The 144,179-nt window shown below is 38.7% G+C and overlaps 1 protein-coding gene across 1 annotated transcript; it reads left to right on the top strand.

Annotated features, from left to right (window-relative positions):
- Positions 1–25,177: 25,177 nt before the first annotated feature.
- Positions 25,178–142,566, top strand: RERG (RAS like estrogen regulated growth inhibitor). Its single transcript, XM_007082753.3, has 5 exons — positions 25,178–25,420; positions 28,857–29,020; positions 128,501–128,557; positions 139,187–139,260; positions 140,831–142,566. Exons 2-5 carry the CDS (start codon positions 28,960–28,962, stop codon positions 141,236–141,238), a joined length of 600 nt encoding a protein of 199 aa, XP_007082815.1. The 5' UTR covers positions 25,178–25,420; positions 28,857–28,959; the 3' UTR covers positions 141,239–142,566.
- The last annotated feature ends 1,613 nt before the right edge of the window (positions 142,567–144,179 follow it).

Here is a 144,179-nt window from a genome sequence, read left to right as displayed (position 1 = left end):
TCATATATTTCTGAACACAAAACTATTAATTAAAAAAATTAACTTAAAGAACTCCAAACACATTTTCCAATTTCTATGCTTTTGTTTTAACCAAATCTTTAACCAAGTGGATGCAATCCCAAATATAAGGGCACAATTATTTCCAGATTTTGTTTTATTATATTATAATCAGATAAACTGCATATTTTCTCCACATGAAAGAGAAAACTGGCCCCAAACTAACATTGACGAAAAGCCAAATGTGTTGATCCTTGATGAAGCATTTTCTTTTGGGATGTATTGAGCCATTACAATCAAACTTAGATAAACCTGGCCGGTTTTAATATGCTTATCTTTATTTTTTGATTGGGAGGGTTTCTAACAGATTGCATTCAGAAAAATGTGTAACAATACCTTTATATAAACATCTTATTCCTTGTTTCTTTAAGTACTTGTGTTTTGAATGCAAACTGATTCACTGATCTTCCTGGACAATTTTTTTAAAGAAAGACGACTTATATAACCTGTGAAATGTTGAACAGGAAAAGGTGGGAATGCCATTTCATAGACTAGAAAAGAAATTCAAGCACATGTCAATAAGGTATAAAAAATTGATTGAGGATCATGATCGATTGTGGGACATAAGAGCATTTTTATTTAGGAAACATAATATATTTTCATTTTAGTTTAAATAGCGTTTCAAGCAAAACAATTGAACAGAGTTGTGGTGGTTGGCAGCATGGTGATGAGGAAATTGGCCGGGTAGGTGGGGAAAAGAGTAGGTGCATAGAGTTGGATGGGGTAGGAAAGAGAACACCAGTGGGAGGGAGGGTAAATTATCAGTTGAGAGAATCAAAGCTGTGAAGTGAAGTAGTTATGTATGTATTTATTTTATTCTTTACCACTTTACATAAGGAGCTTCAGGCAGTTTACAGAGAATATATAATATACACTGGGGCAGTAATTCTTTTTTTTTTAGTTTATTTATTTAATTTGAGAGAGACTGAGAGCAAGTGGGAGAGGGGCAGAGAGAGGAGGACACAGAGAGAGAGAATCCCAAGCAGATTCTGCGCTCTCATCTGTCACAGCAGAGCCCCATGCGGGGCTCAAATTCAGGAATCCTGAGTTCTAACCTGAACCAAAGTCAGACGCTTAACCCACTGAGCCACCCAGGTGCCCAGGGGCAGTAATTCTTAAACTATTTGTGGTGAAGAGCCAGGTTTCTTTCTCTTCCTTTCTTCCTTCTTTTGTCTTTCCTCTCCTCCTTTCTTGCTTGCTTACTTTCTTCTTTCTTTCTTTTCTGCTCCATCACAGACTGATACTTTAGAAAACATGTAAGAATCAATCATTACGAAAATGAAATAGAAAGAAAACACCCAAACGGACTTCTTCCTTTTTCAGCAAGGTGAATTCACTGATCACATGCCTAGAGGTCAAATGGCTCTCAATTCTCAATGCTTACTTTTAACTTCTGTACATATTCTGTCATGGACATGTTTTCAGTAGCACCGTAATATTCTAACATAAATGACAACAAAACAAAACAAAGCAAGTAGACAATAACCCGCAGCAGCCACAAAGCCACATGTTAGAAGATATATTAGAAAGCCACATATTAGAACACCTGCTGAACTTGCTCGAGCACTTAGTCCTTCCCTTCCTTTGCATTTGTATAAATCACTGTGCTCTGTTATGAGTAGTCTTCACTATTTTTTTTTTTGATTTGTAAGTGATAGAAATCAAACTAAACTTCAGTTGGAAATGCGTTAGGTTGCATAAACCAATACAGGAAGAACAGATTTAGTACTGATTTCAGAATCTCTTAGAACCTGGCAATGGGGTTATGGCACAGGCTCCATTTTCTTTTCCTCATCCTTCCTAAACACGGTTCCCAGTTTCTGAGATGCAAGGAACTTAGATCCCACATCTCCCTTGGAGATGCCAGAGACTTTGGAGAAAGGATGGAGTTGTAGGCTTGTTAGGGGTTTCATGTGGAACAAGAGGAATGCGTGCCATAAAAAATTACAGTGTGGGGCTACTGTGGCAAGGGTGGCAGCCAGAGGACACAGCTGAATGTTCCAGCAGATGGCTAATGTCCAGGAGAGGGCTACCACCTGTCAGCTGCAGGTCATAGACAGTGAACTAGAACAGTAATTATCAGGCAAACAACAAGATGGCTGTGGCCTTGCAAAGGTAGTCACAAACGTGAGCACCTGCTACCTTTGTTGCTTCTCCTTACCCCAGATCCAGAGAGGTGAAGAATCGAGAAAAGTGGAATCTCTCTGCTCGGAGCCACCGAACTGCAAGGGGAGTGTGGGCTACCAGGGTGGGGGGAACAGCTGAATTGGGTACAGGGTTACAGTGTTCAAATTAACAGGTCTGAGTCTTAGGAACTGAATGAGACCAACTGATCACAAGTGAGTGGAAACAGAAGATCGGGGTGAGACATTGCCCACGATGACGCCACCTAGAGGGAATCAGTAGTTCAGCAAGTATTGGAAAAAGAAAGCCTGTTTCACGTTTATACCATAGGAGTTGACACACCGTAATAAAATGGCTACATAAGTAATCCCTGTGGCTGTTATGCTGAAACATTGAGAGTGGACAACCATAGGTATGGAGAGACCAGGTAGGGGGCTGTCTTTGTGTGGTCCAGTGGAGGGTGATCACGCCATGGACAAGAGTTATAATAATAGTTACGGATCAGTGAGGATGGATTTGTTATGCATTTGCCGAGAGGATCAGGACTTGCTAAAATGTAAAGGACCTGGTGACCTGGCGGAAGGAGAGAGGGATCCCTCTGGTTTTCTGGCTTGGACAAGGAGATGGGTGATAAAGCCTTGTAAGGTAATGGAAAAGGCTAGAGGAAGAATCAGATCAGCTTGAGAGGGCCCTCAATCAAATTTTGGACCTGCTAAGTTACAGATGGCCACAAAGCATGTCCATGTAGATGTCAAATGTTCAGCCAGGCATTTAATTCGAGAGCTCAGAGGCTTTCACCACTGGATGTACTATAAAACTGTAACCATTATTTGGAAGACTGTGTACCCAGTAAGTTGAAAGCAGAAGCAGCCTTGTTTACTTTCCCTAACCTGTCTTTTTAACTCCTTTCTGTTGACTTGTTCTTTCTCTCCCCTTGAATGAGGAAATCTCATGTTTTTTTTTTCTTCAGATCAGTATCAGGAAACATGAAAATCTGGTGTAATTTCCAAACTATTAAAGTTCCAGAAACTTATCCAATTTAAAAATCTCTGCTGTCCCCCAGCTGTCCTATATTTACACGCTCAGCCCCACAGTGGGGTGTGCCCTTAACTCTTCCAGGGGATTATGAATGTTCTAGCTCTCAGCAGGACTCTGGAGACAGGAGACAATAACTGCTATGATTAAAATGTGGCATCAGTGCCCTCTAGGTTAGGGTGAAAGTGAATAGCTGGTATACTCCTGGCCAATTCCTGCAGAGAATCAGGCCACCCCCACAGAAAGTCTTCCGGAGAAGGACCTGTTTCAAGACGAATCCACATTTGATGCCTGGAAAATATCCATCTTTACCCTGAGTCTGTGAACCTACAACTCAGCCTACCACAATCTTCTTTTCTCTGTCTTTCAAGCTCTGTATGTGTCCTTTGAGGGAGTCTGATACTAGTCCTCTTGTGTTTTAAAACTTTTTTGCTAAACTCTAAATGGTTCCCACAGATCCTGACTCACATGATTTAAGACAGGAACAGATGAAGGTGGCCAAAAAGGTACAAACTTCCAGTTGTAAGATAAATAGGTACCAGGGATTTAATATACCACATGATGACTGTAGTTAACACCGCGGTACGGTATATTTGAAAGTTAAGAGAGTAGATCCTAAGAGTTCTTATCACAAGGAAAAAAAATCTTTTCTTTCTTTCTTTCCTCCCTCCCTTCCTTCCTTCCCTCCCTCCTTCCTTCCTTCCTTCCTTCCTTCCTTCCTTCCTTCCTTCCTTCCTTCCTTCTTTCTTCACTCCCTCCCTTCCTTCACTCCCTCCCTCTCCCTCTTTTTCCTTCTTTCTTTCTCTTTCTTTCTTTCTTTCTTTCTTTCTTTCTTCTTCCTTTCTTCTTTCCCTTTCTTTCTTTCCCTCCTTCCTCCTTCCTTCCCTCTCTCTTTCTTTCTTTCTCTTTCTTTCTTTGTTTCTTTCTTTCTTCTTTTCCTTCCTCCCTTCTTCGCCTCCTCTTTCTCTTTTTATTTCTCCTCTTTTCTTTTTCTTTCTTTCTCTTTCTTTCTTTCTTTCTTTCTTTCTTTCTTTTTTTTCTTTCCTTCTTCCCTTCCTTCCTTCCCTCTTCCTCTTTCTTTTTCTTTCTTTCTTTCTTTCTTTCTTTCTTTCTTTCTTTCTTTTTCTTTCTTTCTTTCTTATTCTTTTCTTCCTTTCTTTTTTCCCTTTCCTTCCTTCCTCCCTCTTTCCCTTTTTCTTTCTTTCTTTCTTTCTTTCTTTCTTTCTTTCTTTCTTTTCCTTCCTCCCTTCTTCCCTTCCTCTTTTTCTTTTTCTGCCTTTATCTTTTCCTTTCTTTCTCCTTTTTTTCTTCCTTCTTTCCTTTCTTTCTTTCCTTCTTTCTTTTTCTTTCCTTCTTTCTTTCTATATGAGATGATGGTTACTAACTAAACTTACTGGAAAACAAAGGTGAAGAGGTGTTTTCTCCTCCTTCACCACTGGGTGGAGTACCTGGGGGCGCACGCACAGCACCCTGACAATTTCCTCCAAGGAAACCCATGCTATTGGCAGCTGCAACCTCCCAGTGGATCTGCTGTCTTCCTTTTAGATTCTGAGGGCAGGCAACAGGCTAATGCTACTTGTGCTCATTTCCTACCCCTCAGCATGACCCCATTCCCCCCATGTGGCATCAGCCTCTTCTCTAGGGTGTGGAGGTCCTTGAGTAGTATTGTGTTGCTCTCAGGCTTTAGACCCCTACCCAGAGGGGAGAAACGTTACAGTTATTATAATATTACGTAAATGTAGGTATCATTTGCATGGAGATAGTGTTTAAACTATAGGACTGCCTGAGAAAATTTAGGAAGAGAGAGAGAAAGGGGCGGGGGAGAAAAGAATGCGGGGCCCACATAACAGCTCCAAGAAGTGCCAGTATTCAGATGTAAGATAAAGAAGGAACTTGCAAAGGAGTTCAAGAAGGGATAAAGACAGAGATGAGGGGAAAAATAGATGGTGGTATATGACGGCATTTTGAAGAGGAAAAAGCAAAGTGTTACCATGGTGGGTCTTTCTCTACCAGAGATGAAATTTGTTTTTGCTGTTTCTTGACAGACATAAATCCATTAGCTAATGTTGGGATGTACTGTAATTTATAATAAGATTAAAAGCCTTGGTGAACCAAAATATCATGAAATGACCTTTGAAATAGAAGTAAATTGCTTTCAGGTTGTTTGATCAGTAACAAAGTCTAATAAATGGAAAGCACCAGGGAGCACAATTCAGTTTTAAAGTTTTGTGGGGCAAGGAAGAAAATTCCAATAAAAAAGCCAAAAATGAAAACAAAAACAAAAAAACCAATTAACCAACCAACCAAAAAAGTTAGGAAAGCAGCTTGTATTCCTTTTCATTCCCATATCTAAATGCTAGAACATAATTGCTTTCTCTTTCATTTGGTCTAAAAAGTTGACATTTGAGCTGAGATATCCATTTTTAGACCTAACAAGAATAAACATATTGTATACTGACTTTTTTTTTACTGTCCACATACATTTAAAAATCAATAATCTTAGAAATGTTTGTCTGGCATGCGTGGATATACAAACGCATTAAAGAATGTATATAATGTGTACCATGCTCCAAATAGCATGAAAAATTTGAAAATGTCTGGAAAGTCCAATGAATATGTTCTCCATCTGTATTCCAAGCAGGGCATCATGTTCTCTCTGAAGAATGTGGTATCACTTATCCTAATACAGCCTATGCTCTAAAACACTTTCAATTATAAATTTTGTTTTGACTTTGTAGTTTAAATTATTTGAACTTCTAGTAGAGACAACATTTGTTGCCTTAAAGGGAAATTTAGCTGTTAGGATTAAGGATTAATGTCTACATTTGCTTAGCTGTGTTCTCTTCTCTGAAAAAAAAAAAAAAAAAAAAAAAGGAAAAGAGACTCAAAAGTAAGCCTAAAGTATTTAACCAGAATTAAAAAAAAAAAGTTTATTTACTTATTTTTTGAAAGAGGCAGAGAGGGGCAGAGACAGAAAGAGGGAGAGAATCTCAAGCAGTCTCCTCTCTGTCAGCACAAAGCCTGACACAGGCTCAAACTCACGACCCGTGAGACCATGACCTAAGCTGAAATGAAAAGTTGGACTCTTAACCAACTGAGCCACCCAAGCGCCCTTGAACAACATTTAATGTATCACCAGAACAACAATTATTGTCTGTGAAGCCATCTTGAACTGAAAGATAATTTTTAGCATTTCTAAACAATTTTAAACATTGGAATCCTAGAAATTCCAACTAATGCATCAACTCTTTTCGTGAGCAGTGGTATTTAGGACCTTGCCAAGTAGGAAAGGGGCTTTCTGGCACAAAGATATGCTTTCTTGATCACATAGAACAGTTATCATTGCCATTCAAGGCTATTTTTAAGTTGTTTGCACCTGCTTTCATGTTTGTGAAAATCAGTTCTGGTCACAGTAGAGCTTGATCTAACTAGATAGCTGGCATAAAAATTACTAATAATTTGTTCCAATAAACATGAATTAGAAAAAAAATTCTTTGTTTCTTTAAAATCCTTCATTGTAGACATACACATTTGAAATTTCACTACTCTTTGTTCTCATCTCACTCCTTTACCAACCATACATCTTGGCTGACTTCTGCAGATTTTCTCCATGCGTGCTGCACCAGGACCAGTCATCCAGAAAGTTTGGCTAGACTTTCAGGCTCGGGAGAGTAGATCCAGGCACAAGTGGTAAATTTGAGGGGGGTTTGGTTGGTGCTTAGTCAACCTGGATGGCTCCATTTCCAGGAAATGGGGAAGCAGAACCATGTCAAAGAGTTGTTTATTAGCAACGGGACCAGGGGCAATGTTCCCTAAGGTTGCCAGGAGTCACTACAGTTTCAAGTCCAAAGGAGTCAGGAATGATAGATTTGCAGGCTACTGATGGTTGCCAAGAGTGTGGGAGGAAGGTCAGCACTAAGGAGTTTTCTCCAATCTGTCAAAAGAACAGCAATTCTCAAAAGGTTATGTTATCTCCTGATGCTTTTTGTGGTTTTACTTAAATTTAGAATTTTTACAAGAATTACTTGAACATAATAAAATATTAAAAAGGCATAAATGAGTACATAATGAAAGGTAAATATCTCTCCAAGCCTCAGTTCCTTTCCCCAGAGGAAACCACTGTACCAAGTATCCTCCTTCCAGAGACAGACGATGGATGTATGAGAACTCATGCGTGGTTGGAAGAGAATTTTTTTTTAAGTACAAATTGTATCATATTCACCTACTGTTTCTTCCTCATGTAACAACGTACCTTGGAGTTCATTCCTGGCCCTTACCTAAAAAGTTTCTTCCTTTTAACGGTTTTCTGTTGTCTTCATTCTAGTAGTTGGGCAGCCATCTTAATTTTGCTTCATCGAACTCATTTCACTTAAAGAATCTTTGCCTTAAATTTAAATGAAACACAAACGCATTAAACGTCTACAAAAATATCTGGCATGGAGCAAGATCTTCCACTTCTGTTTGTGTGGCATTGAGGAAATGACTCACCTTTCTCCGCTACATGAGGGGATACTACCTATGTAGTTGATTTGGCTGGTATGGTGGTCTGGCTATCAAGTGTGTGCTCTCATTTTCAAAGAGCACGGTTATTACTGGAAAGAGGCTGTCCGGGAGAGATTGCATTTCCCAGCTCCTTTACATCTGGTGTTACCATGTAACTAAGTTTTGCTAATGGAAGATGAGAAGAAGTAGTGATATGTGTTAATTAAAGGCCAAGGCAATTAAAATCATAGCTGTACACTAAATCGAAGAGTCGGGGTAAAGATTAAATTGAACAAGGTAACATAAAGAAAGGATTAGGCATAGTAGCATCTAAGTGGCATCTGTTATTATTAATATTGTCACCCATATACGACTTTCCATAGGTATAACCCATAGTTTTTTTCTGTACCAGCTCTAATGAACACTCGGTACTTGGTCATGCACTCCAAAGTCAAATGCACATCAGAGTAGCATTAAAGAGCAATGAAATTTTTAATTGGGGGAATAAAAGAGCGAATTTACTTACATACCTCATAGCAAACAATGATCACCATTACATTTTTTTCCTACAAGAGTGATATGTTAGCTATCAGCCAATAAGTGTCTTTACTTTTTGATGTTTCCCCCATACATTTCTAAATTATTTTCTACTGTCCCAACATATTCAGATTTTAGCCAAAACTTAAATGATCTCACTTAAAGAACCATTCAGGGTAAATGGACCCACCCTCCTTTTTTTTTTTTTTTTTTTTTTAGATTGAAATATAATTGACATATAACGTTATATTAGTTTCAGGAATACAACATAATGATTCGATATTTGTATATAGTGCAAAATGATCACCATGATAAGTTGAGTTAACACTCATCACCATCACATTTCTTGTGATAAGAACTTTTAGGATCTATTCTGCTAGCAATTGCAAGTATACAATGCATGTATTATTAACCATAGTCACCATGCTATCCATTACATCCCCAGGACTTATTTTATAACTGGAAGTTTGTATCTTTTGTCCACTTTCACCCATTTTACCCATATCCCCTACTCTCCTTAAAAAGCAGCTTATCAACACGCCATTGTTACCCAACTTGTCTTTTGAGAGTCTTGGATCTTCTCCAATCATATTAATAAAATATTTACTCAACAAAAGTGAATATTTACTGAGGAGAGGATTTTTCTTCTAGGAAGAACAAACAAGATTGCTTCTCCCCCTTCTAAATTCGTTGGAATTACAAGAGTATCTCATTTGACTCCTAGTTGCATCAAGAGATGGCCACTATCAGGAAATACTCTTCTCTCTTGGACTAGAAAAATAGCCCCAGAGAAGGTTCTCTAGGGAAGTCTGGAGCCCCATTAATGGCAGCATCTGCAAGCCAGCTCACTTTCTGGGCCACAGCTGTCCTTTTGAGATTCACTATGGCCTTTGCTTCTGACGCTGCCTTGGCCGCCTCTCACCCTCCTCTACTGAATATAACATAGAGACCTGCCCCTGCATTTGCTGAATTTGGTCCCAGTGTACTCCTCCTCCCTTTTCAGCCTTGGGTAGTTCCCAAGAATCTTTGATATTCTTGCTCAAGTTCACTCCTCTAGGCCTTGCATAGGAATTCAGCCTCAGAACCTACCCGTTTCACTGAACCTCTGGAATATTGATTTCAAACCCTGCCCCTTGACCACCACCGGCCCTCTTTACGTGCAACTGATGAGTCTTCTTTTTGTCAGAGAAGTTAACACCCAATTAATGCCCAGTGTATCTGAGTCTACCAGTATGTTGTAGAACACAACAAGCAAGTGGAAAGATACATACTGTATCTGTGAATAATGTGGGTGCAAGTGTGAATAAAACTCCTTGAAAGTGTTTCATAAGAATCAAAACTTATTTAACAGCTGCCTTTCCCCAACATATTATAAATTCTATAGGAAATGAACTGTGTCTGTATTATTCCCTAACATATCCTCAGAATCCAGCACAGTACCTTGGGGATATTAGAGCCTCAATGTTTGTGAAATAAATAAATGATATAGATAACCCAGAAGCAAAAGGTTAAGTGACCAAACATATTTTATTAAAAAAAATCATATTCCATTTTAAATATATATATATAACTAAGTATTATCTAATAATTACTAACTTCGTAAATTTGGACAAGGTACTCTTTGTGCGTCCCTTTGCTTATCTCTAAAAGGAAGCTAGTGGTAGAGTGGGAGAAATGAAAACATCATAAAAGTGCTATCTGAATGTTAGAGATTATTGTTTTTGTGCATGTGGGCAATATGAAGGTGATGACCTAGTTGTTACAGTCTGAGGATGTTAATCACCTGGAAGCCTATTGCATTCTAATAAGAGCAATGTGTCTCAGTGACAACTTTATAGGAACTCCTCTCCTGGCTGGTTGCTCTGACTTGCTGGCCACAAGAGGCAAATCACTTATTTTTTTCCCCTTTATCTTTAAAATGAGAGTAATGCATATATGCCTCCTGGTTAGGTTGCCTATATTAATTTACAGATTCTAATTTACTGTGTATCAGTTCATCTATCCTAAGCTTTTTCTTGCTTGTGGAGCAAGAGAGTATCCATGGTTAAAAGAAGCAGGCAATTATTTTAAGCTGATTGTTATCTTGTATTTCAGATTTTAAGCCTGCTGTTTTATATCAACATGTGGAAACAAACCACTCTTAAAAACTTTACGGTGTTTATCTAATGCAGGGATGAAAATTCAAATTTAAATAGTTCCATATTCCACTCTTGTTGTTAACAAATCCTTGCAATTAACTCACAAATAAACTATTCCCTGAGCCAAAAATAATGTTAGTATGTTGTCATAGTATATTAAAAGCAAAAGCTTGGAAGGCATCAAGTGATGGTTTTAATCCCTATAGGATGGACTTGAGGATATGTCCATTACTTAATAAGTAGCTCTAAAGTGAAGGTCACTTCACTATAAAGTGAGGGTTTAGATCAGTAATGGACAATATCTCTCAGGAGGCACCCAAATCTCAGATTTTTATCTCCCCAAGGTGGCTGGATAATTTCACATGGGTGAAAGCCTCCCTTCACTGTAACAGTGGAAGGGACAGTGGAAAACCTCCCTCATCATAGCAGTGAAAACTTTGTGGAAAAGGCATACTCTAGTCTCCTAAGATGGAAAGTCATTCCTTATGGACTGCTTCTAGGTAAAGGAGAATGATGAAAGCCAAATTCTCAAAAGTGTTTCTTGATAACTGAAGATTCAGAATCATAGTTATGTGACAGCAGGAGGCAGCAAGGTAGGCTCTGGACTGAGGTCAGGGGCACCAGCATCCCTGATCTTTAGCACAGGGGAGAAGGATGGGCACTCTAAATTCTGAGCTTATTTGTAGGATATAGAACTCTATACTGTCTATAGATTAATTAGACATTTAATGAATCTATAGACATTAAATGATTCTCTAGACATTTAATGATTATACCCCATAATATAGGTATGCTTAGTGAAACATGCCACAGAAAAGGAACAATTCTAAAGTAAGTATCCAGCCTTTATGTCACGGAGAGACCACAACAAGCCTCCTCTGCCTGCAAGTGCCACCAAGATGTCCAATGGAAAATTTGGGAATAAGGAAAATAATTTTTCCCTCTAGGAGTCAAACAAGTGAAATCCATACTAGTAAATTAATGGCTATGAGAAGAAATCAACAGATTTTCTAAAATTGAATGATTTTCTATAATTGAATGAATTATCAAATTTTGGGATTTGATAATTTAGTACCAAACTGCCTAATTAAATTATTGTATCCTCTCTAGAAAAAGAGAACAAAAGAGTAAAGGAGAGTAAGAGAAGCTGGGTCCCTTTTTCTGTGTGTATGGTGGATTTCTTTTTAATTTTTTAAAATTTATTTTAGAGGGAGAGAGAAAGCAAGTGGGGAGACGGGCAGAGAGAGAGAGAGAGAGAGAGAGAGAGAGAGCATCCCAAGCAGGCTCCATGCTCTGATGCAGGGCTCCATCCCATGAACCTGGGATTATGATCTGAGCTGAAATCAAGAGTCAGAGACCCAACCTACTAAGCCACCCAAGTGCCCCGTGTATGGTGGATTTCAAATATATTGAGAAATTCTTCCCATTGCACTTGCACAACTGGTACCTTTTCTACAATTTAATAATAAAATAATATAAAATGTAACTAAAAATTATAAAAGAAGGAATACAATTTGCCATGGTCTACTCCAGATGAAATTTTCTTTTGTGCCAATTTTATATAATTTACAGTCCTATGAATATCATTGTACTTTCCAGACATACAGGAAAGAGGGCGTGGGGAACACAGAGTTTCCATTCACAAAAAATTGATGCACACTGTTAAAATTTAATTAGTCACCTGATTATATATTTTAATCTCTTTCTGAGTTTGAATAACTCAAGTCAGACGGAGTCAATCAATTCTGAGAGCCCGTGTCAGTAAACCAGACCACAGTTTATTATAAGTCAGAAGGTAATGCTAGCCTTAAGACCTCTTCCTAAGCAGATAACTAGAGTTCCTTTGATAACACCTCAACCTTATTGTCTGCCTTTCGGGTATTATCCAGCTTCTATTGCTTGCACCAAATACCTGACACAAATGTTCAAAGTCATATACAAATCACCAAACTAAACTGAGACTACTGCTCTCTTCTTTCCTAGAGGAACCTTTTTTGGGAAATGTTCTCAATTGCCCTAGGGTCCTTTAATAGCTAAGTGACCAGAAATGGCTTCCAGTTTATATTCAAAATCTGTTCATGGAATAGTAGATACTATGAAGCCAACTCCATCAATCCCTGCCTAATTCCACTGTCTCACCAGCCTGCTGACAGCTTCCCAAGATTGGGAACCGTGATCTCATCATTTGAGAATTTACTTCTTGCCCAGTTCCACACTGTGCCTCAAAGCAGCTGCCTCATCTCACAGGTGAGGCACTGGTTTTGAGTTCAGGCAGTCAGTCCAGACTTTCTTGTTCTTTACGGTGTTTTAACTCAAGAGCCTGGTGATCCTTCTTTACCTTTGAAGCTGGTAGCCTCTGTGAGACCTCAGAGACCCATCAGTCAGGCTCAATAACTTTCAACTTCAAAAAGAATGAGGTCTAGGGGCACGTGGGTGGCTCAGTCGGTTAACCGTCAGACTCGATTTTGGCTCATGTCATCATCTCATGGTTCATGGGTTTGAGCCTCACATCAGGCTCTATGCTTACAGTGTAGAGCCTGCTTGAGATTTTCTCTCTCTCCCTCTCTCTGTGTCCCTCCTGCATTCTCTCTTTCTCTCTCAAAATAAATAAATAAACTTTAAAAATACAAAGAATGAGGTCTATTCATCAGGACATTCTCTAAAGACCCCATTTGCCTCTATTTTAAATTCGTGCATGCAAAGAGATCTGTGAGGGGGTGGCGGGGAGGGGGGGATGATTCTTTATGTTCCCTAAGGAGTAGCTAAAGCTCAGGCTCATGACTGGCAGAAACAAATAAACTCACAACACATAAACAAATAAACAAACTCCTCTCTTGATATTTTTTCCTTAAAACAATGCCCTGGTTACTATCAACATAATTCAAAAGGACTCTTATATGCAGTTCATCCTAGAACAGAAGGCATCTGCCCCACTGGTGTCTCCATCTCTAAAAACAGAAAACTTTATTAACCACTTGAAATTCTAGCTCTGGTTTCTGCCCCTCTAAAAAGAAATTGAATACTGTCACCATCTCATAGCTCATGTCGTAACTTATCCAATGCAGTCCTCACAAGAACCTTCTAAAACAAGCATTATTGTCCTCATTTTACAGGTATGACTACCTACTGCCCAGGCACATAGCTATTGTCAAATGGCAAAGCCTCTATTCAACCTAGGCCGCTCTTGACCTTTTTCATGATGCTATTGCCCCAATTAACACCTGGCAAGAATTCATTGATCAAACTGCTTCTGTCTCCCAGCCAGAATCTAAGAGCACCAGCCGTCAATCAGACAGGTACACTTGATAGAGGTAAACAGTGAGGGAAGGAGGACAGATGGAGCTGAGTGATGCACATTTTCCACTGGAGAACAGGGTTCACGGTATCACTGCAGTAGAGAGTGAGCTGGGCTTGGGCATCTGGGAGACGGCGGGAAACGAGATGGAAATCCCTAAATAAACAATGGTCAAAACAGATGTATTTATTTATTTAGTTCCTACCAGCTTTTGTTTCTGCTTGTCTCCTGGTCCCCAATTCCTGCTTCTATAGTTTGACTTTAATTAAACCTGCCTATCTATGCCTCTTTCATTTGACAACTCCCTAGGCTTTAACATTTGTATATTTCCACCTTGGCTTGTCCTGCCAGGTCTTTCTAACCTCCATCCTTGCCAAGGTCCTCTGGCTGGGGTGGCAAATCAGTTAATGTTAGGCAAATGTTTCTGTAACTCCTTATAGAATGCTGTAAGAATAGATTCATGCTATAAGAATTTTTTTCAGATATTCATTCCCCTCCTCTTGTACCAGCAAAGATTGGCACACTTGAAAGCCTCTGAATATCTTGTTTGTCCTCAGGCATCAGACTATATGATGCAAGATACAACTATTTTTTGAAGTGCTAAAATTAAAAACATATATAGTAAGAGGTCTGCTTACTTAATTTGCAGAATCTTCACAAAATGGCAAGGTGGGGTCTACCTAGTCTAGAACTTCTGAGGAAGCTAACTTTAACTTAAGACTTTACGACATGGGGCACTTGCATGGCTCAGTCATTTAAGGGTCCGACTTCGGCTCAGGTCACGATGTCGTGGTTCGTGGGTTCAAACCCCACATCAGGCCCTCTCTGCTGTCAACACAGAGCCTGCTTCAGATCCTCTGTCCCCCTCTCTCTGTGCCCCTCCCCTGCTTGCACTTTCTCTCTCAAAAATAAATAAACATTAAAAAAAAGACTTTATAACAAAGACAAGAATATGTAATGTGAGAATGATTGCTTTATGTTGTGAACTCAGGAATAATTATATACGCTTGCTCGTGCTGCACAATCCTCTCTTGGCATTGCAATTCATCCCCATTAGAGAACTCATAAAAGCCTTTGTGGCAGCTGGGGGAACCACTCCCTGCTCCTTGGTTCCAGATTTATTTCATTACATAACCCAGACTCTACTGATGCTCTTCTGCCAATCTTAGATTATTCTTGTTCCATTCAAAGATGTGACAATCCCTTCTTTGTATCAGAATGAAAGAATGCTCAGTTTTTGTATTAGTTAAAAGCCCACTTTAATTACAGATCTTCAAGTTACTAAAATGTAAAGGAAATTTCTTTCTTCTAGCATTTTTGGTAAACACCTAGAAATAGAGTTTTACTTGTGTGTTTGAAATTCTGAGCTCTGTGTCTATTAAAAAGTTGTCAGTTTTGGTGTTTGCTTTTCAACAAGCTCCAGCGATATTATCTCCCAAGATTACCATCTGGCTAAAGAAAAAAAAGAAAAAGAAAAAAGGAATAAAGACTAACTATGTGTGAAATTTAAAAGGAGGTACCTTCCACAAGGCAACCTAAAGGTGACTTTGCTAGAAACAGGCCTTTAATGTGAGCCTTTTGTGCATGACTTCAGCCCCGTGGTAGCACTGATACGGCCGGGACCGGCTGGACCTATGGCAGCATGGCTGTGGCCTTCCCAGTCTCAGTGTTTGACAGGAATGACCGCATCTTTCAGCTTACGTTAATGCTTTCCCATCATCACCCTTCATGAGCAAGCTGGCTAAAATACTACTCAGAACCACTGTAGAAAAGTGCATGAAGATTCTTGGCAGCATTCATAGAAGAGATATAAGAGATTCTCCAGAATCCGCCTATTTACTCATTTTTGCGTTGATGAACCAATTTTCCTTGTCAAGCTTTTCCAACCATGTCCAGAATACATGTACTAATTTTCGGTTAATATTTTCTTGATTTTTAAAGGAAAGTATAATTTTTATTTTCTAACTAATACAACACCTATATCTTCACTATAAGATAAACTAAATGAGGGCACCTGGGAGGCTCAGTCAGTTAAGCGTCTGACTCTTGATCTCAGCTCAGGTTTCGAACTCAGGGTCATGAGTTCAAACCCTGTGTTGGGCTCTGTGTTGGGTGTGAAGACTACTTAAAATAAATAAACAAATCAATAAAAATAAGATAAACCAAATAAAACAAACTAAAACCCTACAGACAAGCCTAACACCACCTTTGTCTACCTACACCAGCCCTAGGTACCTCCCCAGAGGTGACTGCTTTCATCTGTTAGCTTCATATCCTTCATACGTTTCCTATAAAGTCGTGTGTATATGTGTGTGTATACACATAGAACTTATACTCTCTGGCTTTCTGACATAAATGATATCATATTTTATATATTGTGCCTTGTTTATTTGTTGGAAATATCTTTATGTCAGCATATATCCGTTTATTGCATTTTTAAAAGATGATATGTAGTATTCCTTGCTTTAAGATGTATTCTTTATGTGGTTAAATGTACACATTATATTTGGTACAATAGTACCTGAATACTGAGACATAGTTGAAATCAGCGAGGCACAGACATAGGTGGTGATGTGAAAAGATCTCTAAACTATAGTGAGAAAATGAATAATTTGTAGATTATAATCCAATATGTAAACATTTTTTTTAACGTTTATTTATTTTTGAGACAGAGAGAGACAGAGCATGAACGGGGGAGGGGCAGAGAGAGAGGGAGACACAGAATCAGAAGCAGGCTCCAGGCTCTGAGCCATCAGCCCAGAGCCTGACGCGGGGCTCGAACTCACGGACCGTGAGATCGCGAGATCGTGACCTGAGCTGAAGTCGGACGCTTAACCGACTGAGCGCCCAGGCGCCCCCATTTTTTAAAAGTGTATGTTTTGGGGTGTCTGTGTTTATGTTTGGGTACATCATACACAGTGGAAGAATATATCCTAAACTGTTAAAGTGGTTGGTTTTAAGTGCTGCTTTAGGTTTTGGTGTTAGTGTGAGTTTTCATCTTTATGAATTCTTATGTTACATATTTTACTTGAAATTTCAGAGATGCTTAGCCAGGGACAAGTAACCAGTTGACATATTAAATCAGAAATTACTATGTATTTATTTTATATTAATTATTTAGAGATTATATACATGCTTTCTTTTATTTCACTTATTTGGTTCAACAATAACAAAAATGAATTCCCTCAGTGCCAGGAACTGTGCTAAAAGTCATGGAGAGATGGTGAAAAAATTATACTATTTTTCTTTTTTTATCTACTTTTTATTTATTTTTATTTTTTATATTAAATATAATTTATTGTCAAATTGTCTTCCATACAACACCCAAAAATTGTACTATTTTTCAACTTCTACAGTTTTCTCTGAGTTAGCTGCTTATCTAAATCAGTGGGTGACTGTGGTTAAGCTTTAGAATTTTTAGTAGCTGGTGAGATGTTCTTAAGCCTTCAACCCCTACTCACTCACTTTCCTACTTCACTTTTTCTCATTCCAGTCCACAGCCATCTTATCAATTGGATGCATAAAATTACCATTTCATTGAAGAATAGTGTCTTCTTTCAACCCTATATAGGAGACAGAGCAGCTAGGAAAAGGACCCTGGTGCATATGGTTTTTTAGCGTTATTTTTAATCACAGATCATATGTTTGATTTTTCCATCCTAGTTTGTGAGGCTTAAAGAATGTTTCAGTTCAGAATTGTTTTCATGTATCATTAAGGCAACGTTAGAAAGTGAAAAACCATGTGGACTTTCCTACATAAACAAATTTTTTTTTAAATGTTTATTTATTTTGAGAGAGAGAGACAGAGAGTGAGTATGGGGGAGGCGTGGAGAGAGAGGAAGAAAAAGAATCCTAAGCAGGCTCTGTGCTATCAGCATGGAGCCCAACAAGGAGTTCGATCTCACCACTGTGAGACCATGACTTGAGCCGAGATTCAGTGGGACGCTTAACTGACTGAGCCACCCAGGCTCCCTTCCCATGTAAACAAATTTAACTTTTCATATTAACTCTGTGGTAGGCCAATTTTTATGATTAATATGTCAGTTCAGGTCCCACAGGTCGTCAGAACTCCACGAATGTTTCTAATTTCCTGCCAGTTTATGAAGTAAAGATCATCTGATATCAACTGAACAGTATTAACTTCCAATAAAATTTTTTACTATTCCATTTGAATGTATTAATTTCTTTGAGTCCAGCTTATATAACTGTAGTAGCAATTAAATTGCACTCAGAGTGAATGCCCTGCCCACTCATTTATACCCCTTACCTTTTTCTCTCTCTCCCTCTCTCACACTACTGTTCAGTCAGATATCTGTAAAGGTGAAAACAATAAGAATTCAATAAGAATTCCAATTCTGCTAGGAAAATTTAATCTGCAGTGATCTGGAAAAATAGTTAACAGAGATGAACTCCTGAAAGCTAAATTTAGTTCAGGGGTTATGGTTCAAAACTCTGATGAATTAGAAACTTGCTTTTGCAGCCTCATATGGGCATTCACTGTCTTCTCTCTTTCCTAATAAAGGGAGATGTAGTTACAACATCCCTGTCCATCACGGCAGGGAGGAGGATTCAGGGTGAGAATCCTATGCAAAAGAGGTACAGGGCATTAGCCCTAGCTTGTTTTTCTCTAAACATGCTCATTCTTAATATTCCTGTGGTCATGCTCAGTATAGCACCAGCTGGAGAACTGACAGTAGGAAAGAAGAATGGAGGGAATCCACATTGACAATGGTGGGGAAATCTTTCTCAGAGAGATGAACCCACCACTGTTATAAAAGTGGTGAAGCGTGATGATTGAGAACATGGGCTTTGGGCTGACTTTCATGTAAGTAATGGTATGGAACAAAGCTCAGTTGGAAAATTGCCCTTGCCCTCTGAGTAGTGTTTAAGTACGGCACACATTTTCCTTTCTTTTGTTTTTAAGTCTCAGTCTACCTATGTCATTAAGGTGGGTTTTTTAATTTTTGTAATATATATATATATATATATATATATATATATATATATTTGCCTCATTTTAATTCAGCCTGACAAATTTTGTCATTTAATTAGAGTATATAATACATTTACAATTAATATAATTACTGAGATAGCTGGATTTAAGTCTACTACTAATTATTTGCTATCCATTTGTGCCATCTATTCGTTCCTTTATTCCTTTTCTCCTGCCTTCTTTTCTATTAATAAAGTATTTTAATTTTATTTTATCCTCTCTATTAGTATATTTTTGGATTCTTTTAGTGTTTTCCTAGGAACTCCAAAATCCATTCTAAAATTAGTAGTATATCATAAATTACTAATTTTTCCATATCTCAAATTATGGAAGAACTTTATAACAGTGTAACTTTGCTTATACTCTCCCATCTGTTTGCTATTGTCACATATTTTTCTTCTAGATATTATTTTAACCCCACGAGACATCATAATGCTTGTAGATTTTATTGGTCAATATTCATTTATTTATTTTTGCTTATATATTTGCCTTATCTAATGTTGCTGATAACTACTTGAATTTTTATACTTCCATCTGGAATCTTTTTTTTCCCATTGTTTTGCTGGCAAATTTTGTTTGCCTGAGAGTGATTTATTTCAGTAAATATAGGATTCTAGTTTGGCACTTTAAAGATGTCATTACATCATCTTATGTCTTTGTTAGTTTATGTTAAGAAGTTACTGCTCATTCTTTTTTTTTCCTTTGCAATAATTTTTTTTTGTTTTGTTTTGTTTGTTTGTTTGTTTGTTTGTCTTCCTGGCTGACCTTAATATTTTCTCTGTAACGTGGTTTTCAGTAAGTTGCTGTGATGTGGTTAGGTATAGTTTTCTTTTTATCTTGAGTGAGGTTCATGGAACTCTTGAATTGGAAGATTGCTATTTTTCACCAGATTTCAAAAGTTTTAGGCATTATTTCTTCAGCTATTGCTTGTATTTCATTCTTTCTTTCTTCTCTTTCTAGAGCTCTAACTACTTATGTGTTAGACCTTTTTACCATGTTTTACATTTCTCATGTTCTGTTGTGGTCTTTCCCTTTGTTTTTTTTCTCTGTGGTTCATTTTGGATATTTTCTAATGGCATATCTTTGACTTTAGAACTACACGATATAATACCTGAAATTAAGAATTCATTCAATGGGTTTAGCAGTAGGTGGAAAGATCAGAAGACAGGATTAATAAAGCCAAAAAGTTTTTTTGTAGGGGGGATCTTTTTTTATAGCATCTATTTTTTTATTGTTGAAATATACAAATGGACGAAACAGATAAATATTTTATGTTTTTGTCTACTTTTGTCCATCATTCTTAGCACAATAATCTTAGAAATTTTGAAGTTCTTGCCTACTCACTTTAGGTCATCTGGTATTGTATAGCTATTGGCTTTTATCTCTTGATTATTGGTAATTTTTCCTGCTGACCTAGTAGTTGTTATTGTATGTGTTATGAGCTGGAAGTATCTGACCCTCCCGAATTGTTATGTTGAAGCCTTAACCCTCAATGTGACTGTATTTGGAGTTAAATGAGGTCATAAAGGTGGGACCCTAATCTGATAAGATTAGTTTCTTCATAAGAAAAGATACCAGAGACTTTTCATTGTCTTTCTACAGGCACAAAGAAGAGGTCATGTGAGCTTACAGTAAAATGGCAGCTGCCTCCAAGCCAAGAAGAACGGCCTCACTGGGGTGCCTGGGTGGCGCAGTCGGTTAAGCGTCCAACTTCAGCCAGGTCACGATCTCGCGGTCCGTGAGTTCGAGCCCCACGTCAGGCTCTGGGCTGATGGCTCAGAGCCTGGAGCCTGTTTCCGATTCTGTGTCTCCCTCTCTCTCTGCCCCTCCCCCATTCATGCTCTGTCTCTCTCTGTCCCAAAAAAAAAAAAAAAAAACAAAAACAAAAAACAAAAAAAACCGCCTCAGAATGAAATCTATTTTGCCAGAACCTTGATCTTGGATTTTCCAGCTTCCAGAACTGTGAGAAATAAATTTCTGTTGTTTAAGTTACCCAGTCTGTGGTATTTTGTTATGGCAGCCCAAGCAAACTAATACAGGATGCTTGACATAGATGATAGTTACAGAGGCTCTGGATTACATTATCTTTCTTCATAGTGTTGAGTTTTGTTTTGGCAGGCAGTTAATTTACTGGTGGATTAGGTTGTCCCTGTCAGCTCTTCATTTTAATCTTTGTTCTAAGGAGGGTCAGATTTGCCATTACTCCTAGACTATTGCCCTTATTCCCACAGCATGTTCTTCACTCCTAGAATATAATCTTTCTGAGTCCTCAGCTGAAAGTCCAAGATGTTCAGAAATTACTCTGAACTCTGACTAAGCTCAACTTCAGTGTCCTTCTGAGGACTCTGAGGTCTTTGAAACCCCACCTAGCTTTCAGACCCCAGGCAGCTGCCCTTTTACTAGGGCTCCAAGAGATGCATCAGACAACACACAGTCCAGGAAATGACCAAGGTCCTAGAGACATTTCTGTGCAAATATCTGGAGTTGTCTCTCTGTGGCTATCGTCTGCAACACTTTAACCTGCTGAATGAACCTGGCTGCATTAGTAGCCCTGAACTCTGATCTCACTGCTGTCTGGGCCCCACTTTCATGGACCAGGGCCCTTAAAATGCCCCCAAGGAGAAAACTTGGGTGACTGTGGGGCTAAACCCAAGTGCATTCCCCTCTGTCAGGTTGTTTTCCAATGCTTCTAAACAGTATGTTTCGGGTAGGTTTTATAGTTGTTCTCAGTCAGTGGGAAAGTCCAATCATGGCCAAAATCAGACTTACTCTTGCCTAATATCTACCTCAGTAAACAATAACAATAATAAAATACCTCCTTAAGTTAAAAAAAATCATTAGTAGCAACAAAACAAGGAAAGGGTTATGATATCTTACCATAAAACTTCAAAATGGATCTTCTAAAGAAATAAAAGATCATGGTACAGACTGCCTTCTCTCCAGAAGCAGTATTGGTGAATCATCAAATCCTGGGTGTTCTTTTTCACCAATAATGAACACCTCCAAATCTGGAGTGAAATGACCTAAGCCAACTACCCTCATCTTTTCTGACAGGAGGAGGGGACACACTGAGTAGTTATCCTTGAAATGACTTAGGAGAGAGAGTAGGGGGCGCTAAGAATTAATAGGCAAGCTATTTCAGGCTCCAGGGAATCTTTTCTTTGGAATGGGATCTCATCCTGACTGCCTGAACTAAATCTTGGTACAGGGTCTTTGATAAAACCTTAGAAGGAAAGCAGGGTGTGTAACCTTTAACAGAGGCTGCACAGAAACTCAGATGACCTCTTCTTTGCTTTATGTCCTTGTCCCAGGACGGTAGACAAAGTGGAATGCTTAGCCTTCAAACCACTGTTCCATAGAGAAAACAAAAAAAAGGTCTCAGATAAGGTAGTGTAGGAGCCAAATAGAATTCACTTATTATGTATCACAGACAATATGATATTTGATTTAAAAAATAAACAATCTAATAAATACAAAAATATTTTGTGCAGGACGAAAAGGGGGAAAAGATCATGGTACACGAAAGTAGGGAAATAACAAAATAAATTGAAAACAAGGAAAGGAAGACATGGGTATCCTCATTTATATGGAACAGCATCTATAAGACCTTCTTGGAAACATCACTTAATGAAGATTTGAAGGGATTAATCAAAATAAAAAGTATGTAATAGAAAAACTATGGTAAAATAATTAAATAAACCTATCTCATTTAAATATAGAACTAAGTTTAGACCGCTTTGGAATTAGAATTACAGAACAATGTACATATTATAAATCTTGACAATAAAAAAATAATACAGAAGTAAAATTATAGGAGGAAAAAAGGAGAAGAGAGAGACATAATAGGACAGCTAATTTCCTCCTTTGAAATGGTAAGAAGCCAAATGATATTGAAGAAAACAAATAAGTGGCTAAATATAAACCATATAAATATATAACCATATAACAAAAAATATAAATGAAGTTATGGTTGAACACAATGCATTCAGATATCATTTTACGTCGTAATTTTAACTTCAGAGGAATCTTTAAGATAAAAAAATATCTTGTGAGGTGAGTAAGCATGTGAAGTTCAGCCATCTTTTATCATTCATTTTAAGTTCTTTATCTCCTGCTTAATTAAGTGTATTTTAACATTAAAAATAGCATTTACTTATTTGTCAAAATAGTATAAAAGAACTTAGCGTAACTATAAGGCCATTTAACATATCTCTTGCTTCATCTATGTTCTATTATGGTAACAATGATGGTCCTCTCATGAAAACAGCAGTTATTTCTGGATGGTGTGATTTTGGGGGTGATTTTCTATTCCTTTGTATTTTTTCTACTGCTTAATTAATTTACAATGAGCACGATTAGCATCTACACACACATACATACAATTCCAGTATTCGGTGTGTTTTGAGGTTATACTGACAATTCATTTACTAGTTTTAGCTCAAGCCCAAGCCAGGCTAAGGGACTTAAATATGAGAAGACCTCTCCGCAGGGGAATTTCTGCCCAGCAAACAAATATGGTGAAGCTGTACATGTGACATGTCCCTTCTGTCTTTACCCATCCATAAAGCAGGCAGCATGGTGGGGAGTCGTTCCTTTCTGCTGTTTTTGAGACAAAGGAAACACTCCCAGTCAATACAGGATACTTACAGAAGATACAGCACAATGGGGTCACGCTCCAGTCTACCTACTTCATCTCTCTTGGTATATATATTACATTAAGAACTGGAAATATGGATACAGATGCTTCCCTAGTTGATAGAGGTGTGCTGGCCTAAGTGGGAAAATGGAGGGAAACAGGTTCCATAAACAAGATCCCAAGGAACTGCTTCAAAAAAGGTCTGGCTTGGGGTCTTTTCCATAACTCCAATCAGGTAAGATTGGCAAAGTGGAAATGTCCACTTAAGTCTGTATAAATAAGGAGATATCATATATATATAGAATATTCAGGAATATAGGATTTGAGAGGGGAAGAAGGTAACATGTTGGACCTGAACACAAATGCCATGGAATCCCACGTAATTGGTTTTCTGTAAAATTCCATATAATCTACCTGGACAATTCTTTGCCCATCCCAGACTTCCTGTATGCTGAGATAATGAAATCTCTTTCCCAGGCCTCTTTCCTAAACTTCACACCCATATATATTCAACTTCTTACTGCCTATACTGTTCCAAATTCAGTATGTAAGAAAAAAATCAAACATATCTGGTCACAACTTGTTCTTTCTTCTCATTCATTCAACAACTTGTCTTTTGAATATTCACGATGTGCCAGGCACAGTGGTAGAGGCTGGAAATGAAGACATACGTACAATATACCCCACCATCCAGGAAGTTCAGGTTTGATGGAGAAGACTGAGAAATGCAAATGAGTACAATGCAAACATGATGACAGATAAGGCTACAAGGCTCATCTTATCCAGGTGTGTGTTGTGAGGAGGAAATAGATTGGTGGTCAGGAAAGTCACAGAGGATACAACACGTGAGCTTTCTCAAAGAAAAAGCAGGAGAGCACCTGAGCAGCTTAGCAATTCCTCCCTCCACCACGGATCTAGCTTCTTCATTCAGTCTGGCCCCTGACTCTCTGTGCAGTGGCTTTCCAGGTCAGCACTGGCCCCAGAAACTGCCTCCATGGTTACACCTCTTCCATCAAGGACACACTGAAGATTGTTCACTTAGTGGTAGGTCCCTGTCTGCTCTATATTGCAGTGGTTTTCTGGAGGCCACCTGGTCTCTTAGTAAGAACACCCAGAACTTGAAGGAAAGAAATACTAGCCTAGGTGTTTCCTGCTCCTTTGATCAGAAGATTCATAGTCTTTGGGCAATCATTTAACCTCTCTGAAACCCACCTACTCATCTGTGAAAGGCTAACAATTATAATACTAGTGCTTACCTCAAGGGAGGGTATAAATATCAAATGAGACGAGAGAAAAGCGGGCCTAGCACAGCACCAATATTAATCATCTTTGTTAGGTTTTGAGGAAGATGAAGTATGACTTCTATTCAACCCCTGTAAATGCTGATCATGTAAGGAGAATGTAAAGCTTTTGGCACTTTGTCAAATATATAACTATAAATTTCAATTGGATTCGGTATTTATACCGCTCCTAGCATCTCTTAGCTTCCAATCCGGCCTGGTTTTCATTCCAGCCGTTTATTAGCCTTGGACAAGTTATTTATCCTCTTTCAATTTCCTGTTGGGTAACATGGGGATAATTAAACATACCTCAGAGGGATGTTGTGAGCACCATTTGAAGTAAGGAATGGAAGACACGACGTAGCGATGCTTTCACACGCAAAGTTGTAACCTACAGGAGAGGTCCTTCTTCGAGAACCTAGAGGCCGGGAAGGACCCCGGGAAAGGGAAGCCAGCCTGGGATGCAGCACGCAGAAGGCGGATGTGTCTCCTCTGGGCTGGGAGGCGGCGTCGCGGGAGGTACCGGCCCAGGGCCCCAGTAGGGGGCGCCGACGCGCCGCACTGCAGCATCCTGGCGGCAGAGCGGCGGCCCCGGCCGGTCTGAGCTCGCGTCCTGCCGCAGTCCCTCGGCCGCTAGTCTGGGCGAGCGCGAGCGCAGAGACCCCCACCGGCCCGTCAGCACTTGCAGCCGCCGCCGCCGCCGCCGCCGCGGCTCCCACTGGCGATCGCAGCCGCGGGAACGCGAGCCCCAGGCTGGGCTGCGCAGCGTGGGAGGGCTTCGCGGGGACCGATTCCGAACTTGCAGGGGACCGCGGCTCTCCCGGGCCTGGAGAGTGTGAACAGGTGAGTGTCACGCACGTGCCCAGGTGGCTCTTATGGAACGACTTCCTGCACACCCTTGGGACTCCCGCCCCCGCCCCCCAAGGACGCGTGGCCTCTGGATCCGTCGTCCTGGTCGCCGGGTCTTCCCGGGGCGGCTTTGGGGTTCGCTGAGAGGGGAGATGTGAGCGCCGGCGCCCAGGGCTTGACAGCGCCCTCCGAGCTGAGACTGAGAATGCCCTTTTCATTTAGGCTGCATTTGCTCTCCAGGTTGAGAGCAAGTGACCTGCAGTCCCCATGGGCTTGTTGATCGTTCTAGGATACCTGTTGCTCTGGAGCAAAGCTATACCCGAGGTTGGGGGGGGGGGGGGGGTCTTGCACAATTATCCTCGTCGCTGTGGGTGCTGCGTTGCAAGATGAGGGAGAATTCCTGGTAGCGGGAGAAGGAAAACTTGATTTCAGAGCTAAAGAAGAGGATCTCATTCCTAAGACCAGAGTCCGCTTGCCTAAACAGCTGTGCTTTATTTTGATGATAGATACAGAAGTTAGAAAAACTATTACCTTATAAAGATGCTTGGTCCCCCCTACCCCACCCCATCCCCAAAGAGGAAGTAGAAGGCAAGGACCTTGATAATAATAGTCTTGGGAATGATTTATTATTAATGAAACCTTTATTGAAATAAATAAAACCAGGTTATTGGTGACCTAAATGTCACAGGTTTGACAGACTGGAAGCTCCTGGAAAGTGGCCACTTTTGTTTGTATGTGCTTAGCATAATTGTGGAATGATCAACAAATGTATTAATAATAGCATAGGATTTGGAGGCTAGCTTCTTTTTCTTCTTTCTAAGCCTTCTTTTAGTTCCTTTATGTTTAGGGGGAAAATCACTCTACCTTTAGTCTCCTAAATATCTAGGTGTGATTTTAGCTTTAGGAGTGATAGAAACTCAGAAGTTTTTTTGTCCTAGTAAAGCACTGTCCACAGAAAAAGGAAATGGCAACTTCTAGACCCTGCCAGTATATTTCTATACAACAACATTAAGACAAACGTTTTTAGGTCCATGTCATGGAAGGTCTGGAATTATAAATTATTTTGAACATCAGAAGTTGGCAAAAGATCACTTAATACACCAATTTACACATTTGTCTTTGTTTTATATTTTTGTCAAATGTAACTTTTCACATTTTTATGTGAAAACCAAAATGTCGAAACATACATGTCAGTTTGCATCTTCTTTAAGTGATCTTCCTAAATAATAGGTTGATAGTCAGCAGCTGTATCCTTATAAGTGAAAAAAATTAACCTACACAATTTTTTGTGTGCAATTCCTATATCTCTGAGGTCATTTGGGAGTTAATGAAGTATTTGACTTCTATATTTTTTAGAAATCACATTTGATGACTACTTTCATGTGATGTATAAATAAGATAGATAATTACTTAGAATTTATGTGCATGGAAATGAACAGTTTTGCATGAAATAACAAATCATTGTTTATACAGACCCTTGCTCGGTCTGTGTTTCAAAGAAATGCTTGCCATTCTTATGTAGAATTTATACAGTTATATATCTGCAGATATTATGCTTTTGTGATGCTTCTGTGATGAAGCACTGAACTTTAAACATAAGGCTTTTCCTTAATGAATGCATATAAAATGACAAATAAGGAAATTCTTTTATCTTTAGCCAAAAGTATGGACTTAGACACATTGCAGATGTTAAAGCTTCTGGTTTTTTGTGCTGTTATTAATGATTACAGAGAAATTTTGTTTGTTATTGGGGATGAAGTAAACAATAGCTAATGTTAATGTTGACCTTTTTATCCCTCAGAGGAAGCTCTGGTCCTTTGGAAATCAGCAAATACAAACTTTGTTGGGTGCAAGGCTAGGATGCATGATGAAGAAGGCAATTACACTCTCATGCCGTCGTAGAAATACTTTTCCAGAAGGAGTTTCACTTCTTTCTTTCTCTTGAGAAGCTCTTTTGAAAAGCTGTAGATGACAAAATGCTGCCAGGAGCAGTTTACACGTTTAGGTAACCGATTTGTGTTGCAAAAATATCTTTGCAGACTGACAGAGTGGATGAAATGAATGAATCACTAACGTGATTAAGTTTAACAAGGATGAAAGTTAAGTCATGTTTAAGTTTAAGACACTGATTGCAGGAGTTCCGAATGAAGGAGTCTGCAGTTCTTGTGAAAGATGTGAATCTTGCTGACAGTGGCTGTACAACCACAGTGCCGGATACAGAATTGGGAGAATCTCAGTGAACTTTTGCGAGGTCGGCTTGTCAAGTCATGTCGCAAGTAGTGGATGGATGGAAGGCCATGTTTTTAGTGATGAAATGGCAAGTGCCAGCAAAGTGCATGTGGCGAAGAGAGAAGGCAAGAGTCAGAGAAAAAAACAAACGAGACCATGCATCTTATGAAGAACAAGGGAAGATGCCAGGTCTCATTTTCCTAGAAAATAGTCACCTAGGATGGGGCAGAGGGTCCTAATAGTTGCTGGGCTGCTTGAAAGGTTCTGAGTAAATGTAAACAAAAAGTTGACTTTCTGTCCATTGACCATCTCTGACCCCAGGTATTTGAAAGTGTTCAGTCGGACACAAGATGGTTGTCTGATCTCAAGGAAGGATTCCTGACATGGCTAGAGGATTCCTTTGGTTGACCCCAAGGCTCTTTCCAACTTTACATTTCCATGATACCAAGAACCTAGGTGTCATTCCGAAAGCACCCATCTATATAAAATGTACTTACATTGTATATAATATCATTTCCTAAGGGTTAGGATGGTACCATAAACTAATTTACTTAAGATTGTCTTAGAAAAGGAATCAAAAGTTGAGGAATGGCATTTCTCTTTTGTGTGCCAATGGTATTGTGCCCAGAAATATATAAAAATATTAACTGGATATTATATATCAGTTCCTGGAACATGTGTATCTGTCACATGACTCAATCATGTGATCTAGTGTGAACTGAGCTAAAATTTAACCTTGAAGTGCAAATTCAATAATTACAACAGGATTGACTAATATGAGTGTATATTATTCAGCCCTAAGGAAAATAAAAGAGTTCCAAATGTGATTCCCCCATTATGTGGATTGTGTCTTGGGTATTTATAGACACATGGTAAATACATGTATTCACACACATCAAGTATTTGTTATCAGTTATTGACCAAAAAACAATGCCTTCATTAAAAATGTCTCAGGTTATGCTATTGTGTCTGAAAATGTATATGTTTTAGAACCAAAGAGATCTAAATTCAGGTCTTGAATCTATCGTTTATTAGTTGACTAGTTTGCAGTCAGTTGCTATATCCCTCTCACAGGATTGCGATGGAGATCACAATGGAAAATGCTGATAAAGTGAACGGTAGCTGGCATGTAGGAAATGCTTAATAAACACTAAGCCCTCTCTCCAGTCGCTTATGAATTCCCAAATCTCTTTTTTTCAAGGATTGCAGATTTACAATGATATGGTGAATCCAAAGGCGGGAACCGAAAAGATTTTCTCAGCTCTTTAGTTGGAACGACAGTGAATTATCTACCAACACCCAGCATGGCTAAAAGTGCAGAGGTCAAACTGGCAATATTTGGGAGAGCAGGTGTGGGCAAGTCAGGTAAGTTTTTTGATGTGGTTGTTGCAGTGTCTATGCACGCGCACGAACGCATGTGTCTGTGATACTGCCTCCTGAGATTGGACAGGAGGGTGGTCGGCATTTCTCGTAGTCTCATGTGTTGCTCTTTTAGGTGAAGTCTCTTTCTCTTTATCTAGAACTTTCATTTTGCGTAACAAGTTTTATGTACTTTTTTGCTTATTTATGATGAAGTAGCTCGGCTGATAATACACGAGGCAAGGGAGGTATCACAGGTCGTGGTATTCTGAGGAAAGGTATAAAACCTCCAAAGAAATCAGATTGTGGAAATGAAAAAGTACGTATTTTCTCTTCTTTCTCTGTACAAGATCGGGAGGGGCCAATTTTATATCTCATTCATCTTGATATTTGCAGCAACCAGCCCAATGTGAAGCATGTGTTGGATGCTAAACACATGCTTGTTGAATGAATATATCTTTTCAAGAAACAGAACTGCATTACTATCCGACACTTTTAAAATGGGGCAAAAGGGGCGCCTGGGTGGCTCAGTCGGTTAAGCGGCTGACTTCGGCTCAGGTTATGATCTCGCGGTCCGTGTGTTCGAGCCCTGCGTCGGGCTCTGTGCTGACAGCTCAGAGCCTGGATCCTGTTTTGGATTCTGTGTCTCCCTCTCTCTGACCCTCCCCTGTTCATGCTCTGTCTCTCCCTGTCTCAAAAATAAATAAAAAACGTTTAAAAAAAATAAATAAAATAAAATGGGGGAAAAAATTTAGAAGGCATGACCTCAAGCAAGACAGCTATGGCCACCAGTGCCTCTGGAGTGAATTTAAATGATCGTATTGTGGCTTACACTAGTAATTCAGAGACTTTTTTTTTTTTTATTCCTTACATGAGAAAAGACTTAGACCTTTAAGATTCAGGGTGAAATGGTGGATGTGAAAATGCATCTAATCCAATTTGAAAATGTATCTCAGATTTCATAATTAAAGAACAATGCTGAAGTAGATGTTGCTAAAATGTAAAGGCAACATGGCTTTTCAGATCATGCTGTCTTGATCTCTTACTGGAGGAAAGAACCATAATTGACTTTGCACACGGAGCTCTTGGTTTTCAGGAAATGACTCCCAACAGATATCTAGTAGGAGCGTATTTGTAGAGGGAGAGCCATTTGGGTTGTCCAATACAATAGGTAATCCACATAATCTTAAATAAACAAACATAAATAGCTTTTAATTCTGTGACCAGTCTCCCTTTCCTAACTGGCTCTCTGGTTTAATTTCAGCAGTAAATCTTCCCTATTCTAAGTCTTTCTCTCTCTTTCTTTTTCTTTTAATTTTTTAAGAGTGCTCTTTTCTGCCATCACCCTTTCTTCTTGCTGCTGACTTTTGCCTCTGGCAGAAACCAAGCAAAGAAAATAGATAGTTGGCAAGGCTTAAAAACTGCCAGCCTTCACAAGATTGAAGATAGTTGAACTCCTCCCCATTAATCTCCTCAGTGTTTTCCAATGGCGTGAGAACCTAATTTCCGTAGCTGGTAGAAAGCTCTGGAGAATGAGGAAGCTGTTCCAGTGAGTGGAGGATGAAGGGAAGGGAGTCTGTGGGAAGGCGAGAGCTGCCAACAATAGCTTGCCTAAGTCCTTCGTGAGTGAAGGGTCTAGGCCTGGGGCTGCCTATTTATTACTCATTCATTCAAAACTTACTAGAGGCAGTAAAAGAAGGGAAGTTTTAGAACTCCTTTTATTTATCAAAATAAACTCCACATGGTTGGAAAAGTTAAGCAAAAAATTAAAATTTGGTTGAGAAACTAGCTAGCTGTATGTGTAGCCATCCCCTTCTCATCTATACTGTCTGAGGGCAAGCACTGGACATCTTTCTTTCTTCTTTCTTTCACCTCTCATTCATTGCTTAAAACATGGCAATCTTCCACTGCAATCATGCTTCCGAAACTGCTTTTGCTAAGGTCACCACTAATCAATAGCCACCAAATCTAATGAACATTTCCCGGTTCTGGTCTTCTTAGAACTCTTCCTGCCATTCAACACAACCACTTATTCTTTCTTAAAACTCCTTCTGTCTCAGGCTGTCATGACCTCACACTTCTTGGGTTTCGTTCTACCTCTTCGTTGTCCCTAACCAACTGCCTTCCTAGGCTGCTGTTCATCAGCCCGCCTCTCAGAAACCTCAAGGTCCTGCATCCCCACCTCTTATCTTCTTGCTCCATACATTCTCCATAGAGGCAATTCCTCACCCACATAGTTGAAGATAACACCTCCATACACAATCCAAATTCTGCTGACCTTGGTTTTATTTTATGTCAAGTGCAGAAGCTGGACTTGTTCACTAAGTTCCTTTCTAACTCTAAAGTCCTGTGATTCTTAATGCATGTTCTTTGAACTGGTTTCTCCATCCACCTTGTATACATTCTGCCATTTGTATTTATTTTCATGTAGGTGAAAATGAGAGTGATAGACTTACATGCCTTAAACAATTGCCCTTTTGTCTGTCATCTATACACAGTGTTTCCCTATTTCAACATTTAGACTGTTTTTCCTGGGACCTGGTAACCACACGTCACATTTAAAAGGTGGTACTAATTTGACTTGTGCATGGGAGACAGTACTGAGACCTTTTCTCACAGTTCAGTGATAACAGTTACAGAGTGCTTTGTATTCATCAACTCTGGAATCTGACTGTAGCAATGTTAAACTCACGTTTATTCTAATTTTTTGGTAACGTGAATGTCTGATGTCTCTGCCTAGTTGTTGTACCACATGGTCACTTTTCTATTATAGTCTGTATCATTCTTAGAAGTTGTTTTTTAAGTCTGTAAGACGTTATGCCTGCTAGAATGTCACAGCAGCTTCTTATTTTCTCAGATGCCTCCCCACAAATGGTCATGATCTTCCCATGGGCTCAATGATCTGTTTCTTTCCAGACACCCAGCAGGGGAAGGATTCTTAGGGGAGCCAGCTTGCGATCTTGGAAGGGTAGAAATAGAGCATCTCTGATTTGACTTGGGTCTGTGTTCATTGCATCAGAGGCTTCAAGTCTTACCTGTACTATCTACTTCTCCCCATACTCACTACCAAGTTAGAATTTGGGATAAGCAAGACATGTTGTCTACTTGCTAATCGACAAGTCAGGTTTGACTTCCAATTCTATACTTTATCATCGGGGTGAACATGGCAACTTTGGCAAGTTAAGTCCCTCAACTATAAAAAGGATATAATAGTGCCAATCTCAAAGAGTCATTGTTAGAATTGAATGAGTCATTACATGCAAATCTTTTAGAACAGCACCTGGCACATAGTAAGTGCTCCAGTATTAGCTTATAATATTATAGCTTTTCGAGGCATACTGATTTTAATTTGTTAAGTTTTCTAGAGAAAACATACTGTCGAAGATGCATTTTCATTCAAGTGGGTATTTTGGTTTTCAGTAAAAGTCGGAAAGCGTATAAGACAGGAACTCTATGTTGCTACTCTGCACACCCTACACACACACACACACACACACACACACAACTTCTCTGTCTCTTTCTCTTTTTTTAATGTTTATTTATTCTTGAAAGAGAGGGAGAAAGCATGCAAGTGGGGGAGGGGCAGAGAGAGACAGAGGATCCAGAAGTGACTCTGTCACTAACAGCAGCAAGCGTGATGTGGGGCTGGACTCAGGAGCCATGAGATCATGATCTGAGCTGAAGTTGGATGCTTAACCCACTGAGCCACCCGGATGCCGGTGTCTCTTTCTCTTGAATTCAGAGTCTGGCTAATGTCAGTTACAGTTTGACTACTGGTGATCATAACTCTACTTCTTGTGTCTTATATCTTGGAAGAACAGCCAAAAATATGTTTGTGTCATCAATAAATTTACACCTTAAATTTGAAAGTACTTCTGGTATGTGGTAGGCAGCTTCCTAAGCCCAGGTAATGGATAGGCCCTCTATGTTTAAAACAGAATTTGACCTTAACCAGAACTTTTTGGTTGACAGTTTGACCGTAGAAGTATTAGCACAGGCAAAATTTAGTAATTTGTTAATTACTAAGGAGAACTGATAAAACGTGAGGAGTGTGTGTGTGTGTGTGTGTGTGTGTGTGTGTGTGTATTTTTATATACAGAGTATATACATGCTCTGGTATTGGGAGGATTCTTTTCTCTTCCGTCTGATTTTACCTTGCAGTTCTGAGAGCTTGCTTGCCGGTTCACCATGGTGAGCACTGTGGGGGATGATGCAGATGGCAGAGGGTCCTTTTCCCAGCCCATTGTATCTTCTCTTACCCCAGCAGGGTAGACATGCCCCTTCACTGGCTGAGGGTAGAGCTCTAATAACATGGCATGTGGGACATAGATTTCTTCACTTGTGTGTGTCAGCCTATAATTTGATGGGCTCCGAGTGATCAAAGCAGTAATGGCTGCCATAAAACCTAGAATGCACACCATATTTACTTAAATGCTTCCTGGATTCATATTATTCAAATTCATAGTAAGTGTGGGAGGAGCTGAGAGAAAAACAACAAAAATTTTAAATTTAGTTTCACAGTTGACATTCTCATTTTAGAATTGAAATATTGTGTGCCGTAGCTAAATATATTTCCTGAAAGGGCTAGCCTCAAATTGAGTAATGCTATCCTCTAATTCAAAAGCCACTTGGGGCACTCATCCGTGAAGGCTTAAGTTCGGAGATTCAGATTGCTGGGCTATAAATTGAGTGCTAAACACAAACGAGCTTGTGATATATTTTTCCTTGGCACAAAGAGAAGTGATCTATTTTTCCCTCTTTTTCCTTGTTTCCTTGTTCTTGTTTGCTCCTCTCTGTCTCTCAATTATAAAAAAAATTTTCGAAAAACTTTTTTCATTTTATTTTTCAGTGGGGCAAGGATAATTCTGATTTTAAATATGACTCTTCCAGAAAGTACCAAATACCGCTTTAACATAATATGTACGCTTTACGGCTGGGGTATGTTCATGAGATGTCACATGCGTTAAATGAAAACAGCAATATCAATAGCATCTTGGCTAGGTCAGTTTCCTTATGCTATAGAACCTACCTTTTGCATTTTAGAACCTTTTCTCTGTATGTAGCTATAATGCCAGTTCGTTCCCTTCATTCATACTTAATGGTGTAGTATGATGCTTTTTGAACGTTGTGCTCAAAGTACTTTTAAAAGAAGAAAGGGTGCCTGGGTGGCTGTCAGTTAAGCATCTGACTTGGGCTCAGGTCATTATCTTACACTTCGTGGATTCAAGCCTCGTATCAGGCTCTGTGCTGACAGCTCAGAGCCTGGAGCCTGCTTTGGATTTTGTGTCTCCCTCTCTCTCTGCCCTTCCCCTGCTCGTGCTCTCTCTCCGTCTCTCAAAAATGAATAAACATTAAAAAAAAATAAAAAATAAATAAAAGAGGAAGAGAAAGATCTGGGCGATTTGGAGTATGTAAGCATCTCATGACAATCATGTAATTATTTTGCGTGCTTTATAAATTACACAAAATATATGCAAAATTCAATGTTGCTCCATAATATATCCATGTTTGTTTGAATATAAAAATGATACCCCCCACCAAACAGTGACCAAAGTGGACTCCCTGGGAGGATAGAGCAAGTTGATCTGTGGCTTCAATAACACGTAAGCTCCAGGTCCAATATGAAAACCACAAGTCTAGGAAATGACCTCGGCTGTGCATGTCACATGAAAGTGAGCGACCACTGAGAATGGTCCTGTCCCACATTTTTTACTTATTTAAGTTCTCAACCAGCTCTTCAAGTTCTTGGTCACTCTTGTTTTAAAATTGTATAATCTTGATGGTAAATTTTCTTTAAAAATTTGTCTAAACAAGAAGAGGGACAGATTATGTTTCGGGTTGGTGCAAACACAAGTGTGTGTACATGAACACTAGACACAAGGGTATATACGTGTGTGTGTGCATGTGCATACCAAAAAGCCTTTCCTAGGTGGTTCTTGAATTTGAAAGATTGCCAGAAATGAGGTCCATTGGTTCCTTGTTTAGTTGGTGGTTAGAGAAATAATTGTTTTTTATTTTATCTTATAATTTTTTTAACATGAAATTTATTGTCAAATTGGTTTCCATGCAACGCCCAGTGCTCATCCCAACAGGTGCCCTCCTCAATGTCCATCACCCACCCTCCCTTCCTTCCCACCCCTGAAATAAGTGTTTTTTAAAGGACTGGGCCCACAGGAGGAAGTTGGCATTGAGACAAGTTTGGATGAGGCTAGAAAACTAGCTGTTTTCCTGCCATGAATGTAATCATATGGTTACCTTGGCTTTCAAGCATTTATACTTCCTTTATTTGCAAAGATAGAAAAGCGAGAAGAGACAATCAGCCTAGATGAGTTGATTTTCATTTGTTTCTTCCACCCCAAGAGGAACAAAAGGGTATTTTCAAATCCCAGGTGTATACCTGTTGGATATGTGTAAAAGTCATACCTCTGTGCAAGCTGTAAGTCACGATGACCTTTATTGTACACCCAGAAAGAAAAAGCAAGGATGAGGAGTGGTGAGGGCTTAGATAAAGAAAAGAAAAGAAAACATGAAAAGGAAAGAAAAAATTAAAAGCAAAATCAGTTGTTAACGGGTGGGTGGCTAAACATGTTGTAGGTTGGCAATGACCAATTCTTAGACTTTTCCTAAGGAAAATATAATTAGGCAAGAAACAATACTGGCAAAACAAAACAAAATAAAAAAATCAAGACCTGGTTTTCAAAGCCAAAAGGGCATATCTCTGTCCTTTCTTTTTTCTATTGGAATATATTATTAAAATTTGGGTATCCTTTATTTTTAACTGACAGGTAATTTACTCATCAAAATAGTTTCCTGTAGTTAATTGTCAGTTGTTGTTTGGTTCCATTTTTGTTTTCTTGGCAACTGACAAGGACTAACTTTAAGGAAAGGGAGTGAAGAAAATTGTAAATCATCCATGTAATTCCCCTTTTTATTCCTGGTATTTCTCCAACTTATGGGTTTAGGGAAATCAGCCAAATTTTCAAAGTGGTACTGTCCTTGAAGCCAAAATTCCAGTGCAAACGCATCTCTGTTGCTACAGCTGCCTTTGAAAATTGATGTGGTTTCAGAAAAACAGCCATAATTTCTTCCATCCCATTAAAAATGAAAGCAGTTACATTATAGAGACAGAGCAGTCTGAAAAGGTAATTTCAGCATGGATTAAGCAAATACGTAAAGCTCCTGTATATACATATGAGAGAGAGGTTGTTACATAGATCACCCAACTTCTTGGTGCACAGCCAAGTCTAGAGTCCCTAGTTTATGACTCTTGCAAGTTTGCAAATAAATGTGTTCATTTGGTATCACACCATTCTTTTCCACATTCTTTGGAACACCTTATGTTCGGAAATGAGATGATTGTTAGGATTTTATAAAATGAACCTTGTTAAAACCTGGTGAATTTTGTGTTTATAAGAAACTTTCAGTTATCAATAAATAACCAGTGCATAGCAAAGCCTTCTGGGACTCCTGGGTGTGTTACCAATCAGTATGGCCACCTGTATTCTTAACAATCGTATATGTAAGAAAGTTCCTCTGTAATATAGTATTTCGTTTCTTATAGCATTGGATCAAGTGTAAGAAAACTGATGAGTCATCCTCTGCTAAAGAATAAATTTCTCATTGTTATCAAAAGAATATTTTACACTATGTCCTGTCAATATGATCTAATTATTTTTATTTTTTTAAAATTTTTTTTAACGTTGATTTATTTTTGAGACAGAGAGAGACAGAGCATGAACAGGGGAGGGGCAGAGAGAGAGGGAGACACAGAATCTGAAATGGGCACCAGGCTCTGAGCTGTCAGCACAGAACCCGACGCGGGGCTCGAACTTACAGACCATGATATCATGACCTGAGCCGAAGTCGGACGCTTAACGGACTGAGCCACCCAGGCACCCCTGATCTAATTATTTTTAAAAAGGCACTCAACTCTACTGACTGAAAGGATTGGGTTTAAACTTCAGCTTCATCCTGCTCATGTCTTTTATTATTCATCTGTCAAATGAAATATACATTTGCTTGCTTATTGATTGATTGATATAACAAGGCAGGTAGGATAGGCTTTGAAGGTACTTTGAAAAATCACAAGTGTGATCTGAATTTGGTCTTAATCCAGTGATGCTCTTGTTATCAAAGTCCATGCAGTTCTTCCTCTATGATCCTTAACATTTCTGTTTGGACAAGCAGTATGGTGAATTCTCTAGCTGTCCATTGCTGGAGGCCACACGAACATGCTCCATTCAGCAGTTGACTGTTAATGTTTCTCCACCAACTACATAACATTACAGACTATTCAGATGTAGCAGTTTCTATGCCTTAAGTAACTTGCCCTTTCAAATATGTGAAATGAGTAAGTACTGAGTTGAGATTTTTTAAAGATCGGTATGTAAGAAGTCAAGATGGGAGGAGAGCTTAAGAAAATAATTCAGACTTATGCCTTATTGGAGAAGGAAGCATAACATGTTATAGAATTTTTTTTGAATATCGAATCTTATCCTTATTAAAGGATAAAAGTTTAAATATTTTGGTAGAAAGGTTTCTCAAATAATATATAAATATATGTATCTCCATATTTCCTTTTAATCTTAAAGTACATTTTTACTCATTCATTCAGTCATTCATCCAGCAAAATCCATTCAAAAATCCAGATTTTTGAATATCGAATCTTATCCTTATTAAAGGATAAAAGTTTAAATATTTTGGTAGAAAGGTTTCTCAAATAATATATAAATATATGTATCTCCATATTTCCTTTTAATCTTAAAGTATATTTTTACTCATTCATTCAGTCATTCATCCAGCAAACATCTGTTGAGTCAACTTTGTGTTCTAGAGTATTTGTACATGGTATAGGATACATCTACATTCCCAAAAGGGAGAACAGTAGATATATCTGCTCATCATTATATCCCTAGACCCTCACACAGTATTTGACACAGACTGGATCGTCAATAAAATGAACAAATTGACACGTATAGAAGACTACGTGTTCTATACATGGTTTATAATTTTACTGAAAGGCATATGTTTTAATGGTGTCCTTGTTATAACCAAAGTAGTTTCTTCACGTGCACTTGAAAATCTCCAGTGATAGGAACTCAGTATGATTAGACGTAGACTATTTTTCCCTTGGACAGCTGTCAGTCAGTGTTCCAGAGAAACAGAACCAATAGGACAAGAGCATACACATACACCCATACACCATTTATGTATGTATGTATGTATGTATGTATGTATGTTGGCAAGACTGAAATCTGTAGAGCAAGCTAGCAGGCTGGAAACTCAGGCAGGAGTTAATGTTGCAGTCTTGTGGCAGAATTTCTTTCACCCTGGAAGCCTTGGTTTTTGCACTAATGGCCTTCCAGTAATTGAATGAGGCCCACCCACGTTATTAAAGCTAATCTCCTTAAGGTCAACTGACTGTAGATGTTAACCACATCTACGAAATACCTTCACAGTTACTCCTAAGGTAATGTTTGATTAAATAACTGGGCACTGCTTTGGGCCAGCCAAATTGGCACATGAAACTATCACAACAGCTCTTCCTGTTTGTTACTTTACCTTTGGAGCCAAAAGGGGTTCATTAGCTTCTACTTGTTGACTTTAAGCTTACTCTCAGAGTGACAGGAGACATTTTAAATCCCTCTTCCATCTGACAGCCCTTAACACATTTGCAGATAACTAGCGTGCCTGGACCCATGCTGGCTTTTCTCTTCCACAGTCTGGTTCCTCTTAGTTCCTTCATTTGCCCTACAGAGTGTGGCTTCTAATCCCAGCACCATACCGGCGGTTCCACTTGATCTGTGCACTCCAGAAAGTGTGGGGGCTGGAAGCGAATGCAGACATGTCAGATGTGGGACCTCCAGGCCAGATCAGAGCAGGACTGTGAATCTGTGACTGCCTACCCTGCTTTTGCTAAGACATCCTAGGTCATTTGTTGCTTTCCGCGTGACCGTGGATGTAGTGTTGGCTCATGGGGACATTACTGCAAATGAAGTTGTCTTTTTAAAAAATATGTGCTGTTGCTGAGTGAAATCTTCCCAAACCTATAGTTTGCGTATGGTTAACCCAGGTGTAGAAGTTTATTTTCATCCTCTTAAATATGGTTTTGTTAGATTTAATCTATTCTGGCCTGTCGGGAGAATTTGAGTCTAGTATATGTATCATTCTTCTCTATTTTCTGTCATCTAGAAATATGTTGGTCTTGGAACATTATGGGCCCTTGCTGCTCTGCTTGAATCATAGAATTTTCCACTTTGGTATTATTTAGCTCATTGAAATGATTGAGAATCCCAGGGAGTTCTTTGGATAATTTACAGCCAGTAAAGAAAAACAAAGATATGGGGACATTACCAGCATATCACATTATTTCCATGTTCATTAAATGAATTCTGTTAAGATTTGCCTTAAAAAGGGTGATCTGGGAGGAAGTCTTACAGTGATGATCCCTCATTTAGTATTTTGTTTAGCATTTCTTATTTCTGTCTCACATTCTTAAGATTCAAGGTACATAGCTCTATAAAGTGCATACCAGTGATCAATTTTTATTGGTCCAGATATCTATTCGATACAGAAAGTTGTTTTTCAGAGACCCATCCAGGATCTGTATGTACATTTCTGTACTGAAGTGGCTGAATTTATGTGCTTCGGGACTGCTGCTGCAAATCACAACTGAGTTTGGGAAGAGATTTTCTTCACTGGATTATACCAGTAGATATCAAACTTTAGCCTACCCCAGAATCACAGGGAGAGCTTGTTAACACACATGTTTCAGGACCCCATCCTCACAGGTTCTGGTTCGGTGGTCTGTAGTAGAGCCAGAGAATTTGTATTTCTGATTTCTAACACGTTCCCACATGATGCTAATGATGCTGGTCTGGGGACCACATTTTGGGAACCATTGTATTAAGTTTGCTAAGGACTTAATTTCCATTTGAAATAGGTGCTTTCAGCTTTGCAAATGCACATAGCTCTTCTCCAACAGCTTGTAAGAAACACTGAGTGTCAGGCATTGTGATGAGTACTGGTGATACAATGGTAAATAAGACAGATGGGCTGTCTGCCCTCATGAGGCTAACATCTATATTGGAGTGGATTAAGTGAGCCAAAAATACTCTATGGGGCAGAGCAAATGTGAGGTTTTCTGAGGTTCCTTACAATTCAAATTTTTCACTCCCATGGTCTGGTAACTTTTGTTAAAAAAAAAATGTATGTCTTAACAACTGCAACATGCTGGGCTTTGGTTTTAAGATGAGATGTTTGGCAATGGTAGGTGTGGATTGAGCTAAATAAACTGCAGTGTTAAGTGTCTGAGAATTAAACGTTTAACCTAAGACCATGGTACCAAATTTTCTACTGAGAGAAACTAAGCAGACCACATAGGAATTGAACCCATAACTTTGAACTTTTAATTAACACCAAGCTCCACTTTATCAAGTTAAGGCTAATATAGAACCAAATTAAAGAAAGGAAGTTGTTCTTTTGGAACAATGATTTGGAAAAATGATTTTAAATTGCTCTTTTGTGTTGTCATATATAAAACTTATGCATGGTGTGTAGACAGAACTGTAGTATTGAGAAAAGTTCATAAGTTTCCACTGTTGGGGGGTAAAAAGATATCTTTTTCTCAATGATGCATTTCCTGGTTTTAAAAATACATGAAAAAGGTGTCTTTTGTTTTATGTGACTGGGCAGTAATTTAAGAGGCGAGGCCAAAAATTTAAAAAGCAAGAATAAAAAATTGTGAATATTTATTTGTCTGAAAAGTATTTGACTTTTTTGTGCATTAAGAATCCCATAAATTACAACTAAATCTAACAACTGAGCCAGCTTCCTAGTCATTTGGCAACACTTGTTGACTTAGAGGTTTTAAAGGAAGACTCAACCACGCATGGTAGTATGAGTAATGGTTATCTGTTCCAATGTCTGGGACATTTTTCCATTCAAGATATTTTATATCTTGAATTTATTTTTCTACACTGTCCCAAAAGAGGTGAAATCAGGAGCATAGCAACCATGAGTCTGAATATCCTTGAGTCTTCCAATTTAACCCATGATTTCTTATGTCTCTCATTTACCAATTTATAAATGTTTATGACATTACTGTTATGTTCCCAACTCTTCTACTGTCTCTATTCTCCCATCAATAATGTCAATATTTGTGGGGGAAGTCCAGAGAACTATATTATTGGCCTTTTTTTAAGGGACCTTGGTGTTTTGTTGGACATTTACGACTTACAATTAGAAATCACCTAGTGATAGTTTATGTTCCAGCAGGATGATTGATTTTTACAAATTTGTATCTTGAAATATTTTTTAAAAAATTGCCAGAGTTACCAAACAGTACAGAGAGTCCTTGTGTACTCATCACCTAGCTTTTCCCAGTGATAACATTTTACATAACCACAATACATTGTCAAAACCAAGAAATTAACATGGACACAATATCAGTTGCATGGCATGGATACAACTAGGTTATAGATCTTAAAATGATTGATATTTGACTCAATTCAGGCTCAGGACCCATTTGGAAAGACAATTGGGAAGGATATCGAGGGAGAGCCTTTGAGAAAGGACAGAGCTCTTCATGAGTTTTCAAAACGTGAAATCTGATAAATTACTTATTATCAGAAATGTATACATTGAATATGTACAATTTAGCAAGTAGGTCATACATAAGATGTTCTAGCAGTTTAGTTTAGGCCATAAATGCTGTAGGAATTGAGGAGAGTAAGAGAAATCAGTGGGAAATACTTGGGGAGACCTTGAGGGAGGCAGTGACACTAAAATCCTGTCAGTTCAGTGGGATTTTTATGGTGAGGAACGGAACAACTTCCCTCTTGTTTCTTATCTTTCAAAATTATGATGTTTTCCTCATACCAGTTCACATATGTCATCAATGTTGGGGAAAGGACAACAAAGTGAAAAAAGAGAGATAGGAACTGAATGAAAGCTGGGAAGGGAGAAGAGCTTTCGAAATCTTGCTGATTCCGTCCCAGGAAAGGTCCTTTTAAAGGTGCCTGGAACTAGCTCAGCAGTCCTCATTTCCCTTTAGCGCCAGGAACACAGGCTTGGAGCCCAAAAGATCATTTACTAACTGTATGTAGGGTTGGCTTCTTAACTTTGGAGAGCCCAGTTTCCTCTTCAGTGAAATGCAAATGATAATAACCATCTTATCTGAAAGCTGTTGTGCACCAAAAACAAATGAGATGTAATTGTTATGCCCAGAATTCGTGATCCCCAAAGACCACCAGGGAGCCGAGTCTGATGCAAAAGCAAAAAAGCCTTTATTTGAGCTAGCTCGAGCTCAATCCCCTACCTGCACCGACGCAGCGGTGAGATACCGGGGAGAGAGAGCGAGTTTCAAAAGGACAAAGGTTTTATTGGGGCCTAGGGGCAGTTGGTGAGGTAATGGCTGTGGCCTCAGCCGTTTGGCTGGGGAAGGGTCCGAGTCCTGTTAGGGGGGGTCAAGGTGAAGGACACAGAACAAGATGGAGTTGGCTGGCGTAGCCCCGCCCTTTCAGTAATAATAGCAATCCTAGTAACTAGCTAATGCTTCTAGCGTTGATTATAGGCCAACCACTGTTACAGGACACAACACACTCGAACCCAAATAATTATCACAGTACCTCGATAAATTTGGCCCAATTATTATCTCTTCTTTACAGACAGGGAGTTTGAGTTCCCAAAGAGGAAGTAACTTGCACAGGGTCCTACAGTTAGTGACTGGATTCGGGCAGAGCTAGGATTCAAACCCAGCAGTTGGCCTCCACTGTCTGTCCTTCTATCCACAGTACTCTGAAAATTTTTAACAAAACACCAGGCACAAGGCTAGAAATACTCCACAAGTGTTATCTTCCTCTCTCTCCCCTTGTCTTCTCTTCCTCATTACTTAGGAATACTCATTTGGTTTAATCAGTATCTATGAAAAGTACTTTACTTCACTAGATCCATTACTAGAGAAAAATGAGGAACCAGGAGAGAGAAGATGGTGATTAACTAAGAGATCTTATAGCCTTATATTATATTTTTATTCAGTTGAACTTTAAAAATAATATTTCTATCCCAAACTCTGCCTATGATTTCATGCTAAAACCTCTTATTTGGCTTTTGAGGCCCCACAGTATGTGAAGGAGGTGTTAAGGGAGGAAGATGGAAAGTATAAAGAAAGACGGATGAGCCTAACATTGAATATGTGAAAAATGTGAAGTGTGTTAAATATCCTCAGTGGGAAGGGAGGATACATTAATAATTTGACCTGGAAGAGCCCCAGAAGCAAAACTCAGAAGCTATTTAAAAACGTGAAAGTCCTAGCATGTCAAAATTAAGGAAAATATATAGTCAAAGTTTTTAAATGATGTTATGTGTTAAAAATACTGGATTGCAGAGATTTTCTTCATTATTTATCACAATAGGAGAGTGGTTTTTTTCTTCTTCACTGAAATACAAGATGTTCTTGTGAACCAAATAGCTGGAAGAATCAGGCTCCTACACAGGGCAAAATGCCAAGAGGCTTCAAACATTTTATGAGGGCAGATCGGGTAGGATTGGATCCCATCAGATAACTCGAGATCCTTTATCTAGATTGTGAATAATTCATGATTAATTATTGCTGAGATGTCTAAGTTAATAAATATTGTTCAAGTCTGTGACACTGCTTATAAATTCAAGGAACCACTATCATTTATTGTTGCCAATTATTTTTGATCCCATAATTAATTATTCAAAACTACATTATGGTGGTGCTATTTTGGATGAATAATTGGCATAAACAGCTGTGATGTCAAAATGGAAATTTTACATATAGTTTTTTCAGGTAATTGTTTCAGATTCAGTAAAAAGGAGGTTTTGTTCAGTACAAATTAAGAAATTCTCAAACCAGCCATCATGAGAAAACATGAGCTTTTGTAAATATGTTTTAAGGTATCATGAAGCAAGAGTTTTAAAAATTATCTTTTATTTATGCAATATTGCATTGCCATAGTTAGTAAGTAAACACTTCTATCTTGTTTGATCCCCTACAGAATATTCAATATAGACTCCCAAATTCCTTACTCTGTCTGCTCAGTCAAGTTTATTGTAAGTCCTATGCATGTTGTGTAGAGTTCTGATACAATTCACAGTATTCATATGTTTATATATAACATGTGATAGTTTGAATGACCCAAAATTTACTGTGATTTTATGACAGTGACAGGGTTGTGTTTTACTGAGGAACAAATGCAAAAATAAAGAAATAAATTTCCAAGAACTATCAAGTTTATTTTAATCTTAGAGTGCTTTTTCTATAAAGATGTATTGATAAAGGTGGAAACAAAACTGAATTTGTCAAACAAAGTTGAATTTGTCAAACTGAACTTTAAAGATACTGGACTAGCCATTCAGTTAAATTAGATAATTTTCAAATCTCCACTGTTATTTGATGAATGTGCATATGAGCATGTATGTATATGTGTACGTGTGTGTGTTCACTAAGAGTATTACTCCAAAAAACTCAAAACCTAAACCCTCTATGAACATTAGTGTTTTCTAGGTTTGAAACGTATGGAAAATGTTGAGATGCTAATGTGCTTAATATTTAGTTTCTACTTAGTCTCGTGTAGCTTTTTCCTCCATATGTGGCAAACGCTAGTCTAGAATATGGCAACATGAGAAAAACATGGGCTCTCTCTACTCTAGGAAAGAGAGCTGCAGACAGAATAGAAAGATAGAAATGGAACACAGTAGACATATTGGGGCATACAGAAACAAAACCAAACAAAGAACCCACTCATGGTCCTTTCAGTAAAAATTCATCAGAATGCCATCACCAAATGGAAACATTAGATAAAATATATTAACTATACAAACAGTAAGAACTCTGTTATTTTAAAACATTTATTTGCATTGGAAAAAGACTACCACATATTGCCACCCAGAGCCTCACCTGTAGCTGGTTTGTATGAGGTAGTTAATGAGGTTTGGGACTTTGAAACTGGTGAGATTAACATGAGATTTGGGACCATGAAGAGATACTGTAATGGACTGAGAATATTGAGGACCTTAGGATGGAGTGGATATATTTGCATATGGGACTCCCCTAGGGGGGCTGAGAGAGGAATGCAGTGGCAGAATACTGACCCCCAAAGATGCCCATGCCCTAATCCCAAGAACCTGTGAATATATTACTTTATATGGCAGAGGGGACATTGCAGATATGATTGAGATTATGAACCTTGACATGAGGAGATTGTTCTAGATTGTCCAAGTGAGCCCAGCCTAATCACATGATTCGTAAAAATTGAAGAACCTTTCCAGGCTGAGGTCAGAGGCTGAGGCCGGTGGAGATGTGACTAAGAAGGAATGGTCACAGAGGTGTAATGGTGCTGGCTTTGAGAACAGAGAAAGGGGACCATTGGCTAAAAAATGTGGGTCAACTCTGGAAACTGGAAAGGTGGGGAAATGGATTCTCTCTTAGAGCCTCCAGAGACACCCTAATGATGGTGTCAAACTTCTAACCTACAAAAGTGCAAGACAGTAAATTTGTGTTGTTGAGCACTAAATGTGTGATAATTTGGATTCTTAAGCATGAAAATTGAGGCTCCTAGAAGCTATGGCTGCATACAGTGAGAGACCACTCTTCTACACAGAAGAAGTTCTCTGAGTCTGTGTCTACATTTGCCCCCTTACCCTGAAATTCAAAATAGGCTGTGAAAACTCAAGAATGGAGTCCAAATAAGACTTGGGGGAGACCAAATGGGTGGAGATGACCAAAATCCTGAAGAACCAAAGCTACTCAGTTTCCAGGTTCAGGGGATCATGTTGAATGATCATTTGAGCGAGGCATGGCCTGAGTGGGCTTGAGTCTTGCACCCCTCTTTGGAAAGAATGGGGGTGCCTTTGAGAACTATACATGTAGGAGAGGAACTACATGTAGTTCAATCATTGAATCCATGTGGATCTATCAATGGAAGCATCCTTACAAAGGGAGAAGATAGTATAATGTAGAGCAAAGAAAACAGAGCCAGAGGCTGTGAACTAAAGAGAACTGGGACACCACATATGGAGACCCAGGCCAAGTGATATCCTCTTAGACAAGGCAGTTTGGGATCTTTAGGCATCTTTGTTTTCTAGGGGCCCTAGATGGCCTGGTCATTCTGAGGGCAGACACCTAAAGGAAGCAAAGCTGGGAACACAGGATAAAAACCAGTCTCCTTGATAAAGGTTGCTCAGCACTTGAGTTGGGCTAGATCATGCCCTGGGTAACAGGGCTTTCTCTCTGCACTGCCCACCCCCACATGCACACATGCTGAAGACAGATGGACTGCAGTGTGCCTCAGTCTGTATAGTCAGGAATTTATAAGGTGCAGGGCTCACATTCCTCAGATGACTTAAATTAGCTTTATGGGAACATTCTGTTGTCTAGCTTTGAGGGCCCATAAACGGTAAATAGTAAAATTAGCTTACTTCATACAACACCAGGCATTTTACGAAGTACTTTATTTATATCTCATTTAATAACTCACCATAACACGATTTAAGTCTTGTTCTAAGCCCTTCCTTCCTGATGAGGAAATCGAGGCTCTGAGAGGTTTAACAACTTGCCCAAGGTGTAAATGTAGTGAATCTCAGAGGCAGGACTGAAACCCAGGTGTGCTGACCTCAAATGCTAGCTGTTTTCTGTTCTGGGCCTGCTCAGACTGTGCTCGTCAAGAATAGTTCTGTTTCAGCAATCTAGTAGTATCGGTCATAGAATGCAAATATCTCCCCACTCGTTCACATTTAACTCTTGGTGATTATGAACTTCTCATGGGTCTCCAATAGAGGCTGCATTTTATGATACCTTGCTAATAACTGTAATAATTTTACAGCCCAGTAGCCAGACTTCTTGGATGCAAACCCTGGCTGCACTGCTTCCCGGCTGCACTGGAAGGTGAGCTACAGAATGCAGGCATTTTGGCATGTTGTGATCAGCACAAGAGCCCCAGCACCCAGTTTCATACACTGGAGGTGCTCAGTAAATATTTGCAGAATGAAAGACTGCTTAGTTGCCATTGCACGTATTAGGCGAACATGATAACTGCTACACTGCGGACTTGCTGTCCATTGCATGTATTAAGGGGAATAATCTGTGAACATTCTTAGAACGGTGCCTGACAACTATTAAATGCTCAGTCAGTGTTAGCAGTTGTTATTGTACATGAGGCTGAAACCCTTGATCTGTGATAGGACATGCTGGTGGTCCCTTAAGGTGCCACTGATGAAGAGGTTTGGCTATTTTATGACTGGAACCTTTCTCCCTTGTCCCTGGCCTTTCTGTCACTTCTCATTCTCTCCTATGACTATTTTGTTTCAGTGGCAGCAATTAAGGCTTACACGGTATTTACAAATTGTGCTATGAGCGCGAAGAATAGCCTTTCCTGTCTAGCACAAAGGTGTAGAAAATACCTTTCAGTATTGGAGAATCACGACTTCTGAAGGTTTTTAAAAACTATTTTAGTGTAAACCAAATATTCACCAATCACCAAAAGCTTTCCCTGCACTCATGTGTTTCCTCGAGTTGGCTCAGCACATTTTGGGTGCGAGGTCCACAGTCTGGAAAAAGAGGAGACCTGATTGACCTTTACACCAGGGCTTAAAACCCGAGTACAGTCACTCATATGAAGCCCAAGCTTGGAGGTTTCAGGTGTTTGAGAAATACTTCCTCAGGGGAAAAGAACAATTAAGACAAGGTATCATTTTCTAGCACGACTCTGCCAGCTTGGTAGGAAGCTGATAATGTTAATTATCTTCACCCAGGAAGCCAGGATCACCTCTTCAGTCAGGAAAGTTGTGCCTGGGTAGAACAAAATGTTTTTCTCTTTCCCATAAATAAACAAAAGCTCTGCGTCCACATCATTTCACCGGGATGGCTGGTGTGCCCATCCCACAGATCTCTACCTGGGCTGCTTTCTAACTGGACTTAGGACGAAACCTTTTCAACAAATTGTTGACTAGAGAGGGCTCACTCATGTAAATTATGGAGCCATTTTTTGCCCAGATTTTAAATGTCCTGAAAGGTGGAGACGTCATTGGCTCATATTCCTCAGGTAGTCACAGGTCACACACTCAGCTTTGAGAGTATTGCTCTGGGTGAAGCGTTCATGTGGCCCATTCAGCATTCTGGGTAGACAGCTATGTCCCTTCCACATGCCTGTCCATTCAGCTTGTAAGTATCTCAAGATACATAAAACACAAATCCATCTGATGGAGTGGCTCTCCACCTTCCGTTGTTCATAAATCCAATTTAAGTATGATTTGGGGACAGGAGCACAGGATGGTAACCAAAGCTACAAGCCTTCTGGGGAGGAGAATGGCATGTTAATAATGTATTTATCATCTATGATGCAACTTCTCTAGGTATCTGCTTGCCTCAGTTTGGTGCCATATGGCAGCCAACACCGATTTCCTCCCACCTTCCTGAACTGATTTTCTTTTGACCTCAGTTCAATTTGAGACAGATTAATGCTGATGGACTTGAGTAATAAACTAAACCAACTGGTTTAAAAACAAAAAACAAAAAACAGTCAACCTTGTTGTGCATTAAGAAAGTAAGTGAAGATTTTCCAGGAATGGTTTCAGAACCAGGAGACACAATCATCTTTGGAGCAGGGTGAAGGCCACCTACTTAGCAGGAAGAAAATGAGTGGGCAGAAGAGACTGCAAGGGTAATAATGACCTGTCTCTGATGATCCATCTCTTCATTTCCTAATTAGGCACCCTGGCATTTGGGGCAGTGCCACTTGTGTGTAAGGTGGGAAAGAGAGGTGAGGTGGTCTTACAGAGTTTGCCCCTCATTCCATACCTGCCTCGTTAGGCTAATCCCCAGCCATATTGGACCTGACCCATACCGACACTCCTGAAGGTAGTGTGGGAATCTCTTCAGTTTTGCCACCACCTCCCGGTGGCCAATTAGAATCTTTCCATTTCAGCAGTTGTCTGTTCATTAGCAATGACTATAATGATGGTCAAAAGGGCTTCACTCAAGTCAGTTTGCAAGCATCAATTTGATAAGCTGTAATTTTCTGGGTGGTACCTTAAACCTTTGCACATTGGAAGATAATACAGGAAGATATTTAAGAAAAAAAACAAAAAAACTCTCGATTTCTGATGCATGTGAAAGGGGTGAATCCTTGACATAAGTTACCACATGCCATCTGACAACCTGGAAACTGGTCTTGCAGAGATAGTGGATATTGAGATGGTTGCGGAAATTGTGCGTGGAGAACCTGACACCACCCGTAAGATTTTCTTTGTGGGTTTCATCAAGTTCTCAGTGGTCAGACAATTAACCCAGTATCCTGCAGCAACCAGAGGGTGAAGTATGGACACAGCAAGAGGTCCTGCTGTTGTCAACAAAATTGCTTTTAACCAATAAAGCAAAATAGAACTCCTTTCTTGGCAGCTGTGAACTGGACATCATGTTAAGCATTCTTGGAAGAGATGGGCTCCAGGCTTTTAAACAACACCAAGACTGTATATATAGTACACGAATCTGAGATAATGGAATGCTAGTAAAAGAGCGAAGCATTCCTAGTACAGATTTTACTGAACACCAACCTTTTTTTCAAGAGATCAGGCTTCTTTTTTTTTTTTTCTTAATTAAAAACATTCAGCCTAATAAAAGCTATTTTCAAAAGAGTAGATTCTGAGACGAGAACATATATATTTCAGGACCTGAGGAGCAGCAGACAATGAATGAGGAGTAGAAAAAGAATGCTTCAAAAGATCAGTTTCCAGTGACTTGTGAATGATCATTTATGATCATACTTCAATGTCTTTTGCCTTTGTGCCCTTCATAGCAGGCCTGGAATGTGCTGTTGAAGGAAGTCAGTGTTTGTTATTTAGAGTACAGCCTGGATCCCGTGAATGTGTGTCATGCAAGCATAGACGTCCTACAGCTGCACACACTCTTTTTTTCCCATCAGCATATTATTTAGCATAATCCTCCCAAAGTTCTCAAAACAGGGACATAATCTTAAATCCTTGCACAGAGTTTGTGAGTCATTGTTTTGATTGTTCTTGTAAAGGTACTTACTTTTTTTCCTGCTGGCAAAGTGAAATCTCAGATTCAAATCCTTTTGGGGGGAGGGGTGGGAAAGTAGAAAGTAAAAAGAAACAAGGCTTTTTTCACTGATTCACTCCTTTTTATAGTATAATAATAACCTGAATCCTTTGCCTGCCTTGAAATTTAGGAACATGAGAATGCATGCAGGGAAAATAATATCCTAAATGTTCTTAGGCAGATTCCTCTCATTTGCGACGATATTTATAATTTCTTTTCTTACAATATCCAAACCAGACTCAGAGTCAAAATTCCAGATTATCAGGCATTTCTCCCAGCTCTAAATTCAGCACACTTTCTACTATATTGCATTGCCATGTGTCCATTACTATGTCATGCTCCTTTGTAGGTTTCTAAAACTGTCTCATGCAGGGAAACAGAAGAGAGGACTCCAGTGTGGGGAGTGTGGGAATGGGTGTAGAGTTCAGATAGGCAGGTATAATTCTCTAGTAAAAAGAACCAGGATTCCTTGGAGAAGTGGTTGGTGCCAGGGCTAGGACAGGCAAATGAAAGATAAGCATAGGCTATCTGGTGTTATCAGAAAGTAAGGAAGTGCTGAAAAATAGGAGAGCACAGAGACATGTCTACCAACCTGAAAGGGCTCCAAGTGGCGAGAGTTGGAACCATTTGAACGAAATAAATATGAACATAAATCCAATAATAAGTGACTAAAGAAATAAAAGGGGAAGAAATGACAAGTCTTCCTTATAAAACAATTCCAATTAATAAATGAAGAATGAACAAAGGAAACAGAATGTAAGAACACCGTGGTAATAATTGCTGCAGGCAACCATTGATGGATTTAGTGGGTAAAAGTTGAAGCAGAAACAACTTTTTGCAGATTATTCACCCCTAAAATAAACATTTATTTTATTTTGAAAGAGAGAGAGTACGAGCAAGGGAGAGGGGCAGAGGGAGAAAGAGAAAGAATCTTAAGCAGACTTCACTCAGTGGAGAGCTCAACACGGGGCTTGATCCCATGACTCTGGGATCATGACCTGAGCCAAAAGCAAGACTCAGATGCTCAACCAGCTGAGTCGCCCAGCTGTCCCTAAAATAAACATTTATTAATTAAAAAGGGAACAATGATAACTGTACAGTGAAGAAACCTTGCAGAGATCACCTTAACCAAGTCCTAAAGGTTAGCATCACTAGGCATAAGGTATAATGACATGGTGAGAAGCTGCACTAGGTAGGGCACATCATCTCAGTGGCATTCTTTCCATTAACCTCAATAACCTCATATCTAATCATGGATTAACCTCAGACAAACTGAAATTGAAGGACATTCTACAAAATAGCTGATGATTACTCTTTAAAGGTGTCAAGGTGGAGAAAGACAAAGACTGAGAAACTGTCACAGATTGGAAGAGACAAAGGACACGTGACAATCAAATGTGGCATGGGATCCTCAACTGTATCCTGGAAAGGAGGAAAAGGGGACATTATTGAAAAAACTGGTGAAATCCAAATAAAATCTGTAGTTTACTTAATGGTATTGTACCAATGTTAATTTCTTACATTGCACTATGGTTATGTAAGACACTGACATTACATGAATGTGGGTGGAGGCAATAGGGAACTCTGTACTATTTTTACAACTCTTGTAAGTCTAAAATTATCTCAACATAAAAAGTCCTTGCGTACTTGATATTTAGTTATCTCTCTATACTTTTCAACACTAGAAAATAAATGTAAGGCATTTGGGACAGTGGCAAGATTGCTTTTTATCATAAAACTTGTCATTTGTTCATTCAGCAGCTACTCAGCAGCCACTAGGTCGATTCACTGTGTTCATCTTAGGGATTTAGCAGATGACAAGACAGGTAGATCCTGATAAAGCAACAAGTGCCAGGATAAGGGAAGTATATGGTTCTATGGGGAAACACAGAAGCTGCACCTAACTCAGGCTTGGGGCATCAGAGATCACTGAGCTAACGATGAATACAAATTAGCTAAGTCTTCATTGTCTGGGGAGAGAGAAGGTAACAAAGCAATAACAAAGCAAGAGTGGAGGCAAGAAAAAACATGAAACTTTTGAAAAAACAACAAGCATAGTTAACTTGAATGGACAGATCATGGAGTTCAAGGGGAGCTAGAAAGGTTAAGCTGAAACCAGATTATGTTAAGAAGTCTGTAACTAAAATATGAGGGGCAGCTAATAAACAGCTTTAAATTGAGGAGTGATTTCATCATATTTACATTTGAGAAAAATCACTCTGTCTTCCCTGTGAAGAATAGATTATAAAGAGGGATGGGGCAGAGGCAGAGATGCAGGGAGACCAATGAGGAAGCTGTTCTAGCAGTCCCAGCAAGGGGTGATAATAACCTTGACACATGGCAAGCTTTATAGAGAAAATGGACAGATTTGAGAGATTTCAGGAAGGTCTCATGAACAGAAGTTAAATGCTTCTTTGTGTGATGGTGGTGAGGGAGAGGGAGCATTTTCTGTTGAGAATGTTCAGTTCTGCGTCTAGAATCTGTCAGTCGTTTCTTAGTTTATGCATAGATCCACACTATCATGTGTGACAGTGGTGGCCTGTGACTCAAATATAGCCGTCTGGAGATCTATGATAATGCTTGTGTGGGTGTGACACACACACTATGAGAGCACCTCTAATGAGTCATGTCCCCTTCCCTTGAGTTTGGGCAGAAAAACTGTATCTTTTTTCTGATCAATAGAAAATGACAAGAATAGGGGCACCTGGGCAGCTTAGTCAGTTAAACATCTAACTCTTGATTTTGGCTCAAGTCATGATCTCATGGTTTATGGGCTTGAGCCCTATTTTGGGCTCTGCACTGAGAATGGAGCCTGCTTGGGATTCTGTCTTTTTCTCCCTCTAACACTCATGCTCTTTCTCTCTTTCAAAAAAAAAAAACAAAAAAAAACAACAAACAAAAAACGGCAAGAGTGATGGAATGTCATTTTTGTGATAAGTTACATTATGTACAACCCCATCTCAGCTGACCGAAGCGAGAGATCCCTGTGCTGATTCTGAAAAAGTAAAGCACCATGTTGTGAGAGGGCTGCATGGCAAAGAATTATGGGTAACAACCTCTAGGAGCTAACAGTGCCCCTGGCTGACAGCCCGCAAAAAAACCCAAAACAAAACAAAAACTAAAAACCAGAAAACAAAAACAAAAACAAAACAAAACATTAGTCCTACAACTTCATGAATTGAATTCTCCCAGCAACCTGAAAAGGTTTGGAAGTGGATCTTTCCCAAGTCAAGCCTTTGATGATACCACAGTCCCAACTGACACTGAAATCTGGTGAGACTCCTGACCCAAGAAGCTATGAGATAATAAAGGGTGTTTTGAGCCTCTAGATTTGTGGCAATTTGTGATGCAGTCACAAAAACTGAATATACTTGCTCCAGATGCCTTTGTCCTCTCTTTTGGATTTTCTACCTCTAGCTCTTTCCATTATTAGAACCTTAAACCAAGGGTCTTTCTTCTTGTTTTTAATCTATCCTTATGTTTCCAGGTACTTAAGCCAGACGTTCCAAATATCAAAAACTCTCTTTGGTTCTAGTATTATAACTGGGTTAATTTGCAAACTAAAAAATATCTTACCACGTTTGGATCTCTAGAACGTTGATGTGTATATGACGTATTACCAATGATATTTGCTTTCAGGGGTCTGAGCATCCCAAAGGTCTAATCTCTGTTTAAACCCTAAAGACCCACTGTAGACCCACACTGGCTTCCCATGTTCTCCTATGTCACTTACCACAGGCACTATGGACCTAAGGGACATCTGGCTTTTATTTAAGCTATCATCATCTGCTTTAACTCTTAAAGTTCTTTGAACCACCCTAATCTCGTCCCTAACATGGAACCTATATAGCCTACCCTCGATTTCCCCCTATCTTAACTATTGCTAAGAAAAGTAACATTTTAAGTTGATGCTAAGAAATGGATAGATTTTTATGAAAATAATATATTTGGGGATATACAGAGTCTAAGAAATCATATAAATTTCTGAATGTCAGGCTCTCTGGTTTATATCCTTACTGAAATTGGTGATAACTAGAAAGCTATGGCTTTCTGACTTTTCCATGAACTTTTGAGGATGGGATTCACCAAGCTGTCCACTTCTTAGCCGTCACTGTTCGTGAAGGTCATGCAACTGCTTCTCCCTAATATTTTAGCTATAGAACCATTTGTTCAACCAATATTTACCACTACTCTATGCTAGCCACTGCCCAAGCTCTGGGAATATAATAATGAAAAAAGTAGTTCAAAACAATGGAATTTGAAGGGGAACCTGGGTGTTTCAGTTGGGTGAGCATCTGACTCTTGATTTTGGCTCAGGTCATGATCTCATGGTTTGTGAGTTTGAGCCCCTACTTCGGCTCTGCACTGACAGCATGGAGCCTGCTTGGGATTCTGTCTCTCCCTGTCTCTCTGCCCCTCCCTCATGCTCGCTCGCTCTCTCTCAAAATAAATAAATGTAAAAAAATGAAATTGAATTTGCATTCTAAAGGGGAAAAGATACCGTAAGAAAACAAATATTTACAATGCAAATTGTGTCAAATAATGATAGCTGAAATGGAAAACAATAAAGCAGGGAATAGAAACAGTGTTGAGGGTTGCAATTTTAAAGAGTGGTCAGAGAAAATTTCAATGAGATGTCAGTTAAGCAAAGGTCTGAAGAAAGTGAGGGAGTGGGTCTTGTGGTTGGTTATCTGAATAAAAAATATTCTAGGCAAAGGAAACAGCAAGTGCAAAGGCTCTGTGTATGCAAGAACACCAAGGAGGGAGGCCAGTTTAGTTGGAGAGGAGTGGAGTGGAGGAAGGGAAGGAGCAGAGAGATTCTTGAAGGTAGTGAAACCATATAGGTAGGTGTAAAGGCTTTGACTCTTACTGGAGTGAGATGGAAAGCCACTGGAATATTTTAAGCAGAGCAGTGATATGATATGGTTTACATTTTACTAATACTACTCTAATTTCTATGCTAAGAATACGATAGAGTGTGTATTTAGGGCAGAGAGATTGAAAACAAGGGTGGGACTTACAGTTAGTTGACTATTTAAATAATCGGGGTAGGACAGTTCAAATAGAGAGCATTTCCATCATTGCAGAAAGTTCTATTTGACCTATTGGGAAGAGGGAGAATATGGGAAAACTTGGCTTCTTTTGCTGACTGCTGTCATATAACCAAGGGATCTCTCTCCCTTTACCCTGAGAGGACATGGCGGGCTCGGGTATTCCTCTTAACTCCTGCCAATGGAGAGCAAAACCCTGTGGAAGGGATAATAGGTTTCTCCTTCTCTCAAGTAGAACATTTATTTTTCTCTAAGAATGATCATTTCAGCTGGAAAAGCTCTGTTAAGGGAGAGAAAATAAAATGTTTACTAATTGAGTACACATCACATGCTAAGTACAATTTTAATATGATATTGGTATAAGCACACATTATGTGCACCCATAATGTACCAAATACAACGATCTCATTTTATCTTCACACTAAGTATGCAAAATGTATCTCCATTACTTGTTAAAGCCAAATTTTGGAGAAGATAAATTAGTGTAGGAATTAGTGTTGGAGCAAGAACTGATCCCAAAGACCATTCGCTTTTCACTGATATACTTTATACTGCCTCCTTTCTGGGCATTTCTTCATGCATGATGATCAAAGAAGAATGTCAGTAGATTAGACATCTTTGTACATGTGTTTGTGTAACTTCCTTATTATATCTGTAGAAACATTGTGACCTTCTCCAAGTGACAGTGCTTACCCAAGCTTGATCTTTGAGCAGAGTATGCTTTTTTTGTCCTTTGTTAAAAGCTTATTCTATTAAAGAATGAAAGATAAACATCTCTTCACCAAGGAGACATTAAAGTTGGCCATGTGAGAAAAAGAAAATACAGGTGGAAGTACATGAACTTTGGATTGGGTGGGGGTGGGGGACAGGAGTTATGGTCTTGACTTTGCCACTCATTAGCCTTGTGACCTTGGGTAAGCAAGTAATCCATCTCTCTGGATATCTATTCCTTATCCTTAAGACTCCTGTCTGTATAACAGCCCAGTCTAGCTCTGGAGCTTTATAACTCAGCTTGGCATTCTCTATTCTTACTTACTCTGGTGGGAAGAAATTTTCTAGGTCCTTGTATCTTTAGTGTCTATTTACTTCATGATAATGCAAAGGAAAGCAGTATGTAACCTTAGAAAATTGTAATAAAGGCTTAGTGCAATGTAATTCTTTTAACGAGGACAACTAAAAAGAAAAGGTCTCAGAGTACTTAGTTTTGTTATTAAAAATAGTCGAATGACCAATAAAAGGTAGTAAATATATACAGCCTTAATTCACATTTATACTGGGCACTGTCAGACTTAAGAGCTAACAGTAGTGTGACTGGTCACTGAAGTATGAGCAAACTACTGATAGCACTAAGATCCCAGACCTATGGAACTTTCTGGCTGCCAGCCAACTCATGTTTAAATTTTATATCAATATATTAATATTTAGCATCTGGTTGTGCTGAATATTACATTTACTCTTGGCATACTGTAAGCCTTATTTTTATAACATCTATACTTTTGCCCTTCCCGCCTTTTCAAAAATTATCTTGATCCTAACCCCCAGTTTAGCCTGGGGTTGTGGAAAAGTTTTGTCCATGGTTAAGAGAATTGAATCACGAGAGATAAACTAGACGGTCTAATTATCTCTGTAGGAATCTTAATTGAAACCAAACTATCCCCTGTGTTAATTTTTTTTTTTTAATGGGAAGAAAAAGGAGACAGCAAAGCAAGCACCCAAGTCCTCCTCCATTTTCCGCTTAATAGTGAAGTTAACAAGAGGCTTTTCCTGGGTATTATTCATTCACTGGGATCATTTTGGCTGTCCCCAGGGCCATTGACTCTTCCCAGCTGCTCCATTAATCTCCGGGAAATCCCCAGTGCTGCAACTGTCACTGTATAATTAAATGCTTTGTTATTTTCTGCATGGTCCTGTACTTTGGCAGCTTATTTTCATTAATACCAGGGCCTGTTCTTTGTCACTAATCTCATATGGCTGTGAAGAAGTAGGCTCCAGATCTTTCCTTTTTTTTTTTTTTTTTTTTTAGTATTTCTTCTTTTTCTGAATCAAGCACCTTCCTCCTCTTTCTCCTTCTCTTTCTCCTTCTCCTCTCTGCTTGGTTTATCTCTCCGACAAAACCAGATTCTCTCATGTATCATATTGATATCAACTATTTTTTTTAATTTTCCTTCTAGTTTCTTCTTAGAAGAAAATTTCAAATTTTAGAATTAAATGTTCATGGCTTTTAAATGTTTTTCCCCACAAAGATTAATCTTTGGCTTGAGCACATGGTCCAGCACATGTCCAGACAATATGGATTGCTATAAAAACTGAACAGGTAAAAAATAAAGAATTACGCTTCTTGATTTTGTCATCCTGCTAAATAATTTCTTCATCGTGGTCGCAAGGGCCACACCTTGACAGTACAGGAAGGTATTTAAAAATCATTGTCTTTGGGGGTCCCTGGGGGGCTCAGTCAGTTAAGCATCTGACTTCGGCTCAGGTTATGATCTCACGGTTCGTGGGTTTGAGCCCTGTATCAGGGTCTATGCTGACAGCTCAGAGCCTGGAGCCTGCTTCAGATTCTGTGTCTCCCTCTCTCTCTGCCCCTCCCTGACTTGCGTTCTCCCTGTCTCTCTCAAAATAAATAAATACAGTTAAAAAAATTAAAATCATTGTTTTTCTCCAGAGATTCCAATGTCAGAATTTTCCCTTGGTGTCCTATTATTGCTTAAAACGGATGTCATTGCTTTTGCACAGATAGAAAGGTTCTTGAGAGTAAATGAGTTGTCTTGCCCTAGTGGAAGGTAGTGGTATCCAAGGAGGTCTAGGAGACTCAGGAGTTCTAAGAGCAGAGATCACAGAATTGAATTGTAAGCTCTGTAAGGACCTTCTTTACCCACACTTGCACCTTCTGTCCATTGATATTCAGCTTTTGGGTACACATTAGAATTACGTGGGGGAGCTTATAGAAATCTTGATGTGTTGGTCACACCCAGGACCAATGCGAGAGGGAATAGTTTTCAGGAGAGAGAGAATTAATTTAATAATTCCAAAGAAGACATAGACAATGAGAAGTGGCTAAGAGTTCCCATTGGAGGCCATTCTTACCGTTATAAGTTTGACACCTGCTTAGCTGTCTCACTTTCTCTTTAAAGGGGCAGATCGTGCTTAGACTTTGGAGTCTGACCAAATAAGAATGTGCACTGCTGGTTACAGACCTGGAACAACACTCTTGACCTCTCTTGACTTCAGTTCTCTCATTTATAAAGGAGAATAATTGTACATAGTGCATATGTGTGCCATGAAGTTAAAATACTTTATGGGGGCGCCTGGGTGGCTCAGCCAGTTCGGCATCTGACTTCAGCTCAGGTCATGATCTCATGGTTCATGAGTTCAGGCCCCACATCAGGCTCTGTGCTGACAGCTCAGAGGCTGGAGCCTGCTTCTGATTCTGTGTCTCCCTCTCTCTGCCCCTCCCCTGCTCATACTCTGTGTCTCTCTCAAAAATAAATAAACATTAAAAAATTAAAAAGAAGAAAAAGGAAATACTTATGGGGTGCCTGGGTGGTGCAGTCGGTTAAGCATCTGACTCTGTCTCAGCTCAGGTCATGATCTCCCAGTTCGTGAGTTTGAGCCCCACATTGGGTTCTGCACTCATGGCGTGAAGCCTGCTAGGGATTCTGTCTCTCCTTCTCTCTGCCCCTCCCCTGCTTGTGCTTCCTTTCTCTCTCAAAATAAATGAATAAACTTAAACAATTTAAAAAAAAAGAAAATATTTATAGGACATGCAGACAACTTGGGGCACTTGCTAAGAATCTAATAAATCATCAAGGTTTAGTGTGATGACCCTTTTCCACACCTCACTTCTGTTTCCATGCTTCTTCTAGTCCCACAAACTCACTGCATATGGTTCAGGATTCACAGTTCTCTTTCAGACCTCCATAGTTTTATACAAGTTTCTCATTGTAACTACAAGAAGTTATTCTCTTTGTTTACTCAGCAAAGGAATATTTATCCTTCAAGGATTAGCTCGGTTTCTACCTGCGAAGCATTCTTCACCTTACATATCAGACTTAAGAACTCCGTTAGGGACTGTCCTCCTGCACTTTGTAACTACCCTGACAAGGGAAGTGTGTTAATGGCTTGAAGCCCCATCTGTCTTCCCATGAAATTCTTAAGTTTCTAAGGGCAAGAACAAAACCTTTTATCTTTTGTATCCCAGTGTCTGGAACAGTACATGGAATAGAGTAGGTGTTTATAAATGTTGTTGGAATGAATAAACAAATGAGTTCCTTTAATGTCTTTTTCACACACAAAAAAAGGTTGGAGTTGCCCAGAACATTGTTAGGAGTCAGAAGGAGAGGAAGACACTGAGAACCTCCTGTAAAGAAGGAGATTATGTGGTAAGCAGAGAAAAGCATGGAAGAGGAAAAGAGGATCTTCAAATACCATTAGCCTCTCGAGGAAAAGTGTTTTGGTTATGTACTGAGGGTTCAAAATTTAATTCGTTAAACAGAATTGAATTGCAAACTTCTTGAGGAGCCTCCCTTGTTCCACTGGCTTTCAACCTGCGAGTGCATATCGGAATTATCTGGGAGCTCTTAAAAAAATCTTAGTTATCCTATACCCAGACATTAGCATTTTTTTAAAAAGTTTCCCTAGTGATTTCATTGAGAAGCCAAGCTTGAGAGCCATTGCCCAGGACGTAACTTAGGTCAGCTCCTTGCTCATCATGGAGGCTCAAAATCTGTTCTCTAACTGCATAACTGACCTTTCACTCATTACCCAGCTCCCTCATCATAGCTGAGAATGAGAGCAAATTTCAGTGTTTTCCAAATACTGAATTCATCAGCCCTACAAGTTTTCAAAACAGACAAGAACAACTAATTTGTAGCTTCAGGGAGTGAATCTCTGATACTACCATATTTTTTGTATGTAGGCTCATCTTTGCTGTCAAACTAATATATTACATTCTTAGAGTGGTAAGACAGCTCTAAAACTATTGTGGCAAGAAAACAGGGTTTCAGGGAGGGAAAGAGAGTGCCTGCACCTCTGTCAGTTGACCAATCAGGTGTCCTTTAACCCTTACCAAAGCAAATAGAAAATTCTCCCTGTAGACAGCGGCTGTTCAGCACATAACAGCTGCTAGGCATTCCCCAGAACTGTTGCTCTGAACTTAATTGCTGGCGTGAGTGTAGAATTGCACAACATTGTATGGTAAAGGGGAGGATCCATGATGATCAAGATTTCTTTCACGCCTAAAAACAAACAGAAATGTTTATTGCACATCTGAAGGTGAAAAAGAAGAGAGGAGGAGGCGGACCATTTTAAACTGGCTTTCCTTCCCATCTTGGAAGTCAAGGAGTATTGACTTCTAAGCAAACTTCAGAGCCTATGGATTCATGTTGAAACACGCAATGCCAGTATGTTGCCGGTTGCTTCTGGAACACTCTTTATGGCATGCGACAGAGAGAAACTTTTAAAAGCTCATCTTTCATCAGCGTTTCTTGAGGGTGTGTAAAGGATGTTCCTTATAGATTGGCACAGATGAATATCATTAAGCAGATTGCCTCCACCTTGTAGAGAATGCGTTGCCATAGAAAAGGCAGCTTTGCTCTTTCATCTGCACAGCTGTTTAATGTAATAGTTTGTCCCTTGTGTGCATAAAACCCACATATCGCAGAGATAAATGGATTTGTATTAGTTTTCTATTGCTGCATGACAGATGGCCACAAATTTAGTGACTTAACACAGCACTCATTTATTATCTCACAGTTTTCATGGGCCAGGAGGCCAGACTTATCGGAGGTGGGTTCTCTGCTAAGGGTCCCGATTATGGTGTGACCTAGGTGCCTTCTCCTCTGGGGGCTTGACCAGGGGAAAATCTATGTCCAAGCTCATTTAACACTTGGACAGAATTAATCTGCTTGCTGATTGTCAGCCAGCGACCCCCCTCAGCTCTACAAGTGCCCACCATTCCTTGTCACATGACCTCCTGACAACATGGCAGCTTACTTCTTCAAAGCTAGCAAGTAAATCTCTTTCATTCTAGTCTGTGTAACGCCACACAATTATGGGAGTGACATGCCATCACTTCTGCTATATTCTATTGGTTATAAATAAGTCACAGCTTCCACGCTCAAGAAGAGGTGTGAGGGCAGGGGTTTGCACAAAGTAGTGACTTCTTCCCGTGACCCTGGTATGTATATTCATCACAATATTCTAAACCGGCACTTTACTGAAGTGGTTAACTTACTAGAATGAACTCGGTAAAAATGGCATCACACAGAGTAAAAGAAAGAACACAGGGATCAATGTGCTGTGCAACTGCATGGCTCCATGGCCTTAGACTAGTTGCTTAAATTTTGAGACGGAGTTTTATTTCCAGTAAAATGGGAACATCTAACTTCTCCTATATGAGTTGTAAATGTAAAGTTACACATGTGTTTGAAAGTTTCTGAAAGTTGTTCAATAAATCTTAGTTTCCATTAAGAACAGTGGTCAGAGATTATTTTAGGATGTCTGTGTCCTTTAAACCCAGGATCAAGTCACTGACATTAAATGTCTCTTCATTTAACTCAACTTCTGGAATTTTAGCAAGGAATGTGGAAACAGTACTTTATAACTTATTTTCTCTAGCAGGTATGAACTACTATAGCAGGGCCAGGCTCTAATTGAATCCTCCAGGACCAGATTATATAGAGGGAAAAATAATCAGATGAATAGAAGTGTCTTAATAACCTTAGGCTTTTCCCCTCCCTATGAAAAAGATGAAAGAGGCACATTTTCTCAACCTAGAGTGACAATGAAGGTTCTAGAATATCAAGCTTTAGGTCACAGAATTTCATCCCAGCCCATACTGTCCCTTTTTAGGGAATGTATTTGAGGTTTGGATTGTTAAAGGACACAATTTTAGGAATATAGACCCTATGTCAGGAGCAAAGAAGCTAAGTATGTTTTTTTCAAGTTTGTATTTAAGTTGTAGTTACTTAACATATATGGTAAAATTAGTTTCAGGTGTAGAATTTGGTGATTCATCCCTTACGTATAACATCCAGTGCTCATCACAACAGGTGCCCTCCTTGATACCCATCCCCCATTGTGTTCTATATTCTAGTTGTTGAAACACTGCAGAATTTAGGTTCAATTTGTGTGTATTCTGGCAATTATGGAAACCCACGTGAGACCTAAATGTTTTCAGGGGAATGAGTATTACATGAACATAGGGGTGGGGAAAAAATTCTGGGTGCACGCTTACTTCCCCGAGACCTTGTCTGCTAAGAATGAGATGGATGTCAGGGGAATCGCATGGAGGCTACTTGTGCTTAGTTTGTGTTTGACAAGTGACTGTAGCTGCGTTTCTGTCACTTTCCATCAGCATGTTGTATAAGGTTAAGGGAAAATAAAATTACACATAAAACAGAATGTCCTTCCTTACACCTACCTCCACTCTTTCTTGTGATATTTTAAATCATGCCATCTAAGACTTGCTAAGCACCTCACTTCATATTCTGAAAGAACTCCTGAAGGCTGGCCCTCTTAAGAAGTAAGAATTACACGAAAATCACATAGTCGCCCCCAAACCGACTTGGTGATATGCATTTTAAACAATTCTTTTCAGACTGCTTTTATGACACACAGTCTGTCATTATGATTTGCTGTCATGGGATGCCATTAAATTCATCAGTTCAAACACACTGTGTTCCCAGGTTTACAGCTTGTCATAATGATCTGGGTCTCTGTGAATTCCTGATAAATTAGGCCTGAATGGTCATGTAATACGCATGGGGAAGAAGGTTTGCTGGATTGAAAGATTTCAGACCCTCTGGTTTATTAAATCTTCACTAAAAAAAAAAATATATATATATATAGAGTTTGTATTCCTTTTTCTTTTTTTTTTTTTAAGAAGAAAGCCACAGAGGCGCTTGGGTGGCTTAGTCAGTTAAAGCGTCCAACTTTGGCTCAGGTCATGATCTCACAGCTCGTGAGTTTGAGCTCCACATTGGGCTCTGTGCTGAAAGCTCAGAACCTGGAGCCTGCTTCAGATTCTGTGTCCCCGTCTCTGTCTGCCCCCCCCCCCCCCGCCCCATGCTCTGTCTCTGTCTCTCTCTCTCTCAAGAATAAATCAACATTTAAAAAAATTTTTTTAAGAAGAAAGCCACAAGTTTAAGAAAAGCAAATGGCATAAATTTGAGAATAAAAATAAGACCTTCTTTCTGCAAAACTGCCCTTACATACAAAGGAACATCTTTTCCGTTTGTTTGGACTAAGCCCATTTGAATTAACTACATGTCGCCACTACATTCATGTATCATTCACATTATGAAAAGTAGAAAATGTAGAAATTTTTAAAAGAGAGGTTAAAATGAATAGAAACAGAAGTCTGAATATTTGCTTCTTGCATCCCTTTAGAGACTACTGGTGTGGATGAAAAATGGACTAAGATGTGTTACGTGCTTCACCCATATTTTTCCTTCTCCAATTTGTACTCACCACCATGTTCTGACTCCCGAGTGTCATTGGGTTTGACGTGTGTGTCTGCTGGTTGCAGAAGCTGGAGAATGATAGCAGGGTATGGTGGGTTTCCATAAATTCACATCGCACATTTTACTTTTGGAAAAGTTACTTGGCTTCCTACAAAAATTTGATAGGAAAACAGAGATATTAAGTGTTAGCTTACAGGCTCCTCGTTACACTATTTCGAGAAGCTGAAGAAATACACAGTTCTGATAAAACTGGGCATTATTCCCAGCTGGGTCCGTGGCAGGCTCACCCTGAAATGTGTGAGTTTGGGGTTAATCAGGATGAGCCTTTGCTTTCCACACTATTCAAGGGCCTGTGTGAGAGCTATGCTTTTTATGGATTTAGGATAAAATATAATAAAATGATTTTTTCTAAAATAATATAGGAAGGCCGTGGGGCGCCTGGGTGTCTCAGTCAGTTAAGCATCCAACTTCGGCTCAGATCATGATCTCATGTTCAGTTTGAGCCCTGTGTCAGGCTCTGTGTTGACAGTTCAGAGCCTGGAGCCTGCTTCCGATTCTACGTCTCCCTCTCTCTCTGCCCCTCCCCGCCCTTCACTTTCTTTCTCTCTCTCTCTCTCTCTCTCAAAAATAAACATTAAATTTTTTTTTCAAATAATACAGGAAGCCTAGTTATTTAAAGAAAAAAAATATCCTAATAGCTTTCTAATTTTTTGACATCTCAGAATGACAGTTTGTGAAATAAATATGCTGTAAGCATACAACTTTATGTAGCATCGGGAAAATACTCTCCCTGGGTTAGAAATTGTGTATCTGAACTAGAAGTTCAGAATACCATATTTTATGCCTTCATTGGTTTTCTATCACTAAAGATTGAGATAGATGCCTATATTTTTTGGCTGCCAAAAAGAAAGACTTTATTTATTAGTATATATTTCAGGAAGCTGACACAAATTTTTGAGTTGCAAAAATGTTGTAGAATAAGTGGACTGTTACAACTTAAATTTGCAAACAAAATTATTTTCATTCAGCATTTACTTTTTTAAACTTCTCCACTGATGAGTTGATGAGTTGATGAGTCAATTTTAATACTCTAGCACTTACTTGATCACTGATAATACTCCTTCCTATCTCACAGTTTGTTAAAATTTAAATGATATCTTGACTGAAAAGACATTTTTGAAACCATTAAAGATGATATGATAACGAGTTATTATTATATTATGTATTATTACATAATATTATATTATTACATTTCAAGTTTTCTCATTACATTTATCAAAATTTAGGTCTGCCATCCCATATCTTCCATCACTTTGTCATAATGGTTGGATAAGAATCTATTCTGAGTCATCAGGAAGCAAAAGATCATTACTGTTAAGTCAGAATATAGAGATGAACAGTTTATATCACTTGATGTTGGGGTCATTCTGGAATCAACATGTATGAAGAAAGCCCGTGTTTTGCAATTTAGCTATTGGCTCATCTTTCCTAGAATTTATCTATGTTTAATGGCTTTGGATGAAAGCAGTATGACATGTATTTTATGTGATCTTATATCTTTGAGTCAATATTTGATTATTTTTTACCTCTGAAACTCTTATTAGCCATTATGGTCCCATTATGTTGAAGACTGGGGAGGAATTACTTGGTGTAGATGGATAGTTCATTTAGTAAGAAGCCAGGAAACCCTCTTCAAGTGTAGTCTGAGATAAAATTGTCTCATCAACTGTAATTTAATTTTGAGAGTATAAAAGAGAAAATGACTATATTTCCAGATGACTCGCGCCCATCATCATAATGACCTTCTTCCAGAATTTACTCGGGATAACAAAACCATTCAGCCACACCTTTGCAATGACCTCTCGGGGCATTTTCCACCTGGCTGTGGACACCTGGCTGTATGTGTCACCTCACTTCTTACCTTCTTCTCTCTGTTCTCCACCTTCTCCTCATTGATATAAACTTATGAGGGTTACCCTGGCAGATTCTAGTCATTTCCTTTTTTCCCGTAGGGGATGGAGAGTATGTTCACCCAGACATAATAACAGAATCTAACATTTACTGAGCTCTTCTGATGTTTCAGGAGTCGTTCTGAACGTTTTACGTATATTAATTAATTTCTTTTTGTATTAGTTGATTTCTTAACAACCCTATGAAATAGCTCCCATTATCTCTGCTTACAGATGAGGAAATTGAGGGGAAGACTTTGAGTGGCACAACCAGGGTTTGAAACTTAGCAGCCCTGGCTGCCAGCACCCTATACTGTGCCCTGACAACAGCTGATTGCTCACTCGTTTAAGTCTGCAAAGCCCAGCTATTAGCAGCCTTGACAAATGGGGTGGGTATCTGGGAACACAAACAAGGAAACAAACCCCATTCAGCTTTTGAATTGGATGTGGAATTTCATAAAAGTGCTCTAGCTTAATATTTCACATACTGTTTGGATTATTAACATTTTTCAGGATGAAGAAGACTAGCTTGCTGGCTGTTGGGACTCACTCAGGGCCTCCACTGGGAAGGTGGAGGGCTTTATCTGGACTGCTGTGTATGTGCTGGTTCTGAATGAAGCCAGTCTCAGATGCAGAAGCTGAACCCAAACCAGATTTTTAAAGCTGTTGATATCTATGTTCAGTTTCTTCCTGGCTAAGGGATGTTTTCCAAGGAAACAAAAAATAAGTGGAAAAAAACGAATTATCTGGATGCCATAGAGTTGTCATTGTTAATCATTTGTATATATGAGAAGAACTGAGACTGGAACATGTAAAGTATCTTTACAACTCATGGTCTGCCTAACAACTAGAAGCAACCTGACTGTGTGGTCTTATTCCCCAGTTCGAATTAAGAATACTAGAAAATTCTGCCCTCCACTCACAAAGTTGGGAGGCCCTCCTTCCACCCCTTACCGCTTTAGAAGGGGAAGATATATCCCCATGGAGTCAGGAGCGAGGCATCTATCCTGTAAGTGAAGCTGAGAGATCCACCTCAGAGATTTCTTTATCAGTAGTGCCAGGGATGGATGGTGGTTTAGAATCATCTAGTTTCCAGCAGATACGAGGGCTCCACGTCATCTCTATTGACTTCAGCCAGTGTAACTCCAGTCTGCAAGCTTGTGGCTCTAGTTAGAGGGTGCTCTGGATGACTTATTGGATTTGCCTCAAGGGCGTGGGGTTTTGCATTTGAATGTTCTTGGCCACAGTTTTCAGAGCTTCTGCTTACAGGAAGCTTGGCTGTCAGGGCTGTGCAGAGAGAGGCAGGGATCCTCCTATATGCCAGAGGCATACCCAGTAGCTCAGGCCTTTCCCCCAAGGCTCCAGGATAAGAAAGAGGGGTTTGAAGAAGGCTTCTGAGGGATGAATGGTCGAAGGCAGGGATCCCCAGGACCCCCATATGTATTTTATGGGTTCATTTCACACTAGATATAGGGCTGGATCTTTATTTTTGATTTTCCAATTCAAAACTGTATTAACTTCCTATGTCAGCCCTTTGCAGTAAAATTTCAAGGTCTCAATTGCTTGTGTGATAATATTCCTCTCTGTTTGAAAAGACAGTGTTACATTATAATGTTCCTTGACTTTCCAGTTAGAAAAAGTTAAAACTCCTAGGTAAAGAATACTGTTATCCTATCGTTCTTTCATTTTCTTCCACTGGAAACCTCCTAAAATAGGATCAAACGCATGAATTTCATGTCTCTTCCTCCTCCTTCTCAAAACTACTAAACTCAACCACCTGCTTTTCATTACAGCTTTGGCCTGGCCACTGGCCCTGATGATCTGTGTCCAAGCTTGGGAAGTACTGTTCCATGTGCTTCATGCAAAGTCCAGACACCATCTTTTGAAGCTCCCGCTGTGCGGCGGATAAGCTGCCATAATGCGTGACTATAACGGGAGCTGCCCACACTGTATCCCTCAGCGTCTCGTTTTGCTTTCTCTGTTAATTGGTAATTTTCTCCATGAAAAGCAGTGAATCACTGTGTTGTGGCTTTCAGGAATGGCAACTGGAATAAGAAACCCATACACATTTTCTTACACGTCTCTTAATGCCTTGATATTTTTGGATGTTACACGGCAGCAAGCAAATGTTTCCTAACAGTTTTTTTTTTTTTGGATAAAATGCAATCTAAATATGGATGATAATGCATTCAGGGGAATTAGCCAGATACTTCAGAAAAATTTGGTGGAAATTCAGAAAACGTATATTTTTTAATCGTAGCAATGTAGGACAAGGAGGTTGCTTTTGAGCTGGAGTGGAACTCTCATCTTGGACTTGAACGGCGATTGACGGCACAGACCTTAATGCAGTTCCAGAGTTCCACTGAGGTAGATAAAAGCAGTGCAGAGCCCTGGCTTTCAGCCTTTCTCCAAACTGCATTGGTTTTTGAGACCCTTTTATGCCAAACTGCCTTTGAGATGGCAAAAGTTATGGCCAATCACGTAAGGAGAAAATCACTGCTGTCTTTAGAAGCAGTTGTATTCATTAAAGGACAATAGAGGGGCTTAAGTTGGTCCCAGGAGAGCTAAGAAGTAGCGGTCCTCACTCCCACTACACACACATTCCTACCATCCGGTCTTTCTCACACCCCACATAAACACACATTCTCTTGCTCTCCCCACTCTTGACTTCCTTCCCTTTCCTTCCCTCCCTTTATCCCTTTGACTTCTACATTTCTCATGTCCAAAAATGTTCATTTAACTGGAGTATGGCGAATAATTGCGATTTAGGCAACATATCATCTAGAGAAAGTAATAGGTTACAATTTCAACATGAACGCTTAGTAATTAATTAGAAAAAATTTGCTATAGGCACTCACTTCTCATAACTGAGATGAAAGAGTTATAGCTGAATTTTAACACAGTTACCGCTCCAGAAAAGAAAATAGTTATATTCTGATAGGGGGGAATCTCTTCTGAGAAACATATTTTTCACATCTCTAGTGGATGGTCCTTTGGTGGAATCTTCATGTAAATTGGGAAACTTGTCCTGGATGAGTGTCTTAGAAGTTTTTGGAAGTCAAACTTTCCTTTCAATGCAGTCATTGAATTCATGTTTATGATTTGGTTTTCTCAATAGGGTTCATTCTCTATGTTTTACAGATGAGGAGATTGGGGCTCAAATATAATAAATAACTTCTATAAGGCCACACAGTTAGTTAGTAAGAGATGAACCTGGAACTCAAATCTAGGCCTCTATGAATCCAAAGCATAGTCTCTTCCCAAATAAAATAACATTCTATAAAATTAATAGAAAAAAAACACACACACAACCAAACAACTGATATATAGTGTCTGTGTGCCTTCCATGATAGTGTATTGATTATTTCTGATACTTTAATTCTGCAGAGTTTAGATGAAGTTCATTCATCAGGGCCAACATCCCAGTATCCACAGCTTTACTAGGGACCCAAAGAAATATATAATAGTAAATATCACAGAAAGCCCAATGATGTCATTTCAAGTGGGGTGGGAAGGTAGCATGCTTCCATCAGAAGAAAGACTGAAATGAATAACAAGAATATAATTGTCATTTCTAGACAGCTTGGAGATACTCTTGAAGTCATTTCATTATAGAATCATGTTCTTAATACAGAGCCAAAATGAGAGAATCACAGAATATTCCTCCATTATTGCACTTCTCTTTCGCCTTTCCTGCTCCATTTCAGCAATAAAAGTATGAAAGCTGTTCCTTCAGTCATTTAGGGAAGAGTTCAACCTGTTTGGGGAAAAAAGCTAAGGAGACATTTGGGGGCTATAACACTTAAATGTCTACATATATGCTTCCAACTCCATTTGTTCCATGTGCTCTGTGCTTCTGGTTTATGCCACAAGTAATAAGAGTGTAATATCATGGTTATAAACAACAACAAAAATTTAATAGATGATATACATGTTGAAATTAAAGAGATTTAAACAGAGAGATCACAATTTTAGTCTCTCATTTTGTCTTTTGTGTCTTTACTCCTCGTGCCCTTCATAGGCTCTATCTTTCAGAAGGTTTTTTTTTTTGTCTTTGTCCTAGACTTTTAGGTGTAGGCTAGGTGTTTATAAAATAGAAGGTTGATAGCAAATGTTACTTTAAGCTGACAGCTTAGGTGTCTTCAATTTTAAAATATACTGTGCTTATTTTTGCTGCTTTTTATGTTCAAACATAGGGCCATTAAACTTATTAGAAAGAAATATACCTTGAGGTGTTCCACTAAATAATGGAATGAATTTCAGGGAAAACTCATAAATAAGTCTGCTAATAAGAGGGACAACTTTTCCATATGAGTTTTAAAGTTCTTAAGAAATTAGAAGTTATTATGCCAAAATATATTCTTGAACTTACTTAGAAACAAAAAGATTTATGCATACTTATATATATATATATATATATATATATATATATATATATAATTTAGATACAGAAAAATTCAGTAAGGACATTTTCAATAAAATCAATTGTTTTCATACATATGATAACGTTTTAATAAGATGTCATAAAGGCTTGGTGGCCAAGTAAATTTGTTTACCCTTTTTGTATTCTTTTTTTTTAAGTGTGTATGTGGTTAGCTAGTGATAGTTAAGTTCTTTTATTGAAAGATCAAACATTAGAAAGGTACTGTAAGGCAATGCATTTCCTAGTAGAAGAAATCCTACATTAGTCAATTTTTTAAAATATATATATTAAAATATTTTTAAAGAATAACAAATAAAATGGCAAGTAAAAATCTGTGTGCTCTGGTATTTTAAACTCAATGATTATCCTTATAGTCATGAAAGATGGATGGAATATTTTTTCTCTTCATTGTTTCTTAAGGAATTAATAGGCATCATGGCAGGCAGTTGGAAAAATATGTTTTGGCAGACTAGCTTCTAGCCATTTTCCAATTCCCATGTATCAAAGTTCCTGATCTCTAATACAGAAAACTAACCTATCAGTATCAATTGTTATTACCCAGTCCTATTTTAAGCTGATATGAATCTGTGAAGATTCACACACTCAAGCTAGTGTACACACTGATAACAGCAGTATAAACATAATACTATATTAGGGGAAATGGAAAAGTCCTTCTATGTTCTGCAAAGGTCTAACTGCATAAGAATATTGTGCTTTGTTCTGGGTCCTAATGGTAAAGAAAGGCATGACTAGAGGGAATAGAAAGGAGGGCCCCTTAGGAAATTGAATCTTTAATATAATACGAGGAACTATGTATATGAGGAAGAAATGGAAAGAATGAGAAAATTTAGATTTCTGCCACGTCATAAATACATGAATTTTGAACTAAATATGTAGCCACCTAAATAAAATTGATGAAAATAGATGTGAAGAATCATTTATAATATGTGAAAAGTTTTTTATTAACATTTATTTATTTTTGATAGAGACAGAGCGGGAGCAGGAGAGAGGTAGAGAGAGAGAAAGGCACAGAACTGGAAGCAGGTTCCAGGCTCTGAGCTGTCCGCACAGAGCCAGACGCAGGGCTCAAACTCATGAGCGGTGAGGTCATGATCTGAGCTGAAGTCAAACACTTAACTGACTGAGCCACCCAGGTACCCCTATAATATGTGAAAAGGTTTAATCAAATTTCATTTCCCTTTAAGAATAAATAATGGTAGCAGACTTCTGGAATGGCAGAATGAGGACCTCTGTAAATTTCCCTTTCCATGAAAGCAATTGTGGTTGGCAATTAACCACAGTTCTGTAACAATCTAAAAAAAGTTTATTCAGGGAAAACTGCTGAACTTCATTAAGAACTATAGGATTTGTGGCATTTTAACTTGATCTGCTGTTACCACTCTTTCCCCAGCTCTGCAGCAACCTTGAAAACCAGCAGCCTCACAACCATGATAGCTGTGGAAAATGGCAGACTTGCAGTCACTTGGGGGGAAGGGCAGGCAAACTGTATTTGCAGCTCCACAAAAAGTTCCATCTGCGGAACAGTGTCACTATCTGACTTCTCTCACAGCCTCTGGAAAAACCCATTCGGGGTGCTGTTGTTACTTGATCTGATTCAGAACACCTGCTGGAAGAAAAAGCTTTATCTTTAGGGCACGTGTCAAAAAACATCAGTGGTGATTATTTAACATTGCAGATAAATACGAGCCTGGCCAGAAAATTAAAAGGAAGATAAGGGGAATGTGATGTCCATAGGGTTTTGAAAGCCCTAGCATATTCCTGGGGAACTAGAAGGCTGTATTCATGCACAAGGCTGTACACATGCCCAGGAAGAGACCTGAGAGGTTCCCAGTCTCTTACTTCTGTCTAACCTTGAATCTCTGTGAAAGCAAAAAATAAAGTCTAGGGCAGAGTTGTAAATTGACTTCCCAGGCATTGGAACCCTGCCCCATCACACACACACAGTCTGATAGCAGAGGTAGGAAGACTTACCTATTCAAGGTATTTAAATAAATATCTGACCAAGCATTAGCTGGTTAATAAGGTGATCAAACAGAGACTTTAGTAGTTCCACACTACAGAGAATACAAACCTTACAAGATTGGTCCAGGAAATTTACAAAACAAACAGCAGCAGCAACAACAATAAGAAACTAATAACAACAATGAGAACTTGGTTGGGAGGAGATGGCCTAATTTCCAGTTTCCACATTATATTACTTAAGAATGTCCAATTTTTAAGAAAAAATTATGAGGCGCACAAAAGAATCATAAAGTAACATTCATACACCTGAAAGGAAACAGTTAATAGAAACTGTCACTGAGAGATCCCAAATCTTGGACTTAACTAGACAAAGATTTTAAATCAGCTTTAAAAAATATGTTCAAAGAACTAAAGGAAAACATGTCAAAAGAATTAAAGTAAAGTATGACAATGAAAGTCAACAAATAGAGGACATCAATAAAGAGACAGGGATTATAAGTGAAGAACCAAATAGAAATTCTGGTTTTGAAGTTACAAGAACTAAAAGGAAAAATTCACTAGAAAGGACAAATAGCAGATTTTAGCTGGCAAAAGAAAAAAGAAAAAAAAATCAGTGAATTTGAATATAGGTCAATTGAGATTATCCAGTATGAGTAACAGAGAGAAAAAAGAAAGAAGGAAAACAACAGCCTCATAGACCTGCTTAAGCCATGAAGAATATCAACATATGTTTAATGGGAATCCCAGAGTAGAAGAGAAAAAAATCAAGAAAATTATTTAAAGAAATAATGACCAAATTTGATGTTAAAAAATCTATTAATCTTTATATCCCCAAAGCTCAAAAACTCTAGTTGGATAAACTCAAGAAGATCCACACCTACACATTATCATAGTCAAACTTACAAAAGACCAAGAGAGAAACTTGAAAGCAGCAAGAGAAAAATTATCCATCATTTATAATGAATCCTCAAAAAGAGTGACAGCTAACTTCTCCTCAGAAACTATAGAGACCAGAAGGCATTAAGAAGACATGTCCAAAGTGCTGAAAGAAAAAGTCTGCCAACTGAGAATTCAGTATCTGGAAAAATTATGCTTCAAAAAAGGAGAAATTAAAACAGAAAACAGAAATTCCTCAAAAAAGAAAACATGAAAGAATTTGTCTCCAATATATCTGTCTTACAAAACACACTAAAGGAAATCCTGCAGGCAGAATTGAAAAAACACAAGGGAGTACTTGACTCTACATGAGGGCATAAAGAACATCAGTAAAGGTAGCTGCATAGGTAAATATGAAAGGTAGTATAAAGGTATTTTTAAAATAAAAGGTGTCCAGATTAGAAAGGAAGAAATAAAACAATCTTTATTGGCAGATAGCATGCTCATGTATATAGAAAATCCATGTATAAGAAAATCTCACACACACACACACACACACACACACACACACACACAACTTTAGAAATAATAAACAAGTTCATCAAGGTTTCAAGATACAAAATAAATTTATAAAAATCTATTATGTTTCTGTATACCAACAATCAATTCTAAAATTAAATGAAGAAAACAATTCCATTTACAATAGCATAAAAAGAATAAATGCTTAGGTGTAAATTTCACAAAAGAAGTGCCATCCTTGTACACTGAAAAGTGCAAAACATTGCTGAGAGAAATTAATACTTAAGTAAGTGAAAAAACAGACAACTTATGTCCACGTATTGGAAGAATTACCATTGCTAAGATGGCAAGATGGCAGTATTCCACAAATTGTTCTAGTGATTCAGTGCAATACCCATTAAAATTTCATCTGGAGTTTCTACTGACATTCATATTTGATCCTAAAACTTATATGGAAATACAATGGATCTAGAATAGCTAAAGAATGTTGATAAAGAAGACCAGAGTTGGAAACCTGTAATTCCTGATTTAAAAACTTACTACAAAGGTACAATAATAACAGTATGCTACTTGGCATAAGGATAGAGATATAAATCAGTAGAATAGAATTGAGAGCTCAAAAATAAACCTATGTTTATGACTAATTGATTTTTACAGAGGTACCAAGATAATTCAATGAAGAACAAATAGATTTTTCCAACAAATTGTTCTGGGACAACGGAATATCCACATGTAAAAAGGATGAAGTTGGACTTGTACCTCACACCATATATAAAGTCTAACTCAGAATAGATCATTGAACTAAATGTGAAAGCTAAAACTATAAACTCTTAGAAGAAAAACTAGGAGTAAATATTTCTGAATTTGGGTTAAGCAATAGTTTCTTAGATATGACATGAAAACATGTGACAAAAGAAAAAAGTAGATAAATTGGACTTCATCAAAATTAAAAACATGTGCCTCAAAGGACATTGTCAAGAAAGTGAAAGAACAGCTCACAGAACGGGAGAAAGTACATTCAAATCAAATATCTTATGAGGAACTCGTATCCAGAATTTATAGGGGCTCCTGGGTGGCTTAGTTGGTTAAACGTCCGACTTCAGTTCAGGTGATGATCTCATGGTTCGTGGGTTTAAGCCCCGCATCGGGCTCTGTGCTGACAGCTCAGAGCCTGGAGCCTGCTACTGATTCTGTGTCTCCCTCTCTCTCTGCCCCTCCCCTGCTCATGCTCTGTCTTTCAAAAATAAATAAATGTAAAAGAATTTATAAAAAAAAAAAACCTTCATGTTAAATGTTTAAAAAGTGAATAATCCAATTTAAAAAGCAGAGAAAAACTCTTGTGCATTGTTGGTAGCAATGTAAAGTGGTACAGCCACTATGGAAAACAGTATGGAGGTTCCTTGAAAACTCAGAAATAGAACTATTAGCAATTACGCTTCTGGGTATTTATCTAAAGAAAATGAAAACACTAATTCAAAACGATATATGCACCCTTATGTTCACTGAAGCATTATTTACAATAGCCAAGGTATGGAAGCAACGTAAGTGTCCATCAACTGATGAATGGATAAAGAATATGTGGCTATATATATATATATATAATAAATGATATAAAACAGAATATTACTCAGCCATCAAAATAATGAAATCTTGCCATTTGTAACAATATGGATGGAGATGGACCTGGAGCTTCTTATGTTAAGTGAAATAAATCAGTAAGAGGAAGACAGATACCATATGGTTTCATTTATATGTGAAATCTAAAAAACAAAACCAACCAACCAACCAACCAACAAACAAACAAAAGAGAACAGAAACAGATTCATAGATACAGAGAACAAACTGGTGGTTGCCAGAGGGGAGGGACATGGGAGGCTAGGCAAAATAGGTGAAAGGGGTTAAGAGTAACAAACTTCCAGTTATGAAATAACTAAGTCACAGGGATGTAATGTACAGCACAGGGAATATAGTCAATAATATTATAATAACTTTATATAGTGACAGATGGTAACTAGGCCTGTCGAGGTGATCATTTCATAACATATAAAAATACCCAATCACTATATTGTACACCTGATAATAAGGTAATATTGTATGTCAATTATCAATCAGTTTTAAAATGGACAAAAGATTGAAATGGACAGAACTCCGTAGAAGATATATAATGAACAATAAGCACGTGAAGAGATGCTCAACATCATTAGCCATTCAGAAAATGCAAGTGAAAACCACAATGAGATATTATTTTTCACCCATAAGGGTGGCTGTGATCAAAAACACAAATAATGATGAATGTTGGCAAGGATGTGGACAAATTGGGACTCTCAAACAAAGCTGATAGGAAAGTACAATGGTGTAGTCATTTTGGAAAAAAAAAAAAAATGGCACCTCCTCAAATGTTAAACATCAAGTTGCTCTACGACCAAGCAATTCTCCTTCTAGATAGATAGCCAATAGAAAGAAAAGGTATATAAAGGTGCAAAATTTTGTTTATGGATGTTTATAACAGCATTATGTACAATAGCCCCCGAATTAAAACAACCCAAATGTTCATAAACCAACGAATAGATAAACAAAATGGTATGTTCATATAATGGAATATGTTCAGTAATAAAAAGGAATGAGTAGTCATACATGCTATAACATGGATAATCCTTGAAAATATTATGTTAAGTGAAAGAAGCCAATCACAAGAGATCACATATTGTATGATACCATTAATGTGAAATTTGCACAATAGGTGAATCTATAGATACAGAAAGATTGCCTACACTACAAACATTGAATTGTACCTGTTAAACTGGTGAATTTGTTTTATGTCAATTACCTCTCTTTAATACATTCATTTTTAAAAAGGCTATTACATAGCTTAAAAAGAATAAACAAAAATTATTTCATGTTAAATGCTTTATTTCATGAAAATTAGAGGACTACATATCATAATTCTATTAATTGTTAACATAGGGGGCGCCTGGGTGACTCAGTTGGTTGTGTCTGACTCTTGACTTCGGCTCAGGTCATAATCTCACAGTTCGTGGGTTTGAGCCCTGCATTTGGCTTTTACACTGACAGTGTAGAACCTGTTTGGGATTCTCTCTCTCTCCCTCTCTCTCTTTGCCCCCTGTTCGCTTGCTCTCTCTCTCTCTCTCTCTCTCTCCCCCCCCCTCTGTCTTTCACACACACACACACACTCTCTCTCTCTCTCAAAATAAATAAATGAACTTAAAAAATTGCTAACATAGTTTTTATTACCGGGGTGTTTAAACAATGACCCATATTATTTTAGGTAGATTGCACTCTTAGAGTTTAATTTTTCCCCCCTGTGGAAATATATCACTTACAAAATACTCTCAAGGAAACCGAATAATTTAATTTTATTGAAATTTCAGGTTAACCTAAAATACGCTGCAAAATAATTCAGTAATGATATAAAATAAAAAGAAAGAATAATTGCCTTGTAGGTATGTCTGTTAGATATTTACTTTGGCTCAACACTCCTGATTGCATTCTTACTAAAGTGAGTTTGATTGTGTTCCTGTCTCACTCAGAAACTTTTAGTGCTCTTCTCTTCCAGGCTTTTCTGCCAGCCACTCAGGGTCTCCCACAGTTTAATTGCAATCTACAGGCCAGCCTTATCTGCTGCTCTTACACAGACTCTGTAAATCATTCAAATGATTTGGTCTCTGAACTCACTTGGCATTCATTCATTCATTCATTCATTCATTTATTTCGGTAATCTTTAAATGAAAATATTTGTTCAATGTCTACTATGTATCGTATGTACAGTAAACCAAAGGTCTTGGCATGTAGGGAAAAATCAGAAGGCCACAGGGTAGAGAAGAAATGAGTGGTATTACTGAACTCAAACATAACACAGCAAGAAGGTCAAATGCCAGCTCCAGTTACCAGCTTTGACTACATCTTCCTAACTAGGTGGACGCACACATCCCAAAACAAGACAGGAGCATCACACTGCAGTGATCTTTCTAAGCCGCGAGTCCTGAAAATCGTCATTCATGTCACTGCAGTGATAATCTCTGTGTTGTGAAATCAAAGAGAATCACCTGTATGTGTAGCTGAGGTTTTCTAAGGTTTCCTTAAATGTCTACAAGAGCTTTATGCTCACATTCAGGTAGTAAAAGAAAAAGGTAATTTCTACTTCCTTGGTTGTTAGGGAAGTGATTTTAGATTTTTAAAAAAATGTTTATTTATTTATTTTGGGAGACAGATGAAGAGAGAGAGAGAGAGAGCAGAGGAGGGGCAGAGAGAGAGGAAGAGAGAGCGAGAGAGAGAGACTATCTGAAGCAGACTTTGTGTTGTCAGCACAGAGCCTGATGTAGGGCTCGATCTCACAAACCATGAGATCGTGACCTGAACTGAAATTAATAGTCAGATGCTCAACCAAGTTAGCTACCCAGGCTGCCCAAGTGTTTAGATTTTTAAAAAGTGGTTGTTTGGGGCCATTTTCTCTTTAGGGACCTAAGGTAGTTAGGACGCCAAGTATATGGGAAACTGGTGTCTTCAGTGAGAGCTGGAAATGTCATTTTGATCCAGAGTGCCTTAATACTGCAGAATTCTGCAGCCTTCCTTACAATGTGGCTTCCCATTGTATGTCCTACAAAATAGTTTATTCAGAGCAAAAGTCTATCACCAAAAGTTAAACTAGAGTCTAGCCTCCAGACCAGTATATTGTACTCAGAGATTGGAAGCCCACTGGCCCCTGCTTGTTTGTAAGAAGCACTTGGCAGCAATGATCCTGAAGACCACACTACTCCAGAAAGTATGCCTTTGAAAAGATTATGGATGTTTCTTTTTTAAAATCGACTTTAGGGGTTTTTTTAATTATTTTTAACGTTTACTTACTTTTGAGAGAGAGAGACAGAGCACAAGCGGAGGAGGGGCAGAGAGAGAGGGAGACACAGAATCCGAAGCAGGCTGCTGGCTCCGAGCTGTCAGCACAGAGCCCGACGTGGGGCTCGAACAGGGATCTCACGGACCGCGAGATCATGACCTGAGCCGAAGTCGGACGCTCAACCGACTGACCCACCCAGGCACCCCTCAACTTTAGTTTTTAGAGTGGTTTTATGTTCACAGCTAAATTGAAAGTACAGAGTTTCCGATGAAATTCATCCCTATCCCACACTGAGTGGCACATTTGTTACTATGAATGAACCCACAGTAACAAATCATTGTCATCCATGTCCATAGTCCATTAGGGCTTACTGTCAATATTTATTATAAAATGATTTAGAACGCTGATTTTATTTAAATAAAATTGTATCTTTAAGTTAAAGTGGTTCTAGGTCTTATTATTATTAAAGTAGTTGAATTCAGTTGAGTGCTCGTTCCATGTCTGCATATGTCACTTTTAAATGCGGTGGGCTTGACAATAATTAACAATACAAAACACTTTGTAAGCTGGGTCGTAACATCTGTTTTCCCCAGAATTCCTTCATTTTAGATCCCTGATACACACAATATGCGCCCCCCCACACACACACACACTTCAAAGTGAATGATGTGTTGATGTGTGTTCCCCTGGTTTCATTATGTTACATCTGGCTTCTGTGAAAGTTTCCACCTCCTGCTTTCCCTAAGAAGTGTTGGTTAATTATTAAAAGGGGGAAGTTTAGTATAGCCCAGGAATTGGTGTCACATGAATGTCTGGCTAGGAACACATGAAAATAAGATTCTGTACACATTTGAAAGGGAGCCCTTTTATCTAGAAGGAATACTACAGATGTCTTTATAGGTTACCTCTTATAGAACCCTTCATGAGCTGAAACCATTTAAACCTCACTACTTTATTTATTTATTTATTTTTGTTTATTTATTTTGAGAGAGAGAGAGAGAGAGAGAGCAGGCAGGGAAAGGGCAAAGAGAGAGGGAGAGAGAATCCCAAGCAAGCTCCACATTGTCAGTGCAGAGCCCCATGTCAGGCTCTAACCCACAAACCATGAGATCATGACCTCAGTCAAAACCAAGATTCGGAAGCTTAACCGACTAAGCCACCCAGGTGCCCCTTCACCTCACTACTTTAACCCTTACAGGTTTAAGTTAGAGTTTATGGCTCATTTCACTGGCAAGTCAGAACTCCTATTCTTTTGTTTTATTTTCCTGCCTTGGGATCTCTGTTGAAAATTAAATCAAACCTCTCCCCACCCCCGCTGCACACCACCCCCAAATCATTAAAATAATGTTATTGTATAAAGAAGAAGGCTTTAGTGTATCAGCAGAACACATCCTTTAGTTGGCTATTTATCTGTCTGTCCATCCATCAACCATCCATCTATTATCTATCTACTTACCTACCTATCTATCTGTTTTTCATTTAAATTTGGTTTGCTAGAAGAGAGGCATCTTAGATATGGGGAGACCTTGGACTTTTTGAGAGGACTCTGTTCTGCCTCTCTACTTGGGAAGACTGATAATCTGCATCTTTGCTTCCTCATCTGTAAATGGGAAAATAACAATAACTTTACAGGATTTTAAAGGTTAAGAGAGGTCATGTATTTAGAAGCGACTTTATAAACTATTCCATAGCAGAGAAATTTTTAGCATTATGGTGGTAGTGCGTGGCATGGAACCATCACCTATTTTGTCAGTCTGCAAGTAGGAATCAGCAGCACACATTTGAGAAACAGCTCACAGGGAGCCGGCTGCGAATGCAGACCAGGGTGAACTAACAATCCAATCACTGGGAATACACTGTGCCCATAACTTGATACCAAAAAGAAAGAAACCTTGCCGATAAAAAAAAAATATATTTTTTTTTCATGTTTATTCATTTTTGAGAGAAAGAGAGTGTGAATGGGAGAGGGGCAGAGAGAAAGTGAGACAGAATCCAAAGCAGACTCCGAGCTGTCAGCACAGAGCCTGATGCAAGGCTCAAACTCATGGACCACGAGATCATGACCTGAGCCAAAGTCAGACACTTAACCAACTGAGCCACCCACACACTCTGAAACCTTGCTGATTTTAAGGCTTAACAGTTTCCAGAGGCTCCTGGGTGGCTCAGTCGGTTAAGCGTCCGACTTTAGCTCAGGTCACGATCTTGCAGTCTGTGAGTTTGAGCCCCGCGTGGGGCTCTGGGCTGATGGCTCAGAGCCTGGAGCCTGCTTCTGATTCTGTGTCTCCTTCTCTCTCTGCCCCCCCCCCACCCGTTCATGCTCTGTCTCTCTCTGTCTCAAAAATAAATAAAAACGTTAAAAAAAAAAAAAGGCTTAACAGTTTCCAAAGTGTTACTCATGTTATCTCATTTTTTATTTGATCATCAAAACAACCCTTCAAAGTAGTCTAGGTGCATATTGGCCCCATTTTACCGTGGGAAAGGTGTGGGGAGTCACGGGCTTCCTTGAGGTTCTGGAACCAGTATGAATTACAGCTGGACAGAGGCTGAGTCTTCAGGCTTAGAACAGGATCTCAGGAGCCAACAAGGCGAGCAGAGTGAGGGTGGGTAGAGGCTAGACCGTGTTCAGACTTCACTTCTTGTTTGTGATGCCTGATTGAAACTACAGAGGACGCATTCCCATCACTCGTATTGAACCTGAAAAAAGCACATAAATCTTAGGAGGTGTAACAGTTTAGGAAATTAGGGAACTTGTCCACATTTTGTTATGATGGAATACAGTCATTAAAGTGGAGCCTTGAAGCCCTGAGGGTGACAACAAAAGGCTAGGAGCTTAATTGGTTAATTAAGTAGGAAGCAATCATAAGCCAAACTTGGAGATATAATGAAGGAAAAAACTGAGGTCTAAAATTGACCTTGCCTTCTCTCAGGCCATAATTTCTAATTATTATTCAACTTCCCGAGGACAAATTGTGTATCTGTGTTGCCAATCTGAAAGCCTTTTGCCCTGATTTGGGCAAAGAACCAATTAAAACTTTATTCGCTTTCCTAGCCGGGGGTTGGGGGCGAGGGGAGGTAAAACAAACAAAAAAGATACCCGATGATTTTGTCTTTATGAAAAATGTTAAAAAGAAAAGTCTACCATAAAGGAGTATCTATTTGGATGAATCTATTTGGATTACCTATTTTTAAAGTTCATACCCATCTTGAAAACAACTTTTTCTATTGTAGCTTCCATCAGAAGCAACTCAGAAGACCGCTTGTTTCTGAGGCACATTAAAACAGTTATTTTAGGGGTGCGTGGGTGGCACAGCTGATTAAGTGCCACTGACTGTTGATTTCAGTTCAGGTCATGATCTCATGGTTCGTGAGATTGAGCCCCACACTGGTCTCTGCGCTGACAACATGGAGACTGCTTGGGATTCTCTCTCTGTCCCTCTCCTGCTAATGCACACTCTCTCTGTCTCTCTCAAGATAAATAAATAAACATTAAAAATAAATAAACAGTTATTTTAGATACCAGCACATATGTTGGCTCCTCCAGAATAGTGACTCTCAGTGTGTGGTCCTCAGACCATGAGCATGAGCATTACCTTGAGAATGCAAGTTCTCAGGCTCCACCCCAGAACTACCACATCAGAAACTCTAGAGGTAGGGTCCAGGAATCTCTGTGAAGCCCTCCAAGTGATTCTGATGATTTTAAACTTTGAAAATATCTTCTCCAGAAGAGTCAGGCATTGACGCAGGGGTAGGGTTCTTTCAGGGCAAAACCTAAATCCCCTCTGATTTTACTATGGAACAAACTGGGAGGGCCAGTCTAGAGACTGAATTCCTCTCAGGGCAACCCAGCAGGGGGTTGCATTCAATCTGGGCTAGGAGATACAGTCTCAGAGAAATCCTGGTATGCTTGGTCCTCCGGGCAGTGCCAATTGAGAAAGCCAAGTCCTGCTAACCCAGAGGAATCTTTACACATGCCCTACACTAGGTAAGAAAAGTCCTCTTCTGCATCTGGCAGAGAGGATATGCAAGTCTTGCTTCTGCATTGTCTCCCTGGTACGATTTGCCTTACTTGCAAGACAGGGTATTTTCATTGGTGTTTTGACCTTAGATAGTAAGAGAGAGTATGAGTGCATGAGATAGTAGAATCTTAGGGTCAGGAGGTTCTTGAAAGCCACGTAGTCCAGCTCTTTGTCAGGCAGTATGGTGGTTATTTACAACATTCTCAATAATAATCATGATGGTGATAGTGATGATAATAGCAAAGTGCAATATCTTTTATAATTTGGTACATCTTTATAGGTTAGTTTATGCTAATTTAATGCAATTTTTAAATAACCTGTATATTAGGGAATGTGGGTATCATCATCATCATGAGGAAACTGAAGCTCTGAAAGGCCGAGTGACTTTTCCAGAGTCCCATAATTAAATGGGAGAATTCCGACTGAAATTCACATTTCCCATCCTCTTTGCATTACACTTCCATAGGATCAAGCAATTAGATTAAATTGGAAGAATTGTATGAATATGAGGTTTTCTTTGTAAAAATTCTCCTTGCAAGCCCATGAGAGTGGATATGCCTTTTCAATATTTTTTAGGCTCTAAGAAACCCTGGGGTCACTAGCTATGCCTCTTTGCTCATCTGCTTTTGGGAGCCACTTTCCTTCATTGTGTGTACCACACATCGTTTCCCAGGCAGACAGCAGAGCAATCTCTCAGGCTTTTAAGAGGTCAGTAACAATAGAAATGTCTCTGGGGCTCTTGCTCAAATGAGAAATGATGGGTCATAGAGCTAAGTCCTTCACCCTGTGCATACAGAAATGAACGTCTTGAATTCTCTCCAGTAGTGGTAGTGATTCTACACCACCAACATAGCCTGTCTATCCCAATCCTCCTGTAACGAGTGATCAGGGGAGCTCACTGTAGTCCTGGAGCAGACTGTGATCCAAATACCTCCTTGCTTTTGTCCTATCTCTAAAAGATTGAGTGGGAGGGATGGAGAGGATAAAGCGCTAAGATTAGCAAATTGCCCATTACTCCTGAGGAATTGGAAATGAAGGGGTTAGGTGATCCCTGAAAGCAGAGCTGACTTTCAGGGAATCTAGCAATGTGCTATGCTGAAAGTGTTACCATTGTCGTTTTTATTTTTTAACTTTCTTGGATCTCCCTGGAACCAACTTCGGGGCACCATACCCCAGTTTAAAAACATCCTGCTTGTGAAAGCCCTCCCCAGACATCTGGGTATAGCTGTCATTGAAAGCCTCCCCAGTCACTGCCTGCTGCAATTGGATGTAACTTGTGCATGGTAACTCTTACCGCCACTCATGACAACAAAATTGTTTGCCCAGGAGCAGGCAGAGCAGGAAATGAGGGAGCCAGGAACCCCTCCATCATCCATTCTACAAGGTCCCTCAGGAAAACGTAGAGTGTATATTTTCTGGAAGTACAGTTTATTGTGTTGTTTGAAAATGTTACTCTGAGCAACAGATGTTATTTTTGGAGACTGGGCAACTTTATTTTAGTGAAAAAAATCCTTGGCAGAAGTTAAAAGATTGTTGGCTAGAAGAAGCAGTTGGTATATGGGGTTCCAATCTAGTCTCTTCCGTTGTACCGTAACGGTTTACATACAGAGCCAGAAGTCAGTAATTTGCAGTTTTTGAGTGGCTGCTGTCCTGCTATGACTAATGCCACCAAGCCTCAGCAGGGAAGCCAGGAGACTTCCTTTCACCTTGAGCTTTGAAGTGCCGTAGGGAGAGGAAAAATGGTCAAGCAGCTGACCGTGTCCTCAGAATCCATTGGGGTTTCAGTACACTTTGTTCTTCACTTTCATTTAGCACAGAGTCTGCTCTAGAGGAGCAGTGTGAAGCCTTGAAGAAAGATCACAATCCTTAGTGCCAAGAGGATTATTTACAATGTGCTCTTACATTTAAATTTTTGGGGCAGCACTCTCGCTTAATGGAGAGAGCACTTCAGTGGAAAACTTCAAAAACGTTATTTTGGAGTCTCTCCAGGGACCAAGGGTAGAGCTTCTAAAGCAAATTTAGTTTTATTTCTATCTTATTCTCATACACCTATTGACTGTTTTGTGCTAATTAACATCTTTCCTGGGTGGCAAATTAACGAAGGAAAGAAGGAAAACTGAATTTTAGTGCTTAGTGGAAACCAGGGGCTATCTGAGTGCAGGGAACTAAACAGTAGTTCTGTTGCCCCAAGGCTGACAGCCTTCAGATGAAGAAGGCAGGCACTGTTGAGCATATCAAGGAAGTCCAATCTGGTGGTTGGGGAAACTGAGTCAGGGACACTCACTGGTGGCCATGAAGGACATCCTGTTGATGGCCGCACTGAGATGCCAGGTGATCAGTTCATTTTGGATCAGTATTCTGGTCCAAATTTGAGAGTTCAGGATTGCTCATGTATCTTGAAAGAGGGAATTAGTAAGACCTGCTTAGGCTGTCAGGGTCCTAGAAAAATGTAGCAGGTTCAGAGTAGACTCTTGTGGTGAGCTGGAGCTGAACTTTATCATGGTCCAAACACTTTTAAAGTTTGGCAAATAGATGGTGAATTTGGAGCTTACTTCAGAAGCACCAGAGGGGAGAATGGGCAAATCTAGACCCCACAGTAACCAAGGTCCTAGTGGAAAACTGGCTTCAGTCAGGACTTGCTCAGAGATCAATGGAAAAGCATCTGTTAGGGTCAGACTGTGTTAAATGTGCTGAGTTCTGGTCAACTACCTGTGTAATTTTGGATTTATTTCTACCTTTTTCTGTTTCAAATTCAAATTTCAAAGTCAAATCCTTTTCTGTTTCAAATTCAAATTCTTCTCTGTTTCAAATGGAATTACATTTTCTAGGCTCCTTTGTCCTTTGCTTTACTAGTATATTTGGCCAGTGAGAGGCAGTGGCAGAAGATTGAAGGGTAAGAAAGAGGAAAACCACAATATTTCTCCCTCTTTCTCTCTGTCTGCTTCTTTTTATGTCTCCTGTGGTAGCTACATTTCCTCTAGAGTTCTAATTACCTCAAAAAAAAAAAAAAAAAAGCCCCTCCCTCCATGATCCCATCTCCCAGAGGCAGTCTCCACTGACTCCGGCTCCTTTTGGAAGGTTCCAGATGCTAGGCCTTCCTTGTTTCCTCCCATTGTCCTTTCAGCTCTGGTTGGTGTTATAGCTTTCTGCTGTTGCCTCTCCATCTCCTAATTGGTTTTCCAGTTCTTCTATCACTTTGAATAACAATTTCCTTCTATTAAATGCCCTCTATTTGAAAGACCTAGAATGATATTATATTTTTCTGTCTAGACCCTATGATGCACTCCCACTGAGAAGATCTGAAATTGCATCAGAGACCATCTGACTATTAAATTTCTTCCTTTCCTAGTCCAGATTTATTTCCTATTCTCTACTGACAGTAGTTCTTCTTTCTAGGCTGGTTCTTCATATCCATGTTGAATTTTAGTTCTTTTGGGTCATCTGTCCTTTTTGTGTCAAATCAATATATCCATTTAAAAAATTAGCTGGCACCATTTGCAATACAATCTAGGAAAGATGGTCCTATGAGTCACAAAATGAAATTATAAATGTTAATCCTTATCCCTCCTTCCCTTCAGCCTGAGTCACCGACTTTTCCTATTATGCTATTCCTTTCTCGTTTTTGAATATCAGGCCACCTGGCAGGGGCGGTGTCTGCTTAGGTTCGTGTAGTGCTTCTGGCATTGTTGGCTCACAGCGAAAGGAAAGTGCTTGTGATGTCCACCCACATCTGTCATATTTTTTTTTTTAATTTTTTTTAACGTTTTTTTTTTTTTTATTTATTTTTGAGGCAGAGAGAGACAGAGCATGAACGGGGGAGGGGCAGAGAGAGAGGGAGACACAGAATCGGAAGCAGGCTCCAGGCTCTGAGCCATCAGCCCAGAGCCCGACGCGGGGCTCGAACTCGTGGACCGCGAGATCGTGACCTGAGCTGAAGTCGGATGCCCAACCGACTGAGCCACCCAGGCGCCCCTGTCATATTTCAAACAGAAGGCAGAAATGCCATGCCACTGTGAAGCTGGGGATCCTCATTATTTGTTTCAGCAAAATTTGTCGAAATTCTTAGCAAAAATTTAGGCTTACCTGAATATCTCTCTATAGAGCTACTGATAACGGTAAGAATTTAAATTGTTCACAATACAAATGTATATTATAGGATTTCAAGGCCTAGCACTATATTGTAAAGGGACCTGTGCCAGTCAGTAGCTATGTGACCAGAAGCAAGACTTTTCTTTATGGGTCTCTTTTCACATTTGCCAACTAAGGGATTTTGACTAGATAATCTCTCAGAGCCCAGAAATATAGTTATAACTGTACGGTAAATTCAGTTGTGCTTTTTCATATTCTTCATACTTTATTTTCCCTCCTTGAGATCGAGATCTTCTTGAGCATGGAAAGCAAAACCTTTTTTTGCTTCCTTTCCCCACTCTGATACTTCCATCCATATTAGCCCCTAACACTTTGATGTGTGAAGCATGCCTCATTATCCCTTTGCCCGGGAAACAGTGCTGTGGCAGTTGCCTCTAAAAGTGGGAGGAAAGACTAATGGGGCCTTGGAGTCTCTGTTTTCAGACTTCTTAGCTGGAGGATTATATCGGTGTTCTGGAAGACTAGATCTCCTGATTTTTCCCCTTATTCTCATTGGCACACCCCATTCTTTCTCCTGGTGACAGTGCCCTGTCCGGGCTGTGTGTGCCCCTGTGTCTAGTTGGTGCATAACCAAAGTGGGTGGTCATTTCCATGATGACATTTTAGTTCCTCTGCCTCCAAACGTTTCTCTTCCATCGCCCTACCATTGTCAGGACCTTGAAAGCTTCATAAGAGACTCATTTTGATGAAGGCAGTATCTCATCTTTCATGTCTTAGTTCAGATAACACTTCCTCAGGAAAGTCTTTCATTTCTACCCCTGGTGTGGGATAGAGTATATTTCCAGCGTTCTCTACTTTCCTTACCAAGAATACAGATACTGAAGACAGACTGGGCTTAAATTCTGCCTCTGCCAGGTAGTTACTGTGTGAAAGTTACTTAAGCTTCACAAGACTTACTTTTAAAAATTGTGAAATGGTAATAACAACAGGAGACATAAATATAGGTATAGATATATAGAAATCTATATAGATATAGATTAGATATAGATATAGATTAGATATAGATACAGATACAGATATCCATGTTTTAGGGGGAAATTTTTCATGTAAACAGAACAAACCTGTAATTAGTAAGTGCTCAACAATATGGTTTGTCGTTATTATTAGATTGTTACTGATATTATTGATTCTTTTTCTTTTTTTTTTTTTTAAGTTTACTTATTTATTTTGAGAGAGACAAAGAGAGAGCAAGCAGAGGAGGGGCAGAGAGGGTGGGGGCAGAGGATCCAAAGCGAGCTCTGTGCTGACAGCAGAGAGCCTGGTGTGGGGCTAGAACTCATGAACTGTGAGATCATGACCTGAGCCAAAACCAAGAGTCAGACATTTAATCTACTGAGCCATCCAGGCACCCCTAAATTATTTTTTTCTACTACTGGGCCATAACTATATGAGAGCAGAGACTGTTTTCTCTTGTGCGTAATCAGAGTCTAAACTCCTAACATAGGGCCTGATATAGAATAGGTGCTCGAGAAATATCAAGTGAATGAATCTCCAAAATCTCTTGCTAAAATGCATGTACTTCTAGGAGAATTAATTGAGTACACCAGTCATTCACACCAAGTGAAGAGAATCTGACTGGTTCCTAAACAGGCAAAATATAAGTGAGAAGAAGGTAGAAAGGATGTCCAGAGCACATGGAGAGCAGGTCTTTGCTCTACATGAGGAACTCTCAGTGACCGGCTTACCCTGGAGAGAGGAGAGTACTTAAAGGAAAGATAAATGGGCTCCAAAGAACACACTTTCATGGATTCTGGGGTTTTCCTTAGGATGGTCCATACATGGAAGTTTTGCTGTGTGATGTGGTGACGTACTTTATTTATACCAGATAAATAGTCAGCGATGGCTCTGCTTGTAAGAAGCATTATTTCCTGTCGGGGCACCTGGATGGCTGAGTCGGTTAAGCATCTAACTTTGGTTCAGGTCATGATCTCGCAGTTTGTGAGTTTGAGCCCGCGTCAGGCTCTGTGCTGACAGCTTGGAGCCTGGAGCTTGCTTCAGATTCTGTGTCTACTGCTCTCTCTGCCCCTCCCATGCTCATGCTCATGCTCTGTCTCTCTGTCTCTCAATAATAAATAAACGTTAAAAAATTAAAAAAAAAAAAAGAAGAAGCATTATTCCCTATAGCTTTAATGCTTGTTGAGCATCCCAGGATTCTTCCAACTCAGTTCTTAAATTTCTGTTTCTACTATGCTACCATCCATGTGATGGGGGGAAGTGGATTCTTAATTTCCAGCACTTAATATATTGTCTTTGGACAAATTCAAATTCAAACATCTTTGGACAAAGTGTGATCGTAATATGACTCTCTGTCTCCTGCAAAGTATTTTATTGTGCAGATTTTCTTTTGATTATTATAATACCCTGTGGGATAGGTAAGGTAAGTATCATCATCCCTGTTTTAGAGATGATGAAATTTTGATTAAAAGGTTAAATAACATATCTGATGTGACACTCCAAATCCTGCAAATCTTCCACTGTATAATTCTTTCAGGTTTCCTTTATGGATGGAGCCTTTACAGAAGTTTCCCAAAATGTGGGCTTAAAAGAGCCACGTGTCAGTGGCATACACACATGTCTTGTGTCCTGCATTCTAGCTGGCCTCGAAGTGGCCTCGGCCAGACAGTGTTACTGTGCTGCCCAACAAGGGTCGTAGTGCTTTGTCCTGAGCTTCTGTGAAATCAACACTCTCACACTACTTTTTTCAGTACTCTATCAAGAAAATGATTTAAAACGAAAATGGAATAAATGTGCTACTGTATGTATAGAACCCTACAAATAAAACCTGCTCAACTACAGAGAAAGTATTCTCAGCCATTATAATGAAGCATGTTCACAGTTCTATACAAAGAAAACTTTGTCAAAGATGTGAAGGACCTATGGTCATTTTTCTCTGTGTCCATCTTCCAAAATTTAAGGAAATCTCTAATGTTCTCTTCATTCTTATACAAACAGTGGAATTATCACAATTTTCCTGCCTTGTCTCAGGCCAAGATCCAAAGTCTTTCTTTTTTCATACTCAGGAAGATAAACTTGGCTAGAATGCTTTGTTGTTTCTTTCTTTCTTTCTTTCTTTCTTTCTTTCTTTCTTTCTTTCTTTCTTTCTTTCTTTTAGGAAGGGGGTCCGATCTGTTCTTATATCAATAAATATAAAGAAATATCTGAAATCAATAACATAAAGAAAACTGAAAATCCTAAAAAACTAAATATAATTTAATTTATTTGTTTATTAAAAAAATTTTTAATGTTTGTTTTTTATAGAATTAGAGTGTGAGTGGGGGTAGAGGCAGAAAGGGAGACACAGAACCTGAAACAGGCTCCAGGCTCTGAGCTATCAGCACAGAGCCCGATGCGGGGCTTGAACTCACAAACCTCGAGGTCATGACCTGAGCCGAATTCAGATACTCAACTGACTGAGCCACCCAGGTGCCCCTAAATATAATTTTAAAAAGAAGATATAATATATATATGTATATTATATATTTGTATAATATATTATGTATATATGGTGAAATCAGTCATTAATCATTATTCTCCTTCCTGTAAAAGTAAAATGAATCATCTTTATGTAAGAACTAAAGATATTTTTGTACTAGCAGGGCCGCATATTATGCAAAAGAGTGAAGTACTTTCATGGTCATGCTCAACAGATGACAGGGGCCTGTCAAAGAGCACAGGAAGCAGTTGAGAGGGCTCACACTGGCCAATTCTGAGACAAAATAAATATTGATAGTAATGGATTAAAACCCATTGAATAAAATAAGAATATATGTGTGCATGACAATATAAACCAAAACTTACAACAGAATGTCAACTACTATGTGCAGAAAGAATGGCAGATTTAGAAAGCTACCATTTGGGCAGCCTTATAGTATTAATTGATTCGGGCAACTCATCCGTGGATGCTGAAACTGATGGGTCAAAGCTTGATGAGAATCAGGATATTTACATAGTTTGGAGGCATCTTCCCCCAATTATTTATTAATTACAAATGGAAAAATAACAGCTTTACAGTGGAGAAGCCTGAAAATCGCCCTCTTAATGAAATGAATAAAGTTAGCATCACCGATGATGAGACAAACCAACAACCTGTGTCTTCTGATGTGATTTACTGAGAAAGACACAATAGCATTTCTGTGGCATTTCTGCCCCCAAGTGCATAAGCTGAGTCTAACCATGAAGAAATATTAGACAAATCCAATCGAGGGACATGTTAGTCTGTCCCTCTTTGAAAACTGTATACTCTTTAAGATGCTTTGTGCTCTTCAAAAATGTCAAAGACTTGGGGCACGTGGGTGGCTCAGTTGGTTAAGCGTCTGACTCCTGACTTCGGCTCTGGTCATGATCTCACAGTTCATGAGTTTGAGCCCTGTGTTGAGCTCTGCACTGACAGTGCATGGAGCCCGCTTGAGATTCTCTCTCTTTCCCTCTCTCTCCCCCTCCCCCACTGGTGTGCAAAAGCACTCCCTCTCTCAAAATAAATAAATAATACAAAAAACAAAATAAGCAAACAAACAAAAAAACCCAAAATGTCAAAGGCTTGAAATATTTTTTTTTTAAAGACTGAGGAAGTATTACAATTTAAAAGAGAGAAAAGATGAGGCACCTGGGTGGCTCAGTCTGTTAAGCATCCTACTTCGGCTCAGGTCATGATATTGCGGTTTTTGAGTTCAAGCCCCACTGTGGGCTCTGTGCTAACATCTCAGAGCCTGGAGCCTGCTGCAGATTCTGTGTCTCCTTTTCTCTCCGCCCCTCCCCCACTCACACTCTGTCTCTCTTTCTCTCAAAAATAAATAACATTTAAAAAAATTAAAAAATAATAAAAAATAAAAGAGAGTTAAGATATGTAACAACTAAATGGAATGTTTGCTCTTGGATCAGACTCTGGACCATGGGGACAACTGAAGAAATTTGAATATGAACTGTGGATTAGATAATATTGTATCAATGTTAAATTTTTTTGATATTGAGGGGCGCCTTGGGTGATTCAGTAGGTTAAGCGTCCGGCTTCCGCTCAGGTCATAATCTCCTGGTTGGTGAGTTCGAGCCCCACATCGGGCTCTGTGCTGACAGCTCGGACCCTGGAGCCTGCTTCGGATTCTGTGTCTCCCTCTCTCTCTGCCCTTCCCACCCCCCTCTCAAAAATAAGTAAACATTAAAAAATTAAAAAAAAATTCTGATATTGATAATTGTATTGGCATGTTACAAAATATCTTTATTATTAAGTATAAATATTGACATATTTAGAGGTAAGAATGCATATCTCCAACTTACTCTCTAATGGTACTGGAAAATGTGAATATATGTATATATATTCTGTGTGTAGCTATATATATATATATATAGAGAGAGAGAGAGAGAGAGAGAGAGAGCAATCTATATCTATCTATTTCTCTATCGTCCGTCTAGCTATAGAGAGAAGAGAGTTAATGATAAAATAAATGAGACAAAGGGTAAACAATGAGTGGATTTTAATAAAGAGTATATAAGAGCTATTTATTCTATTTTCATAGCTTTTCTCTAGGTTTGACAACACGTTCTCAAAAAGTGACAAAAAAATATGGGAAAGCAAAATTTCCCCATCAGCAGATGCAATCATCTGCATCTCACCAGGATAAGAAAGGAAAGCCCAACTTCTTTAAATAAGCAGCCCAAACTCTCATTCCCTAGCTCATGTGTTTTGGAGTTAGAGTTCTGCTCTGCTTTATTTTAAATTTCTGTATCTTTAAGTGTAAGGTAAGAACCAAAAGGGGCAAAAAAGAGACACTCCTGGTACGTTCAGGCCTACTATTTTAGGGACAGAATGCAGTTGATCAGTTATAGTACCATATTTTCATGAAACAGGAATATGGTTGTTTCGCAAGAAGGGCGATAAATTACATTCTTCAAGTCAGCCCCAACGGGTGGGAATTTGCATGAAAAATTACTTGCTAGTTCTCAAGCTTCTTGCACGTCCCTTGTGACATTTTGGCAAAGCAAAACTGGGGGTGGCTGGATTGTAAAATATTTCCCCAAATCACAAAATATTTTAGAGCTGATACCAGACCTACACTCTTATCTGCTGACTACAAATAATTTTACGCTATTCTGGTATGCCCTGAGCATCTGCCTTATGTAATCTAAGCGGCCTCTTCCATCTCTTCCTGCTTTTTTAAGCTGAGGAGACCTGGAGTCCAGAATGAAAAGCAGAGCATATCCACTAAAGGGGAGAATCTAGAGCGGATCCAAGAAAAGAAGCTGAAAGGGAAGACAGGTTGAGATGTTAGATCTGTGGCCGACCCTCGTTTGCTCATTTCACAACAGGGGTACTCTATGACTTTATCTCATTTGGTCCCTTAGTATTTCTGAGATGGGCACTATTTTTATCTCCCTTCGGCATCTCAGATAACTAAAATTTAGAGAAGTAAAATGACTTGCCAAACGTGAGTGGCAGGGTTGAGGTTTGAAGGAACTTCTGAATAACTTCAGAATCTCACTAAGCTTTAACTATGCTGTCCTATGAACTATATTGATCAACACACTCTACTTTTTTTTCCTGAAGGCTCATAGCACATTGAGAACATCATCCATTCTTGCTTAATTTGTTGCCTACCCTGGTTTAAAAAGAAAACACCAACATCCATTACAGGTTTTCTGACCCCAGCAATTTCATTCACAAGCATTCCTTTTCAGGCCAACAGTATTTGGTTCTCACAGTGTTACTTCTGGGCACAGTACGAGATTTTGAAGTGACTTCCGAATCATCAGAGAGACAGAGATTAAATTAGCACTTCTTAAAAGTGGGTCATCATAATACAATTGCTTAAAAACTGTTGTGATATTGTCATTATTTGTGGTAAACTTCTGTATCAGGGTAGGTATACCTCTATAGTGTAGTTTTTAACCTGAGGGCCAGACCCACCAAGCAGCCAGCGGATAGATTTCAGAGGGTCTGTGAACTTGGATGGGAATACATTTCGTCTTAATTTCCACTAACGTTTAAATTTTATTTAAGTGAAATCTAGCACCGCCTTCTGTTGTGAATGTAGATACATAGCACAGTATTGTTGTCAGACTTTGTCACCAACAGAAATCACAGATATTTTCAGTCCTGTCAATTGTTGCTGATGTTTCAAATGTCATTTATATTCACAATTAATCTGAGATTATGGGGCACCTGGCTGGCTCAGTCGGTAAAACGTCCAACTCGTGATCTCAGGGGTTGTAAATTCGAGACCCACGTTGGGTGTAGAGATGACTTAAAATCTTAAAAAAAAAACTGAGATTATGATAATTTTTAGGTAATTATCAAACTTGTGACTAGTTCTTATTTAAAATGTTGACAAAGAAGCGTGTAATTGCTATATCACAAATTTGTTTTTAATAATATTTTTATAATAGGATGTTAGTATTTTTAAATATTTTAATAGTACTTTCTCAACCTAGTTGGTGTTATTTGTAATTATATGTCTTTTATGTTTTTTAAATGTTTATTTATTTATTTTGAGAGAGAGAGTAAAAGAATGCAAGTGGGGGAGGGGCAGAGAGCGAGGGAGAGAGAGAATCCCAAGCAGGCTCTGTGCTGACAGCACAGAGCCCAGTGCAGGGCTTGATCTCATGAACCGTGAGATCATGACCTGAGCCAAAATCAAGAGTCTGATGTTTAACCAACTAAGCCACCTAGGTGCCCCCATATATTATTATTATTCTGAGAATTGGTTTATAGTCTATGCCAAAATGGTACGTGACACAAGAATGGTTAAGAATTCCGCTCTATAGCATAAACCCCATCATAATCTTAATGAGAATAACAACTGGCTGCTTTTGGAGTCCCTGGGGCACTGCAGTGACCCCAGGAATGGGGAAAGCTGTAAATGCCAGACAAAATAATTGGTAGGTACTACTAGGCACGTCCAACCCAGTGCTTCCCAATAAGAAAGAAACCCCTCCCCTCTGTAACGCCAACCCCTTCCAGGACCAGAAGGTTGGGCAGTTATTCTGCCCAGCCACACTGCTTGTTCTCCTTCCCGCTCCATTTTCATGACAGCAGATCTCCTGGCAGCAACTCCAGTAGACTCCAGTGCTCTAGGGAGCTGGGCCTGTGTTAGCAGGCCACAGGGGTGGATGGGAGCCAAGACTTTTGTGATTCTCTCCACCCTCATTTTCCTGTGAAAACACAGCCCGGAAGGACTATGCTGGAGGGTTGATGATCTTAGCAGTATATTTGCATTGCTGGAAACTCAAGTTGTCCTTTTATGTGTCATTTTCTCTAATTTCATTTTTTTTAATCCTTTATTTTCCAACAGGCGGATTCTGTTCACACCTACACAAGGTGGCACCAGGTGTGTGCATATCTTTCTGATAGTTACAATGCATCATAGACCCTTACGGGAAAATGAAAGATGAAAAAACTTAGTGGTTGGTGTTAGATTACTTTAGATAGTCTATTAGTATGATTGCTTTTTTTTTCCCTTCCTTCACCTAAGTGTCCTTGTTTGGTCTTTCTTTCTTTCTTTCTTTCTTTCTTTCTTTCTTTCTTTCTTTTTCTTCTTTCTTTCTTTCTTTCTTTCTTTCTTTCTTTCTTTTTCCCCCTGAATATCTCTTAGCTCAGTTTCTCATCACAACTTACCATTTTATACATATGCTATTCAGTTTCTTTTCCAAGTCTCTTTGTGGAGCAAGGATTGAGCCTAAGCATGTGTAACTTAACATTTCAAAAAACAAAACATATGATACTGTAATTTCAGTTAAATTAGCTTCTCTAAAGCTTTGCCATCAAATATCAGGACAGACCCATTCTTGAAGCTTAATATAATTTTAAAAATTGTGATAGTAAAAATTCTGTTTGCATGAGAGTGTTTAAGTCGTCATCTTTCCTAAGTAATACACAGAAATAATGTTTATAAACATGACTGTTGAGCATGACTGAGGCAAGTTTTAACCTACATTGATTTCCCTGCTGAGTAGGAGATGAATGACCCACCATGTAAATAGAAGCACCAGAAGACTTGCTGTGTTCCTTGCCCATCAGTGGATATCCAGGGTAGCTTCTGGTTAATTCCAGCGGTTTTTGTTTCTGTGTTTGTTTTTGTTTTATTTTTACATTCTGCTAAATTCTTATAAATCAGGCTACTCTAGCTTTTGGCCAGATTTTCCTGGAAGAAAATGAAATACAGTCCACCCTTGATTCTTTTCTGCTTATTGAGGCCACTGCCTCCTTTATGAGGAGCGGTAATCAAAGTAGCATTTGTTTCACTTCGTCACGCAGTATGTGAGTTTTTACAACAGATTTGCCCTTCTAATTGTATCGTTCTGGCACATTTTAAAAGGAACTTGCCTTAGATGGGTGGCAGTGTGAGATGGTTTAGACCCAGATCAGGTAGTTGACTATAAAGGCAATCTGGACACAACTTCTGTGCTCTGTTGATTGCCAGGAAGGCTCAGCAACTAAATGGCAAGCCAACAGACTGGGATTAGGAAAACATATCTGTATTTGTTTTCTGGGGCTACCATAACCAGGCACCACAAACGGGGTGGCTCAAACAACAGAGATATATCATCGGTCCACTCTGGAGGCTGGAGGTCTAAGATCAAGGTGTCAACAGCACAGTTGATTCTTTCTGAGGCTGTGAGGCAGCCTCTGTTCTGGGCCTCTCTCCCGCTTCTGGTGGTTCAGGCATTCCTTGGCTTATGGATGGTGGTCTTCCATATCTTCACATCATCTTCCCTCTGTATGTGTCTGTCCCTGCATTCAAATTTCTCTTCTTATAAGGGTGCAGTCATATTGGATTAAGGCCCGTCCTAATGACTTCATCTTAACTTGACCATCTGCAAAGACCTTATCTCCAAATATAGTCATATTCAAAGGCACTGGGGGTTAGGACTTCAATATCAATATTAATTCAAAATCAATTCACTCCATAGCAGTATTTATCTCGAAAAATCACCAGAGAGGATCATTATAACTTCTAATAAAATTTATGTGAATCATATCATTTGCCTTCAGTGAATTTATTTATTCCAGATGTCTTATTTAGATGATAGGATGCCAAAAGTAATGTACCATGAATGTTTTTTTAATATAAATTATAAATACTATTCAATTATTCCTACATTTTCCAGAGACTGACTCTCTGTTATTTCCTCATAGACGCTGTTGGCATTTTCCTGAACTTCATTGCTTTCGCTTCATTTATAAACACCAGACTCTCTCTCTCTTTTTTTTTTTTTTTTTTGCTAGGTAACATGTCTGGGGCCCTGTTGCTTGAGAAATTTAGTTCACTTTCATTTATTTCAAACATTCAAAGTTTATACCACTGGTTTCTATTTTCCACTGTCCAGAAGAGTAACCTTCCCAGAGAACTCTCTCTTTTTAAAATTTATTTCTTTATTTTGAGAGAGAGAGGGAGAGCTTGCACATGAGCAGGGGAGGGGCAGAGAGAGTGGGAGAGAGAGAATCTCACACTGTCAGTGTGGAGCCTTACATGGGACTTGAACTCACGAACCGTGAGATCATGACCTGAACTGAAATCAAGAGTCCGATTCTTAACAGACTGAGCCAGCCAGGCACTCCTGGCTGTGTTCTCTTAAAGTAGCAGACAATTGTTCTAAAATTAAGGATCCATCATAACTTCCCCTATTTTTCTTCCTTTCAAGAAAATCTGAAGAAGCCTTGATTGACACTTGGGCTCTGTGGAATGGCTGGAAAAATACTGACCCAGAAAATAGATGTGCAACAATCTTTTCCATTACTCAAGGGAAATTATGGTATTAATTTTTTTCTTAAACTCTGGGCTAAGTGTAAATATGTGACTCACCCCGACTACTTCATCCTTAGGCCATAAATATTAAGAGTGATGACTTATAAGGAGGTCATGTTGATGTGTAATGAGTAAATGCTTGTCTGCACATATTAATTTAACAAGAAAGTAGCATTTTCCTAAGTAGTATGACAGAAGAAACAATTGTTCAATATAAGTAAAAAGTGGTGATTTTTTTTAATGTTTCTATTTATTTTTGAGAGAGACAGCGTGCAAGCAGTTGAGGGTCAGAGAAAGAGGGAGACACACAATCAGAAGCCGGCTGCAGGCTCTGAGCTAGCTTGTCAGCCCAGAGCCCGATGCGGGGCTTGAACCTATGAACCATGAGATCATGACCTGAGCCAAAGTCGGATGCTTAAATGACCAAGCCACCCAGGTGCCCCAGTGATAGTTTTAAAGAAAAGTAATTATGATAAAATAATCTTTTTTTTCCAAATAATAATAGTGAAATTATATTACGCTTTAATACTTGAAAACATGTATACTAGATCTTGTTCCAAAAAAAAAAATTCTGTTAAATTTCAAATACTACTTGAAAATTAACTTTTATTTATTTTTATTTATTTATTTTGAGAGAGAGATCATGAGCAGGGGGAGCAGCAGAGAGAGAGGGGGAGAGAGAATCACAAGCAGGCTCTACACTGTTAGCAGCATGGATCCTGATATGGGGCTCAAACTCACAAACTGTGAGATCATGACCTGAGCCAAAACCAAGAGTCGAAACTTAACTGACTGAGCCACCCAGGCACCCCTGACTTTTAATAAAATATAATTGTTCATAGCAAATTTCCGCTCATAGTCCATGGGAAAACACCGGGAGATGTTACAGCCAGATTGGTTCCCTCAGTTCAAGTGGTCAGTGTCAAACTTCACTCCTTGGGCACTGATACATGACCCACGCAAGTGGGACAGTGCCATGTGTTTCCTGTTCTTAGAGCAAACCCCTACTACGTCCAGGATCAGGCAGGACAAGGTGAGGATCTGAGTTCCTAAGAGGTGGCTTGCTTCAGAGTCTACTCCGTTAGGGAAAAAACAAAGGAACCAATAGACAAAACACAACCCACTACAGATAACAGCTTCAGAAAATACGAAAAGCCCACCTATTACAGTAGGAGAGACAGAACTATCACTTCGTCTCTAAAGCAGGTGAATTTTTAAAAGTTTTCCAAATCAGTGTTCACGCAGCCAGCAATATTAAGTAAAAGGCATTAGGGGGCGCCTGGGTGGCTCAGTCGGTTAAGCGTCTGACTCTTGATTTCTGCTGAGGTCACGATCTCATGGTTTGCGAGTTCGAGCCCGGAATCGGGCTCCACACCGCTGACGGTGCAGAGCCTGCTTGGGATTCTCTCTCCTTCTCTCTCTCTGCCCCTATCCCCAAATAAATAAATAAATAAATAAATAAATAAATAAACTTTTAAGGAAGGCATTTGTTTTTCTTAGTGAAATTTCTACTTCTGTGACATTGCTAATGCTGGTTTCTCCTTTCCTCTCTGCTTGTTCTAGTCGCACCACCTTCTGTGTCTTCCTCTAATGGCTTTCCAAAATGACTATGGCCAATATTCTCATCACTGAGCAATAGTATTTAGCAGGGTAAAGCAAAATAGCGTAAATCTTCTATGGTTTATAGTTCCCAGTTTGTTTCATGTGCCCCATGGTTATCTCAGATGCTTTTTATTTATCTCCAACTTGAAGGCAAGGAGGTGGTCTTGTAGTTACTTTGTACCATCATAGGGACAAGCTTGGTATTTAGCACGTTGAAATACACAACATTTATTGTAAAATTGTTTTTTTACAAATGGTTACAGCAATTTAAGGGAGTCCAAATACGAAGGGTAACCCATAGTCCATCAATCCCTTCATAAGGAGGAAATACCTTACCTGATTTATGAAGGGAAAGCAAGCAGAATAAAAGTGGAATTCTGTTGACTTAATCACATTGGTTTTGTCTGCTTAGAACTGGGGAGGGGAGTGCGATGTTCAACTTTTCCTGAGGAAGTTGTGTACATACATACTGGTAGCGCCCTCTAGTGGATGATAAAAATGCTCTTGCACCACTCAATTCCTGGACATTCCATTTCCCTGGAAGGATTTATACCTTTTGCAACCACTTTGTCCTTTCTCCCCCATCTCAACATCAATAGGGTTTTCTCTCAGAGTGACTTGGGATGCTCCAGTCTACCACAGATGTCACTGGTGTGTGCTTTGTGAGAAATTTTTAAGGTGAATTCAACTGAAGTGAGTATCAATTTTTACCACTGCCCCTCAAAGTTATTCAGTTGCCAATGTGGGTGCAGTTTAACTGTTGCGTGCAAGCCCTTGGCTCGAGTCTGTTTATGTAAACGGTTCAAAGCTGTGGACTGTGTGTCTGGCAAGCTGCTTCCAAGAAACAAAGGAGAAATAAGCATGTTTTCCATTTAAAAGACATGTGGTTCTTATTGCCTTACAGAAATTGGTTTTTGTTTTCACTTCATTTTATTTTTAAAGTGAGTTTTCCACTGTGAAAGTGTGTGCATGGTAGACAATGGTAAAAATCCAGAGAGCAAAAATATCACCCAAGTTCCGCCAAAGCCAAGACTGGTTTTAGATACAGCTTACCAAGGTAGACTGCTTCCCTGAGATATATCCTAAGGGAGCGGGCCCTGATGGACTGAGGGTGAGCATGTCATTAACTTTCCACACGGCTGTTTTTTCAATTTATAAAGGGCAGTGATAATATTGCATTTATGTTCTTTCATTTTCTCTCTCAAATTAGGTACGGCAATTGCATAATAATAGTAGCAGCCATTTATTTAGCACAGATTTTCAGAGCCTAACACTGGAGTTGCCATTCGCCTCCCGGAAAACAGCAATTTCGCTCACACTCAATTCTTTCCTATAACCTCTCCCACATCTCTCCCAGTATTTGTTTTCGCAGTACTAATAACTGCCATTTATTAGGACCTTATTACACAAGATAATTTACTGGTTAAGTAGGTAGCCTGATTGGATTGTAATTCTGGCTTTTCCCCCTAATAGCTGTGTGATCTTGGACGAGTAATTTAAAGTCAGTGCTACAGTGTCTCCCTTTGTCAAATAAAGGTCCTGCCCCACAGGATTTTTAGGAGAAAATTAAGTGCCCAGAACATAACTGGGTTCATGGGGAGTACTCTATAAATGTTAGCTGTTATTATTAATATTTTAGATGACACATTAGACATTATACCAAGTTCTTACCATTTATTATGTCATTTAACCCTCATAACAATCTATGAGTTAGATATTCTTATCCCTGTTTCAGATAAGGAAAATGAAACGGAGGGCTCAGTGACTTGTCCCAGTCACATGGCAAGTTACCCTGTAGGGCCTAAATCCCACCAGATATGACTGTCTACACAGCCTGAGCTTGCCATATATTTTTGGATGTGGTGGGTTAACTATTAGTTTGCTCCTTTGATTTTTATTGGTGTATAAGCTACATAAAGAAAACTGCACAGGTCTTAAGTTTAAAGCTGTGCAAATTTTCCTAAGTGAAAAGCGCCTGAGAATTCAGCCCCACAACTTTACCAGATCCTCAAAAGTACCCCACCCCATGCCTGCATGCAGTCACCAACGCCTACACTGGTAACCACTGAGCTCATGTCCAACACCTAGATGGTTTGCCTGTTTTTGAACCTTACATTCACCAAAGTAGACATTATAACCCTTTTTTGTGTCTGACTTCTTTCATTTAGTTTTATGTTTGTGAGACTTATCCCAGTTGTTCATTCATTTTCATTACTCTATACATGACATTCTATTAAGTGGCCCATCACAACGTATACACTCCACTCTGGGACATTTGGGAGATTTCCAAGTTGGGACTATTACGAATATTGATGCAGTGATAATGCTTGCACATGACTTTGGGTGAACATATGTATGCCTTTCCATCGGATAAACACCTAGGAGCCCAATTGCTGGGTCATGAGGTAAGCATATTTTTGGCTTTAGAATTGTATTGCCATTTAATTTTCCAAAATAGTTATATCAATTTACACTCTGTGGAGATTTAACTTTTAACCAACATAAGAGAATTAGAGGCCATTTTTTTTTTTTTTTTAATTTTTTTTCAACGTTTTTTATTTATTTTTGGGACAAGAGCATGAACGGGGGAGGGGTAGAGAGAGAGGGAGACACAGAATCGGAAACAGGCTCCAGGCTCCGAGCCATCAGCCCAGAGCCTGACGCGGGGCTCGAACTCACGGACCGCGAGATCGTGACCTGGCTGAAGTTGGACGCTTAACCGTCTGCGCCACCCAGGCGCCCCAATTTTTTTATTTTTAAAACAGTAGAACAAAAGACATAGTTTAAGTGATATTTTCATTAAAAAATGAAATCCATTAATAATTATTAGCTTCTGAAAAGCACTTGAGTTTAAATTTACTTACACAATAGAAATGACTCATTTGTAACAGTTAAATTCTATAATACGAATGAGATATCAAGAAATCTAAATTTAAAAGGATAAAATTAAGAGTGAGCAAGGATGTGGTATTTATGGCAAAGTATGGTATGGCATTTATGGTGTGGTATTTATGGCAAAGAACAGAATAGTCTGATTGCTTGTGTTCTTGCAAGTTTTTTTATATGGTCATTATCATATAGTCATCCATAAACTGGGCCATAGAACAAGATGTTCAAGATCAAGGATCTTGTCCTTATCAATCAAGGAAATTACAAGTCTTAAGTTTTCAGATTCTAAAGATTTATTTATTTTTGAGAGAAAGCGCAATCAGGAAAAGGGCACAGAGAGAGGGAGACAGATCTGAAGCGGGCTCTGCACTGACAGCAGTGAGCCCGACACGGGGCTCAAACTCATGAACCATGAGATCATGACCTGAGCAGAAGTCGGCTGCTCAAACGACTGAGACACCCAGGCACCCCAGTAGTTTTCACATTATTAGCAGCAAATCCATTTGCCCCAAAGAACTCTTATTCTGAAGTGCAAACTGTTGGCCAGAGGAGCTGCTATGACAGAAGCGACAGTGAGAAACCTTGGATCTCCACACACTCTCTCCCTTCTACTCACTGCTTCTAGCAGCTCCCAAGAATTTTCCCTGACCCGGAGAGTGTGGCATGAGAACGAGTGCCTAGATCCTGGATAATAAAATGTATTCCTGCCACCTTATTCACTTGGTAGCAACTCTCAAGAATAATATGTCAAGAAGGAAGGATTCTAAGGACGTGGTGAGAACACAGACGAAAGAAAGCACGCCATGATCAATTAGTCATGTCTGTCACAGGCACGGAAAGGGATAGTGACCTTCTGTAGGCTGGCCCCAGATAGCATTTACATATGTACACTCTTTCTTTTAAGTATTTAATTTCCCATTGACTCCAAATCCAGTGTAACAGGGACTGGCATGTTGGCACAATCAAGCAGATGGCTAGTTGTTCAGTATACGTAGGCAAAATACTGACATAGGAGTCATCTTGGTACAGACATCTTTTTGCATTTGTCCAGCACATCTTTTGAGATAAATTCCTGCAAGTGGACTTGTCACCATGGAGTTAAATCTCCAGTCTTTTATAGAATGCACTCTGCCCTTCCAATAGATGACACAGGTCACATTCTGCCACGTACTATTATTAGTGAACAACTGTCCTCCCATCAGAAGAGCCGAGCCCTGAAGTAGAAGTTCTGTCTTTGGCTTCTGTGTTTCATTCCCACCCCGATGACACTGACAGCATTGCCTTTTTCCATAGTAGATGTGGATACACATGTTTTGCTTTAAATATAAGGATACTTTTTACTATTTTTCAGCCCTGTTTTTCTCAGTTGCTGTAAGGACAACATTAACAGTTAAAGGTCGCTAATGCATTTAATGGAACCATTGTCCCAGTGATTGTGGTGTTAGTGTGCAGACCAAAATATTGATGATAAATGGGCACATTAATATTGGAACTGGAATGTAGGAGTATTAAAAAATCTCTAAATGCCTATGGAACAGGTAGTTTTAATTAAAAAGTGACCTTCTCTAATTCACTTCATGTCCCCTCAGTGCCTTTGCACTTGGCATCTGTGGCTGATTTATCAACTCATCTCACATACAGCTTATTCATTAATAACTCATGTGCTTGGATTATTACAAAGTTTCTTGGGCTGACATGGATAGAAATTTTTCTCTAGTGTCTTCAAGTTTAATTCTTACAGTACTCAGTCCCCGTTCTTCCAGAAACAGGCTCACTAAAGCATACTATTACTGGCATTCTTCTTCCTTTGCTGTCTTTGTTTTTGTTTTGATTTTTCTTTCTTTCTCCCTTTCTTTCTCTTCTTTCTTTCTTTCTTTCTTTCTTTCTTTCTTTCTTTCTTTCTCCCTCCCTCCCTCCCTCCCTCCCTCCCTCCCTCTCTTTCTTTCTTTCTTTCTTTCTTTCTTTCTTTCTTTCTTTCTTTCCTTCTTTCTTTCTTTCTACATTCTTTATTTACCGCTTCTAGTTTTACTCCAGTTAGCATTTCTACTGATCTTTTCAACATCCCAAAAGTTCCCATGATGTCTGCCTAGCTTTCTGGGTGTCCTTTGACTTTGTTACCTACAACTCACTTGTAATTTATTTTGCATGCCTCTATAGCCTTGTCTTCTGGAGAACGTCTCCGTATGACTTTTGTTCCCCCTCTCAGTTCACATTATCTTAGAATGTATTGCAATCAGTCCCTAGGCTGTGAGACTGCTTTCAACTTTTGAAGTGTTTTCTAGGATCTACTAACCACACTATCTGTGAGTGGAGATCCCAGATCTGGACACTCCTGCATGTTATTCTGAGGAAATGTGATATACTTCACATATGTGTTTGATGCTTCATGTACACAGACTAGTATTACCCATCAAGATTCACAGATGTGCTGTCTGATTCCTGAGATGGCATTTTTGATTCTATAGAAATGGTAGGATTAGCCCCAATTTATAAACATATATTTTCCCAAGTAGAAAAAGTTCATTGGTCTCTCTTTTCTTGTTCAGCACCTTAATACGTGAATTTCTCACAATCTACTTTCTACCGCATTCAGATCTAATCTTCAGTGAATCATTCTGGGATATCAATTGGTTTGATGTTTAATATTTTTAAATAGTTAAGCACATTTTGATAGAGGTATCTGGGTCGGGGGCCTCATTTCAGATACAGATTCTATGTGTATATATATATTTTAAAAAGTTTTAGTTTCCCTCATCTTTTATCAGTATAAGAATATGCTAATTTATGCCCTCAGAATTCTGAAAAATAAATATACCTGCATAATTACAGTTATAAAATGATTCCACTTTTGGGGTGCCTGGGTGGTTCAGTCAGTAAAGCATCCGATTTCAGCCTCAGTCATGATCTCGCCATTCCTGAGTTTGAGCCCCTAGTCAGGCTCTGTGCCGACAGCTCAGAGTCTGGAGCCTGCTTCAGATTCTATGTCTCCCTCTCTCTCTCCGTCTCTCCCCCACTCACACTCTGTCTCTCTCTCTCTCTCAAAAATAAATAAACCCCCCCAAAAATAAAAATAAAAATAAAAATGATTCCACTTTTCTTCCGTTTTCATTTAGGTTCTTTCAGCCTGAAGTAACTAACGATCATTCCCCCAAATATCCATTGTATTTGGCTTGTAAAGATACATTTTTACTCAGAGAATGTTATAAAATGTTTTTTTTTTTTTTTTGCTTAAAGCAAATTTTACAATAGAAATAATGTTCACTTTCAGATCCAGATTTTAATCTTTTTGATTTATAATATTAATTTAAGCCCACATAATTCTGTAAACTAAAGCCAGAGAGTCTTTCTGGTTACCAGTATAATTATAACTTTCATCCAATGTTTACCAGGGAATAGTGAATTCACTTTGTTAAAATGAGATCTGGCATGAACCTTATCCAGGCTGAGCTGAAGCAAACATAGCTTTTTTTTTTTTTTCAGGTTTCACTAAATTACATTTACAAGCTGGACGCAATTAAAAGCTTTAGAATAGCAAGGAAAAGGCAGATTTGAGAGAGATGTAGATTTCCCTTTTAAAACTATTAGACTAAAACCCAAATAAAAATAAAAGAAAACCGAAGAGGGGTTGTTAGTGTAATATTTCTAAGCTGGTTTGCTGAAAGCAATCTGCATGCTTTTGTACTGTTTGCCAATACAATGCAAAGGCCAAATCGCTAAAGGTAAACAGGATTTGGGAGGCTGCCTGCTCTGGGATTCAAGGATTAGCCTTTATCCTGCCCTTGACGTGAGCTGCTGTCAGTCCAAATGGGTCCCCTCCCCTGGGCCTCAGAGAAATTGCTTCAATTTACACATCACATAGTTCTAATGCAAATCAAGAGTAATGCTGTCAGTCAGAGAAAGACAAATACCATATGATTTCACTCACGTGTGGAATTTAAGACACAAAACAAGTGAGCAAACAAAAAAACAGACTTAAATACAGAGAACAAACTGGGGGGGGGGATGGATAAAATAGGTGAAGGGGATTAAAATATACCTCTCATAACGGGCAGTGAGTGATATGTAGAATTGTTGAATCGTTATGTTGGAGGTCTGACACTAAAATAACACTGTATGTTGATTATGCTTCAATAAAAAAAGGGAAAAAGAGAGTAATATCTTACCTTACATGATGGTACAATAGATAAAAACAGCTTGACTTTTCAAGGTGGTGGACCTAGATTTGATTTCCGATAAAGCAACATAGCTAGGATATATATTATAGTATATTATACATTAAATATAAAAATATAGTATAAAATACACATAATATTTACTATAATACAAGGAGCTTGGTACATTGCAACACCTGGTGGCGGTTTCTTTATCCTTTGTTTTGGAACATTTAAAGTGTATAAAACATGTTTACATATGGTATTGCATTTTATAATCACAACAGCCTTGCAAGGTGTATTTACTTGTCCTCATTTTACAAATAAGGGCCCCGGAGCTCAGAAAGCATAATGACCTTGCTTGAAATTCTCGAGAAAGAACAGAGCTGAGGTTCATACCCAAGTCTTACCGTTCCAAGGACCGGGTATTGTCCTTCCCTATACCAGGGCTTCACCCAAAGAGCTTGTAAACACATTTTCTGTGTGATTGTAGGCTCCTGTAGCTGGTATAAATTTCTCTAAAACAACCTAATGTCAATCTTATGTCTTATTCTGCATTCTGACATGAATTTAAAATAGTCAATTTTATGTGCGTTTCATCTGAAACTTTAGGCTTTCCTTAGTGGATTTATGGTCCACGGTAGGCTTTTGCTGTGCCCCCCTCCACTCCCTGGTGTGAGATATAAAATACACAAGCTTATATCAAGCATTGGAAGCTCGTTACCACTTCCTGGCAGGTGTCTGCTGGCATTGGCATTCAGGCACAGCCCTCCCTCTGTGTAGCCACACCAGTGATGAACTTGAGCACATTTTCTGTTGAAATCCCCTTGTCAGACTATAGAATATGCTCAGGCCCACTGGCTCTTGAAGGCATACCCTGGGCGCTTTCTGAGCCATGGAGCAAGCTTTTAGAGATGCTGTGGGTCCTATTTGGACAGTGGTTCCGAGAACCTGTTTGAAATCCATAAGCTTGGTCATCCCATGAGGTGCCCCTGCTGTTCCTTCTTAGCCGCAGGGGATTTGGTAAGGGCTCTGAGGGCCAGGACAGGCTGTGGAGGAGAGGTTCTTCCCCCTTGTTCTAAATCCACTAAGGCTAACTAGAGATTCCTCTGACCTTTTCTCCAGCCCCACATTTCTGGCTCAGCCTAAGAGGGAGGGAGGTATAGGCTCATATCAAAATTTCACCTGCTTTTCTCTCTGTGTTTTTCTCTTCTTGTTATAAAAACAGCATTTTTCTCAGACATCTGAGAATAGGGGTGTTTGGGAGTTGGGGGTAGACAGGGTTCTGGCTAGAATCTAATTATTAATGCCAAAATCCTGGCTTCTGGATGCTCCAATCCAGGAATTAATATCTGATTTCTCTTTGTATTCTTGCTCTGGTTTACCTTTCCTTGGGTGAGTGGAAGTCAAGGTCTAATTTAAAAGGGGAAAGAGAGTGGGGGAAAAAAATCAAGACATTTTCTACTAAAAAATGCCACACATGCACTTAAGTAAATGCTTCACCACATTATCTCTCACTCTTATCTTACAGCTTTCTGTCATTTCATTCTGGTCTTGTCACTATAGCATTACACATTCAAACTATATTTAGCATACTGCTAAATAGTAGCTGAATATATCATTAAGTTTGTGTGTTTCACAATGTCATCTTCAAACAAAACGATGACTGACAAATGTTTAAAATGGGCACATCACCGTGAATTGTTATGTGATTCAGAACCATTTGATAACAGCCTCAAAGCCTAGATTTACTTCTCCATTTCCTCCCGTCTGTATTCTCTTGAGCCCACTTGCATTGAGCTGTCATTCACACCACTCCATCGCCAATGATTTCACACAGCTAAATCCAATTCTCCATCCCTCTCTTACTTACTTGCAGCATTTGAAATGGTTCATCAATCCCTTCTTCACACACACACACACACACACACACACACACACACACACACACAAACTAAACACAAAAAAACCTTTCTTTATATAGCTCCCAGGACTTGGAACCTCCAAGTCTTCCTCCTACATACCTTCCTAGTCACCTTCACGGATTTTTACCTCATCAACTTCACTGCTAAAAGAGGTACCCCCACATTCAGGGAGCTCCTATATCTCTACTGCCTTCAGGTGACTTCATCCAGTCTTGTGTCTTTAAATCCCATCTTTATACTGACATATTTGCAGATTTGCCTCCCTGGATTGGCTCTCTGCCCTCAGCTCCAGACTCTTCCATCCCACTGCCTCCTGACGTCCCCATTGCACGTCTAAAGGATATCACACACTTGCCATGTTTGAAATTGGCTCCTGATATTTCCTCTACAATCTTCTCTACCTGTATAGTCTTTCCTCATCTGCGCAAAGGGCACTTTATCTTTCCCGTTTCTTAGTCCATAAACCTTGGAATCATTCTCCACTCTTTTCCTCTCACACTCCTTAGCGAGTTCAAAAGCGAATTTGATTTTCCTCACCAACTCCGCTGCTCTGCCCTGGTCCTGTAATGCCTGAAGTTCCAAAACCTCCCACAAAAGACCACCAGAGTCGTAAGTCAAAGCCAAGCGGCAAGGGTCGTTTATTGCAGGTTCGAACCTGGTCCTCTGCGCACTCGTCGCCGGTGACGCAAGAGGCCACGATCAGGGTTGGTACAGCGTTTTTATAGACAGACAAATAGCACAGGGGAGGTTTCAAATTATGAGGGGCCTGATTAGTTGATTTTAAAGTAAGGACATTTGTTGTTCTCTGATTGGGCGTCCTTTGTCTGTCCTTTGGCGGGAAGGCTTTGTCCATTACTTGTGGCGGGAGGAAAAAGGGGGAAGGGGGAAGGGGGAAGGGGGAAGGGGAGGAATGTGTTGAGCAAGCAGGTTTATAGAAGCGAGAAATGCCGGTTAGTTTATGTACAATCACTCATTCCATTACATATCAGACTACATTTAGGAAGTTTTACAACCCATTCTACTACACAGCGGGTTACATTCAGGAAAGGCCTCACAATGCTCATAGCAAACAGTAAGCAAAACAGACTTCTCAGCAATTGTATTTCTTATCAAAGATCCATAATAAGCAGAAAAGAGAACCTAGCTTTAAACTAAGGCAGGGCTGTCATTTGGATTGTTCCTTTCAGTCCCACTGCCATGATTTCGGTTATCACAATAACCTCTTAATTACTCTCCTCCTTTCCTTTCTTAGCCTTTATAGGGATCAAATCACATCCCCTCTTTCCTCACCATGGTCTGATGTTTCTCTGTCTTCAGTCAACATCTGTACACTCACCTACAGGACTCTGCAGGACCCCACCACTGTTCACTTTCTTCTTCCCTTCCACTCCTCCCTTTGTTCTCTCTACTCCAGTCACAATGGCTGCCTCTTATTATTTGAACATACCGAGTGCCTTTATTCCTCAGGGCCTTTACATTTGTTCTTCCTTCTGTCTGAAACATTTCCCCCCAGATATTTAGACAGGTCACTCCATTACCCACTTTGCGTCTCTTCCAGGATAACATCTTTCCAGTAAAGCCTTCCTTGATCACTCTTTTGAAAATAGTCCCGTTCCAGCTCCTCCACTCCCCTCTTCTCTGCTTTACTTTTCTGCATAGCATATCACCATATAACACACTATTTATTTACTTGTTTTATTTTATTTTATTTTGTTTTATTTTATTTTATTATTTATATTTTTATTTTATTTATCTGCCCTCCTGTACTGGAATCTAAGGACCATAAATCTTGTGGGATGAGACTATGCTCTGTCTGTTTACATCTCTAGATCTTAAAGGAGCTTGGCACATTGTAGTTGCTCAATAAATATCGAGTGGATTAATGAACAAACAACCTTGGGCCAGTACTGTTACTCAGCAGCCAGCTCAGTGACAACACATAATAGCTATTACTAAAAATATGTTGCATTGATGTAATGAAATGGGTTAAACCTATGAGAATTTGTCTTGAATTCTGAAACACAGAAAAAATATACACTTTATTTTTTCTATAGTTTGTGTCTTTGTTCTGAGATTTTCTGTGGAAGGAACCATTAATTATTGTTGAATTATCCTTTAGTGAGCTTAAGTACAAGCCTGGTAACATATACTGGATAAAGGCCTTTGTTAATAGCTACTAACATGAGCTACCACTTTAATATACTATTCCAACCATTAGTGCCCAGCAGAGTTTTAGAAAACATGTACTAAAGAAGATCATTGAGCCAAATCCTTTGGATTTGAAATTAGGGTTCTGTCACTCTATTCTGCATCCAAATGTATTCCCTGCTATGGTACAGATTGCTTTTCTATCCCACACTATGAAAAATGGGTTTGGAACAGCTAGAAAAGAGTTGGTTAAGTTGTGTGCTTCTGCCAATATATGCATCAAATTTGGGCCAATTATTTCAAAATGAAAACATAACAGATGACAATATAGTTTTAGAAAGTGTGTATAAAGACATGCCAGTGAATTTTTTAGATGGTTTAACTTATCTAATTAGAAGAGCTAGTATTACATTTTTTTTATTTCTTTTATCCCATCCAAAGTATTCTCCTGGGATCCAAAATATTATTGTTATCCAGAAAAACTGCTTGAAAAATCAAAACGAAAAAAGACTAATTGATAACTCACCACCGAATAGTCCATAATTGACACTTAAATCACACCATGTGTCTTATCAACCGTATATTCATCTTAGGATCATGTATATAATAAACAAATGAACATGACAATGATTTGGTGAGCTTTTAAGATGAATTTATTTCAGAACAAAAGGAACAAAACAGATAAAGAATAAAGTGGAATCTTTTCATAAAATACTCTAGTGAGTGACATAGAAACTTTGTTTCATGTCCATAAATTTCTAGCTGTTACAATTTGGTTTTTCTTGACAACTTACTCTTAGAGAAATTGCTAGCAAGAGAATATGTTTGTGTCATTTGTGTTGAAAAAATAAGATTAGGAAAGTGAATCTGGAGTATAACTTCTCAATTTGAATAAATCGATGGGTAAAATATAACACATGTAAAGTTATGACGCTATGAAAAAATGTGAACACACTTTATTAATAGAAGATAATCATTAGTTTGTGATTATGTATATACATATATAACATATATATATATAATACATCAACTAGATATTCTTGTAAAATATGTAAAGTGAAGTAATATGAGTAATTTGGAAAAGTTAGAAATAAACTAAATAAGACTAATGGTAGAATAGTAAATATTATCAACTGAATTCTGTTTCCAACCATACGGTGTTGATGTAGATCAGCGAAATTCATCTTTACATTGCATACGTAAAAATATGTGAATAATGCATTATTTAAAAATTCTAGAATAAAGGTAACTCATGGCTGAGTTAGAAGAAGAGTGAGAATATTAAAGACGCAGAAAAGAACAACAGGGTGAAGAAGCTCTGAAGCCTACTTACCATGTAAAAAAGCTGGACAACCTTTCAATTTCAGCCCTGAAATGTAAAGAGCTTCTAAATCATCACTTCTATCCTTACAGCAAGAGAAGAGCTGAACACACAAGATCAATTACTTTTCTTGGAACAGTCAAAAAAATGAAGTTGCTGAGCAATCTACCATATCCTGAAATCTGGAGAGGAGCAAATATTGAAAATCATAGCCAAGATTAGCTTATCTGGGCAGAAACTAATGGAACTGTGAACCGTTCTCTGTGGATTGTAGACAACATGCAAGAATGGATGGGTAATGTAAGCAGAAAGATAGAAACTTTGTGAAAGAATCAGGAGGTTATGCTGAAAAGGAAGAACTTTGTAAAAGAAATGAAGAATGCCTTTGATGCATTCACCAGTAGGCTGGACGCAGCTGAGGAGAGATTCAGTAAGCTTTAACATATGTCAATAGAAATTTCCCAAGCTAAAACGTAAAGAGACAAATACAGACTATCTAAGAACCATAGGATAATCCCCCCAAAAAGTATAAAATGCACACAGTTGGAATTCCATAAGGAAAATAAAGAGAATGGGGCAGAAGATATAGTTGAGATAATGATGACTAAAAATGTTCCAAAACGAGTAATAGACACCAAAACTATAGTTCCAAAAGTCTCAGAGAACACCAAGAAGGGTGAATACCAAAAGATCTACATGAAAGCACATCATACTCAGACCGCAAAAAAACCAAAGACAAAGAAAATACCTTGAAAGAAACTGGAATGGAGTGGGGTCATCTTACCTATAGAGGAGTAAGTGTAAGAATTCTACAGTCAACTTTTCATAGGAACCAAGTAAGAAGAGCGTGTAGTGACATATTTTAAAGTGTTGAAAGAAAAAAGAAACCCCAACAACCTAGAATTTTATATTAGAAAGGATGTAAACATAGAAATTATCCTTTATAAGTGAAGATGTAAAGATTTTCTCAAACAGAAACTGACAGAATTCATCACTAGTAGAGCTACTGTGCAAGAAATGTACACAGAAGCTCTTCGTGACGAAGAAAATGATACAGGTCAGAAGCTCAGGTTTACAGAAAAAAAGAAAAGCATTGTAGAAAGAATAAACGCAAACAAAATCTTGTATGTTTCTTATTCTTAATTGACTTCATAGATAACTATTGTTCAAAGTAATAGTGGTAATAATGTAGTGAATAATTATAGCATATGGGCAAGTGAAATGAGTCACAGTGATGCCATAAGAGATGAAAGAGAGGTATTGGGAATATCCTGTTATAAAGTAACTTGCATTACTTGCGAAACAGTATAGTTTTATTTTATTCTATTTTATGTTAGTACTTTATTTTACTTAGTGTGTGCATGCAAGCAGGGGAGGGGTATGAGGAGGGGGAGAGACAGAATCTTAAGCAGGCTACGTGCTTGACAAGTGACAATACCAAATGCTGACAAAAATAGCAACAGAAACTGTCATTCATTACTCGTGGGAATGCAGAATGGTACAGCCACTTTGGAAAACAGTTTTGCAGTTTCTTACAAAGCTAAACATAATCTTACCATAATCCAGGAATCGTGCTCCTACATATTTACCCAACTATCTGATAACTTCTGGCTACATAAATACCCTCATGTGAATGTTTATAGCCAAAACATTATTGCTCCAAATTGGAAGCATCCAAGATGTTCTTCTGCTGGTGACTGGATAAACTAACTGTGGTATATCCATACAACGGACTACTCAACCATAAACAGAAATAAACTTTTGAGCCAGGACATGACACAGAAAAACCTTAAATGCATAGTGCTAAGTAGAAGAACTCAGACTGAACTGTATAATTCTAATCATGACTTGGCATATTGACTAGTGGATAGGCGTGAAGGAGAAGCCATCTGGCTTCACGTTTTTTCCTTTCTGTAGTACTGGAATTGTTCCCTTGTCGGTCCTCCTGTCTCCAGTCTTACCTACATTCCCCCTTGTTCATCTTGGTACTGAAACAGCAGTGACCTTTATGAAACAAAAAAGATGATCGTGACATCTTTGTGTTTATAGTACTTTAATGGCTTCTCATCATGTTAAGCCTAATTTGAAATTTCTTAGTTTGGGTTATCAGCTTTTCAGAATGTGAGTACTTTTCCAGCCCATCTCTCCCAGTTTCTCTCACTTCCACTCTTATTTTGCCAGACTCTAGTTCTCCATACATACTATGAATTTTTAAGTTTCCATTTTTTTTTTTGTTTTTGTTTAATGAAGCTAAAAAGATAGGAGTAGGATTGGTGCTTCGTGCTGCAAATGGAGACTTCTATAGGTAGATGTCTGGGCTACAGTCATAGCAACAGCCTATTAAATCTGAAGCAAATGGAGTCTGGGGTACAGGGCATACATGAACAGAGTAACTTGTAAGCTCCCTGTTTCTTTACAAAAGAGGGAGATTATATGAGATATTCCTTTGCTTCTCTGGGATACTTAGTCATTCTGAATCACTTTTATGTCCCAACAAAGTCCAAATGTTTTCAGTTGCCAGTTTCTCATGTGCTCTAGTAAAAACGAAGCATAGAAAAAATTAAGACATTAACACCATATGTATGTCCTCTTTCATAAAAAAAGTAAGTTAAAAATACAAATTTTAGGGAGCCTAGGTGGTTCAGTCAGTTGAGCATCTAACTCTCACTCAACTCATGATCTCAGGGTCATGGGATCGAGCTCCACATCTTAAGATTCTCTCTCTCTCTCTCAATCTCTCTCTCTCTCTCTCTCAATCTCTCTCTCTGCCTCTGTCCTTTCTATTATTGCATACATGTACATTCTGTCTTTTTAAAATAAAAAAAATACAAATTTTATACCCAAATCTCTTTATATCCAAATTCCTTGAAAACTTAGAAAAATATTCAATATAGTACAGATAATTCTATTTAAATGTAATGCTTTGAGATAAAATATTATTTTTAATAAAAAACATAATAAATTATAAAGTATTAAGTTAAAAATTCTAGTTTGGAAAATTTAGTAATTTAATGCTTAAGCATCACTCATAATTAAAATGAATAATAATTTTCAACTTAAACAAAACTGGTTTGAATTCTTGGGCACAGAATCCATAGCTTTCCGTTTATTAACCCTCAAGATACAAGCCAAAAGACAAAGCCAAATCAGCTGATTATATATTCCAAACTTAATTCCTCTTATTTCTGTTTTCAGTTTAAATTCAGGAAGAGTTTATTGTTATTGAATCATACAAGTTAATTTTTTAATTTCGAACATCTTTTTTGTTGTTGTTTTATATCCTTTATAAGCATTCCTAACCTCTACTCCCTATCAAACATGCTAGGAATTATAAGTCATGATTCTGCCATTTTCCCATTCTCATTTGTCATCCTAAACCCAGTTATCAGTATCAAATTAACCTTTACCTTCCTACTTTTTAGGACTTGGGATGCACTGAAGCCAGACTCCCAGGCTAGGTTTTTAGAGACAAGTGTTTGCCTCATAATTCTTAGAGACTATACCATTTATCCTTAAGAAATTCCTTGTGAGGAGAACTGACATCTATTCTCTAACTCTTTCTCAGAGTGATAATTTTGTCAGAATGCAGAACAGGCCAAAATTTCAGGCTTAACCATAATAATTTAAAAGCAGTTTCTAGACCCCCATCTGGAACTAATTTATGTCTCATTTTAATTTGTGGTGTTATAAAGCATTCACTTTTATATTGCGTTAATTTTAAATTTCCATTAAATTACTCAATTTCTATGTTTTTATGTGGCTTAAGGGTTTTTTATGTCCAATGATTTTAACCTTCACAGGAAGTAGAGCAAGGCAGGTGGGGGCAGGGCGGGGAGGGGATGGGGTAGGAGACAGACTGCTTCAGAAACTACAGCTATATGGACAAATTTTTGTCCCTTGGCTTAATCTGTTAACTATTTTATAGTTTAGCTAGAAATGTTGAGGAGTTGAAGTGGGGAGAACATAGGAAGCAAAAAAGGACATCATGAGATTAAGCTAAACTTAGAGTTTTGTCCTAAGTCCTCTTTTCCTACTTTAAACTACCTATATGGGACATCTTAACCATGCCCATTGCATTTACTAATCACTAGAAAGTGTCACTATGGCAATGATCACTCCCTCCAGCTTCAGGAGTATGAAGATGGTTTTCTATGTGATAGCATCAAGCAGTACTTGGGACGTGATAGATATTTGACAAACATATGTTGAATGTATGATAGATGAATGGAAGGATGGAGGATAGATGGATGGATGCATGGATGGATGGATGGATGGAACATTTCTATCTGGAAGTTTTCATTGTGTCTCATGTTCAACATGCTTAAGCCCAACCTCACTTGCTCTTACATCATTTCCTCATTATCTTCTGTCTCAAAGAATAATGCTACCCCAGACTTTTATTTCATATGGACTGACTTCTCTACCTCACTCTCTATAGCTAATCAATGAACAATTTCTATAGGTAACCAGTTCATACTGAGCCATACCCCTACTCAAATTGCTGTGTGTTCATAGACTTCAGAGTGAAATCTAAACTCCTCAAGGTGACATACAAGCATCTTCCTAGTCTGGTTTCTGAGAAAGCTCACAAGTACCTTCCACATAGCTCCACCCTCAACACCACTCAACCTACCCTGAACCACATGTGATTCCTAACTAAACCAGGCTCTCCCATGAAAGAAGCCTTTGAAGATGATGCTCTTTGCTTGGAATGCTATGCCTAAATTAGTGAGCTTCAACTCATCCAAGACCCAGCTCAAAATTTAGCTCTAATATAGAGTCATTTCTAATATCTTGCTTAGGGAATCTTCTTTGTCTTGCTTTCTTTGGTGGCTAGCACAGCGCTCAATGAATATTGATCAAGTGGGTGTGTGTAGAACCCATAGGGGAGTAGGGAGAACAGAAACATTTAATGAGAGAGCCAATGAGAGAGCACTTGAAAATTATTGAATTTAGGTATCAATATTTCTGTTCTGAATGCTGTGTGTACAACTTTGCTCTGAGCCCCTCTCCTTAAGATCTGACATTTTAAGTCACAGTTTGCTGGAGTTTATTGATAACTCCTTTCTAGTTCAGCTCCTCAGTTTCATTTAAAAAAAATTGTTAAGCATTTATTTATTTATTTATTTATTTAGAGAGACAGAGCATGAGCAAGGGAGGGGTAGAGAGAGAAGGAGACACAGAATCTGAAGCAGGCTCCAAGCTCTGAGTTATAAGCACAGAGCCCAACGTGGGGCTCGGACCCACGAACTGTGAGACAATGACCTGAGCCGAAGTTGGGTGCTTAACCGGCCAAGCCACCCAGGCACCCCAAGCTCCTCAGTTTCAAAGCATGCCTTCCCACTACAGGCCCTGAGATTCAAAACTGGTGCATTCTTGGTCTCAGCTGCCACTGACAGTTGTTAGTCCCTCACCTGCCGTGACCTACTAGACCAGGCCTCAGTGCCAAGATCTCCATAGTTCACTTTGATTTCAGGCAAAATGGCCCATGTTTCTTAGACGAGGTTAGAATAATCACAGAAAAGAGAGGACTGTTAAAAATAAGAACATGAACTTGGGGGTTGGTGGTTTAGGAAAGACCCAGGAATAAAGTATGAAGGAACAGAAGTGTTGGACCCAGGAGGTGGGGGAATAGGGAAATTTGATTCAGAGTTTTGATTGACAGGAGGCTAATAGAGGTCTAGGTGACAGAGCAAAGAAAGTGAAACTGAACTTCCTCTTATATTTTAGGTAAACCTTCTGGTTGGCTGTCTCTAAGATGGAACAGATGTAGTTATAGGATTGATGCTTTATACATACCACCCTGATGTTGTCTATTACATTTTCTCTTCCACAAAATACAAGTGTTTCCCACCCCCACCAGATCTTTTTTATTTTTCCTGAAAGATGCAAAGACCCAAACTCTCATCTCCTAAAGAACAGAAACTATATCTTATTTTTTTGCCATTTTGCCTAAAATGGTTCCTGACATTCTGTTTTTTGTTGCTGAAAGAATGAACTTGCTAATGACTGAGGAAACTAGTGAGGAAACAGTTGCTTATCACATTCCATTTTATGTCTATATCATTATCTACTTGTTTTCCTCCTTTGCTGCATCCTTAAAGACCTTCTCAAGAGAAAAACAAAAATCTTATTTATATAAGAGTTTCCTTCTTGAAATTCATATTCTCTCTCTGTGTTGCCATGGTTTCTGGTCATGGATGTTCCCTCCACTAAGGATGAAGAAATCTAGTCATGAGCAAAAAATGTGCTTTTCAAAGCATGCCTCTTCATAAAAAGTATGCTCATCTGGAAAATACTATCAGCCATTCAGAATTATATCATATCCATTGAAATATTAAAATATAGTGGTATGTATTGAATATTGGGGGAAAATGAGTTTTAAAGTATACAAACCTGGGCTCAATCTCAGATCTGTCACTTCACTGCTTTGTAAAATAGACAAGTTTATTTACTTTTCAGTTCAGATTTCTTATATGTAAAATAGGACCATTAATTTCTACTTTTAAGAGTGTTTTGAGAAATAAATAAGCTCGTAGTCAGTATTCAATGCAAACTGCAGTACAAACTCCCCTTCTGATATTTAGCATTCCAGAATTCCCATTCATGTTTGAATTTAGAACATAACTAAAGCCTAAAGATATTTTTTAAACTGTTTTCATGTATATTTAGTTTTGAGAGAGAGAGGGAGAGACAGGAGAGACAGAACATGAGTGGGGGAGGGGCAGAGTGAGGGAGACACAGAATCTGAAGTAGGCTCCGAGGCTCTGGGCTGTCAGCACAGAGCCCGACGTGGGGCTCGAACCCACAAACTGTGAGATCATGACCTGAGCTGAAGTTGGATGCTTAACCAACTGAGCCACCCAGGCACCCCAAGCCTAAAGATATTTTTGAAGAGTATATACATTTTTAATCCAAGAGCTAATATCACTAATACAGTAGAACCTTAGATTGCGAGTAACTTGTTTTGCGAGTGTTATGAAAGATGAGCAAGCATTTCTATTAAGTTTTAACTTGATAAAGGAGCGATGCCTTGAGTCGTATGTGACACCAAACATCACATGATCACAACTGAGCCATGGTTCTTTTCTCTGTCTTTCGCTATGGGATGGTGGGTGATCATCTCCCTTGTTTGGATGCTCTGTGTCAGGCCGCGGTGTTTGGCAGAAATCAGTAATTTTTCAGAACATTGGAAGGTACCTACAACTGGCACTAGTGTATTTTTTGTCACTTCAAAGCACCTGTGGACAGTCCGTTACTTTTCCATACAAGAGTAACCTTAGGAATGCTTCGCTTCATTGTAGGCCGGGCTGCCTACAGATATAGACCTTTTCCTCTGTGGCCTTATTGCCAGTTACATTAAATACAGTATAGGACAAGAGTTCATTCATACTGTACTGTAGTCAACATCTGTTAGTGATAGTGAAGGTCATCCTACACAATAACCCTCCTCTCTCTGGTCTCCCTGATACCAGCCACAAAGGTTTTCAAAGGTAAGTGTAGGTTAATTTGCTTACTTTATATTTTGTATTTTCTTTATTATTTTGTATTATAGCATAGTATTGAAATCATTTTTACATGAATACTTTTGGGTTGTGGAACAAATCACCTGAGCTTCCGTTACTTCTTATGGGGAAATTCGCTTTGATATGCAAGTGCTTTGGATTACAAGCATGTTTCTGGAGCAAATTGTGCTTGCAAACCACGGTTTTACTGTATATGGATTCTTGGCTCCACAAATTTGGTGGATCTTGCCCTTTTTAGTCCATCAAGTTTGCAGTGGACACCTGAACTAGACATTGGACCAGTGAAATGGTGGTAGATAGTCAATGGAAGTTCCTTCAAGGGACTTGGTGTTTAAATAATAAAGACACCCTAGAGTACAGACCTAAGTACAATGGGAATATGGGAGTCAAATAATTTATCCAGGTTTTAATTGTTTTCTCGTTTATATCTCAAATATTTATTGAGCACACGTCACGTATCAGGCAGTGTGCCAGCCACCAGAGATGAAGATGAATAAGGCTACAATCTCAGAATCTGTAAGACATACAGGAATATAACTTCATATTTATAAGGCAGTTGCACGCTGCCTAAGTTGTTCTATAGTTGTCCTATAATAGAGAAGAAACAAATGACAATTTCATGTCATACAAGGAGTGATTAATGGTTGGGGAAGGCCAGGGAAGACTTTAAAGGAGGTGGTCCTTCACTAGTTACCACAGACCGAAATGCGGTGAATAGTAACACTATCTATGAGTCTGCAGCTTTCTAAACTCATCTGTCTTTGCCCCTTTCTTTGATCTACCAAAGTAGTTCTATCTCCTACTTAATATGCTGACTCGTTTTTAGCATATTTGGACTTTCAGGGGTGCCAAGTTAAAAAGGAAATGAGCCTGACAGTATTTATGGAGCACACAAAAGAAGCTATGGTCTTGCCTTGTATTTAAAATAATAGTAATAGATCCTAAAAGACACCTTAAAGAAACATAAAGTCAACTACATTGACATGATGAAGCAAAACTGCATCATGAGGATGATTACAATGTCTTATGTACGGTTTTATCCACCATGGATTACAGAACGGATAGTGTTTAGTGCTCCACATGGAGGCAATAAACGAAGCTCGTGAATGTTCAGAAGCTTATGTCTAGAAAGTCATTTTTTTCCTAGAGACACGGCAGGCTTCATTTTTGCCAGAGATTTGATTTTAATCTTTTGTAATGAAGTAGCGTAATCAAAGGACCCTATATCGAGGCTCCTGGGTGCCTCGGTTGGCTAAGCATCCGGACTCTTGATTTCAGCTCTAGCCATGATCTCACAGTTGGTGGGATTGAGCCCTGCCTCCGGCTCTGAGCTGGCAGTGTGGAGCCTGCTTGGGATTTTCTCTCTCTCCCTCTCCCTCTCTGTCTCTGCCCCTTCCCAGCTCACATGCCCTCTCTCTCTCTCTAAACAAACATTTTTAAGAAGTACCCTATATGTAAAGTATATGCAATTTTCACTCCCAAATTTTTCAAATTAAGAGCTTAATAACAGGAGAGGAGTATATTACCAGGAATTGTAGGCCGTTTGATGACAAATTTCTCACCTGTAAAAAAAGAAGATTCTATTAAATGAGTCAGGGTGAGTCACTGAAAGAATGTGGGTGGGGCGCCTGGGTGGCTCAGTCGGTTGAGCGACCGACTTCAGCTCAGGTCATGATCTCACGGTTTGTGAGTTCGAGCCCCGGGGGTGGCTCTGTGCTGACAGCTCGGAGCCTGGAGCCTGTTTCACATTCTGTGTCTCCCTCTCTCTCTGCCCTTCCCCGACTCACGCTCTGTCTCTCTCTGTCTCAGAAATAAATAGACATTAAAAAAAAAAGAAAGAAAGAATGTGGTTCCTGGGATCAGACCAGGGTGCACACATATTTGAGGAAGAAATGTAAATGATCTGAGCTTCATTTTCTTTGTTATTGCACACAGATACATATACATAGGCCTAAGTATATACATATACATATATTCGGTGCTATAGGACAATGAAGGGTAAAGACACACATTTGTCCCTTGAATAACGCAGGGGTTAGTGACATTAACCCCCCCGTGCAGTTGAGAGTCCGTATATGACTTTTGACTCCCCCAAAACTTAACTACTAATAGTCTACTGTTGAGCAGAAGCCTTACCAATACCATTAATAGTCAATTAACACATATTTTGTATGTTATATATCATGTATTGTATTCTTACAATAAAGTAACTAAAGAAAAAAATGTTATTGGAAAAATCATGAGGCAAAGAAAATAAATGTATGGTACTGTACTGAATTTATTGAAAAACTGTGCATGTAAGTGGGCCCACACAGTTCAAACCTGTGTTGTTCAAGGGTCAACTATGTATGTAAAGATATGGCATAACACCCGACCTAATAGTGCATTCTCAACAGATGAACGTGGATAGCGATACTAACAATACTGCATTATTTTTAAATGCTTTCCCATCATAATGTTTATGATATTGCTTAAGCACATCAGTGTTTAATGAAGTGAGAAAAACAATTCCCAAGTTGTATTAAACTCTCTCACCCTTGTTTGTTCATTATTTTTCAAATACATTATTGATTGTGACATTCATAAAATTCAAACTGAAAGCAATTTAGTGTTGATTTGGCCACCCGTGTTGGCTTAGGAATACACACCATTGCCTCTTGTTTTCTGCTGGCCAAGTAAAGATTCTGTAAATTCTGTACTGAAGTAGAAAGGAGGAGAAGACGGGGAGGGAGCTACTCTATCTCCCAGCTGCAGCATAATTTTGAGAAGTTTCACGTTTAGAATGCTGTGTAAGTTTATTATAATGTTTCCATGTAGTTTTCAAGCTTTAAGAATTCTATGAAACATTGAAAAATTTTGTTGTAAAAAAATAGAAAAAATTTGAATAACAAGTTGTGAACATACTTACAACCGATAGTGGACTATGACTGTGTGTATTGTCCACATTTGCCTTCTTTTCCTGTAACAAAAATAGTTGTTTATTTTTCGCAGAATAATTGACACTCTGCGACATAATTGTTCTGAATTTAGCATACTCTTATGGAAGGTCATTAAAGGCTAGTTCATTACCTTAGGACTTAAAAGTAACTATATATGGGGTACCTGGGTGGCTCAGTCAGTTAAGCATCCATCAGACTCTTGATTTTGGCTCAGGTCATGATCCCAGGGTCATGGGATCAAGCCCCACATCAGGCTCTGTGCTGAGAGCTGCAGCCTGCTTGGGATTTTCTCTCTCCCTCTGCCTCTCTCTGCCCCTTCCCTACTTATTCTCTCTCTCTCTCTCTCTTTCTGAAAATAAACAAACTTAAAAAAAAGTAACTGTATTTTTTATGAAGGTCCTGCAGGTTACAGAATGAAAACCATACACATCACTTAATATATATTCATAATAACTTTTCATTATGATATGAATGTAGTAGATAACAAGCACAATCTTTGAGTCTGCAGTAAATCAATGGTTTTCACTGGGTGTGTTATCAGGATTATAGATAAAATCCAAAAGGAATTCAGGTGATGAAGTTCTTTGAAGTACTTAATTGAACCACAGATTCTTTACCTGTCTTAAAAAATATCTGAACTGGCCATTTGAAACATGTGTAGCAGGCTTTTTCCAGAACAATCAGTCGACCACAATTCCATAAGCCTATTATAATTTTCCCATGATAAATGCTTATTGTTGCGTGCTGCTGAGTTTTGAGATAGATTTGTTCAGCAGCAATAACTAATAGAAAGAAAGGAAAGGTTTCACAAAGAAGGTTATATTTGAATTAGATTTTGAAGGATGATTAGGATTTTATTAGTTGGGTAGGGACCTTCGAGGCAGCGGTAACAACATGATTAGATGCGTTAAGAGATGAATGTGCATGATATTAAGTAGTACAGTCAGTCTGCCGGGCTGACGTAAGCATAAGGAGTGCTACTGAAAGTAATTGAAATTCAGGTTGCACAGGTCTGTGGGTATCAGAGGAAGGAAAGGAATCAACTCTGACCCACAAGGTGGCTAGCCATCTGTTACAGATGAGAAAGCCGAAGTTTGGAGAGGACAGGTAACTGGAAACTACTTTAACTGATAGAGCATTCAATACACATCAGTGAAAAGACATGGATGTTCCCTTCAGACAAAAGGACTAGATTTTTACAGTAAGGATGCTTCTTTAAAGGACCTATAGAGAAGAACAATAATCACAAATATTTACGCGGTCATATATGCTTAAGTAGCCACGGAACAATTGTATTATATACATTGTTAATCAGGTTATTTCAGGTTATTTCATAAATGATATAAGTGAAAAATAATGACGTAACAAGAATTTTTTTTAAGAATTTGGGCCTAGGGGCACCTAGGTGGCTCAGTGGGTTGAATGTCCAACTTCAGCTCAGGTCATGATCTCTCAGTTTGTGAGTTCAAGCCCCGCCTGAGGTTCTCTGCTGTCAGCACAGAGCCCACTTTAGATCCTCTGTCCCCATCTCTCTCTTCCACTCCCTGGCTCATGCTCTTTCTCTCTCTCTCAAAAATGAAAATAAACATTAAAAAAAGTAAATGTAAGTAAAAAGTAACACTTGAAAGTTCTATTGGAATCTCTAGAGTATATTTTTAAATGTCTTTAAGAGCAAAAGAATATCGTGTGTGTTAGTTTTCATTTACCTCAAAAGTTCATTTCTGGGACGCCTGCATGGCTTAGTCCGATAAGTATCCGACTTTGGCTCAGGTCATGATCTCATGATCACACTGTTCACCATTACAGTTCGTGGGTTGGAGCCCCACATAGGGCTCTGTGCTAACAGGTCAGAGCCTGGAGCCTGCTTCTGATTCTGTGTCTCCCTCTCTCTCTGCCCCTCCCCTGCTCACGCTCTGTCTGTCAAAAATAAATAAATGTTAAAAAAAAAAAGTTCATTTCCAAAAGTTGATCTACTGTACGGATCATATCCATTGAATTTTCATTTTAAAATATTATTCTGATCACGAAAGTTGGTACTTTCAATGTCCTCCTCATCTTGATGATGACATCAGAAATTATTTTGAATAACTAGCCCAGACTTGTTAATCTATTTCGAAATGACATAACTATTTTAATGTAGAAATAATGCCTTTTAGCATTTGCTTATAAATGAAATATTATCATTGGATTAAATTCTACTTCGTGAATTTTCCATTTTGTTAAAACCAGCTTTCATAGGTAATCATGAAATGCAATTCCAGTAATATAAAAAATAAACCACATAAAATGAAGAATTATTCATGTTGGTTATAAATTAGGCAAAATGTTCTTTTCTAGATTGACTTTGAGACATGTTCACCTATTCAGTGGAAAGGTAGGTTTTCAAGGCAATGGGAAGAAAATAAGATATTTCAGAATGCAGAAACTTAACTGCAACCAATCTAATATGTCAAATCTTAAAACTTCAGGGAAAACAAGATCTTATATCAGATTGCCAGTGGAAATAAAGTTTAGCAAAACCACCCTTTTGCATCAAAAGAAAACCTTTGCTCAAGATACTTGGGATAAAGAGGACCAGGTATTCAAAAGAAAAGTAAATCAATTTTATATAAACCATTTGAGTAAACTCCAGAAGTATAATTTGTAGAAGGATCATGAAATAGCCATTAGAAGGCATTCGGATTATATGTTAATATCACCTTTCAAGAAAAAGTCGTAGAAAGATGGCATGGTTCTGTTGTGAATTCTCTTGGATTGTTTTTTCTGCTTATTCTCTCAGTGCCTGGTTATTGTTTAACTGTTAAGAAGAGTGAGCTGTGACCTGAAGTGATCAATCTTTCTCATCTATTTAAGAAGTATTTTATAGTTGGGGCGCCTGGGTGGCTCAGTCGGTTAAGCGGCCGACTTCGGCTCAGGTCATGATTTCACGTTCCGTGAGTTCGAGCCCCGCGTCGGGCTCTGTGCTGACAGCTCAGAGCCTGGAGCCTGTTTCAGACTCTGTGTCTCCCTCTTTCTGACCCTCCCCTGTTCATGCTCTGTCTCTCTCTGTCTCAAAAATAAATAAACGTTAAAAAATTAAAAAAAAAAAGAAGTATTTTATAGTCTACTGTGTGCCAGACACTGTTCCAGATACTAGAGAACAGTGATAAATCAAACAAATGTAATGCCCTTATGAATATACATTCTAAAGAAGGAATCAAGTAAAATAATAATAATAATGATAATAATAATAAAATAATGATAATAGTAAAATAGCATTTCAGTTGTTTTTATCATCACTATCATTATTATTAGTGGTGGGGATATTAACAATAGTAATAATAGATTTATGGAATGTCTGACAGTGGCAAGAAATGACCTCATCTCCTATTCCACCCACTGTTGCCATTCTGATTTAGCCACACCAGTGGGTCAGCTTGTTGTTCCCTGACCATATCAAGCATGCCTTCCTGCTTTAGGGCCTTTTCACTGGCTTCTCCTTCTCCTTCAAACACTCTACCCCCAGAAATCTTCTCTCATCTGTTTCTTACACCACCTCCTCAATTAGGATTATCTTGGTCACCCTATCTTAAATAATAACTCTTACATCTTCCTACCCCAGTGCCATTACCCTTACCTTGTTCTACTTCCTTTCCCATAGCACTTACTACCTCTAATGTATTATGTAACGTATTTATTATTTTTATTTTTTATCTGTCTCCTCCTGGTAGAGTATAAGCTCTGTAACGTCAGAGATCTTTGAATTGCTTATTGGATTATTCCAAACACCTGAAACAGAACCTGATACAGAGTAGGCACTCAGTAAGTATTTATTCAGTGAGATGAGGTCAGGAAGAATTTGAGGAAAAAATGTGGCATGAGATGGCTTAAGTTTTAGCAGAAACATTGGCTGCTGCATAGAGAGTAGTTTAAAGGAATTCTAGGGATACGGCTGAAGGAGGGCCACCCCAAGGAAACAATTGCATTATCGTTAACAGGTGAAAGCATGTGATGAGAGAGTGGTAGTGATGGAGGAGGTGAGACCTGCAAGATATGTCCCACGTAAAAGTTATATTCCCTAATAAAATTATAATCAAATTTGTGGGTAAATAATACTGAAGATTGATGGTTACATCAGTAGGTGGTGAATGTTATTTAAGCACCTCAAACAACAAAGTAAGTAACCAAGACTTTAACAGCTATCACTTCCACGTATACAACATTATTTTCATTCTTTAGACTGACAATTTGAAATTTAAATATTTTTTAAAACTTAAAAATACAGACAGTGCATTTGTCTTTTCCATGAATAATCTGTGTAAGAGAGATAAAAGCACGTCTTCCAAGAGTAAACATAAGGCATGTCAGTTTTTCAGTATGGTTTTGCTGGGGTTTTTTGCTGTATTTGAAATAGACTAAATTTTGTTTAAAAAAACATATGATCCTATTGTCAAAATAGCCATCAAATAATAATGTTCATCTCTTAAAAAGAATATTAGGAATATTTAGATTGATATCAGTGATTAAGCCTAGCAACACTGCCCCATTGGAAGGTACCTTCCTGAAACGGAGCCAATAACCCAGCAGCCAGCAGGAACAGCTTCTCAAAAACAAACATGACATCTCAAAGGTCACCAGAATCCTCTTTGTATTCATAGAACAGCTTCCTTAGAATCCAACCCCAGAGCTAATTTATTCTAATATGAGAAAAAATTCTAACAGGCTCATTCATGTGGCTCATCAGTCTTTGGAATGATAAAAGTCACAAAGGAGACGTACAGATGGGTTGGTTATGGGAGGTGGTCTCAGTGACCGTGGCAAAAAGAGAAAGCCATTGTTTTCGAAGGAGGAAAAAAGGTGTGTGTATGAATACATATATTCAAAAGCTAAAACCATTTAAGCCCTAGCACTCTTGAGCTGTGCTGCCTTGACCATTCTTCGGCTTCTCAAAGTATTGCTGTGTAACTGCACAGGGCACTAATCCAGGTTGTTAACTAAGATCCAGACATTTTTAAATGATTCAGTTATGTTCAATATACTCGGTTTTGAAAGGCAATGGAAAGCCTAATGCATTGTAGAAAGATTTCGTTGAGAAGTAATTAAAGTTTAAATGGCCTCAGAATCAGGGAAGTTCAAACTTCAGCAATGTGAAACTTTATTAATTTTAATATCTCATTGCTTCAGGATGTCAGATAAATGAATTTTTCTGGTCCAAACCTTTCGAGTTAAAACTACATAACTCTAACAAATGGTAAAACTCAATAGTACAGGCAGTTATGTTTACTAATGTGCTAATTTAAAAACAGAAAAATAATTGGCTACTGCTTACTGCTTCTTACATGCAAAAAAATGCATCCTCAAGAGAGTGAACAGTGACAGACTCTGAAAATTGCAGATGAAGCCACAAGTACACTTACTGTGGGAAGTATTGTAGGGTCAGTGGCCTTGCTACTTTAGGCACTGCAAATATTTTGGCTTAAATTCAGACTCACACTCTGTAATTAGAAAAAACATTGTACTTTCAGGCTCCAGCCAAGCCACATATGTTTGTGTTCTGTTTTGAGGTTCTCATTGCAAATTGCACTGTGATCTTTCACATAAGGCACTATGGTAGGGATGACAGACTTCTGTTGATCTTAACAGTGGCAACAGACAAAGGGCAGACTGATGGCAATACCAGCTGACTAGCTGTATTTCTTCAAGGAGTAGCTTTGGGTTACTGCATACAGGGCATTTCAGTAAAAATAAAAATACTCTCATAATAGATATTTTTTTGACTATAAAATATGATAGACATTGATTCTTTTGTTAGGATCAGTGAGATTCCCAGGAAGACCACTAAAGGTCTGCAGAGGGCTCACGAGGCTGCTGAAATTATCTGCCAAAATGTGTGTATATACATTTTACCGGGGAAAAGATTCCAAGCTTTCGTTCCATTTTCAAAGTGTCTGTGACACCCCTTTCCAAAAAAAAAAAAGTTTTTAAGGAGATTAAAAGCCGCTGCTTTCGCTACACCTATAGGAAAATGTTGAGCATGTGTCCCATCAGGTTTTAAGGACAATAGAGCCTCCTCCAATTATGCCACCTCTCCTTCTGTCATGGGCTTCCAGTCACGTATTATCTAGATGGCCCAGGCCTCATATTTAGTTTAGAACAATAGATAAATCACAGGCTTTGGAAGTTGACTGCTTAGACTCAAATCCTGACTTGGCCACTAACTAGTTCAGTGAGCTCAGTTAAATTTGTTAAGTTTTCAGAGCCTCAGTTTCCTTATTTGAAAAATGGGAATAATCACAGTATCTGACTCATAGGGAGGAGGTAAGGGTTGAGAAGATCATGTAAGTGAAGTGTTAGCCCAGTTCCATACCCTAACTCTGACTGTATTATTTCATCAGTGTTACCTTTGATGAGCTTTAATGAGTACTAATAAAATCCTTAATTTTGAAAATCTGTTTTTTTAATAATACCAATTACCAGCTAATGATCTTTTCATTGCAGTTAAAAATCATGTTTTCAACTCACCTTTGTCAATTGTTAGCAATATTCAAAACTTCAGATGCCTGTATTGTGACACTTTACGTCCAAATTCATTGTTCTGCTAAAAATTTTATATATGGGCATGTTCAAATTGTGATGTCTTTTCTTTGTTTGTTTGTTTTTATCCTATAACTAAGAGAACAAATCTAGCCTGTTGATTAATGCGCCATTAAAACATTATACCAATTTTTAGGCCACAATATGAAATAGAAAAAGCATCTGGATAAACATAAATGAATGGATTGGGTTTACATGCCAAGAACTATAAAGCACATATAGTTGTCTGGGCTATTTCTCTTTCCATACAAGGATAAGAACTATAAGGAAATTAACAAATTTGTTTGAAATGTTGCTCTTTTCTTCCACAGCTCTTGTAGTGAGATTCCTGACCAAGCGCTTCATCTGGGAATATGATCCCACTCTTGGTAAGTCAAATTTTGTTTCTTCTTCCTTTCCACTCAAAGTTTATGACCCAAAAGAGACAATAACATTTTCTGTTGCAACCTTTTGAAGCACCTACCAAGTGTTTGGGAAGTGCCTTATCAAATCATGCAAAGAAGTCTGTAAAGAAGCGAGCCATGTGTCTCATGCTCTCTGTGCTTAGAACCATGCAGGATATTCATGCCTACATGAAGAAATCAGGTCAAACTGGGGACAAGAAGGGAGTGGGTACAACATGATGTCCATCTGTTGGAAATGTAGCATCGTTTTAATGGGAGAAGGATGCCACAGTGCACAGGCTAATCTGGTGTGGAAGAGAATGGCATGCTGAGGAGAGTATTACAATAAAAGAAGCCTTCTGAATGCTGATTTTGGGAAAACATAAAAGTAAACCATATTTCTCTCCAGGGAATCTGATCAAAGCCTATTTAAAAAAGAAAAAAGTGGTAGCAAAACTGGTATCTGTGGATCTTGAAAGTAGCCATAATATTGATGTATGAAGCATTCATGGTGTTTTTTAAATTGTCCAAAACATATTAGATACCTATTCAGTTATCATCTTCAAAATAATGCTGACAATCCATGGGTTCTAATTTAAGCTTCAGATTTTATTCTGCGTGAATCCTTTGAGTTTTGTTTCTGATGCTTCAAGGAGCCCAGCTGGTATTGTAAAAGTTGTTACTTTGATCCAGAGACAGGAGAGACGTACATCCATTGTTTGATTACTAGGCATAGTGTCCAGGTTGAGCTGGCCTCACTCAGAATACTGAAATGGGCAAAGAATATTCCTCTTTTTAAAGTTTCATTTTGTTTTGTTTTGGTTATCACTCCAAGCTGACATATGTTCAATTTAATTTTTTAATGTTTATTTATTTATGAGAGACAGAGAAAGAGCACAAGTGGGGGAGGGGCAGAGAGAGGGAAACAGAATCCGAAGCAGGCTCCAGGCTCTGAGTTGTCAGCACAGAGCCCGATGCGGGGCTCGAACCCACGAACCATTAAGATCATGACCTGAGCCGAAGTCAGCCGCGTAGCCAACTGAGCCACCCAGGCGCCCCTACATACATATGTTCAAGTTAAAAGGCAGCCTTCTTGGGGCACCTGGGTGGTTCAGTTGGTAGGGCATCCAACTCTTGATCTCAGGGTTGTGGGTTTGAGCCCCACATTGGGCTTCCCTTTGTGCCTCCTTTCATTGATTTTATTCATTCATTCAACAAATAAGTATTAAATGCCTCCTATGTCATATATATTATGTATGACATATATATATATATATATATATATATATATATAATGCCATATATATTATTCTAGGTGGTGAAGATAAACCAATAGGCAGAAAGAGAAAGCCTGTGGCTTTTTCTAAGCCTGTGGCTTTTTCTGAGCCTGTGGCTTTTTCTGAGCTAACAGTCTAGTAAAGACAGAAGAGTCAATAAACAAATAAACAATGAATAGTGATAAGTACTATGAAGGAAGACTGGACTGAGAAGGAATACAGAGTGATCTTATAGTTTACTTATTTTTTAACTTTTTAATCTATCTGGAACTTATTTTAGTGAGAAGTACACACTGAAGATCCAACAATCTTTCCAAATAGTTGACAAACTTTCCTACTATTGTTTACTAAATGGTCCCCACCTTTCCCCACTACTTTCAAAGCTGTTTTTGTTTTTTTTTTTTAATACACTGTATTATTTACACTAGGCTGCAGTTCTAGATTTGCTTTTCATGTCTATCTCCAGTACCGCACTCTTGATAACTGTATGCTTTTTAGCACATTGTGGCACACAGGAGGGAAAATCTTCTCTCTTTAACTTTCTACAAAATTATCTTGGCCAGTATTTCTAGTTTATTCTTCCAGGCCAATTTTAAAAACTCTGTCATAACATGACATGATTTTGATTAGAATTGCATTAAAACTATAAATTACTTTGAGAAGAGTCACATCCTTATGGGATTCAGAGTTTGTTTTTTTTTTTAATCTAATAGCATGCCTCTACATTTATTAATCTTTACTTCTCTGTTTTTGCTATTAAATAGTTTTTAAACATCAATAATTTTTAAAATGTTTTGGATATAGCCACAATCTAATCTTAAGAGGATGTATTTGGATCAAGAACACACTTGGTTTTAAAATATCAAACAACTGTGTATTGTTTGTCCCACGTAAGTAAATGCTTACTCTTATATTTTTATCACTTATATAATTTCTACAAAGATTGTGGTTTGGAGACTCTTAATGGCTGTGGGAGTTCAGTAGAAAAATACTAATCTTATTTACCAATCCCAGTGTATCTCAACAAAAGATGAAGCTTATGAAAAATGATCTCATAAATTTTTTTACCTCTCTGAATATGTTCTAGTAACTAATGTTACTATTTTACATTAGTCTTAGGTGAACCATTTTCCCTTTTCTTTTATTCATTCTGAAAAACAACTGCTGTTAATAGAAATCTGCCTGTATCAGTTATTTATAATGCAGACTTCCTTCAGTAAGAACAATGAAACTTTATTGAGTGACCTTGTACTGTACTGTTCAGAAAGGATTTCAGCTGCTAAGCAACAAAGCGTTGATCAGACTTCGGGAGTACCAGGCATATGACTCACTCCCAGGTGAGAGTTTTACGAACTCACCCTGGAAACTGATGTGTGTGTGTGTGTGCATGTGTGTGTATTTGTGTACTAGAAGTCCCCAGTGTTCTAGCTAACAGGAGCCCCCCATCTATTTGATTCAAGATGAATCAAGCACGTCCTGGACTTCACTACATTTTGTCATAGAGTTTCAAAACCACCACCAAAAAGGGAAAGCTACCGTTAAAAAGCAAAGTGGCATATCTGTAAAAACCAGTCTTGAATTCTGAATTCAGAGCCTTCCTCAAAACCATGGGGTATAACACTGTATGTTAATTATATTTCAATAAGAGAAAGAAAGGGAAAACATGTTTAATAGTGCAATTTTTTCCACCTGTAACAGAATTATTGCCCCATGAGAAGCTGAAGACTATGAACACCATTCCACATATTAACCCAGTTGGAATAATATCTACTGCTCTGAAGTAAATCTATGAAGAATAGATTTGCTAGTACACTAGCAAATGAGTCCCAGACTTTTAGATATCAGTAGGCTTTGCTTTTTGTTTTTTTAATTGTTTTTAATATTTATTTATTTTTGAAGGAGAAAGAGACAGAGTGTGAGTGGAAGAGGGGCAGAGAGAGAGAGAAAGAGAGAGACAGAATCCGAAGCAGACTCCAAGCTCTGAGCTGGCAGCACAGAACCCGACACGGGCTTGAACCCATGAACTGCCAGATCATGACCTGCGCCGAAGGCGGATGCTTAACCGATTGAGCCACCCAGGCACCCCACTTTTTGTTTTTTAAGGAGAAGGATTTTCACAGGAACTCCAATTAGGGATGCAAGCAAGGCTCAGAGGGTGAGAGAGAACTAAACCCGGATTCTATTTGCACTTGCATTTCATAGAAGCAGTGAATACCTTTAACATCCAATTTTTTTTGGAGGATATAACCTAAGAAATTTAGTTTTCCTTAATTTTTTTTTTTTTATTTCACTGTGGGATCAATGAAATCTTTGTCAGAGACCAGAGCTGGCTTAGGAATAGCATTTGAAAACCAGCACTGCAGCCTGTGAGATTTGGGACTTGCATCATCTGACCAGGAAAAACCCTGATGGTGGTGAGTGTAATATTCTAGTTGTAGAACAACAGGGTCCATGTTCTGATTAGATCCCCAGCAAGAACTGAATCCCTACTTCTGAGAGTCGTATTACCCTCTGAGAGTGTTGATCATGCCAGAGAATACGGTAAAGGCTGAGATGGTGTGTATAGGTGTGTGTGTGTGTGTGTGTGTGTGTGTGTGTGTGTGTGTTGGGGTGTTTGGAGAGGAAGAGAGACTATTCGTCAGCACTTACCGCTACTACTACTGTATTGGAGGCACCCTACTCCATTTGAATGGATTACAGGGCTCTCTGTGTCATTAGTAAAGGCTCAGACGGGAATGAGGGTAGGAATTGGCAGTCAGATCCATTGGCGCTTTGATTTTGTGATTGGTTCTTCCTTCCTGCACTCCACTACCCTCTGTTTGGAAAGGCTTATCCAAGAGAGAGGCACACCCGGAACAAATTTACTCAACTGGATACTAAGGCAGAGGTGCTTAGCCGACTCATGGAACTATTTAATATCGGCTCAGCGAGGAACTTAAAGATCATCGTTTGACAAATAAGGAAACAAGGCCAGTGAAGTAAATTTATCCAAGATTATGTGGCTAGTTTGTGGTTAGACCAGTAATAGAACTCAAGTCAAATAATGGAACTCAAGTCAGTACAATTTCCATTGTAGTATAAATCAAAACATTACTAAATGCTGTTGTTACTGTGCTGGCTACACGTCCATCTTAATACGTTGAAATTTGCAAAAAGCTAAATTGGTAAAAGGATTAACCATACACGACGTCCCTCTGAGCATTAATTTCTCTTAGAATATACAAAATATATTTTGATTTATAAAAATGTTACTGAATGCAGTTCATATACAATGAAACTCAGATATAATTTTTAATATGCCTAATTTCATCTTGAAACTAATAATTGGTGTTATAGTATATGATATTTTGGTTCATTTAGATATATGCCTTAAATAATCTAACCCCCCTTCCCTTTAAAAGGGAAAAAAAGACTCGGGGTGCCTGGGTGGCTCAGTTGGTTGAGCTTCTGACTCTTGATTTAGGTTCAGGTCATGCTCCCAGAGTCATAGGATCAAGCCCCACGTCAGACTCCACACGAGGTGTGGAACCTGTTTAAGATTCTCTCTGTCCCTTTCCCTCTGCCCCCCTGCTCTCTGCGTGCACACACGCACACACACTCTCTCTCTCAAAGAAAAAAGAAAAAGAAAGAAAAGAAAAAAAGACTCAAAATTACATTTTAAGTTAATATGAACAAAATGAAAAGTGTGTCCAACCTCCACACAGATACACGTTGTCTCTTACGTTTTAAAATGCATAGTGGAGTTTAATTCCAAAAAGTGCTCAGTACATTTTCTAGAATTATATCTTCATTGCAGTTAGCACACAGATGTACATTTCGCCTGTGTGGGCTATGCTTCCGCTGTTTACGTGAAGATATGTGTTCTAATGAGAGAAGAGGCTTAAAGAGAGAAGGCTCAAAATGGCATAAAACCAGTATTCAGCTTAGATGAAATCACTGCCGCTCCCCGCTGCTGTGTCTGTGACAGACATTCCCTCATTTCCTGCATTTCATCACTTTCGTTTTAGCTAACAAACAGCCAAAGAATCGCACAGCTCCATACAATTTTCATTATATTTTATTTCCCCCCTACTGTGGCCTTCTGTGGTTGAAACACATATCCTATTTATCATGGAAGCAACAGAGAAAAATGTCCCTGTCTGTCAGGCAATTTATGGTGTAAGGAGATGGAAGAGGGCCCAGAACTCTGTTTTCCAGGCCCCAGGGTGGATGCCAGCCCTTTTAAAAAGGAAGGTAGCACAAAGGCCACCACTGAACAGTAGCAGGAGAGACAGAAAGGACATAGATCCTAATATGCATGCTGCTGTCTGGGCCTCTCTTCCTCAAGCTGGAGCACTGAAGATGCAAAAGGAAAATCATTGAGAGAAGATTCATACATGAGTAGTTGCTGTAAATGGTGTTTTTTATAATTTTTTACTATTTATTTATTTGAGAGAGAGAGAGAGAGAGAGAGAGAGAGAGAAAGAAAGCAGGGGAGGGGCAGGGAGAGAGGGAGATACAGAATTCAAAGCAAGCTCCAGACTGAGCTGTCACCACAGAGCCCACCGGAGGCTTGAACTCGCAAACCTCGAGATTGTGACCTGAGCCAAAGACTGCCGCTTAACCCACTGAGCCACCCACATGCTCCTGTAAATGGTATTTTAGAGCAGTAAATTATACAAAAGAATAACCTCCCATTTAACATAAAGAGTAGGGGGATGAAATGTTCTAGAATTGAGAACCATTGTCCATACCACGTATGGATTACCTATTCTAAGAGAATAATAATGCTGCAAAATAGGCTTATTAAAATATATTAAGTATAACCTCACTTTTTTGAGAGAGAGAGGGAGACAGCACACGCACTTGAGCAGGGGAGGGGCAGAGAGAGAGAGTCTTAAACAGGCTCCACACTCAACACTCAGGGCTCCATCTCACAACCATGAGATTATGACCTGAGCTGAAATCAAGACTCTGATGCTCAACAGACACCCAGGCACCCCAAACATAACCTCACTTTAAAATTTTACTATTCAGGGGCGCCTGGGTGGCTCAGTCTGTTAAGCATCCGACTTCGGCTCAGCTCATGACCTCACGGTTCATGAGTTTGAGCCCCGCAAAAGGCTCTGTGCTGACAGCTCAGAGCCTGGAACCTGCTTCAGATTCTGTGTCTCCCTCTGTCTCTGCCTTTCCCCTGCTCACACTCTGTCTGTCTTTCAAAAATAAATAAATATTTTTAAAAATTTGCAATATACTGTTCAGAAAAGACTTCAGTTATGTGCCATGCCTATGGCAATGATCATGACACAGGCTGATGGAGGTAGAAGGCTAGGTTTTGCCACTTAGTTAAGCCTCCTTTCTGCAGTTTGTATTTTTAGGTAGGACAATATATTTGTAGCAAAGTAGCAAAAAACTGTGGTCCCAAAAGAACTGTAAAATAGTTGATGAGATAGAGAAATGAAAGTCAGAAAAATGAGATAGGAACAAATAAATAAAAGGACTGGCTCACTGGGTACCCCGTTGAGAGAGAAACTTGCAGGTTTATTTGGTTGGTTGGTCGATTGGTTGGCAAATTGGATAGTTGAGGTGTAAAGAATTAAATTAATCATACTGCTCTATCCATGTGCTTGTGAAGCTTTTATATTATTTATATTATGTTTACATAATTATATCGTATATATTAGGTATTATTATATTTCTATTATTATCTTTATTATTTATATTATTTCACTTTCTTTTTCTGGCATTCCCATTTGACACCATTGCCCTCCTCTTTCCCATAGGTATATAATCTAATATGTTTGACACTTTACATAGTGGTAAAGGCCAAATTCCAAAGGCAGTCTTCCTGAGTTTCAAGGCCAATGCTACCACTTACTTACCACTTATCCCTGTGTGACCTTTGACAAGTTATTAAATGTTGTTGTGCCTCAGTATCCTTGTGTAAAATGGAGGTAACAGTAATACCTACCACAGAGATATTTGTGAAGATTAAATGAATTAATATGAGTAAAACATTAGAACAATTCATGTTCAAATGGCAAGCAGTATGTACTAAGTATTACATATTTTTTGAAAAAGGTATTTTTTGTGTGTATCCATATACTTTAAATTTATATAAATTTCATTGTGCTATATAGATCTTCCTATAATGGTAATCATGTGATTCTTTCTTCTAGTGCTTTTTTTTTCCCCTTTAGTGCTTCAATGTATTACATTGCATGGATAGAAACAATACCCAAATTTTGGGGCGCCTGGGTGGCTCAGTCGGTTAAGCATCCGACTTTGGCTCAGGTCATGATCTCACAGTCTGTGAGTTCGAGCCCCGCATCAGGCTCTGTGCTGACATCTCAGAACCTGGATCCTACTTCAGATTCTGTGTCTTCCTCTCTCTCTGCCCCTCCTCTGCTCACGCTCTGTCTCTTTCTCTCTCTCAAAAATAAACATTAAAAAAATTTTAAAAAAACCTCTCCAAATTATGGAAAGAGCCCAAATTTCCATCAACCGATGAATGGATAAAGAAGAGGTTGTATGTATATACAATGAAATATTACTCAGACATAAAAAAGAATGGAATCTTACCATTTGCCAGAACGTGGATGGAGCTAGAGTATCATGCTAAGCGAAAAAAGTCAATCAGGGAAAGACAGATACTATATGATCTCACTCATATGTGGAATTTTAGCAACAAAACAAATGATGATGGGGGCGGAAGGGGTAGAGAGGCAAACCAAGAAATAGACTCTTAACTATAGAGAACAAACTGATGGTTGGGGGTGGGGGGGGCGGTGGGTGGTGGGATGGGTGAAATAGGTGACAGGGATTGAGGAGTCCACTTATGATGAGCACCAGGTGTATAACTAACTGGTTAAATAAAAACTGAAAAAAATTGCACTGATAGATTTTCAACACCCTGCATTTTTGAAATTAACTGATCAGTGATATACTTTTCTTATTACCCTGTTAGATTCCATTGGATAATATTTTATTTAGAATTCATGACTCTAGGGTGTCTGGGTGGCTCATCAAACTCTTGATCCCGGCTTAGGTCATGACCTCATGGTTTGTGGGATTGAGCCCTGCATCAGGCTCTGCACTGACAGCATGGACCCTGCTTGGGATTCTCTCTCTCTCTCTCTCTCTCTCTCTCTCTCTCTGTGCCCCTACCCTGCTCTTGCTCTCTGTCTTTATCTCTGTTTCTGTCTTTCTCTCAAAAAATAAACTTAAAAAAAAAAAAAACTTAAAAAAATTTATGAATCAACGTTCAAGAATGAAGTGAACCTATGATTTTATTTTATTTTTTCTCTTATTACTCTTGTAATACTTGTTAGAGCCAGCATATGCCCCATAAAAGGAATTGGATAGATATCCTTTTCTATTTTCTAGAACAACTTGTTTAATGTTTCTAGAAATCTCCTTTAAAACCAATTGGATGCAGTTGCTTTTCATGATTAGAAGAGATCTACAATTAACGTCTAAATTGTTTACTGGTTATTGATCAACTTAAGTGCTGTAGTTCTCCGTGCACCCACCAGTGCATCTTTTAATCCAAGAATTTATCAGGGTTTGAAATGTGTTGGTATGCAGTTCATAATATTATTGTATTTTCACTTCATCAGAATATGTAGTTATTTCTTCCTTTATGCCAAATTTTGTTTGATTACCCCTTCTCTTTCAATTTACTAGTCAGTATTGCCACATTTTTTTATCTCTACTCCCCCCCTCTTTTTTTAATCCTTTCAAGCCTCATGCTTCGGTTTGTTAACCTTGTGTAATTTTTTCTTCTGCACTTTTTTCTCTTCTATTTCTTTCCTCATATTTTCTTGGATTTATTCTATGTTCCTCTTCTGATATGTTGAGTTGACTACTTAACTCACTTTTTTCCTATTCTTATTTATTGATGTCATCTTCGGAAGTAAGACAACTACATTAGCTCATTCAAATATGCCTCTTGTCTCTCCCCAGCCCTCACACCCCGATATATTGGTATCATCTAGAATAGTAGTTCTCAATTACTTTCAATGTGGTTTTATTCCTTTGTTTTACTCCATTGGGACCTTGAATTCAGTTTTACTGGTGAGAAGTCTAATATCAATCTGAGTCAAGTCCTTTTGTAAATGATGTGCCTTTTTTCTCTAGATCCTTTAAAATTTTTCTGTATCATTGATATCCCTAAATTTTTCTATAATTGTTTTATATATGGGGCTTTTCCTCTTGTGTGCCCTTTTTGTCCTTTTGAACTGAATTGTTCAATGTCTTTTATCTTAGAAATTCTCAGATATTACAGCCTCATATATGTTTACCCCCATCCCCCACCCCCCATATGTTTTATTCTCTTTGAGGCTCATTTTATAAGAGATAATAACTGTCTAGATCTATTATCCATCACTCTTATATTTTAACTTTACATTTTTCTTCTTCTTATCATTTACTGATATCTTCTGGAAGAGTTCCCCAACCTGGCCTTCGGCTCAGTCAAACATTTGTTGACTTCATTATTTCAACTGTTCTAGTTTTCATACAGAGCAGCACCAGGTGGTATTTATTTTAATCTCTGGTGTAAATTTCATGTGGTGAAAGGCACACTCAGACCACCCAAAGTTCTCACTTCTCCTAACTTCTCCTCCTCCCAGTAGAGCTTGGGGACCAACCACTCTGATATTAGCCTACCAGCCTTCAGCTGGTACTGAGCTGTTATTTTTCTACCTTGAAGAGGTAATAAGAGCAAGAGAACTCTGCTTTCTTGTGTCTCCATCCCTGTGGCCCAGCCTTCCTCTGCTCTCCTCACAACCCCCAAATGTGGGGTCCAATCTCCTTCTACTGCCACAAGGGTTTTTCATAGCTTTAAATGGTAATTTTTTACATGGATGGCTATCCACATCCTCTAATGTCTATCGCATTGTCAGGGTTGAGGTCTTGAAAGAAATGAATAGCTCCTGCTTTTATGTCATCTTGTCAGGAACAGTAATTAAAAGTGATTTCCAGAAACTGGATTTTAGGAGTATCAAGACAGAATGTGTTTTGTGGGAATCACCTTCTCAGTCTAGGATGTGGTAGCCTTATTTTAGGAGGAAGAGATCATCAGAAAGCTGAGCTGATAAGAGAATAGAGTGAGTGAAGAGACAAAGAGATTCTCCCATGCTATACCCTGAAAGTCTGTGGCTCCCTGATGAGACCCTATACTTCCAGGATCTTAAAGAGTGCAGAAGTGGCACATTCTTAGACATCCATCCTCTCCTTCCAGGATGCACATTTCCTTATGCCAAATAGACATACTTCTGTGACTAAAGGTCGAATTAAATCATGCACTTATTTACTTTTTTATCTTCTTCTTTTTTTTTTCTGCTCATTCCCTCAGAATCAACCTACCGACACCAAGCAAACATTGATGATGAAGTTGTCACCATGGAGATACTAGATACTGCTGGTCAGGTGAATAAAGGGTTCAGCTAAAATGTTTTCTGTATTAAATAAAAATGATACACGTATGTGCATTCTATAAACAAAATTAAGATATTTTCCTACAATTAACTAATGATGCCTAAAGACTTTTTTCTTTAATTGTCTAGTTATTTGTATATTAACATATTTGCAATAGCTTGTGTATGCATCCTTATATAAATTGCCCAGTACTTCAGGGGTTGGGGGAGGTTGAAAATAACATTCACATAACGTCATCCAGAATAGAATTACCAACATATATTTTTGGGGGATGGCAAGATATTAATAGATTCATGGTTCAGTGTTTGAAATGCTCTGATAGAGTGAAGCAGATATTTTCACTGGAGTAGTTCTCAGAGCCTTTAGTATGCCTTAGCGTATGATGAATCCTTAAGAGTTTCGGTAGCTATTCTGTTCCAAACTTATATAACCTCCGAATATTTTTTCAGAATACTTTATTTTGGGAATCTCTCCTGTAATATTCTTTCCAGACCTCACCATATCCTATTGAAAATTTGAGCCACATAATTGAATAATAATAATCCATTAAAAAGGAAGCTAATATAAATTTTCTCTGATGTCCGTATGTTCTGAGATTACAAATGGGTTCATAGGATAGGTTTCGTTCCCAAGAATAAGAATGACCACTAAGAATGAAAATTAGGAAGCTGATGTATTCCATGGTGCTTCATCAGTGACCTATGACCCAAAGAAGACTTGAATTAAACTGTTTAATCCAAGAAATGTTCTTGTAACTAGCTATACACTTTTCTTTTTCACCATCACCTCCTTTTTATGTTTTCCCTTCCACCCAGCCCTGATTCTAGAAAGAGGCAACAGGGAATTACATGCCTGCAAAGGTTATTTGAGCCCATGAGGGCAATGCATTTTCAAATCATACGTGCTACTTTCCTAAGAAGGGGTGATCATCCCCTTAGAAAACGACTTGAAATGAATTTCTATCATTATTGGGACTTTATAATATTTCTGCGGTGTTAAGATAGAAAGAAAAAAAAAAGCCCAAAGCCCCTAGCTTTGAGTTTGACTTTCTATCCATTTGTTCACTGTTTTTCTGTCCCCAGTGCCTAATTGTCTATAAGCCGAAGACAAAGAGATTAAAGCAAAAAACAAAATCAAAACCATTCACTAAGCTGTGCCTCTAAATCTGATCTCTATAGGGTGGGGTAATGTCTGCTTGTCTGTTACCTATTTGCCAATTCTTTGTGATGAAAAGCCTTAGAGGCAGTGTGTTCAACTAAGATAATTTCTTTATAGTTCTTGTAATTATGGATTTAATGATATGGCAAGAAGAAAATTAGAAGCAGAAAGTTAAAGGTCTATGCAGTTAAGAACGTTTTTAGTTCCCCAACATATCTTGCTATGAGTAAGTAATGCTTCTATTCCAAAGTGATTGGAGTAGAAGGTAAGCTTGTACAGGCAGACTATCAAGAAATTTTAATTACATGGAGTAGTAATTAAGGAATCACCATTGACATTAGCCGCATCTATATATGGTGATTACTTCTAATTCTCCCAACTGCCATTGTTTTCTTGTCAACAGGAAGACACCATTCAGAGGGAAGGACACATGCGTTGGGGAGAAGGCTTTGTGTTGGTTTATGACATTACTGACCGAGGAAGTTTTGAGGAAGTGCTGCCACTTAAGAACATCCTGGATGAGGTCAAGAAGCCCAAGAATGTGACTCTCATCTTGGTTGGAAACAAAGCTGACTTGGACCACTCCAGACAGGTTAGTACAGAAGAAGGGGAGAAGCTGGCCACCGAACTGGCATGTGCTTTTTATGAGTGTTCTGCCTGCACTGGAGAAGGGAACATCACCGAGATATTCTATGAGCTGTGTCGAGAGGTGCGTCGCAGGAGGATGGTCCAGGGCAAGACGAGGCGACGCAGCTCCACCACGCATGTCAAGCAAGCCATTAACAAGATGCTCACCAAAATCAGTAGTTAAGGCAGCACTGTTCTTGCAAAGCCCCTACGGAGGTGAGTCAGGTTATTGGAAACACTTTCTTGCCCTCTTCCCCCCCCACCCCTTTTCCCAAAAAATAAAAGAAAATACTCCATTCCTTGTGCTGACTCTGGGAAATGCCTGGGCTTCCCATTGTTCCCGGGCTTCCTGGATGTTGAGAAGTCATAGGGTGTTTTATGCAATTTTAGTGCTGACAATGTCTCCCTTTCCTGCTTGAATAAGATACACTCTATTGCAGTTTGAACCTGTAATCACCAGAGATTCTGAAATGGCTGGGCTCATATTACACTATTTTTAGGCATCTTCACCTTGCTTCAATAGGTTGGAAGCTTTCAAAGGCATTTTTAAATTCCATTCTTTGTCAAAGACTGCAAATGATCATCTTAAACCTCTAAAGTAATGGAAGATCCCGTAAAAACCCAGGAAGAGTAGCTGAGGTAGTGGAGCAGGGAATAGAGCCCTGGTTCCTTTTTGAAAAGAGGATTTTCTGAATGATCTCCAATTGTCTACTTTTTCTTTAACCCTTATTTTGTCCTTAAACCCAAACGTGTTCTCACAGTTTTCCACCGTAGTAGAGTTCCATTTCAGTTTGAGCGGGCTCTCTCAATGGGCCATTGATCATCGTACTCTGATTCTTCTTGTGTGGCTTCAGTAAGATTTCAGCATAAGAAAGGCAGAATTGATCTTCAGAGCCTGCTGGGCCATTTCTCACAAAGCCCAGGGCAATGTGAAGACTTTAGGAGGCTTTTCACCAAACCCTGACTTTATTGAATGCTACTAAAGGATTTAGATTAGAGATGTCCCATTCATTTGTCTCTCTGCTTGTCATCTTAGCAGAAAGACAACAGTGCAAAAAACAGGAAAAGTAAGAATGAAGCTGAACCAACCTTCATTGGGGGAGCCAACGCTCTAATGCCAGTAAGAAAAATTAGCCTCTGATTCATTAAATTGGCTACATGACTTCTTCTAATTTTTAGGATAAGTTGATTCACTTAGAATTCAGAAAAGAATGAGTGATTGAAATTCACTATATCTGAATAAATGTGTATAAAACAAGATTCTTATATTGTGAAGGTAAGGTCTATAACTGATAAAACTTTATGAATCTTTTTTCCCTATTATGCCCCCATATATCAAAATTTGGGCACTTTATTTTAGAAGAAAATATATATCTTTTACATATGTGTGTATTTATAAATGCATAAGTATATGTATAAAAATTTGTAAGAGTTGAAGGCTTTAATTCACCAATGCATTTGGACAATTTGGTGTAACTATTTTATGTGATATAATAAAAAGCATAATTTTCACATTCTGTCACATCCAAGCAGTCTTTCTTGTGATAACATGAAAAGTTTGTAATTTTAGGAAAGGCTTGAAAAGACAATCGAATTGCAGGGTCGATGCAGCAGTGAATGTGATATACAAAACAAGCTCCTGTTCATAATAGTAGCTATTGTTTTAGAATGCTTAGGTGTTATTTTACACACTTTATGTATTATCAAATCCTCAAATACCTTATGCAAGAGATATTACGATGATCACAATTGCAGGGATGAAGATATTGAGCCCTGAGAAAAAATGACGGCACAGCTATTTAGTGGGTAGAGTCAGGATTTGAACCCAGAGAGGCAGTGACACTGTAGAGCCCATACTATTATCCACTATGGAATATTAGTAAAATGACATATAGCTCTTATTCTGGAGCTGTGGGAATTAAGACACAGGAAGGAGAAAATGTAGGGAAGACTTGCTTCATTTATGATTTCGTTCATTCATTAGGAAATATTTATATAGAAGCTGGGCATATAACTTGACACAATTTAGTCCATTTGCTAGTGTCTTAGCTGAACACTGAAGAATACGTACAAGCAATCCAGGAAAGAGATGGTGACAATATTCTAGCCAGAAGGAATAGAATGGAACCAAAAATACGAAGATATGAAAGGTGATAATGAGTGTAGTCATTAAAAACAGTTGAGAGATCCACATATATCATTCTTCAGGAACAAAAGGGAAGGGAGAGCAGAGGGAAGGAATTAAAAGAAAGAAAAAAATAGGCATTTGGAAGTAAGAAAAAATGTCAAAAATTCATAAAACTGCAAGATTAGGTAACTACACGTGAAAGGACCAAGTAGGTAGACTAGCTGTGATTCGTTTGTGGTAATGTCCATCTAGACAGGATATGGAAAAGGAAAGGAGAGTAAAATTATTTTCTAAATGTTGTCATCTTCTAGGATCACAACTCTTTCACTCTCTCATACCTATGCTTGCAGATGGACCTCAGTCGGTTCTTATAAGGAGCAAGCTCCTAAGGAGATGTAGTGAAATACCTGGGTGCCATTTTGGGTCAGACGCTGAGGAAGTGAAATTCATAGTCAACAACACCAGCAACAACACCAGCAATGGGGGTGTCTTCCCTAGACATACACATACAAATCCAGACCTGTTGAAAATTCAAAGAACCACTGGCATACATCCCAACTGGTAATTATAGAAGAACATGAGATTGCACAAATATAAATTAGTTATTCCTTTCCTGCCTCAGGCTTCTTCACAAATGAAGGTTATAAATAAGTTGGGTTTTTTAACAGGATATTTTAATGATGGAAACCTGTGTGTTCTTGAATAATAATGGGTTGTTATCACCACACTACCACTACCAACATTTGCTGTTTGTAGTTGTTTTTCTTTTCTTTCAAAATTCAAAAAACTTTATTTCTAAATACTGTGTTTGTGTTCACATGCCTCACAGCACTAAGGGAAGGAACCAATAATTCAGGATCTTCCTTTTAAATAACATGTGTAATACTTACACATACATAGACAAACACAACATTTTGGGTTCCAAATATAGTACCAACCAAGAATTCTTATTAAAGCCAGCCTGTGCCCACCTTGAAGATGGTAAGAAAGCGGTCAG

The sequence above is a fragment of the Panthera tigris genome, chromosome B4 (assembly GCF_018350195.1).
Source record: "Panthera tigris isolate Pti1 chromosome B4, P.tigris_Pti1_mat1.1, whole genome shotgun sequence".
In the NCBI taxonomy this organism is placed as follows: Eukaryota; Metazoa; Chordata; class Mammalia; order Carnivora; family Felidae; genus Panthera; species Panthera tigris.
Note: the sequence above shows the minus strand (reverse complement) of the source record. Positions and strands in the feature narration are given on the sequence as shown.

Coding starts and splice junctions, on each gene's coding strand:
- RERG (XM_007082753.3), top strand. CDS start 28,960: ATGGCTAAAAGTGCAGAGGTCAAACTGGCAATATTTGGGAGAGCAGGT. Junction 29,021..128,500: donor AGCAGGTGTGGGCAAGTCAG/GTAAGTTTTTTG, acceptor TTTCTTCCACAG/CTCTTGTAGTGAGATTCCTG. Junction 139,261..140,830: donor TACTAGATACTGCTGGTCAG/GTGAATAAAGGG, acceptor TCTTGTCAACAG/GAAGACACCATTCAGAGGGA.